At 46.5% G+C, this 121,896-nt stretch overlaps 4 protein-coding genes across 5 annotated transcripts; 3 read left to right on the top strand and 1 right to left on the bottom strand.

Annotated features, from left to right (window-relative positions):
• Positions 1-220: 220 nt before the first annotated feature.
• On the top strand, positions 221-4,740 carry LOC144147069 (uncharacterized). Its single transcript, XM_077679106.1, has 2 exons — positions 221-608; positions 4,088-4,740. The coding sequence occupies exons 1-2, from the start codon at positions 327-329 to the stop codon at positions 4,358-4,360; spliced, it is 555 nt and encodes a 184-aa protein (XP_077535232.1). The 5' UTR covers positions 221-326; the 3' UTR covers positions 4,361-4,740.
• A 6,474-nt stretch (positions 4,741-11,214) lies between these two features.
• Positions 11,215-36,249, top strand: LOC144147068 (uncharacterized). Its single transcript, XM_077679105.1, has 2 exons — positions 11,215-11,813; positions 35,595-36,249. Exons 1-2 carry the CDS (start codon positions 11,535-11,537, stop codon positions 35,880-35,882), a joined length of 567 nt encoding a protein of 188 aa, XP_077535231.1. The 5' UTR covers positions 11,215-11,534; the 3' UTR covers positions 35,883-36,249.
• A 6,086-nt stretch (positions 36,250-42,335) lies between these two features.
• Positions 42,336-63,611, top strand: LOC144147067 (uncharacterized). Its single transcript, XM_077679104.1, has 2 exons — positions 42,336-42,697; positions 63,175-63,611. The coding sequence occupies exons 1-2, from the start codon at positions 42,419-42,421 to the stop codon at positions 63,463-63,465; spliced, it is 570 nt and encodes a 189-aa protein (XP_077535230.1). The 5' UTR covers positions 42,336-42,418; the 3' UTR covers positions 63,466-63,611.
• An 11,813-nt stretch (positions 63,612-75,424) lies between these two features.
• On the bottom strand, positions 75,425-112,024 carry LOC144145189 (uncharacterized). Of its 2 annotated transcripts, XM_077676709.1 has the most exons (6): positions 111,820-112,024; positions 108,966-109,041; positions 94,246-94,311; positions 76,117-76,158; positions 75,709-76,028; positions 75,425-75,639 (listed from the first exon to the last, which is right to left on the bottom strand). In XM_077676709.1, the coding sequence occupies exons 2-6, from the start codon at positions 109,030-109,032 to the stop codon at positions 75,628-75,630; spliced, it is 507 nt and encodes a 168-aa protein (XP_077532835.1). In that variant the 5' UTR covers positions 109,033-109,041; positions 111,820-112,024; the 3' UTR covers positions 75,425-75,627. The 2 variants fall into 2 exon arrangements, with proteins under 2 accessions (XP_077532835.1, XP_077532836.1); XM_077676710.1 differs by lacking the exon at positions 94,246-94,311.
• Between the last annotated feature and the right edge of the window lie 9,872 nt (positions 112,025-121,896).

Below are 121,896 nucleotides of genomic sequence, written 5' to 3'. Positions count from 1 at the left end.
TACACCAACCTTCTCTCTGCCCTCTCCGCAGACGTGTTTGCAACGACCGCAACGACAAACGTGCACTTGCCTCAAGGCAAGTGCACGTTTCTCGGCGCCAGGCCAACCGCCGACCGGTCCATCGGAAACGGGAATTCCCCCAGGCCTACCGCACCACTTCTGCCGCCGCAGCGCCAGCTCCCCTCGCAACGAAGGGCGCCAGTTCGCCGTTCAGCGCGCGCGGACCAGCTGGAAAGGAACCACTCTCGTATCCGCGATATTTTCAGGGCAGTCTTGCAGATCTTTAGGTGTCGTCGACGCGGCGGGTTGTTCTCGCGACTAGAAATATGTCTGGTTCAGTGCAGTCGGACGAGTGCGACGTGTACCTCTGCAGCAGGCCCATTCAGCACGGAGAATCTGTCAACTTGGCGTCGGGTGTGCTATCCCTCATCGGCTCTTCGTCACGTTCCCTGAGCGGTGACTCGTGGAACAAGCACTGGCTCCTGGTCTTCGACTACGGCGAAGACGAAGTGCTCATCTGCGATGCAGACATGGACCGCGCGGGAGAGCTGACCGGACGGCGGTACTGGAAGAAGAGGACGGCCTACGAAGTAACTTCTCCCAAGAGGGTAAGCCGATTATGTTGCTTTCCGTGCTTGTTATGGTTTCCTGTGGGACACCCCGCTGTGAATAAATGGCGAAGGCGTTGTGCTGCTCAGCCCATAAACGAGAGTTAGATCCTAGCAGCGGTGGATTCTTTTCATGTGGATCGGAAAAGTGAAAGCGCCCGTGCGTCGAGGTTACGGCGCACGCCAAAGATACGGCGCTCTTCATACCTCAGGTGTAGCTTCGGTGCGCTAAACGCCAGAATCAACCAACCAATCAATCAATCAATCAATCAATCAATCAATCAATCAATCAATCAATCAATCAATCAATCAATCAATCAATCAATCAATCAATCAATCAATCAGTCAGTCAGTCAGTCAGTCAGTCAGTCAGTCAGTCAGTCAGTCAGTCAGTCAGTCAGTCAGTCAGTGAATCAGTCAGTCAGTCAGTCAGTCAGTCTTGCTTCGATTGTTGACGTTCTGAGGCGAAATATCCTTTTACGGCGGAGCTGTTACAGATTCAATTGCGACGAGAACTGAGTCCGTCCGCAGCGTGTGTAGAAAGAAGTGGCGTCGACAAATTTAGTCTTGCGGCAAAGCCACCTTCCTGGCGAGTACTCTGTAGCCCTCAGTCTAATATAGTTATCTAAAAAAATATACTTAAAGCGGCAGCTAGAGCGACTTCATCGTTACGCCTATTTCATTTTGATGTCATAATTAGTACGTTTCGCAGTAAAGCAGTGAATTCTGGATATTTCCGTGTGCCGTCAATGTATGACCGTCTACAGATGGAGAACAGTTATTGGAAAAAGGCTGTAACTTTTGTTGTATCTGAACTATTCCGCAACACATTAGATGCCAATTGGACGCTAAGAGTTATCATTACCCATAGTTATATCTAAGTGTCATGTTTACGTTGTTCATTGTGAATACTGTAAAATGCCCGTCTACTGTCAATACGTGGGGTTATGCGGGAGGGGAGGGAAACGGATAGCCTTAAGTTTATCCGGGAGAATAAAAAAAAACTCCAGTCTGTCCATGTTTTGTTTAGCTAAGTAACTAGGTAGTACGCTCCATGGCAAGTTACAAACAACGTGCTTGTTCGATGAACATCTTCGACGGTTCACTTAGTGGAAGGGCAGTGATTTTTTTATTTCTTACATGGAAGTTTACTGTCATTGTGTGTTTCGTTTGTCTGCACATAGTCGAATGAAAAACTAAGAAAATAATTCAATGCCTTCCCACTGTTGGAAGAAGGATGACTGGCGGAGCAGCGCGAACTCCAAAAAAGTGCTTGAACTAAACACGTTGTTTTTAACTTGCGATTAAGAATGCTTCCTAGTTAATTAGCTGACGAATAAGGGACGGATAAGAATTTTATTCTGTCGGTAATGTGGGGCTGTCTGTATTCTTCAAGTAGGAGGCCATGTATTGATATCAAAGAGGAATTCGAGGTTATTTAAAATTTCCTATTTACAAGCTAATTTTGAAGAGTAGGTGAAACACGGGGTGACGTTATAGTCGTCTTAGCAGGATTTGTGATATAATATGTTTCGAGGTCGTTTTGATAGAACGTTGACGAACTCCTTCTCTCTAAAAACCGAAGTGCACGCGAAGTGTGACAGTAGTGAAAACGAAAACGGCCAAATTCAAAACGCAAGGACCGAAATCAAAACGGAGAAATCATTTGGGAGTTCGGAGAAATCATTTTCAGCAGGCGCGATTTTAGTGCCACCCGGAATACCTCTTCTTTGTTTCTACAATTACGGATATTGCGTACGTATTGCTATAGTTTTGAACTGTCAACACGGCTGTAGGCAGATACACTCATTTCGTTTCGCATTCTGTTTTACGGTTTACTGCCTCCAACTAGTTTTTGTTTTGTTTTGGGAGATGGGTCTTGCCCATGTACGACGCACTTTTAAAACAGTTTACGGGCTGCATATATCAGCAATCACGTCTTCGATATCTCAGTAGGAAGGCAAGGTAATCTCAACTTTGCGGAAGCCCAATTTCTCCCTATTTCTCTATAAAGGGTAGAAAGAAATGGTGCACCCCTAGGCCAAGATATAAATATTCTCCTCAATATCCAAGTACCAACTTTCAGCTGTCGGTGCTGGGCTATGATGAAGAAGTCGGTTGGTCGGTTGCTTCTACTTGTAGGTACGCATATATTAGGCAGCCTGTTTCGGCCACCCACACGACTAGAGCTTCTCCCAAAGTTTTCGGACCCATCTTTCATGAGTTGGCCTAGTGCAGTCTTCGCCCCCATATTTTCCTAGTGAGTCGCTCCCTCGAGTTCGAGTACCTGCCTCGATTACTGCCCTTGGTAGCAGTTTCGTTCAACGAATGGGTCACTCGTTATTTTTTATCCACAGTACATGTTGTGCCCAACTTCGTGTCTTCCCCTTAATGGGACGTACATTGTCTTCCACTTGTGTCTGGTTACTAATATGAGCCTCTGCTTTCTCACATCGAACAGTTAGCCCTTGAATTCTTGTTTGTAAGGCTACTTTGGCCGATGTAAGTGCTCTGTAAAGCAGCTTGGTGAGACTTCAGTTTTGAGCCCAACACGCCGTTACCAAAAGCAGAGATTGGTTGGTTACCATTCTTTATTCACAACGGTAGCCTACTGCTTCAGATTTCGGAATACTGGCTGCAGCCTACGCCTTAGTAATTGTGCGTTTTTTTTTTCTTCTTGATGATTTGGATCAGCCAAGGGGATAGAGGGGCGCAGGGTATTTCGTCCCACTGATGCATACACGTTAAGTTTTTAGGGCACAGCCCTTTGGCGGCTGCTACATGGGTTTCGCGGTGGCGGCATCAGTCTGTCAGTGTAAACTAGTAAGCGATCGACGTAGCCAAGGCAGAGATAAAACAGAGAGGAGCGTCTTGAGATGGTGAGGAGGTGGGTGGCACGCACCGCATTGGTGTCAACTCTCTCACTGCCTCCCTCTCACAATTTCGCCATGCGTTGCCGCCAAGGAGCGTCCTCCCTCTGACAATTTCCCCAGGCGCTGTTCCGCTCGTCGCTACTCGGAACCAAGTGACATTAGCGCGGGAGGTTCAAACGCGATTTATAACAATATGTTCAGCGACGGCGACGCGCTGCGAGGCAACGGTAGAGTAGCGCGCGCCGCCGTTCGTTCGCTAACCACGCAATCACTTGCCGAGACGCAGAAGATATACGCCGTGACCGAGAAGAGTGCAATTCGCGCTAAGCACACATTTTTTATTAGGGAGTATAGTAATCGTCAGTGCATTTTTAGCTGCTCATTTTTCAATCTGCGATAAACGTTCTTACTACAATTGTCGAAGCACGTTCTGTAACATCCGACAGGGGTCATTCTTACTCCCTTTATAAACGTAATAAGGTATAGTAATTCATAATAAGGTGTTCTAAGCAACATGCCGTAAACGTGCATGGGTAGTTATGCTCCTGGCTTTAATGAATTGAGTGTAAACCATACCTCTCTTTGTTTTCTTCTTTTCCCCGCCAGACGCACCTGGGGAAGCACAACATCCCAGAACGACTCCTTGAAAAGCACCTAAGAAAAATGTGCAGCTCCGGTTGTTACCATCTGACGAGCAACAACTGCCAGACGTGGGTTTTAGGGCTTCTGAGCGAGCTGGGCATAAAAGTGCCCGAAGAAGAGCATCACGCCGAGAAAGTTGTGAATGAAGTCATCCTTCCCGGTGCTGCCCTCGGAGGTGTGGCCGCCGTCGTTGGCGCGGGAATTGTGGGCGCAGTCAAGTTGGCTACCACACGTTGACGCCAGCGAGATTAGGTCCCCACAGGAACGACGAAAAATTACCATTTTTTTTAGTTGAAAAGATATTTTTGCACATACGCTGGACAAAGTTGAACGCAGTGGTTATGACCTTCTTGTTTTTGGTTGTCAAATGCAGTTCATTAATACCGCGGGCTCGTTTTATTTGTTTTTGTTGGTGGGAATCGCACTTTTGAGAAATATTGTGGAAATACAAACATCTCTCAAACTGTAAAAGCAATGAACAACTGAAAACCGTGCAGCAAAAAAAAAAAAATAACACAGTACACAGAGACACCGTGCTCATTTACAACTGAATTTATGCAAGCGAATGCAGAGCCTTTGTACGGCAAGCATCTACCGGAAGAGAAAAGACACGAAAACGACAGCTGTACGGGTGATTCCAAAACACTGTGTACAAGAACGCAGTTGTATGACAGACATTAACGCACTCTTTTCAGTAATGTTAAAAGGCAACCATTACCGTGTTGTGGTAAGTGCCAAAGGAATGAGCAATGGGGGGGGGGGGGGGACGAAGGAATGCCAGAAAGAAGTCTTGCCCGAGCTTTCTTCATTTTCGTCGGAATACTGTCACCTCTATATCTCAATTATCTCCCGCACCGACTGATGCTGAATCCGGAATGGGCGGCGCAGGACCCGTGTTAGTGCCGCGTTTCCCTACTAAATACACATTCCCACCTTATACCTAAACATGTGATCATTATAACTAAACGCAGACATACGGGTGACCTATCGCTCAGATAGCTGCGACAACACTTTGCAAGCCTGTTGTCCGCTACACATTCGTACTTATGTGCTGGTATTTGTATTTATTGTGGTATGCCCTTGTTTTATGTGTGTTGCTGTCTGTAACTGCGTCTTTTTGTGTTCATTTGTTTGTTCAAATTGTTGGTTTTCTACCACAGTCATTGTATAACCTTTATTCAGCTTATGTTTCCGTATATTGTGACAAGGCTGTGCGCTCGTTCATTTTATTAAGAGTGAAGTATTGTTTTGTTATATTATGAACGCTGCCACGTGAGGGTTTGCGGTTCCGGAGCAGCTTTTTGCCCCGAAGACCTTCAAGTTTTTCTGGAGAAAATAAAAGTTATGATTAATATTATAATTCACATTTTCCTGGAGAAAACAAAGCTAGTCCTCTGGTTTAGTGTGCTTTGCTAAATTATATGATGGAGGGGTCTCTCCAGTATTCGCCCCAATGAGCATGGGCTATGCGGTTTGGAGACCCGGTGTCTCATGCTGTGGAGCCGGTTATGCCCCGGCCTACTAGCGCTGACTTATACTTCACCGGTGCAGCAAAGTGTCCGCATTTTCTATCCACTCTTTCCTTCTCTATTCTAAGCTCTCCAACATACTTCCCTCCTGCGCACTGCGTTCACTGCAGGTGCCACAGTGAGTGATTGATTCTACAAATTCCAGCCTGGACAAGACTAACGTGGACAAGACTGGAAGTTTCAGGAATTCAATTTTACCATAGCATAAAAAATTGCCTTCCTGAGCGAGTAAAAAGATATCAGCGGGATTTTAGAAATTCTTTATTATATCCAACGCCGGTTTAGGTATGGACCTGCTTTTTAATATTATGGGTACTCCATACAAATGTATAACAACAACTGAGGGTTTTGCCCTGAGAAATGCTAGAGGAGGCAAATCCGAATTAGGCTTCTTACGTGCTTTTGTAGCTTCGTCAAAATGTTTAGGAAATTTATTAGATGCGTTAAACAATGTAGTATCACGGAACCTAATAGTAGGAGAAATTGGGACTTCAAGAACACTGGGGGCTCCAAAATATTGGAATGTGGGGCTTCAGGCCGAAATAGTTTGTTGTGCCCTATGACGTGTGACATAACCAAATCGGCAATCTTGCATTTGTTGCAAGTAAGCAAGCAATCAATTAGATTGGCCGGCATTGCTATGACTTTCGCTAGTAAATGCTCCCGAGCCAATTAAAAAAAAAAAAAGACATTTAGGATCTGCCTTTTAAGCCTCAAAAAAGGAGGTTGAGATTTTTTTTCTTTGAGCATTTTCGCCTTTGAAGGCACGAGATGTGCCCTTACGGAGGTAGCCTACTCACGGACGTAGCCTTTCGGATCATTTCCAAGCACTGTTCGCGAGAACAAACGGAAATGCAGTAATTGTGTTTTTCGGTTTCCCCACAGCTGGTGAATTAAAACTGGCACTGGTGCTTAGTAGCACGTAATTCCTGGGGTGCGATGTCTATGCCAAGCAGGATATGAAAGTTGAGATGAGCCCAAATATCTGGTCACAACCAGACAACAAGAGGATGTAAATGCCAGAGCGAGCTACAGTGCTTAAGGGGGCCCAGATTTCCGCGTTGATAGGGGCAAAAGACATGACATGCAAGCATTAAACCCGGCCCAAAGACACGCTGAATGGGTGCGCACGCCTGCCCGAAGACACGGATGCGTACTCATAAAACGCCACCGATTTTCAAGTCGCGACGTGGCTAGTGCAAGTGGTCTGTAAGGGTTTCAGCACTTCCGGCCTTTGCCTGCTTAGATTTCTAGGTGTAAGTGGTCCCTGTAAAATGAATTATACGATCAATGCCTATCGTAATCCGGCACTTCGTGCACGGGAACACGTATTGTCACAGCGTGGGCATGTCCCACCCATCCCAGCTTCGGAGGCCGCATTCCCTAGTCCTCTGCCACATGGACCCCAATACTTCTTGAACTTCAGGCCACACACGACGCCCTGCTCTGTACAGCCGCCTCCAATCAAGCTTTAACAACCATCAATATTCGTACCGACTTTACGCACGTGATTCATAATCCGAAACAGGTTGCGCAGACTGCCATCATTTGCAAGTGAATCCACCAGCTGCACAGCAAAATGCCATCAAAGGTGATTGTGCCATGGGTTCCTGGTAACAGCAGTATTTTAGTGAACGAGCGAGCTGTCACACAACTGCCCGGCACCATCATCTCCCGTCCAGCTTGACCCATGGGCCACACGAATGGCTGCAAAGGAGGATCTTCGACGCCGAACACGTGCTCTCATACATCCGTGTTCGGATCTCCTTCCACTCAACTTTACCAGAATGGAGGAGGTTGTACTACGGAGTATCCGGCTGGGGGTGGCTGCTACTCCTGCCCGGAAGTGTGGATGGCAAGGGGACTACCGAGGGCACGTGAAATGCCCAACCTTGCTTGATGAAACGGTTGCGGCAGATTTTCACCTCATGTTATGGACATGCCCTGGAACTAAGAATATTCGTAGGAAATGTCTGATGGCAGCAGGCCCAGATTTGCGGCAAGGCACGCATTGCCATCGGTGGCTCCATGGTACATTGTCCATGGTCCTGCCTACTGTTCCTTGCTAGACTATTCCGGGAGGCTAACTTAGTTTCCTGGATAACGCTCGTTCTCACTTAATGTCTGCTAAGCCTTGAGGCTACTAAATAAACGAAAGCACAACAACAAAACCGTAAGGGTAATTTTTACTGTCTATTGCTAACACCTTACACCCTGACAAAAGGAAGAAAAAAACATACTTTACGGGTGTTTTCAAATTGACACCTCCCTTAACCATAGCAAAAACAGAAAAATAAACCCTGGTAAAAGGCGTTTTATCGTAATGAGAACATTTTAAAGGGTGTTTTGCTTTGTTTTTGATCGGATGTAAGGGCGTAACTGACAGACAAAAGGGTGAAAAGCATTTCACGCTGTAGTCATCTTGGTTCTTTTCCCGTACCCCCTTCTGGGATTATAACTAAATTTTTCATGCGTGTAATCAAATGGCACGGAAAACAATTAAAGAAAATAGTTGAAACATGAACGATGGGCCCGTATGGAATTTTTACCCGCATTTCCAGGCCGTGTGCTGAACTGATTTTGCAGTATCGGCACATAATTTATAATCAATCCTTGTCGGCAGGCCTTTTACCTTTTGACTAGAATACTTCTGATGCCGTTTCCGTCGATAAGGGGTGGTCGAAAAAGAACATTGAAAATTACAGGCCAACGCCTCTAAGCACAATAGCGTAGAATATAATTAAGCCCATTCTCTGACGCGGAATAATAAAACACTTAGTTGTAAACAAATCCTTATCAAGTGATCAACACGGGCTAAGGAAGAGGACCTCCCGCACCACGCAATTGTTGCATTTCGCCATTATCTGGCAACTGACATTGATTTAAGGGGAGGACCAACTGTATTTACTTACATTTCCGTAAACATAGTACCTAAAGTACTCCACACTTGGTGTGCTAAGGTGTATAAAAATTATTTGGGCTAGTCTCGACAATGTGTCATTTCAAACGGAAAAAGCTCTAATTATGTTGGTATAACGTCTAGAGTCACACAGGGCTCCGTATCAATGCCACTTTAGGCAGGTATTTCATCACCTCTTAGACTGTTTCTAGACGATTGCGTTGTGTTGGGACAAATGAGGGGTAAACAGTGACGCTGCCTAACTGCAAGCTGGCTTGGACCGTGTACCTGATTGGTGTTCAATGTGATAAATGAATTTAAATATTAGAAAGTTTGCTGTCGTTTCTTTTACAAGGAAGCGAAAGGGAGTAGAGACTCAGCACATTTTAAAGAATGAGCATGTAAAAAGCTACTAGATGTAAATACCAAGGTGTAGAATATGGTTGCTGATGGAATTCGCGTTTTTGCGGCATGGTTTGGAGAGCTGCAAGGGCGCTAAATGCTATGCTACACAGTTTTAAAATTTCGGGAAAAAAACACTTAGCAGAAACGGTTTATTCAACGTCTGTTGGACCGATACTAAACTATGCCTGTGCCGTATGAGATCCTTCGCAATGTACACTGATTTATGAACTAAAGAATGCTTTTCTACATTTCAATGAACGTTGGACAAAAAAAGAATGTTCGAAACCTGACGGCAAGTGTTTTTTTCCGGGACTGCACAAGTTAGGAGGCAGCTGCGCTAAAATAAAAAAAGAAATCAGGTGGGAACAGCTTTCTCGCGGCGACAAAAACAACGGTTAAAGTTTTTAAAGATATTTAGGGATAGAAGAGGCGTTAACACAGAAATATCCTTTAAAGGAGCCGCATTACCGTTTATATAAAACTGACCATGCACGCAAAACAAGAGAATTTCGCATCAGGACGGATCCTTTTCGGTGAGAACATTTCCAAAGTGGCCAAAGTTGCCTGTAATGAAAGTGTGCTGAAAAAACGAAGATTTGCATATGACAATTCTGCAGCCCCCTGCTGCTTTAGGACAGGGTGGGATAAGCTCCAAATGAAGACTAAAAAAGAAATCACTAAAAAACGTATTTAGAATGTCGAGTAAAATAGGATGACAGGTTAATCAGTTTCTTTTTTTACTTTGCATACCATTCGATAGTGTAATGGTGCTAAGCGCTGATGGACAATATTGCTGGGGGGGTTACCTTCTTTATTTTATTGATATTACGTGACTTCATGCGGCACTCGTTCTTTGACTACATATATAATGTCGCGGCGGTTTCTATCCGGCCACAGGGCGGTTATGCAATATAAAAAGCTGTGAGAAAGCTTCAGATGCCGATCTACCTATAACATGATACCTGCCCATCGTCGTTATATTTCTTACCTGTATCTCTTATTTCTTTCCCGCTGAGAGCGAACACATGTATTGTCGTAGATGTTTTCTGCGGCAGCCTTTGAGTCTGTGGAATGTTGACTATACCGTTCTCTGGCGGAGAACTGCAGGAGTGCTCTATAAACGCGCTATTATCCTTGTCTCACTATCAGAAACTGGGGTGAGGCCAAGTAAATTTCAACCTTATATACCGAAATGTCGCAGACATACTCAACAAAGTTGTGACCGACACGGCGAAAGTACAACAAGGGGACCAGAGTACCTGTGCACGCAGGCACGCCAGAACTGAACATGCGTAACAAAACGTGCGTGCACTTGGGACACAGTCAGAAGCACCCAACTCCACACAGAATACTTCCCCGGAAACCGCAGCGCTCAGACAGATACAACCATGCACGAAACCCACTGCACACCCCATACACCTACTCCAGCCACCACCGGGGAATCCCAGTTATGAGAACTGTGGAACCGCCATTTCTGATACTCTCTGAATGTTCAAACAGAACGCCTTTCTTCTGCGGCGCCCCATCCCACCCCAACTGCATGGGAAAGGTGGCCGGCTGATTGAAGTGGGTAAATAGCATAAGGCCTAGTTGAAAACCCAGGGATGACACTGTAGACTTTCTCTTGAGCTCCGGATCAAGGTTTTCTAGTGAAAATAAACTTTTCTTTCTTATTTGTTAAAAATCGGGCGGTGAAGTGACGCTGTAAAGTTCGCCGATCCAAATAAAACCAGAAAGGTTAGCAAGATATCCGATGGATAAAGATAACTCGACCAAGGTAATGGGCGTAAAAATTAGGCGAATGATTTGTGGACATCAGTAGAATATACGCATGGCACGGTTGAACAAAATAATGGAAAATTCATTTTTGATCTCACAAAAGGATATTATGCTTTAATAGGGTACAATATTTCGTGGAAAGTGTCTTAACTATATTTTGGAGACATCTACTTCTGAAAACCATAGTTGTTTTGCCTAGAAACGTACAGTTGCTCGCATGAATAGAAACTTGGATGTCTGGTTAGAACATAGCTTAATAAATTTCTTGAAGTGGGAAGAAAAAGAACACGCCCACGCTTTGTTCACCTAATTTGCCTCTGTGTGTTTTTTTCATCTAACGCGCTAGAAACAGCGTTTCCAATGATATCCACTATTACTCCGTCAGAGCATCCATCCTCAACAATGCACAAAGAAAGCCCAGCACACAGCTGCACACGCGCACACTCAAACAAGCATATCAGGCGCTACGACTCTTTCTCCGCAGAAGTATTTGCGACGGCTGTACTGCAGAAGAAGGCCGTCGACTCTTCCGGGCCTGCGCTCGTCGGAGTTTTTCCGCGGCGCTACAACCGCCAGCTGCTCCGACTAACAGGGTTATCTCCTCAGCCCCATAACACGACTGTTGTCCTCGCTGCGCCAGCACAGATTGCAAAAGGAGGCCAGTTTCGCTGATATTACGCAAAAACGCAGCTGATAAGGAGCGTGCAGAATCACTGTCGTATCTCTAGTCCGGAAAGAGCAGCCTTGTATATCTGCAAGTGTCGCCGAGGAGGTATGTTTCGTTCGCAAAATTAGAAATATGTCGGCTTTGGTGTATTCTGACGACTGCGACGTGTACCTCTGTAAAAGGCCCATTCAGCACGGAGAATGTGTCAACTTGGCGTCGGGCGCGCTTTCACTCATCGCCTCCACGACGCGTCCCGTGAGCGGTGACGCGTGGGACAAGCACTGGTTGCTCGTCTTTGATTACGGCAATGATCAAGTTCTCATCTGCGATGCTGAGGAAGTGGAGGGAGAGTTGACAGGACGGCGGTACTGGATGAAGAAGGCCATCTTCGGAAAAACTTACCCGAATAAGGTAAGCGGGTCGTGTTGCGCGCCGTGCCTATTCTTGCTTCGTGGCTGTACATTGAAAGGCGAATTACGACTTGTTTTTGTTAAGAAATAAGCTTCATGCCTTTCTTACCGCGCTATGATTATGTCACTGAATTTTGCGATTGTGTACAGCTGCTAAAATAAAAAAACAAACACAAATACGGTTGTCATATGGCGTTGAAGGCCTGGGTAAGGTGTTTAAAGACCGAATGGCCTCTGGAAGTGGCGCTAACCTCATTCACCCATTCTCTGAATGATGGAATGCTAGTCTACTTGTTTTGTACTGGTTACAATGATTTATTTATTTTGATCGGCCGCCGTTTGACTTGAGGAGCACTTCTGTCGGGCGTCTCAAGCTAAACAACAGGTCCAGAAGCCAGATTCTTATAGATTGCTCGCTCATTGCACTTCGGAGGCCAGGCAACGTCAACGCCTTTTTCTCGGCCCTATTGTTCGAAGGTAACATTCGCGCTGCTCTCTTACTACCCTCGCTTCAGTATTGCGCTATTAGAAAGTGATAAGTGGAATGCCTTGCTCCCGAACACAGCGAACCCGCGTTTTATTGATATATGCCCTTAATGTTCGCTGCTTACTCGAAAAACTGTCGTAACTATTTTTCAAGTTACTGCCGGTGGTAGATTCTCCTCCTGTTGACAACATTGATTTCGTTGTCGGGGTTTTTTCTGCTGTGACAACAAAGGAGAAAAATATTTACAGGCTAGCCGAATTTATATTTTAGGATTCGGGATACGTTGTTCAGCGTTTTTCCATTGCTATAACTTAGCTTCCACGGTGAAGGTTAGCACTGCGAATGTGGCAACTGGGGTTTCTGATTCTCTTCGTCGTCCCAAATGCATTTTTTGTTTCTCGAAAACTTCAATGAGCTGGGTTAATTCTGCATATGTGAGCTCTTCTACAGTTTTGCTACCGTCAGCTCCAGTACAGCAGCTAAATTGATTTATAGCTTAAAAAAATAAAAAACTGGTTTCCAATAGATGCGTTACTCGTGCTTGGTCATTATGTTTTTACTAGTAAACATTTTACTTGAGCAGTTCCGCGTATATATCAACTAATAATAATATAAATAATAATAATATTATCATTATAAAAATATTATTAACAATAATAATATTAACTGGGTACACTAGTTACTTTTTCACATGGTTTCGAATTGGTTGGCCCAATACTTTTTCACCACCTTTTACTTCTTATCGTACCTGCACCTTTCCAATAAATTCAAGGAGGTTCTCAAACCGGGCAGCCTATGTACCCTTCTACAGTGGACTCTTGATAAACCGAAGTTGCTTAATTCTAATTTTTGGGCAAATCGATTGATTGATTGATTGTGGGGTTTCACGCGCCGACGCAACGCAGGCGATGAGGCGCGCCGTAGTGGAGGGCTCCGGATTAATTTTGACCACCTGGGGATCTTTATCGTGCGCCGAAATCTCCTACACACGGGCGTTTTTGCTTTTCGCCTCCATCAGAAAAGCGGCCGCCGCGGCCGGCAATCGAACCCGCGGCCTCGTGCTCAGCAGCGCAACGCCTTAGCCACTGAGCCACCGCGGCGGGTTTTTTGGGCAAATAGGAGTGACGTTCTGGCTTTTGAAATTTTAGATACAATTGAATGGAAGACATCGCTGGATATTCCGAAGCTAAAATCCATTTTGTGGGTTGATGGGAAGTTATTATAAATAAAAAAAACATGCAATGAAAAAGCATAAAGGACATCCAAATAATGAACGTTGGTTCTTGCTTAACGTTGTATTTACAAGGTGTCGTTGATGAACCTATTTACTAGTAGCCATTATAGTTTTAGCCAGGTTGAGTGCTGCTCACGTCGTCGTCGTCGTTGGGTGATGAGCATTATATAGGGCTTCCAGATAGTTTGCGTTTCTTTTTCTTCTCGGGACAACATAAAGTAAATGTGCTCTTTCGGGATTACATACTGATCACTAGGGTCGGTGAGCTCCTGGATAAATCAACGATAATTTCCGCTTTGGTACAGATTTTCTATAGTTTAGAGCTCCCTCCAGCTGGCTTGCTGACCATTGTTGAGGGATTTTACCACAAATTCTTTGGTGTCACGTTTGACCGCCATCTGACATGGCGGTCACACGTTCGCAGCTTAAAACAGTAGCTAAAATCATTGGCGCACATTATTAGCATGCTCTCCAACAGCGCTGGTGGATGCAGTGTCAGCTCTCTTTTAGGGCTATATGACGCTCTCTGTTAAGGCCTCCTCCGCTACAGCCTGCCAGCACTGACCCCACTCTCCAAAGGGAACTGCAGAGGGCTAGAAGGCCTACAGGCCAAAATATTATACGAAGACCACATCCGCTGTGGGAACAATGACAGAAAGTAGACGACTTCCGTTTCCTACTTTGCAGGCACTGGAGCTATGTCGTACGTAACCGCACATTGTAACTATACAGCGTGGGCATCTACTAGCAGCGGTCGATGTGTCCAGGGCACAGGAGATCCTACCTTCACATTTCCAGGCCCCAGCCCCTTTTCTTCACCCACCGTGGATGTTCCCTCCCATGAAAATTACAACTACTGTTCCTGGCTTCAAGCGAAAAGCACACATGCCGGCCCCAGCTTTGAATTTCTTGGCCTTGGAGCTCATTAATACTTACTATAGAGCCCATACTCATGGGTACACGGAGGGATCAGTGACTGGTACCTCTTCGGCGATTGCGATTTGGATTCCCTCGTCGCGAACCACCATTTGCGTCCAACTTAGCCACAAGACGTCAATGATGGCTACCGAGCAGGCTGGGCTGCGGGCTGCTTTTTACTACATCTTGGAGCAGCCACCCACTAAATAGGCTTTTTTCATTTATTCCCGGTCCACTCTAGTATACTTAGGATCACTACTGAAAGATCAGATGGCATGAAAGATACATCATCTGCACCTCCAAGCAACACAACAGCGGAATAGCTTCGAAATGCAATGGCTTCCTGCTCACTGCGGAGTCGCGGAAATGTTGCAGCTGATACTGCAGCCTCATCGGCCCACAACCCGTTTGTTCCACCACTGCCCGTGCCTTTTACAAGAAAGGATGCGGCAACCCTCGCACATTCGACTGCCTGGAGAACACAGCGGTGCATTTGGACCGACAAGAAACGTCAGTACACGCCTCTGCATATCATTGACCCTAAATGCAGCTTCAAGATGCCTCCTGGGCTCAGCAAGCGGGAGGAAGCGGTATTGCACCGCCTACGTCTCAACGTGGCGAACACACGGAATTTCTTCTGCAAAATTCAGCAGGACTCTTCACCACTTTGTCCAACTTGTCACGTAACAGAAGACATCAAATATGTCATCTGTACCGGTACACATTGCACTGTGCGAAGGCAGACTTTCCTAACTACTTTGTGTATGCCACACCACGCAGGCCTTGAACTAAGGCAGTTTTGGGCCCTTGGTCGGACCCATGCCAGGGTGTACGGGCTACCAAAGCTCTGTTGGTGTTCTTGCGTAGTATTGGCTTGGAACAAGTGCTGTGACCAACTTAACTTCCAAACTCTGTATGTGCTTTCCAAACTCTGTAAATGCGGTTGAACACTCGAGCGCAACACCTCGTTTTTTAATTAATTATTTAATTCATTAATTAATTTATTTATTTTACTTCACAGACCCTCATGTTGTCGTTCATTCATATGGCGTAGCATGCTAAGCGATATGGCTTGGCTAACCTCGCTTTTACCATTAAATGCATTCTCTCTCTCTCTCTCGCTTGAGGGCTTTTTGAGGTGAAGGATATTTACGCATGTATATGCGGTAGGGCATAACTAGCTTATGGTACGTTTTCATGCACTCGCTACCCTCTTGAAGTGCAGAGGTGCGCTGCCTAACACGAAACCCTAGAACAGGACGAATTTATGCGCAACCTCAACTTGTCTGTTCTTGTGTAATTCCCACTGTTCTACGTTTTTGTGTCAGGCAGCGCACCTCTGCACTTCAAGATGTTGAAACACCAACTAGCCCACTCCGAAGCCTTGCTGAAGCCTTGATCCCTAGCCTATCCGAGGGAGAAATCACCCACTGCTCGGTTCACAAAAATGCCCGCGTAATAAAAAATTGCAGGGGCTGCCAAATCACCGGATTGCTGCTCCGCGAAACACCGACCCACACCCCAAAAGTGTCTACTTGTCGCAATTTAAAATTTATGGCATGCAATGTGCTTTGATACTGTTATATAAAACTGCTTACATTACTCTTGGTAAAATGTCGTGCCATCAATTACCTCCTATGCTTACTGTGATATAAAATTGCATACATTTCTTTTGGAAAAAGTCGCCCACCCAATCCACTTCGTGTTAGAGGTGAAGACGACTGTGATATATTAGTGCTTATATTACCCTTATTGATATGCGGCCACGACACTTCACTCTGTGTAAAAGTAAAGCCGACTTTATACAGGCTCGTTGCATGAAAGAGCGGCTGGAAAGAATGTTTACGCATTTGTTGAGAACTGTCCCAATTTTTGTGCCCTTTTCTGTACATAGCTAATGATATAAAACTGCAGGTCGAATTCGTCTTCACCGCGCTGGATAGGCACCACAATACTTAAATTGTCGAAGTTGGCGGTCGGCGCGGTTCTTTAGCTGCGTCTACTTACACGCTCTGCTTGGTACTTCGATGCAACCGTGAGAGCAAAAGAAACCGTGATCTTATTATATTTGGAAATTGATAGCCTTTGGCAACTTGCTCTGCGCTATTCCGGCTCTGCAGGACGTTGTATTTAAAAAATACGATAATAAGTTTGGAAAAACCTTCAGGTTTTGCTCTACTCAATGTAAGCGGCGATGTAATGCGGGAAAACAGATTTATTCTGCATTTACTTGCTGTTATCAATCAAGAGGTTCACTAAAACGACAGTGTCAGAACCACTGAATCCCACCAACCTAAATTTTAGATATGGCTTTGATAGGCGGATGCGAATTGCAAAAATATCTCCCTATGATGTCATAACGGCTGGGCAAGGACGTGCGTTGTGAACCGCAAAAATTTCAGTTATTTTCCCGGTTATATGCCCTAATTGTTTAACGTTGTCATTAAGACCGACATCATTTATTGAGACGAAGTCATGTTTGTATTTTTTTGGTCATGGTCACTTCGAAGTTGATCTACAAACTTAAATTATTTTCGCGCTGAGTTATTATTCTTTCCGAACCGTTTCGCGAAACGATTTTACTCGAACGGTTTTACTCGAAATTTACTCGAACTGGAACTGAACCGCAACAAAATTATTTCACCCGAACCCGAACCGTAACCGAACCAGTATTTTTTCTATTCGAAACACTGGTTTATTTACACAGGTTTGTGGGAATAGAGGCATGGATGTAGGGAAATAAGCGACATCACACAGATACCGTTGAAAACATCATACAAACAGTAGCTACCGTTTCTTCGTTGTCAGGCGACGACAAGTGATGTCGTTGTGCTGGCAGGTTTACTCTTTGTGGCCGCGACCGTGTCTTCGGCTTCGTCGATAGGCCGGCAGGTTTTCGAATATCCGGGGGATGGCACCGATGCGGATCTTGTGTTTATAGCCCAGGAGATACAAAAACTGTCCGCGTATTATGAACACGTCGGCTTGAATAACATCCGTGGAGTGGAAAGGTTTCTCGCACACGCGCAAATGCTTCCACTCCAAGCTGAAAGCGCGCGTCTCGCTTCCACGTGTCGCGCGGTTCCCCGTCACTGGGGGAGCAGAACAGCAAAGAATGTTTCTGTGTATTTTGATAGCGAGAGCAGAAACCACCACGCACTCCGCACATCTGAGGTATCGTATGTTATATGGTTTGTCCTTTGAGATGAGTGAACAAATGCATATCGAACAACAAACAACCCAGCAACATTTCGGCCCAACGCACTGCCAATGCGGCCGCCTCCGCCTTCACCTAGATTTCTTGCATATCGCGTAGCTCTTCTAGGAGAGCTATGTACAGAACCTCTCTCTTCACTGGACTCGCAGCGCTGCCGTGCGGGAGTTTTAGTCCAATAATGAAGCTCTCCCCGAGAAATACGCAAAAGGTTTGGGACCAGAAAAGCATCGAAGGGCTCTGGCACACCGATTCAGAATAAGGAATTCCTTAAGCAAAGTGCTGTATAGTTTTATACAATTGTTATGAAGATAATCTGGGAGAAATTTACGAGAGAAGGAGAGCTTCGTGTCTGGTTGGACTGTGTCAACTTTTATTGGCCCTTTGTACGTATGTGAACATAAACGCTACCCTTTGCTTCTCAAATGATTGTAGAGCCGCAAAACTGCGAGACTGGGCACCGAAGATCGTTTGACGTAAGCGATATTTCTGAATATCCATAGCCAGTTTTTCGGCTGGTTTTTAATGAGTGTTCGGAATAATATTTTCTTGGTGGCTTGTTGCGGTGCGATTTTGCTTAAACAGTATCCAAAAGAGCATTGCCGTGTTCACAGTTGGTTGCTTATGCACCACAAATATGCTGAAGCACAAGTCTTCGTCTTGATAAAATTGTTTTCATTTGTTTAGTGTGCTTATACAGATGCCGTAATCACCTGCTCTGGAATTCGTTAATTAGAACACGGGTTTTGCTCGAAATCCGATATGGTCGCACTTAGAAAATCATATTTAGATATGTCGCTCGGCATAAGCAATTACGTCGCCGCGTCCACAATGCGACTATGACGCCAGCTGGCCTCTCAGCAGCTGTTTTCAAGCAAATAGTGTTAAAGGTACCGACGGCATACTTTCAAGTCGGTACAAACCGCGGCTGCCACCCAATGCAGCCTACAGCACTTTTGAAGTTTAGAGAAGTACAACTGCAAACTCAGTCTGTAATGTTAAATGTTACCAGCAATTCATCCTTTTTTTTCTATAGCCTCGGCGATGCTCTTATGCAATATACGATAAACCAAAGTGCCACTTAGTGATTATCTTATCAAATCACTACACGCCTGGCTGTTTTTTTCCGCCGACGACAGCCTTCGCCGCTCTTTCTTTGCTCGCTTGCTCAGCTTTTCTTCGCCCCGATGCCACGTAAGACGCTAAAAATTATAGAGACCAAGCAACAACTGCAGGTTTTCTTAGATGTGCTCAAAATGTTACCGGAGCGTTGTCTGAGGTTTTAACGGGCCCATTAGAATTACGAAAACAAATGCGCGACGTTTCTCTCTCCTTCTTTTCTGCTTTTTTGTTCTCTTGCTTTTCCTCTTTTCTTTTTCCTCTTTTCATTTTTTCTCTCTTTTTTTTTCTCTGCCCAAAAACTCCAGGTATGGAGTGCTGCCTGGTCTGTAAGTAAACACCGTCCCGGATACCTTGGAGGCTAAACTATAGAGGTGCAACCATGCTGGGAAGGCTTTTAGGGACACAAACAGCACTCTCATACCAGAGGGGGATCCTGCCACCCTGGTATAGTAGTGAGCCCATCCCCCTCATGAGTGACCAATCTAGGCCCTCCGCTCCCAGCAGGTGTGAAACACCTGACCACGGCGGCGGTCAGGCCAGTGATGGTGCTAAGAATCTCTGGGTCAGGACAAGCAGCCTGTGGGACTTGAACTTGGTAAAGTTCAATCAGAGGATCCTCTCAAGCGAGTGTAGCTCAGCTTTACTATTAGAGGAGCTCTCAGACATTAAGTGGGGTATTATTGGACTAAGTGAGAAGAACAGGAGAAGGTCTCATAGAACTTACCATCGGGCACATTCAATGCTATCAGGGACCTCACGAAAAGACAGAGCGCGGGGTAGGATTTTTGATCCACAGGGAGATAGCATGGAACGTGGAAGGGTCGGATTTGTAGTGATCAAGCTTAACAAGCCGTACAGGTTGACGATAATACGAGCCTATGCACCAACAGCTAGCTACGAGGATGAGGCCGTAGATAATTTCTGCGAGGATTAATGAACTAATACATAAAGCGAGCTTTAACACTGGACGAATAAGCAAAAGACGAAAAAAGTGATGGGCGAAAAGACGAAACACAGTAGCGTGTGTTCCGTCTTTTCTTTTTTTTTTTTTGTCCAGTGTGAAAGTTCGCTAACAGTATGAGTTCATTAGTCAGTAATCAACTCGCCCTACTCTCCGCTTTAATTGTCTACAATAACGTCGATTCAGCAATGAATAAGGGAACCTCACAGTTCACAGTGCCAATGGGAGACTTTAACGCAAACGTAGGTGCAGAGAGAATATGAGAAAAATGTGTGGGAAATTTTAGAATAGGCAGTCACAACTGTCGAGGGGATACACTGGTTAATTTGCTGAGAGAAACAATTGCAAACTACTCAACACATTCTTCCGTAAACGCAAGAGTAGGAAATGGACACAGAAAAGTCATGACGGGATAACAACAAATTAAATTGATTTTATTTCGAGTGCGAACCCAGGAATAGTGCAGGACGTCAAGGTACTAAACAAGATTCGGTGCAGTGATCATAGGATGGTTAGGTTAAAGGAGTACTGACGCCAAAATTTTTTGTTCCTTTTTCTTGATTTCATCAATACTTCACGGCGTGGCGAACCCGAAACAGCACTTGAAATACTTGATCGTGCGATAATTAATTACGTTGAACAGCCTGAAAATCGTCCGTTTTGGTTTCCCGCGCTTCCAGCCCGGAGGGTGCGTATGACAGAATCATGGTAGGACGTCACCGTTTTGTGCAGTGGCAAAAACACCGCAAAGGCCCGAGGAGGCGTTATTTCGACCGCCCCCCCGCTGGATATGAGCGAATGGGCTGTCTGAAGGCATTAGGCCTAGAATTGCGGCGGGAATTTGATGACCGCTTTAAATAAAGTACCTTTTTGCGGCTTCTGTTGCGATTATGGGATTTATAATCGGCTCCTTTCCCGCGTGTGGAACTTTATTTTTGGCAAGTGTGCCTTTGTGGGTAGCGGTTACGTCTGTAGCTCTGGCTACGTTTATCACTTCGTGGACGCGCCAGCGCCCAATCCTAGCTCGCCGACCGCACGCGTTAAGTGACGTCACGAGTTTCTGACGAGCGTTTGAGGAGGACGGCTATGTCACTTCTTTTCCCTCTCACGTAGTGATGTCACGCTGATGTCCATTTGCTGCACACCGCTCCGTGTGCTGTTCCACCGGCGTATGTTCCAGGCGTCGCAGCACGCTCATATTTCTCCCAGGGTATTGTGTTGAGTAAATGTAGCGAACTGTGTAATAATTTTAACACCAATATTTGGTGTCAGTACCCCTTTAAAACGGAAAGAAGGAAGCTCGTAAAAAGTAAGAAACCCAGCATCAAATCAATCAGAGACATCTCGGAGGAGTTTAAAATAACCCTTCAAAACAAATTCGTGCTCTAAGACGGTAACAACGAGGGCAGTGTTCACACCCTAAGTGATAACCTAATGACAGCAATCCCTGAGTCAGCAGCGGCTAATGGAGGAGCAGCATGTGGGAAACAAACTGGAAAACTAACAAAGGAGCTCATTTAGGAGTGTGAGAAGATGAAATTGTCAAGTACGGTGGACCAAACTAAAGTAGCCGAGCTGTCAAAATTGATAAACAGAAATAAAGCAAATGACATTCATGCGTATAGCATGGTGGTCACCTACGGAACGTTGGAAAAAGGAGGAAGCTTGAAGGTGACAAGGAGAAATGTGGCTATTGGCCGAGCCAGAATTTATGCACTTAGATATGAGCAGGGTAGCATTACGCACAATATGGATGAGATAATGAAAAACGCGGAATGACTTTACACCAGGCTATCCACCACCGACGTTGGACCGGGGGAAACTACATAGCCTACAATGTTTGCTTCCGATGTTCCGCCACTAAAGTAAGAGGAAGTAGAAAAGGCACTAACGGGCATGAAAAGACGGAAAGCTGCAGGCGACGATGGCATAACTATAGGCCTTCGAAAAGTGGATGGAGATATAATACTACAAAAGCCGGTTAAAGTATTCTCAAAATGTTTAGAGACTTTAAAAGTACCAAAATGCTGGAAAGACGCCAACATAATTTTAATTCACAAGAAGGGAGATAACAAAGATGTTAAGAACTACAGACCCACCAGCCTTCTGTCAGTTGTATACAAACTGTTTACCAAAACAGAAGTTAGCCGCTTAACCGCCAGCCTAGAGTACCGAAAATTCAGGGAACAGACTGGGTTTAGAAGAGGATACTCTACAATGATCACAACCATGTCATCAACTAAGTAATAGAAAAAAAGCGCAGCGTATAATAAACCACGTCACATGATATGTATAGACTATCAGAAAGCATTCGATTCAGTAGGTACCACCGCAGTGAGGACCAAGTAATAGACAAGACCTACCCAAGAGTCCTAGACCACACATATTAGGAATGCACGGGCAGCCTTACCCTATTAAAGCAAAGTGATAAATTCTCGATCCGAAAGGGAGTGCGACAAGGAGGTACCACGTCACCAAAACCGTTGACAGCATGTCTTTAGAGTGTATTCAGGACGCTTGAGTGGTTAAACGTAGGTTTATAGATAAACAGCGAATACTAGAGCCATTTAAGGTTTGCAGATGGCATAGTCTTGCTCAGTGAATCTTCAGGACTCCGAAAATTGACTGAGGGACTACAATCAGAGAGCTATGGTGTGGCACTAAATATAAATATTAGTAAAAATAAAGCAATGCTAACTAATCATGCTGAACGCGCCTTTTTCAGCACAGCTCACGAAACACTGGAACAATTACAAAAAGATAACAACCTTGGCCAGAGGGTCAGTGCTGACCCAAAGCAGGAGAAAAAAATACGGCGCAAAATAGGACTGGGTTAGGCTGGATTCGGCAAGCACTCGGAAATATTTAAAAGTACAATACCTGAATCCATAAACGGAAAGGTATTCAACCAATGCGTTCCGCCAGTGATGACATGCAGAGTGGTAACTTGGCGCCTGATAAACAATTGAAAGCACACTTAGGGGCGTCCAACGTGTCATGGAGCATATAATGATAGGAGAAACGCTTAGGGGCACGAAACGAGCTACCTGGAATACGGAGCAAACTAGGATATATGATATAATAGTTCAGGCTCAGAAAAAAATGTACTTGGTCTGGCCATGTGGTACGACTAGCCAACAACAGGTAGACCGCAAGGACAACAGAATGACCACCGAGAGGCGGGGCTAGAAGAAGAGGAAGGCAATTAACTCGATGGAGGGGAGAAATGTGAAAATTAGGAGGCAAAGAATGGACTGGGGCTACACAGGACAGAAGCGGGTGAACGTCAATCGGGGCGGCCTTCGTCCTGCAGTGGAACTAAATAGGCTGTTGATGATGATAATGACGATGGTTCTGTTTTCATACTATTAGCGCGAGCAGACACATACACCATTTCGTACTCTTTCGAGTTTCACAGACGAGAGTGTTTCTTCGACTACTGGAACTCAAAAAGTTTGGTCTGTGCCGCTTTCTGTCTGACCGTCGATTCAACCGCTATGCCAAATGCTAAAAGCATCCTTGAACGGGAAGTTAATGTGGGCAAACATGTTTTCAAACTAGTAAATTTGGTGGGGATGTTCCTAATCGTCAACATTGTTCAACAAAAACAAAACATCAGCATATGTGAGGCAAAACGTCAATTTTTAAGTAGCACTTGATTGCAATGTTTTATTAACAATTTCTGGGTGCTTGATTCGTGAGAGAGGAAGTTAAAAAAATACGCATTGAGAACTCTATTTCGACTTTAGAATACAGAAGGAGTCGTCTCGCGTCATTCCATGAAGTCCAACAGTAACAACAGGTTACAGTGACTGGCCCGACCAGTGAAACGCAAGAAATATGTATTCACTTGAGCAAACCTGCACCGTTTTTACCATAGACGGAACGAGACGAGAGGGGAAGTGCTTAAGAGATGGGCGGGAAACCGAAGATACGCATTTACGTGGATGGAGCGGAATGACACCATCCCCTCTCGACGACATTTTCAGTGAGGCGAGAAGGTATAGAGGGAAAGGTAAAACGTTTATTGAAACAAAAGGGACGGAGGCGGTGTAGTAGGTAAAAAGAACCTGTTTTATGCCTTATCGGCATTAGTCTCCTTTGCGTTGCTGAGGACACATTCTCGAACTTTTCAGTTCAGCCTTAAGAAAAGTCTCTGCACCCCAAGAGTACTGCCGACTGCCGTTATATCGCAGCTTTTTGCACCAAAGCTGTATACCTCTACCTCACAATGGATTCATTACCGTAGACAAAAACTATCTCCGTGCAAAAACACTCCAAGGCATGAAGGCCTAACACGCCGAGCGTATGTGTCAGCCTAATCAGGAATACAGCCCAGAGCTCAGAATTCTGAAGGACAGGACAGAGCAATTTGAAGGGTAAATTTTCTAGGGCCACAGCCTGAAAACTTATTTTTCGTCCAAACATTTGTTACATAATACGTACCTTGTACCAACTGTTTGGTTTCTGGCGTTTCCTTGAGCCGTGCTCTAGGCCGCATGGCATGGCCTATGATTGGTTATTGATGATTGAGAGTGGTGTTCCCTTCTTAGCGGAGTGATGACGTGTCATCTTACCAAAAAATCTCCAATATACATACGTTTTACACTCTTCGTTTAATACTAGCGCTGCTCTTAGGGCAGGCTAAAAAACCTTATTGGGTCCAGAATACTTATTTGATCTTTTACAAGTGGTAGCTGTCCTAGGCAATAATTACCTCTCTGCTTTTCTCCCACCACCTTTCTAATCTTCTCTTTGTCGCCTCGACAGCCTTGAAGTTAACACCCTCTGTGCTACCGGTAAATACTAGGAGATCGGGAAGCCGAATATTTCCCTCGATATTATTTGGATGGATACCCTCGCATTCTAGCAATAAGTGCCGCATAGTGTCTGTTTCTTTTTCACAGACAATGCATACCCCATCAGTTTGTGTACACTTCCCCACAACGCTCTCAGTTCTCAAGAAACCTGCTGCAGCCTCAAAAAGCAAAGCACTGCCCTTTGAATAATCGCAGAAATTTTCCTTTCTGATGTTCAATTTCCCAGCCCTACACATCTCGAACGTCGTTTTAGATTACATTTTTCCTCTCCATTTAACCGTTCCTATCGGCCTTGCCTCATTTTTGGTTACCGGGCTGTCTTGGCTACTCCACTGCTCTTTCCGTATTTCATCGTGAGCCTTCAAGTCCTCCTTAGCCACTGCGTGTTCAAGCTTTACATGTATAGGCGCCTAAAAACTTCTGTTGTCCAAACACCAACAAACACTTTTTCATCATCTGCTTCCGTGAATCGACCAAACCTTACTTTTGTCTTACCATCCGCACAGCAAACATTATGCACCCTTGCTTCCACCTTCGTATCCCCCCTTCAAAGCCCGAAACCAATCCTGCTCCTACACTCACATTCCTTCTCTCTATTTCCATTGCTATCCTGGGAACTAGCCCTATATATGGCGTGCCAGCCGGGCGAGTGTTTGCCATGACGAAGGCAAGTCTCTTTGTTGAAAAGTTGGCAACAATCGGGGTCGGTAATTCGTTCGAAGACTTTTCTTGTTTTCCCTAACATCTTTCAAGTTTTATTGATCTCTCTCTCTCTCCCCATATATATATATATATATATATATATATATATATATATATGTGTGTGTGTGTGTGTGTGTAAACATCTTCACTAAGTGTTTAACTGTACGATTGAAAGCCACAGTGAAAAATATTCGAGAAAGGCTGGTCCCCGGCTTCAATGTTAGAAAGAATCATGTTTTGCAGTGTAAGTGTTCAATCGCATATATATAATATATGTAATCAAATGGTGATGACGTTTATACTTTCTGGTGCAGTGCCACCTATGGGTAAAGGGCTTCAAAAGCATTATTTCACTAGAGTGGTGTAAAATTAAAAAAAATGGAAAGGCAAGCGGATGATACATTGCAGTAAATTAAATGGGAACAAAGTGAAAGACAGTGAGGATTTCTGGCGTAAAGGTCCAGGTTGTGGTCATGCGTGGCAGAAAAGGAGATTTAAAACTTGAATTTCTCTGAAACCACAGAAAACGCAAATAAGGGAAAATATGGGATCGTCGGCTATGGAGTAAAATAGGTGTAGTGGAATGTGTTGCCTGTAAAGTTCTGCAAGGCGCTGACGTCTTCGAGTGTCGAGTGCCTTGCATTGAATGAGGGATGTAAACTCCGGTTAGGCACTCCTCACAACTACTGCATCATGGTCTTGGAGATCTAGCGCGCAGGTGGGAGGGTGGTACATGTGTGGTGCCTACACGTTACCTAGAGAGGGCCACGCCAGTGTGTCGGTTGTGGGAGTCAGTCGTGTATTGTCCCAAGTGTGGTTTTATTTTGTTACGTGTACGTGGTCGTCTGTATGTTGACTGCAGCCTGCTTGCCATGTTTTACGAAAATATCTGATATCTGGCTCGATGACGGCGTAGCGTATTCTTATGTCCACTGTTTTCGTAAGTGCAGCAGCAGCCACTCGATCTGCTGCCTCATTGCCAGCAGTCTCTCAGTGTCCGGAAACGCAATATACTGTCAATTAGAGATTTGAGGCATATGCGGAGACAGTGGTTGTAAAAGCAAAATTGATGACGTTGTGCTTAGATGACTTTGCACATCATAATGCACGCGCGACACTCAGAGAGCCCGTATTTGTTACTCAGGGATGCGTGGCTTAACAATATGACTTGTTACGAAAAATGTTTTACACCTCCGCCATAAAAGTGTTCGTATTTAAATTTAGGCAGCGTCTGGAACCCCGCGCGGGGCACGAGATTTAGCCCCCTCGCAACGGCTCCTGCCCCGCGTGACGTCATAAATACGTCATAGTGACGTCATATTAACAGCAATTGTTATTACTTTGCGTAGTAGAATAAAAAAGCACATTTTTTTTACATTTTAATACAAAATTAGGAAGCCACTCATTTGCTGGAAGTTTTATAAAAGAATTTTTTTGTTCGTTCTTGCGGAAGCCGCCGCTGCTGGCGGTATGGCGTATCCGAAAGTGCCGAAAGCCCTGAATCCCTGAATTTCTTGGGTCGACAACGTAGATGAAGCAGAGTTGATAGAGTTAGAAGCACTATCAGAATATGCGAGAACGTTGCCGTATGCGGGGACCAAGCCAGCCTTTCCACACGGTAGCGAAATCCGCTCTCGAGTAATGCTGACCTGTGACCGCCTGCTGTATGCCGATGGTACCTGCGATATCGCGCAGCCAAGTGGCCCCGTTCGAACAACCCACGTCCCACGCAAGAAAAGACACCGTCCGAGCGTGATTATGTGAGCCTGCTGCGGCATGTCCGCGCGGCGGCATCTGCTATCAACAGTTTGCACCACGGCAAGTTCAGAATGCTTAAATGGGTGGCCCGAAATCGCGGTGTGTTTTCAAAATGACAGCAGCGCGGAACGTACGGTGCTCAGGACGCAGGCTAGACGCGGCCACTGATATTTTACTGGTCGCATGTGCGCATTACAAGTGCAAACCACTGATAGCTAGAAAAGGTAATCATTGGTGTCCCCACACATGTACCGCGTACAACCCAGCACAGTAGTTTCCCCTTTAAGGAGATTAGCAAAAAAGACCCGAAAATCGGCAGTTTGTGACGTTTTTTGCATATATTTTCGAGTGGATTGAATTGTGGCTTAAAATTGTTTACCCGAAATACGTTTTGTGCGCGGAAAAGTCTGGTGAGCATGAGCTTCTTGCATCATAAATGCATGGTATTCAGCGAAACCCGTGGCCCAGATTGTGGCTGGGTAGTTTTCCATCATGCATTCAGCTCCTCACATTGGCACACACATGATGCTACGACAAATTAGGAACTGGGTCCTCCAAAAGGTACACTAGCTAGGCGCTTCATGCCATAGCTGCTGCATTGGCATAACCTTCACGTCTCTGTATATGTGGCTATGTTGGCCAGATTTTAGCGATTCCCCTCATGCAAAGGGACTTAATTCAGAACACCCAGCCGATAGGGTCAGAGAAGAAGCTGTACAGACGGTAACAGGAAGGGTATACACTTGGCCGACCATCATGTTTCCAGCATATGAAAACCCATGGGTTCTACGCAGGCTCAATAGTCAACGTCAAAGAGAATCTGAAGATGTGCCTGGAACGTGAAAGCCTTAGCGGATGGTTTGTGTCCATGGGTATGAGCAGCGAGCACACTGCAAATGTAATTGATAGGCAAAGGTCAAGGCTGTAATGGTGCGAGTTTAACCAAAAGAAATGGTGAAAAACATCCCAATTTCAAACTGCATTGATGTAATATGGGCACGAGTGACGTCATATGGACGTGCTCTGTAAATGCAGTTATCTGTGAGTTAACTGTACGTTAGCACTCAAGTGATACGATCAAACGGAATGGAGGCCCCACTGAAATTGCCCAGTTATGCTTTTTTTGCGGTGGGTTAGGTTGGTGGCTGTCAATTGCACAAACAAGATTCTGTGATGTCATAGAGAAATAGCTGGAAAGTGTGTATGGAACTTCCACTGCTCTACACATTTTCTGTACTATCTTATTTGTTTGAAGTTTACAATAAGATTGATGTCATTTGTTTTTTGGGCAAAGAAGTCTTTTTAATGAACGAACTTTGTATTTTTTCTTCGTAGCCTCTGTAAGAGCCTGCCTACTGTGCCCCTAAACAGTGGTCACTAAACAAATGCCCACTTGCCAGCAGCTTCAGGGGCTTGTAACGATTTACTAGGATTTTTCATGGCCAACACAAATTTCTAGGAATCCACGGTGGTACACCCCAGGGCTGTGCAAGTCTCAAAAGAAGTTTGACAGCAGGACTGGACATTAACACAACCAACAGGCTTCATAGGTGGAAACCAGAAGCCCGCCCACACAATGCCATGCAATAACATATAAGCCAATGCAGTGAGTCTCTTGATTTTTATGCGAGACATTCAACGTGTGGGTCGACTAGTGAGGTTAGCTGGCCAGTTTGGTCACAAAATACTCACTTTTGTGGTTTCAGACAGCTCTCAAAGGCCTATCTAGATGTCTTCGTTTTTTCTCGCAAAAAAAAGTGCAAGCTCACAGTTGGGGATCTTGAAAACATTGTTTAGCCTCTCCAACAATTGTGCGAGCCTGAGGTAATCCTGCCTATAGGTGGTCCTCATGTTTGCTAGCTCCCACAGCAAGCACATGAATGCAGTGACTGAGAAAGATGGTGGCCAAAGGGAGAAAAGGGGGTGGTTCCTGAACAAACAGCCCTTGATCATCAAAACAGCATAAAAGAGCGCTGATGACTCCGAGTCCTCGGCTGGGGTGTCGAAATACCTTCTGGCCTACGTGTACAGTGCATTCACAAACTTTTCTTTAAAAAATCTTGCGATTACACACACTCCCTCCATGGAAGGGGTTTGTTTCTGGCAAGGTGGTTGAGTTGAAATTTGTGATTAGTAACAACATCAACTCGCCATTCGTCCCTTTCACTTAGCATGCTTCCGAGCTTCACTTCAAAAACCCTACTTTTTCTGATTTACGTATAAATAGATTGATTATGGAATATTCTATTATTTACCTCTGCTCAAATAAAACTGTGTTATACTTTAAACGCTGCTGTGTCCATGCAGGCTAACATTCTTCAATGGTGTTGTGTGGGGTACATTAAGCTCAGTACTAATAAACTTAAAACCAGGGCAAGTGAAGTTTCCCCTATTGTTTCAGGGTATCCAAACTATTTATAAATTTTTGTAAGCATTCTAACTGTCTACCAATACTTTGGGGGTAACTCAACTCAGCTCACCCTTTTTTCCCATGTCTTTATTATTGTTGTGCTCTACAAACACATTCCCAGCTGGAACATGCCTGCTGAATTTAGGGCCCCTTTTGCTATTTCACACGATTGCAGCTGTATAAAACATTGCTTCTGTTTAGTTTTAGCCTATGATTTCCAACAGGTCACTTAACTACTGTCAACACCATATTAAAACATTATTGCTATTTATAACAAACAGTATTCTAACATTTTACATAAAACATTTCGTTGTTACCTCACTTGAAGTTTTTGTTACACAGCCAGCCTGGTTCATATTTATTTATCTATGTATGAAGGACATGTACACAACAAATGCCTTACTGCAATACATTCACATGCCCGTCTTACAGCAAATCAGCAGTGAAAGAACCCACACGTTTTGGCTTTCCAGCAGAGCTTTGGTGTCGACAAAAAAGGAATCTTTCTTGGCTTCTCTGCAGAGCTTTGCACTCAAGCAAAAAGATCATTTGGTTGTTTGGCTTTCCTGCAGGACTGTAGTGTAGTGCTAGAAGGCATCACTTGCTTATTTGGCATTTTTTTCTGTGTATTAAGCCAAGAAACCCTTGCGTTTTGTGTGGAAAAGGAACTTCACACCACAGACTGTGCAGAGAAAGTAGAGCTACTCACTGACTTTTTTCACAACCACGGAATTTTGGTAGAATCACTTGTCATTGACAAACACCATGTTTGCTTTCTGTCTGAAGGTGTGAATCTGGGAGAGTTGGTTTATATTTTGGGGGAAAATACAGCGACAATAACAGTACTGAAGTACAAGGAAAGGTGCTGTGAAGAACAGTGTCCATGTGTTCGCAGCTTTTTTGTCCAGTTTCTTTCCTGTGTTTTTTCATGAAGACTTGCTACAGTGCCTGATCAAACCTGTTTTTGTCTAACAAAAATGTCCACAGCGAAGCACTTATCAATGCTCACATGCTGCCCATTGACACCAAAGCAGAAGTACGTTCACTGGAGTCATTTTATTGTTGAAGCCTTCCAGATACATACAGCTTTCAGCTGTACTGCAATATTCACAAACACCAATAAAGACATTCACGTCCACATAGGTGACCTCGGCTCCAGTTCCTGCACAAGGTATTAAGTACTCTCAGGAGAGGATAATGTCAAGCTGTACAAGAACCATTCCCTCGTAGATGTGCTCCATAACCTGTTTTTTAGGCTTGTTAGCTTAAAAAATAGTTTCAGTGCCCTGTTTTTTTTTCAAGCTATTTACCACCACCAGAGAATGTGCTTTCTAGCAGTTGGGCTCTGCTGGGTATGCATCGTTGCAAACAAAATATGGGACACTGCATTATGGCCCTTACGACTAAGCATAGTCACTTAAGCAATTAGCCGAAACAGTTTTTTACACAGCACAGAGTTAAAAAGCAAAAGAACATGAAATATCTCCTTGCAATTAGAAACTTTTACTATTCACCCCCCTCCCCCAAACACAAGGCAGACAATTACCAGCTGTGAACACAAGTACTAACGTCAAGTTGAATTCCAGAGGGGGCTCCGGATGGGTGCATTGATGTCACAGTCAATCAGAATTCGTGAATCCTCTGTAAGCCTTCGAGAGAAGCTCTCACCATTACTGGCCATCCAACTGAGTGGGCATGAAAGTATTGTTGTTAGTTATGTTGACTTCCAAGCCAAACACGAGTATACAAAAAACTAGCGTACCACAATACATAATCAGAACAGATGCAGGATGAAGTTTGTTGACTAACCGGGTTGAACAAGGCAGTGGGGCAAAGGTTAGAAAAATAAAATCCATGCGGTAATTGTGAACGAAGTTATGAGACGCTGCCAGACGATCAGCTGGTGAGGAGGGAGGGCTATCCTATCTATCCCTTGCTACCTCTTTACTATACCTGAGCAGATAACAACCTTTCATTAAACTTGCTAGCTGGCAGTTCCACGTACCCTATGTAGAAAATGTCAAGGTAGACAAAACGTTGTTTCCTGTGCATTCAATAATGGCTGCCTACAGATTGCTTAGAATTCGCAGCTCATTTGAAGTCTTGCATATCATGAAAGCACAATAGTATTATTCGAAGAAACAAATTCGAAAAACATAGATGAACAACAAGAGCCACTTGTTTACCTTGAGCATACCAAACTTGAAAGCACTATTTAACACAAGTGTCAAGCTTGGCACAAACGGCGATCTTATCGGCTTGACTTCTACCGAACTTGCACATTTGAAGCGTGAGCCTCCTTGCACAGGAAGCCAGCCAGTGAGCGGCTGGTTTCAGCGATAGCTAAGTACCTATGCTGCCCATGGACGGGCGGCTGCTGGGCTCTCCCATTCACCAGGCCACCCACGAAAGTGGAGCTGCTCTCCCTGCATGCAGCGTGCACGGATCGTTTCGCGGGGTAGTAACGTTTCTTGCAGTGCCCCGCGAGAAAAATTGCAGAACAGGCGACATGCGAGGACGGATTGCGTTCGACGATGCCCTGCGCTACCTGACGATACTTGATTCGTGCACACTGACGCCGCTGACACTGCGTTGCTCGCGTTATCACGTCATCAAAGTCAGCTACCTCGTTAGCCACGGCCATGGAGGGCCACGGCGCAAAGCGCTGGAAAACTGATCCGCACGTAACACGTTTCACGCCAGAATCAAAACACAAGGCTTAGAATGCAAGTAGCGATCGGAACAAGTAGACAACGAATGCAGGAGCATAAAGCCGATGGCACGCGAACTGCAAGACAATATGAAGCTAGCAACATATTTAACGGCAACAAAAGGAGCACGGAAAAAACCGGGGCGAAGCAGCTTGCCAAAATAGGATGTGTTAAGCTTACCAAGACTAGCAGCAGCAAGTTCACGAAAAGTACTCAATAAATTATTGGAAACAATCCTCCCAACAAGAAAAAAGCGCCGCGAGTCAGCCGCTGTGCAAGGCGATAAGGACGTAACGTTGCGCAGGCTTGGGGTTGGAGCCACAGCCGGAATCCCACATTGCGCGTACACGCTGTCAAACAACGTCCTCAATTGTGCAAAAAAAAAGTGACGTCACAGGAAGTCACGTGACTAGTTTAGTTTGACGTTACTTCTGCGGGGCAGGAGCCACCGCGAGGGGGCTAGATCTCGTACCCCGCGCGCGGCACGAGACTTACCCTTAAATTTATGGACTTAGAGTGAAAGATGGGGCCACGCTCATTACAGGACAAGTGGAGGCAGTTTGGACACTTCACTCGAAAATCCTGCACAGTGACTGTTCTCCTGCAAAAAAAAGTCCTGCAGAATTGTTCTTAGTGTCATTCTTTTTTTCTCAAGTTTTACAAATGACAAGTCGCAGTGCTTCACATGGTGGAGCTGCAGTCGCTGTAAAATGTCGGCCCAAGATATATTGATTGGGTCTAAAAAGATGACAGCAAATTCAGAGGCTTCCCGTGAGTGAAAGCAGCAGAAAGAAATGGTCGATTAAAAAAGAGCTTGGATGTGGATGTATGGTTGAAACATGTTTCAAGGAATGGTTATCCATTGAAGAAAGTTTGAAGGCGTAAAGCAGGTAAACATGAGTTCGCTGGTGTGCTAAGCACCATTTGTCGCATTCCACGTACAGGTTTTGTACAGGGCTGGTACGGAAAGCGCTACACGAAAGACGAAACCCGAAGTGTAGCATTTTGTCGAGTTTCTCAAGTCTGTTTTGGTTTTCGTGGCTTTCCAGCACACAATACTGCCGTTGTCCACCCGACACCCAACCAAGGTGGTATAAAGACCCAGGAGTTATTGTTTGTATGCAGCGTGAGAATAGTGTGATACGACCTTCAGGATGTTTATTGTTTTTAGAAATTTATGTTGCTGTTGTTTGATGAGTAGAGTGGATGTGAGTGGTTCCTCCAACATAACATGAAACATATTGGGCTCATTTTTATAGGAATCGGGTCCCCATTGAGTTTAATGTAAGAATCGGGACCGATTCTGCGCGTCTTTTGGAACCCAACGCGGGTATTTTTCGCAGGATTACCTTAAAGCCATTTACGTTTACTTATCGAGCAAGTTTGTTCACGCCCAGCTGAAATTGGCGTTCGCATATAGATATGTTACATGGTTTAAGGGACATTTGTGCATCCTCAACATGTATTTAACACGAGATTGGCGGTGTCGGTGCATTCCGAGGTGAATTTATTTTGACTGCAAACAACGTGTCGCTCAAAACGTCTGACAGTGCTGATCTGGCTTTGACACGAAATGTCTGTTTAGACTTGTAACTGGATATTTTGTTTAACGTGCTGCCTGATCAGAATGCCGTAGTGCCATGCCGTATCGTGAGCCTTTTCAACGTAAAAAAATATGGTCATGCAATATTGTTTAAGGATGAAATCATCTTTAATATGTGATTCTGGAACGACAAATTCATCATTTGTGGATCCCTCCCCCTGTACTTGTCTGGCCACTGTCCAGAAGCCTATTGCAGACAAAAAATTATACGTCTCCTGCTAATTATCTCACGATGCTTTCACAGTCACCTTGTCCGAGAAATGGGTCGGCAACTTTCCGGATATGATGGGTCGTTCCCCTCCTTCCAGAAAGCGATCACGATTGCCTCCGTCTAAACCAAGGAAAGCACCCCAAAAGCTGGAATTTTTCGTATGAGTGGAGAAGTATTTCAGTTGTGCCTGCATGTAACTGTTTTGTCATAGTGTGGGTATATTTGTCTCTGACCTGAGCTATAGACTTATATGGGCTCAGGAAAGCCCTCAACTCATGATGGGCAACTTCATTTATAAGTGTACTTTGAGTTCTTATCACTTAAGGGCTTCTTTTCTGTAGATATTTTGTGTTGTATGCAAGTCTTCGTGTAGTGGGCAAAATGGGACACGTGTTATAAGTGTTGTGGGAGTGTGTTAGCCTGTTTTCAAGACTGTCCTTAGCTGTGCTGTCCAGGAGCAGGATATGCGTCTGCTGTCCTTTAAGTCCACTTATCGGTGTTCAGACTTCATGTGCGGCTGTGTATGAGTTTATTGATGTCAGGCAGGCACGGAAACTCTCCTATTTCGCCTCCCTCTCACCCCTCAAGTTATAATATTTCCAGGCCCGCCACTTCATATTGTTCGCTAACAAAGTTTGCTCAATTTCATTTCGTTTTTCCGTGTTCTCAGTTCTCGCACACTGTTTTCTGCGACCTCCGCTTTGTACTGTTCTTGAAACAGCTACAGGATAGATATTTTATTATTTATTTTCATTTCGCCTGCTCTCAGCATTGTTTTTCCCATGTATATACTGAAACCAAACCCTTTTCTTTTTTAACTGTCGGTAACACCCGGCGATGCCCAGGTGGGCAAATATAACAAGGAAACTGCGAAGTACAGCACGTATTCAGTTGCTTGTTACTTGTCATAGTTCATCGTGCAGTTCGAAAAAATTACGAACTCCTGCCTGCTGTGAAAACACTGTCTCCTAAATAAGGTGTGTGTTTATTGCTAAATAAAGCCCGCCGCCAGTGTCCGTATGGTGAAACGATTTTACCTGTCTATCTCTTGTTTAAGCCATCTTTTAAATGTTCGCCTAGAGGCTGAGTGTAGTGACAGCCACACAGGCAGATAATGTGGCATTTAGCTAGCCCAAGAAACAATAACACCTTTAAAAAGGTTCTGTTTACGCCGGGCCATCGAAGCAGCACCACTAACAGCGCACCTGTAGAGTAAAACTACAATCAGGAACATCAAACAAAAAGCAAAAAGAATAAATACGCCCTAGTAGCTGCACCAGTAATGCTCCGGAAACATTATCCATAATATAGCATCAATTTTCCCCGAGGTGTCCCTTTTTTCCTACATCTGTGTTTGTTCTCTGATGTTCCAAAATTCCTGTTTGCCTGCGAAAAGTGACAAAGTACTTCGGTTAGGACTCATTAATATTGTTCACCGCTGGGTATCATTTTGCTCTCTGAATATGTGTCTGTACATAAGTATGCAAACCCCATTCGGAAAGCCCATATGCTTTTTGCTACCATCCTAAATTCTATGAACGTGCCATGAACCTAATATGTGCCCTTATGCTCCGGATCCTTCATACAACAAGCGCAAACTGTGATTCTTTTTGTTCTTTTTTTCCCGTTAGAGGTCCCTGGGGAGGCACAATGTTTCACAACGGCGCCTTGAAAAGTTCTTGAAAATCTGTGCTTCCGGCCGCTACCATCTGATCAGCAACAACTGCCAGACGTGGGCCTTGGACCTTCTGCGTGAGCTGGGCATCAAAGCGCCTGAGGAAGAGCAACACGCTGAGAAAGTTGTGAACGAAGTCCTTGTTCCTGGTGCGGCGGTTATCGGAGGCGCCATCGCTGTCGTGGGCGCCGGACTCCTGGCCGCACATTTTTATCGTGGCGCGCGACGAAACAACCGGGAGTAGTGTTCCACAATGAAGACTAAAAGTGGTGCCTTGCGAAGGAAAGTGAACTTCCGCACAGATACTCCACACGAAATTGAAGCTAATGGAGAGTTTTAGCAGGCCGTTTTTGATGTACCGCTCCGGTACCGCGGCCAGCTCAGCGCAACTGGAGCCAATACCATTCCCGGCGCGCTCCACGCATGCGCAATGGCGCTTCTGCTCAAGCAGCGGAGCGGACCGTGAAAAACTGGCAGCTAAAACTCGCCAATGGCTAGGAATTTATTTTGACTTGTGCTCCAATGCAGCCTGTTGCTACTGTGCACCCATTTTGAGTGCTGGGAAGGCGATGGGGTTCGCTTGAACAACTGTGGTGAAATAAAAAGAAGTAAAAAAGCCACCTGGTTTCTGCGTTTTTTTTTGTCGCAGTATGGCGACACAATCATTAAGGGACTAAAATAATGAGGGGTAAGAATTAAGTGACTGCTTCCCTTTCTGGTAATATTCTAGGCCCGAAAAAATGACAGGTGAGAAGGAATCGTTTCTTAACAATGTGGTAATAATATTAATGAATTAATATTGCACACTTTCCCTAAAGGTTTCTGATCATTGAAAACAAGAAATTAATGAACACCTATTAGGGGGTCCTTAAGAATGCTTGAGCATCTCATACCTCTCTCTCGCCAACTTTATGCTGGACCCGATGGGCGCTCTTTGTTTCGGTTTCAGGAGTCGGCAATGCAGCGTTTCTAGGACACCCCTCGTACACTGTGTCAACTGTTCTCAGCGCTATGACTGTCTGAGTCGTCACTTTTGTTTGCTTCAGCATCGACGTTGGCTGCATGAGTCGCTACTTTTGTTGCACACCGGCCAGCATCAAAAACGTGTTAACGTAATTCGAAATCCTCCCATTTTTGCCACCCGCACTGCCTCCAGGCGCGATTCTACAATGCGCACAAGTGGTGGGGGTACCGGGAGTCACAAAGGAAGACGCAGCTGACGAGATTTGCTTCGACCTGTCCCCCTCTGGCAACGACGGCTGCGTTGCGAAGTCCATTCCCTCAGCGCACTTTCTCCGATCTATTGTTATGTGTTCTTCTATCGTAATGCTGTGTTTGAGAGGAGAACGGGGAGGAACATTTGTGCGGACGCGTCGGTTGCTCAGGTTATATCTCTCTAGCTGCTAACGCTATTTTGCAGAAGTCACGTTGTGTTCAGATTTATTAGGGGCGAAATTCCTTAGGGGCAGGGGCTGTTGGCATCTCCTATCGTCGTCGTCTTCGTCATAATCGTCGTTCTCATGTACTCATGGTACTAAAACACCGGGAAACTCGTTTACGTCTCGCGCTAGAGCGTAATGCGTACTAAAAACACATCGCGACACTCGTTTACGCCTCGCGCTGGAGCGCTTCGTAACGCGTACTAAAAACATCAGGACTCTCGTGTACACCTCGCGCTACAGAGCTTTGTGCTTCAACAATACGAGACTTTTACAGCAAAGCTGTATACCTCTACCCCCCCCCCCCTCCATACCTCCAATGGTTTCATCTTTGTTGCCAAAAGCTAAGGCGCTAGTGCCAATGCCAAGGGCGCTAAGAATACACTTATATACTGAGTGCTTCGCCCCTCCCCAGGTTTGACGTTATGGAAATGGCGCGGGAGTTTCTTATAATACAAGATGGGTTTGAATAAAAAAAGTTTTAGTAAATATAAGCCTATCACTTCGTCGTGGATCCCGATATCCACACATTACGATAATTCGATGAGTCGGTAATGCATACATGCAATGGCTTCTACGCTATTATGGTCTCTAGGTTCGTCTAGGGGAGCAGTTGCTGCGTCCTTCCAATCTGTTTTCTTACTCCCCCCCCTCAAGTGTAATCAAAGCGACTCTACAACAATTGTGGTCACCGCTTCTGCTTTTTCTTCGAGTCTGGAAGCATTGGAAGTGCTTTATTACCCCGAGCACAGAGAGGCACTGCGTGATTTGCACCTCGCAGTAGATACACCTTTGCTGTTGCTTTGCTGTTCTAGCTTTCTTTTTGAAGGACCTATCTAATGTGTGCATTGCTGCAACAGAAGGAAAGCTCAGATGCCGAGATCATGTTTATACAAATATTAAATGAAACGGCCCAGCACAGACATCTGCCGTACTCCTGACATAACACGACCATGCGGAATTGAAATTTATTCAATGGCGAATTGGCTTTGCGAGGATAAAGTTTCTGTCAAAGGAAACTTGATATGGGTACTGTTTGATTTGGTATTTTCATGTGCAGTAATTAGGCTATAAAATTTAAAATCCTCACGGAATAAATAAAATGTGGTTAATAAATGTCTTTTCTTCAAAATGCTGAAAGAGTCTGAAAACACTTCACAACGCTGAGAACGCTGAAAACACTACACAACAACACGCCACATGCGCTAAATACTTTTTCACCCGACGCGCCACATGCAATGATGGAACACTCGTGGTGCTCCCATCGATAAGGAGGAGGCCAAGAAGGTTCCTGCAACACACAGAACCGCGCGGAATTGGTTGACTGCGTAGGATTGGCGTATTTGCACCCCTTGCCGTGCAAACGGGTTTACATCAGTCAGATGGGACGGTGTACGGGTTTCTCGGCCACATTGTTGGAAGATAGCGTGTCGGTGCCTGTAATGCTGCCTTCTTCCCTGTATTGCACTATCAGAAAGAGAAAAAATGTATGCTTTGCCCCCGAGCACGGTGATCCCGCTCTATATTAATGATGTATTTTCAGTGATGAATAATTTACTACATAAAACGGCATTACTTGTTTTTGGAGTTATTGCTCCTACTTTATTCCTATTGCCTTCACGGCCTTGATAATCAGCAGACGAAAGGCGATAAGCTGTCCCACTTTATAGTTTAGGATTCGTCACGCTTTGTTCATCGTTTTCTTATCACCGTAGTTTGCCATCCAAAGCGAGCGCTTGCACTGCGCGTTGTAACACCTATAATTTCGGATCCCATGGTCTGTCCTATATGCATTGATTGTTTCTGGAAAAGCTGTATTAACGGGTTACACAAGACAGGACAGTCAGTGGAATTACAACAATTTTTTTGTTCGAACAACTCCCGCTAAATACTTTTTCACAAGACACGCCATATGCGCCGACGGAACCCTCCTGTTGTTCGCATATATAAGGCGGCCAAGAAAGGTTTCTGCAACACGCAGAACCACGCCGCCTTCGTTGATTGCGCATGAGTGGCGTATTCGGGCCCCTTGTCTTGCAAACGGGTTTACATCAGTCAGATGGGCCGGTGTACGGGTTTCTCGGCCATATTGTTGGAAGAGAACGTGTGCGGGCCTGCATTGCTGCTATCTTCCGAGTATTGTACTATCATAAAGAGAAAAATTGTATGCTTTGCTCCCGAACATGGTGATCCTGCTCTATAAGAATGATGTATTTTCAGTGATGAATTACTCACTCCATAAAACTTCAATACTTGTTTCCGGAGTTTTTGCTCCTACTATAATACTATTGTCTTAGCGGTCTTGATAATCGGCAGACGAAGGGCGACAAGCTGGCCCACTTTATAGTTTACGATTCGTCACCCTTTGTTCATCGTTTTCTTATAGCCGTAGTTTGGTATCCAAAGCGAGCGCTTGCACTGCGCGTTGTAACAACTATAATTTCGGATCCCATGGTCTGTCCTATATGCATTGATTGTTTCTGGAAAAGCTGTATTAACGGGTTACACAAGACAGGACAGTCAGTGTACTTACAACAAATTTTTTGTTGGAACAACTCCCACTAAATACTTTTTCACAAGACACGCCACATGCGCCGACGGAACACTCCTGTTCTTCGCATCGATAAGAAGGTGGCCAAGAAAGGTTCCTGCAACACGCAGAACCACGCCGCCTTCGTTGATTGCGCATGAGTGGCGTATTCGGGCCCCTTGTCTTGCAAACGGGTTTACATTAGTCAGATGGGCCGGTGTACGGGTTTCTCGGCCATATTGCTGGAAGAGAACGTGTGCGGGCCTGTTTTGCTGCCGTCTTCCCAGTATTGTACGACTATAAAGAGAAAAAATTACGCTCACCTCCTCTCGCGGGAACCCTTGTGTGATGCGACGCTGAGGGGGGTTCAAGCTCAAGCGGAGAGCAACCGTCGACCGAAAGGCCGCCGGAGAGCGGCACACCGGTTATATGCGCAGCGCGCCCGAAGGAGAGGAGACCGCGGAGAGGGAGAGTACTACACAAGCGCAGAACCGCGCGCAGCGCCGCCCACCGGCGGTGAGAGCGCGCTGGGCCGCACACGCTTTCACCTGGACACGCGCCGGCGCCAGTGTGTCTGCCGCGGCTATGACGCAACAAAATCCAACACAATCCACTTTAATCCAATCCAATCCAAGCCAAGCCAAGCCAAGCCAAGCCAAGCCAATCGAATCCAATCCAATGCCCATCGCGAGAGAGTGTTCGCTATCGCAGAGGAGAGCGGGAGAGCGGCTGCGGACAACGGACGCACGCGGACCACAACGGACGCACACTGGAAGGAGAGGGCCGCCGATAAGAGATGCTCTGAGCGTCGCATCTAAAAACTCCCACCTCCCCTCGCGGGAACCCCTGTGTAGATGCGACGCATAGGGGGTTCACGTTGCAGCGTTGGACAGCGGAGGAACGGCGCTGGAACGATGGAGCGGAGCGGCGCAGGCACCGCGTTTTATAGCGCGCATAACGGTGAGGGGACGCGCTGGCGCCAGTGGGCCTGCCGCGGCTATGACCCAACACAATCCAACACAATCCCTTTAATCCAATCCAATCCAAATCCAATCCAATCCAATCCAAGCCAAGCCAAGCCAATCCAAGCCAATCCAATCGAATCCAATCCAATGCCCCTCGCGAGAGAGGGTTCGCTATCGGAGAGGAGAGGGGGTGAGCGGTGGAGAGCGCAGCTCGCGCGGCGAGGAGAATGGGGGAGGGCCGGACGCCAACGAGGACGACGCCGACGCTGGATGCAGGGACAAGGCGGGTGAATGAGATGCCTTCGCATCTAAAATTGTATGCTTTCCTCCCGAACATGGTGATCCTGCTCTATAAGAATGTATTTTTAGTGATGAATTATTCACTCCATAAAACTTCAATACTTGTTTCCAGAGTTTTTGCTCCTACTATAATACTATTGCCTTCGCGGTCTTGATAATCGGCAGACAAAGGGCGACAAGCTGGCCCACTTCATAGTTGAGGATTCGTCACGCTTTGTTCATCGTTTTCTTATCGCCGTAGTTTGCCATCCAAAGCGAGCGCTTGCACTGCGCGTTGTAACACCTATAATTTCGGATCCTATGGTCTGTCCTATATGCATTGATTGTTTCTGGAAAAGCTGTATTAACGGGTTACACAAGACAGGACAGTCAGTGGACTTACAATTGTTTTGTTGGAACAACTCCCTTAATTACTTTTTCGCCCGACACGCCACATGTGCTGATGGAACACTCCTGGTTCTCGCATCGATAAGAAGGCCAAGAAAGCTTCCTGCAACACGGAGAACCCCACCGAATTCGTTGATTGCGCAGGAGTGGCGTATTCAGGCCCCTTGTCATGCCGACGGGTTTACATCTGTCAGATGGGCCGGTGTGTGAGCCGACGGAATGCAGCAGCTGAGAATAAAGCAGCTTCACCAATGAAGGTGGTCACAAGCGAGGACGACCTGTAGAGGATTTGACAAATATATTTAGAGGGTGGAACGTGCTCGAGCTTTCCTTTTTTGCTATTTTTTCGGTGTTCAGTGTAGGGGTCGGTTTACATTCGAGTCGACCCAGAATGGTATAAATACGGTACCCATATCGCGACTGAAAATACTCTGAAATTTAATTTTTATTGAAGTACCACTACATGCAAATCTGTAAAAATGTCAGGTAAAACATCCGAACGTCATTACCGAAATATTTACTGCAGACAACCATCGACATGTCCTCTATAAATGTACAGTTGTTCTCATGAGTACAACATTGCAACACAGATGTGCCGGTGGAGCATCGTCTATTAAACTTGTTTACGCTGGAGAACCACAATGTTTACTACCACGCGTTGTTCACCAAATCAGTGTGTTTGTAGCAATTGAACGTGCCAAGAACCGTCGCTATAAACTCTCTTCGGCAGTCAAAACTATCCATCTTCTACAACAAACGGAGAAATCTGAGCACACAGCTTCATAAACGAACTCCCGAACAAGCATATGGACGCGCTCCAACTCTATCTGCGGAAGCCTTTGCGACGACCCCACCTCCGAAGAAGCCAGTGGAAGCTCCCGGACACGTGCTCGTCGGCGTTTCTTGGCGGCGCGACAGCCGCCAGCTGCTTCGAATAAAAGGGGAATCCCCTCAGCCCGTTAACATAACTGCAGCGGCCGCAGCTGCAGCTCCGTTTGCAACCACCGTTCGAGTGCGGCAGTATCGCCGAGTGCACGCGAAGGCTCCAGCTGATAGGCAGTGTGTGGAACTTCTCTGTTATCCGTAGAGCAGCCAGAGCAGCTTTTAAGATCTGTAGGTGAGGTAGGGGCGGTTTGCAAGGTTCCACAAGTTGAAAAATATGTCGGCCTTTGTGTATTCCGACGAGTGCGACGTGTACCTCTGCAACAGGCCCATTCAGCACGGAGGGTCTGTCAACTTGGCGTCTGGCGCCCTTTCGCTCCTCGCGTCCACGACGCGTTCTGTGAGCGGTGACGCGTGGAACAAGCACTGGCTTCTGGTCTTCGATTACGGTGATGACGAAGTGCTCATCTGCGATGCCGACATGGATGCGGGAGAGCTGACGGGACGACGGTACTGGAAGAAAAAGGCATTCTTTTTGAAAACGTACCCGAACAAGGTAAGCTGTCTGTGTTTCTCGCAGTGCCGGTTCTTTTTTTGTTGGCGGCTATTATACGTCGAAGTATGCTTTTTTCGTTACAGGACGAGGCTTCTGTAATTGTATGTTCCGTTTAGCTACCGCTGTTCAAAGGCAAAATACACAAGATAGGAAAGTATTCTTGTAATTTTACCACTTGTAAGTAGTTTAAAACCCGAACAGCCGCATTAAGCATCAGTAATGTCTGTATGCCATTCCCGCAATGATATGATGCTAGTTCACTTGTTTTGGACCGGTGGTGCCGGTTTCTCTGTTCTTATATGCCGTCTTATAAGCACTCCTTCTAAAAGTTGCCATCTCAAGTTGAACAAGGAAGTCCGATAAAATGCTCGCCTATTCTACTTGGGTACGTGACAACGTTGACGGCGGTTTCTCGGCCATATTGTGTGAATATAACGTGTGCCTGTTTGCTTTACTACCGTCTTCCCAGTATTGCACTATCTGAAAGAGAAAACGGTATGCTTTGCTCCCGAGCACGGCGATCCCGCTCTATATTGGTTATGTATTTTCACAGTGATGAATAATTTACTACACAAATGGTATTACTTGTTTTCGGAGTTCCTGCTCCTACTATATTCCTATTCCCTCCACGGCCGTAATATTCAGCAGACGAAGGGCGACAAGCTGGCCCACTTTATAGTTTAGGATTCGTCGCACTTTGTTCAGCGTTTTCTTATCGCCATAGTTTGGCATCCAAATTTAAAGCTTGCTCTGCGCGTGGCCGTTTGTATAATTTAGGATTTTCTGGTATGTCCTATATGCACTGATTGTTTCTGAAAAAGTTGTATTGTGGTGGGTTGCACCAAATTTGCACATAAAGACACTCCTACCGCTGCGATATTCCCTGCACTTGTATATTCGCTAGCCCTGAGTTTTAGCGTAAACTTAGAAACTGGTTTAGAAACTAAGCCATTTTGCCACCATAGAAATGTTTTTGTTCCTTGATAACATGTAAGATCCGCATTTTCAGCTTTCATTTTTGCTGACTTTCAACCGACAACAACAGAATGTTGACGTACGTCACGAAGTTATGGCGTTTTTTTCTGCTCCGAATAAGCTTTACAAGCTGTGCAAATGGGCGGAAATGAAGTTGCCAGGTCAGAAGAATGAGAGCCTTTGAAACACATGCTTTACCGTTCTTGCTGTGCAACTGGGCGTTGTTTACTCGTTGCGATTATCATGCGACGACATGTGTAACGGCCAGTCAGGCAAGTGCTTCAATGTACTGCGCAGGGAGCACCACAGATCACTTACAAACATCACTCAGCACTGCGCGACCCCCACCGATAAAAGTCAAGCGATCGGTAGACCGCTGTTTTGAGAACACGTGTGTTTTGTGGCGGCACAAACATCTGCTGACAAAATACGTGATGGGGGGATTTAACACAAAAAAAAGGCAAGTGTGTCTGCCATTATTCTGTGACGCTCCATGACGAGGCATCCGTATTCCTATCAAAAGCAATCACATTGGTTGGAGTCGTTTTTGTGAACGTGCGCATCTTCATGCTGTGTTTATCGCACCCCATGTTCGAGGTGGAGCCTTTGGCTCGTGTTTGTCCTGATAGTATACTTATGTGTGTTTTTAGCAGCAAACCTGTTTAAGCCTACAGAAATCCGTCCGCCATACCGAAAAACCCCGAAGCCTTAAGAAAAAAATCTGATTAGAGAGGTCCCGGTAACCGAAGCCGGAACCGTTACGCAGTGAGACGGCGACCTAACCACTAGGCCATCTAAGAACCGAGCGGTACGGGTTGGAAGAGGTGGGGAACAATAACATGTGCAGCAATTGAAAAAAGAAAACGCTTTTCGCGGTCGGAATCATACCTGGGTTCCTCCCGTTATGTAACCGGCGTCTATCCGATTGAGCGAACATGGCATTCCGAGCGCATAGCATTTCCTTTGGGTTCGTAGCTCTGGCGTTGGTCTTGGACTTGGAGGCACGTCGCAGAGCTTGCTGATGCGGTCCACGTTGGGAGATATGTGAAAGCCTGCGGACGAAACGATCCGTGTCGGACAGTCATGGAGAACTTTCAGCGGTAAGTTAAAAAAAAAAGTTGCGAGGTGTTGCCCTCGCAAACTTGCGACGTAGGTGACAAGCTTTCACTCCATTTATGGAGCGAAAACTTGGCACCTACCTAAACCACTTGAAAGCGCTTAGATCGGCTCAACGGGCGACGGAACGAATAATGATCGGAGTAATACTTAAAGACAGGAAACGAGCTCTCTGGATGACAGAAAAAAAAATTACAGAAGATATAGTTGAAATAAAAAAAGAGAAGTTCACTTGGGCTGGCCGCGTAATTGGGGGAAATCACATTCGGTGGAATAAAGGGGTGACAGAGTGGACGTCGAGATGGGGGTCGAGAAAAAAGTGGAAGGCCAATTACTCGAAGGATGGATGAAATAAGTAAATCCGGAGGAAAAGAATGGACTTGAGTTCCTCGGGGCAGGAGTCGTTGGACGTCCATGAAAGAGGCCTTTGCCTGCAATGGACCCAGTTGGCTTCTGCTGCTGATGATAATACAAGAGCCGCTTGTCTGGCGAAGGGAAAGGGTACACCAGCTCTGCTTTTTCTCCAGCCTTGTGTCACTACTGAAAGCTGCGCCAAGTTGTGGCCTAATAAAAAAACATTCTGGAGTTAGCGCCGTCGTATGTCTCATCTTCAGTCCTGGTCTTTTGAGCTATTTCACGTTGTACAAGAACAAACTACCACTATATTTAAATACTGCGGCCCAGAAATTGACTTTAAATGTCATTGTTTTCCTATATTTTATGCCAGTTCACGTGCTTTAGTAGAGGTGTGGAAGACGTATTTATTTGGGACAAGGGTACTTTTTCCTGCCTGGTAAGATCGCGCTCAGGAAAAAAACTTGTCTACGTTGCTGTGTCTACGCTGCTATGGTTCCGCATTCGCCCTATCGGCGGAAGGAGACGCATGTATTGTTTTGCACTTGTTCCACTTTACCTTTCTTATACGAACGACACTTATCTCTACTCTTTAGTTTAAGCTGAACAAAACGAGCCTGTTCCTAAAGGGTGCTATAGATTACAGTTATATCGCTGCTTGTTTTTTTTTTCGTCCACGTAGGGGTAATTTTTATAGCTGCATAGTTTTCAAATAACCTTTGCGCTATTATCTAACCACTGTTTCGTGACAATTGTGCTTTTAGATTTGGAATAATTGTAAGTGTCGCTGTCTCTGCTTACTATATCCACGTAATTTACCTAGCATTTTTTAGTTCCAGTTATTTAGTAAAAAACGTTATTTCGTGGTTTCCGAATTATACCTGATATCTTTCCGCAGTGACTCCATATTCAATATGCCGGGCTGGAGTATGCGCACATTGTAGTTCGGGATTCTGTCCACCTTGTCGGGAGGTTTGCTTTCAGCAGCCATTGTTTATCAGTCACAGAGAGCGATTAAATTGTGGCGTTCCCTGCGTCCGTCAAGTATCGGGCATGACTATTGTAACAAATATGAAAATTATGATACGACGAGAATGTACATTGCCCAAGATTCGGCCGGATAGAATTTCGTAAAACACTAGAAGACGCCTGTCAAACATGTGGGAAGACCCTCAAAGAAGAATAAAGCTTTCTACTTTTCTTCCTCATTAAATACCCAGGCTTTGGAGGCTAGCGAAAAACAGCACGTGCCGATTACAAGAGTGCAAATTCTTTTTTGAAGATTTATAAAGCGCTTTCAGTTGTACTGCAGTCTTAGAGTTGTCGCGTTAAAATTTACTGTTGAGTTTAAAAGGCTGCAAGCAGTATCTGAAGAGATACCGCTTATGGCGGGGATGTCCCACTAAAGAAACAAAATTGCGGGTTCCAATTGACTCATTGAATGTGGTAAGTTCAAGCACACGCACGTACATTTGTATGATTTAATAAATGCAGCTTCCCAGGACCAACCAACGAATTTTTCAGTGACGCTGAACCCGAGCAAACTACCCGGTACCCTCAATTTTTCCTCAATTTTTTAAGTCATTTCACTGGGTTGATGAGGTATACTAAGGCGGATAATTGCATAATGTTATCTCTAGAGTATGAAATAGGCCTAAATGTGTTTCTACTGATCCGAAAATCTTCCTTTGGCTAGTAAGTTTTACTACAGCAAAATAGCGATGAAGAAACAGATTCGGAGATTCCAGTGTGTTTTACTCGAGGTGACTTTTGTCGAACAGCGTCTCCTTTAAACGACTTTCGTAATTGCTATCTTGCACAGGTATTTGGCTCTAACGTTTCAAGACAGAAAATCTCCCAGAATAAGTTTTATGAGTTCGTTAAAGAACACCCTTCATCATATGAATGAATAACATATAGATATGCGTTCATAACTCGCCACTCAAAGAAGCTGAACCTGTTGTATGAGCCATTGAAAAAGAGTGAAGAAGCTTAGCCAACAGACAGCCATCATCATCAGCGTGTAGTTTGTGCAAAGTTCACAGTCGCTAGACCAGTGCATTGTTCTGGCCCTACCATTTCTAAGCGTCCTGCTGCCTCGTCCGACCTGCTGGGTAGCACAAGTAAATCGACTAGCTGGAACCCTGGAGTCGTAGGCTGCCTTCGACCACGCTCCTTCCAGGCTTGGGGAGGCGACACAACAATCAGTGTATTCTCCATCGGTTGTCATCTGCTCTGGAGCGATTGGCCAGCGCGAAACGGCGATATTCATTTGCACAGACGTCTATGAAGTCGAGGAGTGGCTTTCCTCATATTTAACAGTAAGCACGCTTAATAAGTGTGACAAGGAAATGAAACGGAATAACACCAATTTTCCACCAAACGAGAGTTCCCAACTTGTGGTTTGTGAACCATGAAACCGATATTTATACCTAATGCACGTTAAAACCTAGCTTTGCCGAAGTGTTTGGCTGCCCAGTGGTGCGCAAGCTTCGTGCGGAGCAGAGCATTACAGAACGACCTCAGCATGCAGGCGAAAACTGTTCGAGCTACATACAGGATGTGGTAGATCTATGCAAGCTCTTCAACTCAAGGATGCCTGAGCAAGGCATGATAAAAGACACCCCCGAAATCGCTGAAGGGGAAGCATTTGAGGTGCTGCTGGCGAAAAGCACGCAGAACATCGGTGACTTCGCAAGGCTGTGCAAAAAAGGCTATGGCGAGTTTCTCAAGCGGTGTGGCCTCACTCTTCAGCGATTTTCCGGGCACAAAGAGGCGCGTTCTGCGTTGGAAGTCGCCAAAACCCCGTCGTTTCTACACCGCATCAATAGGGCTGGCTGGTAAAGAGGTCGCATGGCAGCTCTCTCTATTATTCTTGTGCGTTATTACCATTGTCATCAGCACATGAGCTTTGCTTTTCGTCGTCACTCAGTGAAATAATTCGAAAGCAAGTCGCCGAAGCCTTTCCATCTGCTTCTCCGCCCGTGCATATAGCAGACCAACCTGGCTAAGCTGAAGTTGCGGCACCACATTCCCTGAACCCTCACGAGCCTCTAAGCCGTAGAGCCGTGGCCAGGCCTTTAACCGATTCACTCGGCGGGCATCCTCACAAAGTTATGGAGCACACCTGGTAGTCGCTCGATAAGGCTCTCCTGCGGGATGGCTGGCCATGTCGCGCACTTTTGCCGCTGTCGTGTGCCGCCGCCAGGAGACGCTTACCCACGGCCGGCCCACTTTTATACCGTCCACCGACATCAAGTGCCTTAGAGCAATGGGACTGCCAAATCGTCTCAACTTTTGCCCTCTCCTCACCAATCCGTTTCCAACAGCCACCGGTCGCCATCGCCTTCACGTCGTCGTGTTTCCACCTCGCCAATGCGTCATCGTCCGACCGTCCAACAGGAAAACTAATCGGCGAGGTTCCGGAGGCAATACAGTCGAGTCCACTTACAACAATACCGGTTTTAACAATATATAGGATATAGCAATGGACAGCTGCGGCACCGTCAGCTTTTCATTGTATTCTATGGCAAAATAAACCGCTTATAGCAATGCTGTCATGATACAATATCGGTTATAACAATTAAATGTGGGCACTGGAACCAACCCTGAACGAAACAAAAATGCAAAAACGCTGCGACAATGCCACCCCAACCCTGCCTATTACGCAAAAGGGCATGAGAGCATACGCGCGGCGGCCAGGCGATAGCGCACTTCGCCTCGCACGCGGCGAGTGCGCGCCGAAGAGGCTCGCATGCCACCGCTGCTTTCGCCTGCCGCGGCGACGCGGAGTTGGGTGAAGAGGACCGGATGGGCGCCTCTACGGGCAGTGGGGCAGTCCATTCTGAGGGTGCGCCGCCTGTAGAAAAAGCACCGGGGTGCCTAAGCCGCCGCAGCAGCAGCGCTGTGTGCACTGTGCCGACCTCCCCTCATGTTCCCCTCATTAAATGCTCTTGTTTGTCATGTTTTCTTTGTTGTTTTAGGCATATACGCTTATAACAATAATCGGTTATAACAATGATACTTTCATGGCACCTCAATATTGTTATAAGTGGACTCAACTGTAACTATAAATATACAGAACCGTCCAAATACAGGAGCTCTTGTCCGCCCTCTGCGAATGTAATAGAAGTAATAGTCAAAGGGAACACCGCACACACCCCCGCAAATATGGAGTTTCCGTACAGACATGCAAACGAAAATTTGCCGTAAATCAAGATAAGTACAGACGCCAATTTGTGGTTTTTACGTCCGCACTGCCACCGCGCACCACGCTGACCCATCGCCGTTTGCATCGCCTGTTTGTGTAAACCGTGCTGTACATAACCTTGTTCCTCGTGCTTTCTTCCTTTGATGGCATCATATTAGGGAGAAATTTGTTGCCACGCCATAACGCCTCTACTGAGTGTGCCAGGCCGAAGTCACTTTATTAAAGACGGTAATCGTTCTTGGGCTACTTAAACCCAGACATTTTGGTCTGCCTGTATGTCTGCCTGTTTGTGACTTGATTCAGTCACCCGAACAAAGTGAAGCGAAGTCTGCGCAATAGTCTTATATACTCACAGCCACATCTAAATGTCTAGGTCCAGTTTATATGTTCATACTTTTCAACATTATTGAACAAAAACAAAACATTACGCAAATATAAAACCGAAAATTGATACACAAGGGATACTTACAGTGTTCCTTTATAAAAAAATCATAGATGCTTGATTTTTGCGAAATAAATAATACATTCACTGCATAAAAAAATTTTTACACTGTCGCCTGCTGTCGCCCGCGCCACTATAGCTTTTGGCAGAATTTTGGCAGTTACGAAAAGTTCCACTAGATAGGTTCCACGTTCTGCTTGGAACGCACGTGGACTAGGGCAACGCGGTTCTATACACATTGTATAGGGTGCCGTATTGCAGCGTTGGCAGCGAGGCACCCGGCCTGGAGCAGTGAAACGCGGTAAACTTAAATGGACTTGAACAAACCTTTAGCGCGTTTACCTTGGGAGGAGCGCGACGCACGAGAACACAGTGTGAGGGGAGCAAGAAAGCGAAGGGAGCCATTTACTTGGCAAACTCGCAACGAAAGGAGCAGATACGCGGCCAATTGTTTCCACTGTCTAACACCAAAACGACGAATATAATCGCTCCTCCCAAGCTCTGCGCAGATGAAGATTTCATAACCCTGCCAGCTTCCCCAGCTCTCATACCAGTCATCTGTGACACGGCACCCGACGGAATTGTTATATTCACGCCGTGTGATTCCTTTGTCTGCCATTTAAAAACCCCTCCACCTATCCCTTCCTTACAATCGGGAATAGTGCTGGCACGTTACCCATCGGCAATTCATCTACTTCACCGTAGAACGTTTCGTCATCGAAGACCGCGTTGATGAGATGCTCCTGCGTCGTGTCATTCGGTCATATAAATGCATGTCAGCTTCACCACTTGCAGTTGTTACGAAGAAAGATGGGCCTGTGTCGATTACTGCGCGTTCAGCAAGACCACTCGGAAATAGGTTTATACACTGCACCTACAAGGAGCTCAGTTTTTATCTTCTTTAGACCTGCGCTCCCGTTACGCGCAGGTTTCCGGCATACTGTGGCCGCACCGAAACCGCGTTTTTGACCACTAAATGATTACAGAAACGTAACGTGATACAGCTCAGATTATGCAATACGCCAGGCACTTTTGAGTGCACGGTGGACGAGTTTCTGGGAGGTCTCAAGTGGAAAACTTATGTTTCTTGGGCGACGTCATGGTGTCTGCCCCTGATTTCGACATCCATCTTATCCTTCCAGAGCAAGTTCCAGGATGCCTAACAGATGCTGGATTAAAGCTGACATGAAGAAGTACCGTTTTGCGGCCCTCACGCTGGCGATTTCATCGGACATTGCTTCGAAAGATGGTGACCTTGCTGATGATGCTAAACTAAAAGCTGTCACCGAGTTTCTTAAACCATCCACTGCTAAAATTCAGGCGCACTTTCATCGGGCTGTACCTGTATTTCAGGCTCTTTGTTCCAATCTTTGCTACCGTTATTGCATCGAGGAGATGTGGGTTCGAGTCCCGCTCCCGGAAGAATGGCGGATTTTTTCTCGACTTATATTTTCGCTTATTTATCAATGTATCAAAGAAACGTGACAAGCACACGTCATTCGGCCCTATTAAATATTTCGAAAAAAGCCGAATAGCACTGGCAATCACGACTGCAACCTTGACATGTATCTTTACCGAGTCCCTCGTTCCGTATCTTTCTGTTCTGCTATATATATATATATATATATATATTAAGCGTTGGCAGCCAAGAAAACCTCGGAAAGCAAAGGGGAGGTTGTGGTGGGTCATAGCAAGAGATGAAGAATTTTTCGAGTCGAAAAGAAAGTGGTGAAAAAATGCCCGCCGGGTGGGATTTTTTCACCACTTTCTTTTCGACTCAAAAAATTCTTCATCTCTTGCTATGACCCACCACAACCTCCCCTTTGCTTTCCGAGGTTTTCTTGGCTGCCAACGCTTATTTTCTGTATTATTTCACGGAGCCCCTCATTTCCAATTTTCTGATTCGCTATATATATATATATATATATATCATGAGGTTCGATGGGCCAGTATAAAAATAGTGAAAGAAGTCGACTGACACGTTTCCCGTTTTTGTTGCCAACAGTTTCGGAGGTAGAAACTCGTTCTTCAGGAGAAACTCCTTCTTCAGGAAACTCCCTGAAGAAGAAGTTTCTAACTCCGAAACTGTCGGCAACAAAAACGGGAAACGTGTCAGTAGACTTCCTTCATCAATATATATATATATATATATATATATATATATATACAAGAGAAGAAAAACTTCGAACAAGGTAAAAGCACGATTGTGGCCTACGTTTCAGCAAAGAGAACTTGCTTTCCTCAGGGCAATCTCTCGCCTGGCAGGCACTGTTTATATAGGGGTAGGACCCCAGGTGAAAGGAGAGGGAAAGATGGAAGGGAAATTGAGCAAGCTGATTTGTTTAGGAGTGTGTCGGGGGAGAGATTGAGGGGCCAAGAAGGTTGTCTAGTTTAAGCCGTGAAGTAGGTCACACGGAAGCCAGCTGGTGGTTGATGTTCGTGGAATTTTTGGAGAGAGGATGAGGGTGTTTATTGACCCTCCGCGGGGTTCTCAGAACCGCCGGAAGCAGACCAGGCGGTGAGGGTGGGGTCCTTATCAGAAACTATCTGCAAGCTTCAGGTCAAAAGAAAAGATAGAGCCGGGGGGAAAAACTAACTAGGTCAAGGAAAAAAGAAAACAAAGGGAGAACAAAATCAGATAGGGAAACCACATAAACCCACACTCAAAAGAAAAGGCAATGACCCGGCAACTGAAATGGCACGTGTCACCCACGGCAACCATCCAGGGATGGTTGCCGTGGGTGACACGTGCCATTTCAGTTGCCGGGTCATTGCCTTTTCTTTTGAGTGTGGGTTTATGTGGTTTCCCTATCTGATTTTGTTCTCCCTTTGTTTTCTTTTTTCCTTGACCTAGTTAGTTTTTCCCCCCGGCTCTATCTTTTCTTTTGACCTGAAGCTTGCAGATAGTTTCTGATAAGGACCCCACCCTCACCGCCTGGTCTGCTTCCGGCGGTTCTGAGAACCCCGCGGAGGGTCAATAAACACCCTCATCCTCTCTCCAAAAATTCCACGAACATCAACCACCAGCTGGCTTCCGTGTGACCTACTTCACGGCTTAAACTAGACAACCTTCTTGGCCCCTCAATCTCTCCCCCGACACACTCCTAAACAAATCAGCTTGCTCAATTTCCCTTCCATCTTTCCCTCTCCTTTCACCTGGGGTCCTACCCCTATATAAACAGTGCCTGCCAGGCGAGAGATTGCCCTGAGGAAAGCAAGTTCTCTTTGCTGAAACGTAGGCCACAATCGTGCTTTTACCTTGTTCGAAGTTTTTCTTCTCTTGTGTTTTCTACCATCTTCAAAGTTCTACTACTCCCTATATATATGTATATATATATATATATATATATATATATATATATATATATATATATATATATATATATATATATATATATATATATATATATATATATATATATATATATATATATATATATATATATATATATACTATATTATATTATAGGACGACAGAAAAATATGAATCAACAATATAAAAAGCACCCGAAGAGTTCAATGTCTTGCATCGCATAGTCACACCGCTAGAAACCAGGAAAACAGGTAATACTACGCCGCAACTGAACAAGCCTCATAATTGCACTTTGCTGAGCACAACGAGCCATGGGTTTCCGAGCGCGCGTAGTTTGTGCGAACCCAGACGCGGCAGATTCGGTAATTGCTGACGTCTGTGAGTGGCAACGTAAGTAGCGCCACCGCATTGGCCAGCGCTTCCCTTTGAAAAATGTCACGTCCGTTCTGAAGCGCCAGAAGGGCGACGATTAGGCATATTAGATGGGGTGGGGGGGCAGTGCGAGTGTAGCTGCAGAACGCCGCTCCTTGGTTCCCGCTGGCGCTCCTACGCGCCGCAGCGATGGTATTCGTCCGCAGCTTCCGTGTTCCGTTTACTTCTGCGCGGGCATGTACTTAAAAGACAAAATTTTAGCACTCTTTAGCGGCTCCAAATAGGCATAGGCAAATGTAAGGCTTGAATCTTGGCTGGTACACAGTGCAACAATCTCGTGGACTGATTGCACTTGCACCGTCCAAGTGACGAAGAGAGAGCGACAAACGTTTTATTGAGCCTTTAAAGGCCCCTTTGGGGGGGCGGGATGAGAGGCGACCGCGGGAAGGGCAGAGTTACTGCTTCACACATCGTGCAGGCTGCCAAGAGTTTGACATTTTTTCTTCCCAGCCTAGTACCCTGCTTGCTCGACCATCAGCCACTTACCATTGCAATTAGGGGCCTTAATAGCAATACTGGCGTCCATTCGTTTCACCATGTTGTGGCTATGGCGTAGTGCTGCTGAGCCGAAGGACACGGGTTCGATTCCTGGCCGCGGCGGCCGATTTTCTGATGGAGGTGACAAGCAAAAACGCCCGTGTGTTCGAGATTTCGGCGCACGTAAACATCCTCAGGTGGTCGAAATTAATCCTTAGCCCTCCACTGCGGCGCGCCTCGCCAGCTGTGTGGGGTCGGCGCATTAAACAACCCGCAATCAATCAAACAACAAAATTTTCGCCATGTTGTGACCGTGACGAGAGCCTTCGGAGCGTTTTGATTCATTTAAAGGGGAAAAGTGCGCGAGAGATGGCGAAGTTGATGGTTCCTGAAAGAAAGAAGCCCCTAATAATACTGACCACCCGTTATCAATAATGGTATGGTCGAACCGTTTTGTCGTGAACGGGAAACCATTATGTCTTTTTTCGGTTCAGTTCCCTGCTCGGGGTCAGCCGGCTCAAAAAGTAATGGTTTGGGTTCGGGTACAGTTCCGTCAAAAAAGCCGGTCCGAGTATATATACATATAAATATATATATATATATATATATAGTTAGGAAATGAGGGGCTCGTTAGGAAATACAGAAAGAAATGCGGGCAGTCTACAACGCCAAAGAAGGCATAGGGGAATGGTTGGACTATATTTTTTTTACCGTTAGTGAAATTATTATTATTTTTTTTTCATATTAATTGAAGCGAGAAAGAAAGAAAGAAAGAAAAACACGCGCCCAGAGTGGGGACCGAACCCACGCCTTTCGATTAGATCTCGAATGCCTTACCAATTCGGCTATCTGGGCGGCTGTGTTCTGCTTCACTTTCTGGGGTATTTATATTTACTACAACTGTATCTGACGCTTGAGGGTGGTAGCCAGCGCCACTCAGACTACACGGGGAGAAGGGGACCTTCTTTTCAACCCCCGGGGCTTGAAAAGACCGGGGTTTTTCAACCCCGGTCTTATATATATATATATATATATATATATATATATATATATATATATATATATATATATATATATACAGAATTGAAAGAGATAAAGAATGGAAAGATAAAGACTTCAAGCAGATAAAGCCAGCGCGGAGGGGCTCAGGCTTTATCCCCCAAGCGCAGGATAACAAAATACCCTAACATATATACCTGAGAAATTCGAGGGGAAACATCCCCACCGGTAGCGTAGTGGTCATGGCACCAGACGCGTATTCTAGACGTCGCAGGTTCGGATCCAACCCGGCGGGCATTTTTTTTCCCACTTTCTTTCTATCTTTCCCAATTCTTTATTTGTTTCAATGACCTAACCCATTCTCCCCTTTGCCTTCCAACGTTTCTTGACTGCCAGCCTTAATATATATATATATATATATATATATATATATATATATATATATATATATGTATGTATAATATCGGTAAATTCGAAACTTTTTTTCGCTTGTATTTTCCTTACATGGGTGCTGAATATTTTTTCTAATTCTCGGAACGTTTCTTTGGGTGCAACGGATTATCTACAAATGTTGAGATAGAGGATACAAGGCAAAGCCCGATGTAGGCAGATAAGGTCTCCGTTTGGGGCTCCCACTGCAGGGCCGACGCGGTCGTGAAGAGTAAATATTTTCGAAGTACGCATTGTACGAGGCCGATGTCCCCGTTACTGGAATGGTGTTCGACTACTACATTGTCGAGATATGTTCGGATGAGGCATCTTATCATGCGGACGACGCAGAGCCTGGAGACGTTCCTAGCGACAGAAACAAGAAAGGCGGTGCGCCTGCTTCGCAACAAGGTAGTATGTAGTGGTGGCGAGCTAATACCCCTGTCACACGGCAGATCTAATGACATTTACAGCAAATGTCATTCGCTCTAAATGTCATTATTTTGGTGCTACACGAGAATACCGAATGACATTTGAGGCGAATGACATTTAGCGGCTAACTGAGGTCCCGGACCTCAGCCAGAGCTCCGTTAGTGGCCAAATGAATAGCCTCGACAGCAGTAGCGCATCCCTAGACAGGAAAATTCCGTAACAAACCAAAGAATACTGTTTCTAAAAACTTTCAGTAGACTTATATCTTCTTGTTTGTGTTGTTTTTCAAATAAAGAAAGACAAACAAGTACTAATAAAAAATAAAATCTCGTCCGCAGTGCGCGCGCTACCCTAATCCGGATTTCTTGCAGACTTGTCTCAGGTTATGATGTCTACTGATGTCACCTAAATCGGTGGTTTTCTTGTTTTTATTTTTAAAAATTATCCTTTGTTACGTTTTTTTTTAAATATTACGTGTGAAAACAATCTAGATACGCTTGAGATGTAATTTTGCAGTTTTGCGAGCTCGCTAATCGTCACCGCTATCACAATCAAATGACATTTGTTCCGCCGTGTAGACCCGCACGGCCGAGCCGATGGTCATTAACAGCTAATGTCATTCAGTTTGAATGACATTAGCTTTGCCGTGTGACAGGGGTATAAGATTAGGAAGGGTAAGCGAAGGAAAGAGGGAAGGGGAAGGGAAAGCACGGGTTCATACATTCCGTTCGTGGTTGAAGGGCCGCAAACGACCGTGAAAGATGAGGGAACTCCGGGGGAAAGTTATTTTTAAAATCACGTAGTTCAAAGATGTGCCTAATGTTGCGCGTAGAAACGTTACCTGTCCATACACGATGGAGCAGCAGAAAAATTGTCAAAGAGAAAATTGGTAAATGCTACTGTAAAGGAGAGAAAACAAACAACAGAAGACTAAACGTACCCGAACATTACGCACGTCTAGCCATACCTATCCATTCAAAAAGAAAGAAAAAAAAACATGCTCTTAAAATTACCTGATTAAACCATGTGAGAGCGCTACGTTTGTGTTGTACATAAAGGCCGCGAGAGAGGCACTTTCTAGGTAATCTGTGCGTACATCTTTACACAATGTGGCACCAGAAAAACAGCAGTTTGAAAAGTTGTTTACTGATGCTTTCAGGAGTCCAGGAGCAGTACAGATCAAGAAAAAAATGAGGACAGAAAAAAATGAGTGAATGCACGCACATGACGCACATCTGGGCATACACATCGGAGCGGCAGATTTCAGCCTCGTGGAAGCACTATATAGGCGGCATTCAATAAATAGAGTGAAAGCAACTTGTAACGATCCCACATATAACGACCTATCGGTTACAACTACCATAGTTCAGTGCACTTACGACTTTCCTATGCTACCAATTGAAACTGCGTCCAGATATACCGAACATTTTTCAAAGTCCTCTACCCTAAAACGAACACTTCCAACAGGGTCACGGTAAAAATAATCCGCATACGAAGCCAAAACAAGTATTAAAACAGTCCTTAAGGCAGGAGAGAGGCGGATTGCTGGTGCGCTCCCCGCTTCAGTTTATTGGCGCCCAACATATCCCAGATCAGCGACCACCGCCCGTAGATTTCGGACGGCGAGACCTATGTCACGCACTTCCCAGGCATTTCCCGAGATCCTGAGGAGCAGTGAGCAAGCAAAAAAATAGGAATACATATAATTGTTTTTATTCTGTCAATTAGCAACGCAGAATTGCACGTCAGGGTAAAGGTAATTAAGTGTGAACAATTTGGATTCTTAAGCATATGCAAGATGCTGTAAAGGATTATTATGCACCACGCCGTATTGACTGCCGCTCAACTGCCACTATCGCTGGAGTCGATGTTACGGCCACCGGAGTCGACGCGAACGCGGAACCGCACGCAGGAAAAATCACAGGCGGTTACTTGGAAGCCATCAAGAAATCGCGATTCGCCGACACTGTATTTGTCCGGTTCTTGATAACATATCGTGATGACATTTGAACTTTGCAACTTCGCTGTTCTTCAGCCGAAGCGGTGCAGCTCCCGGAACACTCGGTCTGGTGCGGCTAGCTGTCGAAGCCATTACGGCAAGTGGAGATTTTGAAGACGTCCGAAAGAGTTTCTTCGCGGGAATTGTGCCTGTAGTGGCAGGTTCCACGCAGTACAGTTTTCTTCGTTCGTAAGCAAATAGCGGGGGTCGCTTCATGAAGCGAAAAGGCTTAACTTGTCACCGAAAGGGTTGTTCGACATGTTCGCCAGTTTGCGCGCGTTTGAAAGAGCGAGTACATATAAAAAAAACTACTTCTATAACCACCACTTTTCGTGGCACTTTATAGTTAGTTATAAGCGGGTTTGAGTGTATTAGAAAAAAGGAATGAGAAAATTAAGGGGAAATTGAGCGATCACTCAAACGGGCTTGCTAAAATAAACGGCAAGGTGAGAATTTGAAAAGTAATAATGTGAACGCAGCCTTCTACCCAAAACGACATAATGTCTGGACGGTCTTGTCTGATTTGGTCGATAAAGCCATTGGGCTGAGATACCCGGGGCTGACACGGGACCTAAAATTAGCTACTGGGTATCGTCAAATGGTGCGAAATGATTAACGAGAGTATGCAACAAAACGGCAGAACACTATTCTGCAGATATAAAATTCTGGTAGCAGAATAAGAGGAGACGAAGGGGAAAAAGCAAAAACAAAGAGAAAGAGAGATGGAGGGCAAAGGTGAGGGCACGAAATGTTATTTCTGGTAAAAGACACGCAGGGTTCCGATAACTTTCACTGATGCTAAACACGCTGACTTAAGCTTACAGACAAGAAGGACTCCCGGACCTGGCGATGGTGATGCGTTTTAAAGCCAGGTTTCAAGATTGTGTCCTTCATCTGTTCACATGTATGCCTAGATAGGGGAAAAAAGGGGCAGAGTTTTGCACGATGGCAGATATTAATAAACCGCAAGCGGAAGGGAGTTTCAGCTTCGCTCATACATTGTTAGCCACACGTGGGGAATTCCAGCAGGTATATAACGTTGGCGGAGTCAGTTAAAGTTTCCTTTTACATGGGCATAATACCTTGAAACTGACAGCATGCCTCCAGTGCGGCTTGAAACTGTAAAGTCAGGGGTGGTTTGTGTGTAGCTTGTGGCTGAGAATGAGGGCCACGTTCAATCCTTTGGGAAAGCAAAGGCTCCAGTTAAGAACGCCAAGGACGGGTAGGAAGGTTTTGTTTACTATTTTACAGCGAGTGTTGCATACGTAGAGAAAAGAAAAAAAGCGGAGAGACAGAGACTGAAGGAAGTTCATTTAAACTTTCCGATAACTTTCACTGATGCCAAACACGCTGACTTAAAACCTACAATATGATAGGACTCCCGGACCTGGCGATGGTGATGCCAAACACGGCGAAAGGGGGGAACACACGTGCCCTTCCCCGTTAGATGGCGGCGATAAGCCCGTGGACCCTAGCGGACATTTCCCTCAAGTTCGACGAGTAGTTGCTGTGAATCGGGGGGGAGGGTGGAGCAAGGGGGAAGCCGATTGCTCTTGAGTGCTGTATTTAATGATCCATTGCCTGATGGAGGTTTTTGTGGACGTTGGGTACCTTTCTCTTCCCACAACTTGCTTTTGTCTGAATGTGAGTGTGGGGAACATCGATAATAAAGAACGCGGTTGGGGAACGTGTTAGACTGTATTCGTATCAACGCAACCGACTGCCATCTATTTATGGGAACAATGTAGTGCAGGGTGCCTGAGTTGTCTGAGCCTATACTGGTACAATATCTCCTGTACGTTACCGGCCTGTGTCTTCTACCCGTGAAAGTAGGCCAGTTGCCATCGTCAAGGTCAGTCTGTTTTGCCGAATCTCGAGCCACTTCGTGAGCCAGTTAACCCCGCGGCAGAGGCGAGTGTTCTGGTGTCCATACTAGGCGAACATGCCTGCATCTGTGGCCAATAAACGTCGAAAGGATTTTGCCCGCTGGCAGGGATATTCGTCACGCCAGGAAGTTTCTTGTGGCCGTCTATGAGCCGTAAACAATAACTTTGGCTTCCCTGTTCGCCATTGCGACAGCAATAGCCACTTCTTTCGCCACCTCGGGGCGTGTCGTCAGGATTGTCTCCGAGGTCACCGCGATATCTTGTTGGTCGAGGACTGCTACGGCCGTAGCCGGTCGATCGCGATAGTCCGTTGAATCCACATATTAAACGTGTGGTCGGCCGCTGGTAAAGTGCAGATGCTCTGGCGGTTCCTCGTTTTCATGATGTTGCCGGTTCGTATTTCTGGGTACGGGAGAATCATGGATGTACCAACGAGTACTGTCGTCCAGGTAGCATTTGCTGCTGTGTTGAGGCGAAAAGGGGTCACTGCGGCATTGCGCCACCCCTCTAGCTGAACGAGCTTGTGCAGCTGCCCCGTCCTTTGAGCTCATACTAGCTCTACCTGGGATTTATGAACACCGATTGTTTGGAAACGCTCTGTGTAAGCCATGACGGATATTCCTACTGCTTGATTTTTGTCCTTGTAAAGTTCAGAAAAGGAGTCACGTGGCTTAGAACAGAAGTCTGAACGAAGCACAATAAAGCGAGAAGAACCGGCTCCCTGCGTGTGGCTTGAAGCCTGAATCCACACCCAGTCTAAAATGGAAACAGGAATACTGCAGAAACCTAACAGGACTTCCTATCGTACGACAAAAATCTTTGTTGTGACAACAGAAGCCCTGGTGTTACGACAAACAATTTGTTGTTACGACACAGGTTTATGTCGTAACGACAAAGTAAACTTTCTCAACGACAAGCACCCCTGTAGTCACAACAGAACTGCCTGTCGCTACAATCGCCATCGTGATGTCGTGGAATAGCCAGCTGCTACAATCACGACAGCAGAATACGACACGACGAGAGTACGACACCCACAAATACGAAAAACTACAGGAATTTTAAGGCAAAGCTTTGGACCTCCACTAGCCAACGGTTCTCTCGCGGCGTGCGAGACAATAAACTCTCAACGCGGCGAAGGTGGCGGAGGGTGAGTGGGGGGGGGGGGGTGAGGGTTAGGGGGAGGCGCGAGGATTTCACTCACGTAGCAAGCTGTAGGTGACCCGGCTAATTAATTTACCCAGCGGTCCCCGCGCGGAGGTGATTGCTGACACTGGCGGGCGCGTCGGTGGTACGGCTTTCTCATCAGCTTTAGCGACGGTTGTCTTGGGCCCAGTATGGCACAGCTTCGCGTCCGTTGCTCGCTTACTTCGAACAGCTTGATTAACTTGTTCGACAGCACCTCTTGGGTAGCCCGGACCCGACGGAATTAAGTGGACGTACGGCAAATATACGTTAAGGATTGGTTTGAAGGGCGCGAAAAAAAATGTAGAGACCACAACAGACAACTGGCCGCTAGAGAAACGGTACCTTGTGTGCACTGCTTACCACAAACGGGACCCCGCTTTTATAAATTGATGAATACTAAATTCAGCGGTGTCTCAAGAGGTATTAGAAAAGGTGGAAGAAGCATGAGGTCCTGAAAAATAGCGATTATAAAAGTTCCCTCAGCTTTCCCGCAACTCTCAAACTTACTAAACGAACTAGTTTAATTCAGTATAAATGAGAATCACTAAGCTCACGTGCCCAATTGTTTCGGTGTCTACGCTTGTGTCTCAAGGTGGTGTAGCTACGAGCTAGCACATCAGGGTGGCTTGGTTCCGCTGTCACACCCTTCGAAAGATGCTCCTCTCTGTTTTTTTTTCTGGCGACGCACGGCCGGGTTACGGCGGCGGCATCCGTGGCCGACTCTGTTGCGTGCGTGGCGCAGCCCCTAGAATTCTTAGCAACGGCTGGAAGAATACCTTTTTTCACTCTTTGTAGAGACATCACTTGTGAATTCAAGTGATGTCTCATGGGCAATTGTTTGAGGGTTGTGTACAGCTTTTCTATCCAACCACCTTCACAGCGTTTATTGGAGCACTTTTTTTCTGGTCATCATTTTTGACCCAGTGATAACAATTCTGCTTTTCGGCCCGCTGTGTTTCCGGGAAGTTGTGGTGTATTAATCGGAGTGGAAGTTTCACCGCGTATGGAAGTGGTAGCCGGCGCCGGTAGGTGAATGGCCTCTTTGGTTTGGGAATGGTGGCTTTTATTTCTCTGTTCTTGCAACGCCCCTGACTGTCAATCCGGGCGACATAAAAAGGAAGGCCTCGGTTTTTATTAGTCTTCGTGAAAACTTAGCATTAGCAGTTCACCCGCTAGTCGGCTGCTACTGACAAATCTCGGGTATTTGAATCGCATCCCGCCGGATATAGAAATGGCCACGCACCTTACAGCTCCCTGGAGATATCGGTGAAATCTGCTGCATTCCTGCCTCATAACGCTCTCATCGCCTGACCAGTAACGCTCTTCTCTATCATCTTCTCGCCACTAAGGCGCGCAATAAAAGTTGGTTCAATGTAAGTCAATTTTTTGCGGTTAGCACTATCGTGCACCATGTGTCGGGACCTTTTTACCCACGTTCTTGGGATTGCTCTAAAAATAGATCTCCTCTTGGTGTTTTATCTTTTTTGAATGCATCAGGCATTGCGTTTTACCGCGTTTTTAGAAAAACAATTCCCACTTTGTTTGTATCGAGAGACAGCTGCTGCTGTTATTTATTTGCGTACGTTTTGCTTCCGATATACGTATTTATTTGGCTGAATAGTTTAAAGATATATAATGCACATGGCCAGTCTAAGATAGAATGGTTTTGTCTATGTACAAATCTTCTTAACCATCAAAGTTTGCGCCGGAAGGCTGATGTAAGTGTCACACAGACACAGACAGACAGACATTTTTGCGTTTGGTTAGCCCAAGTATAATGTTGGTCTTTCAAAAGGTCCCCTTCCCGCGAGTTGCGAGAGTCGGGCAGCTCACCAGCCCGACTGTAGCGCGCACCTACACTCAGATACCACAATAAAAATGTAAAAAAAACACTGTCTCGGAAGCCTAATTGGGAAGGCTTCGGATACGTTATCCGAAATCTGTATCTTTGGGTTTTGCCCAGGGCGCCTGTCTTCCCAGATGGTTTTCTTTTCTGACATACGGAGGTTCCTGTTTGAACACAAAAAGTAACAAACTACCACCGCCGTTGCCAGGCGTTGTTGGCAGTTGGGTAACGTTTTGCTCTCTCAATCTGTGTAACGTTTGTACATTTTCTTACCCTAATACTACCCTTACCACATGCCATGAAATTTAGATATGCTGTTACACTCTTGACCGCTAATACAGCATTTTGTGATTCTGTCGGTTGTTTTTTTTTTTTTTTTCAGAGGTACCTGGGAAGGCACAATGTGCCAGAACGGCTCCTTGAAAAGTACCTAAAGAAAGTCTGCGACTCCGGCCGCTACCATCTGATCAGGAACAACTGCCAGACGTGGGCATTGGACCTTCTCCGCGAGCTTGGAATAAAAGCACCTGAAGAAGAGCAGCCTGCCCAGAAAGTTGTGGACGAAGTCATCCTCCCTGGGGCGACGGTCGTCGGAGGCGTCCTCGCTGTCGTGGGCGCCGGACTTCTTGCTGCACATTATTTCCGTGGTGCACGTCGAAACAACCGCGAGTAGTTCTGAGCAAAATTAAACTAGAAATGTTGCTTTGCCGCTTGAAACTACTTTTTCTTCGTGTACGCTGCACAAAATGGAAACTAGTGGCGGTTATGAACCTCATTTTTATGCTGTAATGCAGTGTGTTAATCTGCGTGTGCATTTTGGTGTATTGTGTCAGCAGGGTGTTGGCTGTTGACAAACTTTTGGGGAAATAAAAAAAAGAAAATGCCCCAGGCTCCAACGGATTTCGTTGCAGTACTGCGAGGCGACGTTGAAGGCAGTAAAAGTTTGGTTGGCAAAATGTTGGCCCTCAGTCGTGAAAAAAACTAGATAAGCAGGCACTTCCATTTACAGAAAATATAGGGCATGTTTTGGGTGATGTTTCGCATTGTCTTTTGTGCCTGAGGTAAGCAGGGCTCTTGGAAAAGATACTGATGTAAGTACCCGATGCGTTAGAACACATGCTGTACAATGGTTCACCCGAATGGCTCACAGAATGGTACAATGGTTCACCGTTGATGGTTCACCCGAAGTCGCTTAATAAAGCTATGTGGCGCCACGTTTAAGCTGACGGAGGACGGCGATAATGTGTTGCACCTGGTGGTACATACTTGTAACTGTTTTGTTTGGTTAACAAAATTTGTGAACCGTTTGTTATCAAGATTAACAATAATTTGTTTGGCTAACTACGGCAATTAGTGGAAAAAAGGCCGCCCACTGGACATCAGAAAATGCAAGCTTGCGTGAGATGTTAGCTGAACCTTGTTTCAGTTTTCATTTTTCCAGGAACTTGAATATTTTAGCCATAACAGAAGCAGAAAATGAAGAGGATGTCCGTGTGGTCTTTGGAAATTAACTCATTTCCCGCGCCTTCAAAAGTGTGGGATGATGGGGATTTTAACCGAAATTTTTATCTGGCTTTTAGCAAAATGGTTACACCGGTGTTGGAGTTATGTAGGCCCAAATAAAATGCAACTAATCAAGTGGTCTTCTCATCCAGTGCTATTGACTCAAGAAATAATTGCAGAGTGTCCCTCACGCATGTCATTCTTGGAAACAAAAAAAAATGATTGAAGATCCATTAGCTGATCTTTACAAATGCGTGGAAATCTCGTCCTCTCTCTCGCAAGCTTGAGGTTCGACCCGATGCGCCCACTGTGTTTCGGCTTCACAACTCTGTCATGCGGAACTTCTGGCACGTCGCTCGTACACCGTAACAACTGTTATTAGCACTTTAACCATCTCAGTGGCCACGTGTTTTCTCTTTAACAGCGACGTTGGCTGCCTGTCGCTACGTTTGTCGCCCACATGGATAGGAGTTCTGTCGACGTCGTATGATTTCCTCTGATATGGCCGCCTGCTTTGTCTGCAGTCTCGATTCTACAACGTGGGCAAGCGGTAGCGGGAGTCCGGAATCCGCCGAGGCAGGGGCAGCTGGCCAGATGCGCTCCGACTTGACGCCCTCCTTGCAATGGTGGCTGGATTCTGAAGGCAACTCTCTCCCCCCTCCCTCCACTCAATCGTTCTTCTGTTGGAGAGCGCTTCGGATTATTGAATAGAGAGCAGTAGTTCAGCCCTCATGCGTTTTCATTACTTGAAGTGACTTCTTCATTTAAGCCGAGCCGCGGGCCTTCATGGGCGCAACAGAGCTAGAAAGAACGGATTGAATAGTGCCAATCGTCCCGAAAATTTTAAGCAGTCAGAACAAGCAGCCTTGTGTAATGAAAATGTATGGTCTGCAGTTCGTCACCGATAATAGCGTGGAACTGCCATGCGTCACACTTCTTGAGCCGCTGCGCAAAGCTGGGCGTAACTGAACTGCATCAGCCGCAGTGAAGCGTTGCGCATTCGCTAGATCAAAAGCATTAGTTACCTGCTGGGCGTGGTTATGATTACCAGGAGAGCTGAACCCTTCTCTTGTTAGAAATTGGGCGCCTCGCAGCGCGGTTCTAGCAGAGCCCGAGCAGCAGATCTGGCCACCGTTCATGTGTTACGAATCACATTGAGCGCGATAGTATATTTACGGACGCGGTTCACATCTCCCTTCTTACGCCCTCTTTGGAAGGATCGATTCAGCAGATGAAATTGTGAATTAGAGGTGATTACTTCGGCGTAAAAAGCGCGTGGGCTCGGACTGTTTCACGAGGGGATAGTGAAGGCTACTGGAAAGGGAAACTTTAGCAAGATTGCGGGATTTATTTGAAGCGTGCAACTCTTCTATTTGTTATATCACTACGTTGTTTTCAGGCGGCGTAAATGAAATGCACTAACGTGGCTATCTGGGCGTGTTGGTTTAACATGATTAGGAGAAGACAGCGCGGTGTACACACGGACACAGGGAAGAGTACTTGACACACACGAGCGCTGATGTGGAGGAGTACTTGACACACACGAGCGCACATATCAGCGCTCGTGTGTGTCAAGTACTCTTCCCTGTGTCCGTGTGTAAACCGCGCTGTCTTCTCCTAATCAGAAGGCGTAGTTGAGGGGAGTGTGGGATTCAAGGTATAATAAATACACGCTTGACAGTAAAACACCCGGTAAACACCAAAAACGAGAATAGAGTATTTTACAAAAGAAGATCTGCAACGTAATTATTGCCTGGAGGAACGAAAGTAGTGTTTCAGTTGCACGGTAAATGAAAAAAAAAAACGTTATTGATACTATTACTTGAAGGTTGTACTTGCCGTTTGTCCGCTGTATAACGAATGGCGTTTGCCTAAAATAGGCTATAATCTGAGTTCGGAACGTGTAGTTGATGGCACTAGTCACGAACTAATCGCAGATATAAAAATGCAGGATGATTATCGTTTTTGGTATTCGTAATATAATGATAAATTTTATGATAAGCTGATAATCTGGGCGTTTTTCTTCGTAAGGCTAACTAGCAAATTGTAAAGAAAGATATGCCTTCAACACCAGACGCACGACCGAGTTATTCACATTGATGCGCACTCCACTGTATTGTACTGAAACTGGCTTACTATTCTGAAGTTTAAATATCAATCCCACACTAAACAGGCATAACAGGAACAGTGTAGTAAAAAAATGACGCCGTAAGCATCCAAGCATAGGGTTGTAATTCTTAACTATGTATTATGAGTTGCAAGAAATGTTTTTGGTTTTGTGAAGCCCGAAACAATTTTAAGTTGATAACCTTTGTGGGAGTAATTTGAATTATGAGAAGGACAAGCTTGCGGAAAAAAATTGAGCTTTACTGTCAACCCTGTAGAATCGCATTGTTCCCGTCTTGCGCACACTACTAACGTTTTTGAGATCAGTCCGCACAACAAAAGTTCTAAAATAAGTAGGAGAAATTAAATCAATAAAAATTATATGCAAACTACCAAATAGCAAAATGATCTGAAGGGGCAAAAAAATTACATAAATTTAAGAGAAGCACAGGACAAGCACAGAAACCTGTGGTACCCTAGGGGTTACGTAATAATGTGGAATACAACTCCTTCATTGAAGAATTTAGTTTTCCAGATGAAAAGTTTGTATGAAATGTAGAAAGGGGTGCTATGATTTGTCAGTCATGCACATAATTAGAGATTGCCTAAATCAAAATTATCAGAACAATTTTTACAATGCTTCTGAAACGTATTTTCTCCGATGGAGTAGAAATGCCTTGTATAACACAAATTAAGTGTGTCTCGCAAGATAACGTCTTGGAAAATCTGAGTTTTTTAAATAAAAATTTTATCATACGCAGAAAGAGAAGTTCCCGACCTACCGACCGACTGACTGAACGACTGACTGACTGTTAATCAACGCCCAACTAAAACTGCTAGACCTCGAGATTTGAAGCTTCAGGAGTACATTCCTGTTATTGCGTAGCCGCTCTCCAGGGACGTAGCCGCTCTCGTAAAATATACCCCTCACAGGAAAAAACGGGGAAATATTTTTGCGAATTTGTAATTATTTCGCTGAACCTTTCAGTTCACGAAGCAATTTTTCATATATATGTAGCCTGCAGGAATCTCTAAATACCGCCTGAAGGTTTTTCCCTAACCAACACTGGCAGGGCGAACTTGCATATCGGAAAAAAAAACTACGCGTTTTTAAAGATTGCTAAATATAACGTACCCTGATTGATATATTCAATTGATGTGTGCTAATAAATACAATGCACAAAAGCAATTCTAATCAGTTCCCCCGGTGACCCCGCTGAAAGGGCGGAAAATATCTTTCTACATTACACCCCTGACGTGCCGAAAATACCTTATAGGTGACGTCGACGCCCAGCCAAAACCTATTTGCACACTAGCGTACAACTTGTGCCGCCCTATCGATGGCTGGCAGCGGCGTCGTGCCGCAGCATTCAGGAGCAGCGCGGCGCGCCACCACTCGCGGCCGTCGGCAGGGCGGCACGGCAAGTTCTACGCTAGTATGCTGGTTCTGTAGGATTCACATTTCAGGGGTAAGTTTTACCGTAATGTAGACGCTCTTATGGTTGAGTTTCTCCAACTCACCCTGAGGTAAGAAAAAGAGTGAAATGATTTTTGACAATGTTTTCAATTAGAGGGCTCTTGAAAATTGAACAGGTTTTTGTTACATAAGTACGTCATACAAATGTCCAAGAAATGTTTTTAAAGGTTTTTTCACAGAAGCCCCTTAATAGGGAGAATCAAGATTTTAGAAAATTGCGTGTTTTTTGAGAATTTTGAGTTGACTATACCGCATGTTAATATAGTCAATTTGTTTTGCCTAAGAATGCTGGCGATACAAATATCTTAAACCCAATTTCGCAATTTTGTTGTCAACAAACATTGGATGAAGAGAACAGGATTTCTTTAATTGTACCCCTCAGGAAGTAGAGATCAGTTCAATTTACGCGCGTTCGAGTGGCGCGAGTATTATGTTGGGACTTTCTGTAGCCACACGGTTGCCGTAAAAGCCCATGTTATCTATGTAAAAACTCTCACCGATGCTATTTATCCTACCTAAAGTTATAAAACTTCCAATTGGAACGAAGTTGTTTGAGAATATCGTGTTTGTACAATTTGTTTCAAGATACTTCATACAAAATGCTGTTTCCCATGCCGCTTCCCACGACCACGCGCTCCGGCGCTCATGTAATGACAGCTGGCGGAAGTTCCTAATTGTGTAGAACCTCACAGTGAAGAAACAAGTGAATGACGAACTATGATAACTGAACACGTGTTATACTCATCAAGGAATTAGTGTAGTTCGCACCTAGGCCTCGGCGGGTTCTTCCTCCGGTAGTCAAAAAGTAACCAAGGTTGAATAAATATTGTCGTACTAAAATTACAAAAAAGGTAATCAGCGATATCATTCCGAAATTATATATATAAGTGATATGAGAATCTACAGACCTCTATCACAGCACCACTATTCGCATGTTTTATTAGTCGGAAACTATTCAAATAATGTGTTACAACGTCTTACAAGATATTGTTACGAGGAAAGAAGAGGGAACACAATGCACCCCACTATTCCCATTATTTACTGTAGATAGCAAAGCAGGCTGGAATCTGGCGTGATCCTCGTCTTCCTTCCCGAGCACAAAAACGTCCCTCGTCGTCGTCGTCGTCATTCACAACACCGACGGGTAACAATAAAAGGGCAATGAATCTTCCTGTATCTTTTTGCACTTTGTGGTTGATGCTGACCATGCCTTATGACGCGGAAATCTTCAGTTTTATAATCAATTTCGCAAGATTATCCATATTGACCAATACAGATTTCATGGCGAGAAGTTAGAAGTGAACAAGAAAGGGCATCTAAGCTACAGTCGCGTGCGGAAACTATTCTCAAAGCACTGATTTAACGCAGCAGACCTTGACAGTTAAGATTGCTACATCATTTCGGCCGGCTATTGTAATAGCATGAAAATTTTAGATGCAACGCATCTCTTTAAATCGCCCTGTTCCGCGTCGTTGTCGTGGCGTAGTCCGCATCCCTCCCCCATTCTCCTCGCCGCGGCAGCTGCGCGCTCCGCCGCTCTCAACGCAGCGCCATCTGTGCGTAAGCGCGGTCAGCGCGCAGCTTACGCTCGGCTGCGCTCGCTCCCGTCGCCGTGCCAGCTGTGCGTTACAGTGTTGCGGAATGGGCGTCCCCATTCCATTCCAATTCCATTCCGGGGAATTACAAGTTGCCTAAATTCCATTCCTTTCAATTCCTCGGAATGCCGGAACATCGCCCCTTCCCACTCCGGGAATGGCCGGGCAGTTCAATTCCATTCCTCTAATTCCTCAACGTTTTATCGGGTGATTATCAAGTTACCAATGAACCCACCGTTAAGCTGATGTTATTATACGCGTTAAGAACAGCTAAAATACGCAAAACACATAACAAAGGTCGAAAGATAGTGGCTTTGTGGCATATCTCGTTCAGTGCAATCACCCTAATAATTCCCACAGGGACCGTTCTCCAGGTAGTTATTATAGTATTTGCATGGTCAGCACGTCTTTACGAGTTGTGATGCTTTATTATTGTTTAAGTGTGAATGTGTTAAAGCTAACTTGACGACATGTTCTATTTTTGTGCTGACAAAAGAATGGTTGAAGAAGACATTATATTCTTTAAGCAGTAAACACGCGTATGGAGCGGTCGTGAGCATGGTTAGAACTATAATTTTGTTAACGAGGAACAGAACCTTCTGATCTGGTGGTATCAGTTGGAAGAATTACCGCTCGAGCACCTTGTCCTGCCTTTGCACCAAATACGGATCACGGGTCGCACAGGTCCTCAGCACTTACGCATGTCAAGCGCGCCTTGAAAGCACAGATAGGTTCAGAACTTCCTGTGTTTGCGTGTGCGCAGGGATGCAATGTCGCCCTTGCCGGAAAGCTTAGTTACGTGCGTCAGGTATCATCCACTGCGCACGAGCGAAAGTTCAGGCTGTGGTTAGAGTATGCGTGACCTTTGTATGGGTGTCTCAATGAGAACCAATGCGCAGGGAGAATTCTTTTTCTCTCGTTAGTGTATACTGGGATACTAATACTAATCTGCGTCTTGTTTTTTTTTCTTTTAAAAATTTGGAGATTGTTCACACTTTAGCACCACGCAACCTTTGGCTCTAGCTAACTGAAGAAGAACTTAGAGAATGCGTTGCGGCCTTGGACTCAGCAAAACTGAGTCCAAGGCCGGCGTAACTAATTGTATAACTGAGGCCTGTATAACTAATTTGAGGTGTTGCATGCAGTGGAGTAGCAATGAAGGTTCCCTCAAGTGTCCTCTGGTCTGGGCGATCAACCGAAAGAAGAGATGTGAAGAAAAATGATAACGATAATAATAGGACACATTCGGTAGCCGGTAAGTCTAGTGTTGTGGAACTCTCTACGCCAGAAAAAAGTGCGTAGGTGTCCTCGTTGATATGTTGTAGGGTTTAACGCGCCGACGCAACGCAGGCAATGAGGCGCGCCGTAGTGGAGGGCTCCGGATTAATTTTGACCACCTTAGGCCGAGATCTCGTACACACGGGCGTTTTAAATGCAGAGCATTTCTTAGCCTCGCCTCTTCCTGCGTCGGACGGCGTCCACAGCTCCGCGTCCGCAGCAGGTGCGCGCATGCGTCGTAGTCAGCCCGTTAGCTCGTCACCCCCGGAACGCTCCGTCGCGGTCTCGGCCACGGCCGGGCTGGAGGAGCGGCGGGCGCGCACTTTCATAATGAAGTGCGTGCTCGCCGCTCCTCCAGTCCGGCCGTGTCTCGGCGTAACAGGTGCGTGATAGCAGCGCGGTGGGGCGTAGAAGAGCGCGCGCTGCTTGCGCATGCGCGCTCTCCCCCCCGTACCGCTCTCCGTCTACTGCGCGCGCTGCAAATATAAAGCCGCTAGCGGTCGCTCGTGCTTCAGTCACTGCGTTGCTCCTTCCTTCCTTGGTTGACGCTCGCTCCCACGTTTACTCGTGTCTGCTACTCCAGCATCACGGAAGAAGCGATGGAAGCAGCACTGCCTTCAACCAGTACTGAGGCCCCAATGCTCTGCATTTACTCGTGTTCCCCTCGCGGGAAGGCGCGGGAATTTTTTTGCTTTTCGCCTCCATCATGAAAGCGGCCGCCGCGGCTGGGAATTGAACCGTGACCTCGTGCTCAGCACCACAAACAGGTTTTCTCGTGAGTTTTATATGCTGCAATAAAGGTCTCACGCTACCGTGAAAAGTAAAAAAAAAAGTTTATTTTGGTTTCATTCATCAAAATTACGTAACAAAATGGTGTGAGCCAAATGGGCGCTTCGCCGTTCAGTTCTCAAAACACGAAGTGTAAATGATGGCTGCTTCAACGATCAGTTCTAAGAACAAAAAAAAGTAAACTAATACAGTTGCCTTCTGCCTGCGTGTTGCGCTTGACAATCGAGCTGCTTAAAAGAGGTGTTTGAGAGCCGGTTTCGCTTCGCTGTCTGTCATTAAAAGAGATGCCGTGGAAAGCACGCGTTCCACGTCAGCTGACGTCACATTTACAACGGAAACTGCCCTTGCGAGTCGGGAAAGCAAGGGAAAGTGGCTAGCGTTCACTTTCCGTTAGGTCGGAACCGTTTAGGAACAAAGCTTGCAGCGTGCAGCTTGCAGGCGCAGGCGTGACCGCAGTTCCAATCACATGGGCTCTCCTGTTTCGGGTGGATTCTCGAACCAATATTTTAGGCCTTCGTAGACGCTGCTTCGGGAAAAGGCGTCCGAGTGTCTAGACAGGAGGGCCAGTATTGCAAAACGTCCTGGAGGAGGAGGGAGGAGCGCGAAGGAAGATGAGGTGTAAGTTGATATGCGAAATTTCGCAGTGAACACAAGCACCGAGCCAGCGTCCCGATGACGGTGAGGCGGGATGCGATCACCGAAGGTTCCGGACGCAAAAAACAAAAGTGAAGCGTGGGGAGACAGCTCGCAGCCGGGGCTAAGGCACCTCCAAGGTAAAAAATCACAAGGCGAAGTTGGTGGGAGAGATAGGGGGGATTCAACCGCGGTAGTTCCCCACGACGAATACCAACGGCTTAGAGCCGCGGTTATTATTCGCAGAATCGTGATGAACTTCGTAGCAGCGCTGTATTTAAGGACATAATTGTAGTAGAATCGCTGCTTATAAATATACCGTGCGTGTAATCAGCCAATCGATTTTAACAGTACTGAGTTATTGTTAAATTCAAGGCTCCGGCTACTAATGTTTGAACTTGGGCTGGTGGGAACTTTTGCGTATTTTTACATTTTTGGCAAAAACAGCGAGTGGAAGGAAAAGTGCGCTTTATTTCGGGAAAAACACATGTAATTCCATTCCCATTCCACTCCGGGCAAAAGGAGCTTAATTCCATTCCCATTCCATTCCTTCAAGTATTGTCGCCATTCCATTCCCATTCCATTCCGGGGTCGCAAAAATGTGGAATGATTCCGGATTCATTCCAATTCCGGACTGGTAACTCCGCAACACTGGTGCGTTAGCGCGCAGCTTGCGCTCGGTTAAAAATTTACACCGTCTTCCCGCGAGGGGAACCATGGGGTAGATGCGACGCATCGGGGGTGAACATGCTGCGTAAATAGGATACCTAACAACAGCAATCCACACGCTGCCATCGCTAACATAACGGAAACGCAACGGCAACCCCCGATGCGTTGCATCTACCCCATGGTTCCCCTCGCGGAAGATGGTGTAAAATTTTAGTTAAACGATGGATTTAAATTTTTTTCTGTAAGGTGTGTAAAAAGCGTATCATTAGGGACCAACACGTTTGCTTCCTTAGGTGCACCTCAATAAGTAGGTGAACAGTTGCAATCCGGAGATAAGAAAACTACAATATTGCATATTTTATCTTTACAGAGTAGCAGCTTCCGGTTTTATCATTTTAAGCAATTCTTTATATGAAGTTGAGCGATGGCTGCAGCAAATTACGCGCCGAGGTAGGTATTTATTTTTAAGTAAATATTCGGCCTATAAATTAGCTCGATAAACCCGTGTCCTTGGGCACAGCAGCACAACCTCCAAGCCAGCGAGAAATAGTGCTCAGATAACTTCCGGGCTTCTACAAAATCACAAGCCGTAACATCACAGCCCAAGACAACATTACGTACTGCCGATACCAAGATATTCTGGCTCGCGTTGTCGCTTACAATGTTGCGTCAGAATTGTCAATGTTTCATAACTATCTAGCTAACCAGGCACTGTTGTATTTCGAGCCCCTGAAAAAAAAAAAAAAACTCGCGAGAAAAAGCAGCCGTGTCGGAGGAGTGTCGAAATCTCCGTGGAGCCATTATATAAGCAACCCACAATTACTGTGGAGACCAGAGAGCATTATAAGGCCGCAAGGAATAACCCTCAATCTTGGTTGGGAGATAGCTAATGCCATACGAAATACATGAAAAATCTTTATGGAGTACAGCTGTAAAACGTCCGAACCGACATCTAACAGTCTATGAACACATGCCTGACCCTTTTCGGGGTTCTGACAAATCGCGTATTCGTGCTTCACATTACTTCGAACCCTTTATCCTGTAGCTTCGTTTTAACTGTGAGTTCTCAAGTATGAAGCTTAACAAGGAATACTCAGCTCCCCCTACTCCATGAGCTGCAGTCTGTTGACCCTCTTAAAAATGGTTGACTGTTACTATACAATCTAATGCGAAATGTGCGCACAACGCAAACTGCAGTCTTCTCCATCACGGGGCATAGCTACTGCGTCTCAGGAAGCGATCGCGGAATGAGCAAAAGCGCGGGGGCACGCTTTTCTGCCGTTATATCGCAACCCGTCACCGCCACGGAGCATGTTGCCATAAATCATGTCTGTACCTCCCACACAAATGTCACGTGGATCGGATGACCCGCGCAACGAGGAGGACGTGACGCCCATCCACCGGTTGCCTCACTCGCTGTTGAGCACTCACTCCTGTGTGCTGCAGTGAGCTGAGACGGCTGTGACTCGTGGGTTCTGTCTACGGAAGGGATGGTAAGCTTCTGCTTCGGCAGCGCGAACTGCGCATCAAGAAGAGACCGCGAACTGCGTCGTAGGAAGTGAAGGCCCATTATCGTCGAGCCCACGACGCAACGCGCTACTATGGCGTCATTTCGCAGCGCGTCACCACCGCCCAGCACGTCTCACTGCCTCCCCCTCACACTTTCGCCATGCGTCGCCGCCGAAGAGCGTCTCATGCGGGCTCACCGTACAGTCCTCCCCCTTACACTCCCGCTTCACTTCTCTCTGTACTTCTTTTCGGTTTCCGTAACCTCTGACCTAAGCAATGTATCGCTGAAATGTGTTCTCTCTCTCTCTCTCTCGCTCTCTCTCTCTCTCTCTCTCTCTCTCTCTCTCGCTCGCTTGGTTACGACGCCGACGCCGATTTCAAATCACAGTGGCGGTCGCCGAAGTGCTTCACAGTAAAATTTCTTGACGCAGGCCTCCAGAGTGCAACGTTATGCAAAGCCCGAGAGGGAATTAGTTGTTACATATCTTTATACCTCTTTATACGTAAAATGTTACACAGGCATTGCATGACAAGCGAGTAAACAAACATTTGACCGATGAGATAACCTCAGTAAAACAACCTAAAATTCCTTCTTCTATGCTTCCTTATGAGAAAGAGCACAAAGATGCAGATACGTCTTACGATGAATTCAAGCGCTGCAGCAAGTAAAATTTGAGTGATGTTCTCAACTCACTGGCATGTGCAACTTTGTGGGGTGCAAAAGCTACAGAAAATTGTCTATGTACGGCCCCACAGTAGCTTTTTATAACAAGTCTAAGACTATGAATCGGGTCTCCAGCATGAGGAAGGTCACGTATCGAATATTGTGGGTCAAGATAGCCGCCACCGAACATAAAGCCCAGTTACGGCGTCTGGTTGTATAATAAGTTCAAGTATCGCAAGTAATCTTAACACGATGGGTCTTGTTTTGTTGTGAAAAATTGTGATTGAAAGATGAGATTTAAAAATCCATGGCCGGTACTTCTAAGTGATTGGGAAAAGTTTTTAGAGGCGTATTTGTAATGTGAATTTTTTGCGCTGAAAAAGCAACTAGTTTGTACGTGGTAATGTCGAGCAATTTTATTTTGTTAATGGTTTGAGCTTTGCATCCGGTAACTGATTCATTTCCACTGAAGTTTGTCTGGAAGTATCTGCTGAACTAAACCCTGCGAATTCCTGCTCACTCCAGCATTTTATTTGGAGTGGTTTCTTTTGAGCAGCATTTATTTGCTGCTTGTGGTCCGATGGCAACACTGAGCCGGTCTTGCTCCAGCTTCTACGATCCGTTCTGTAAACAGAGAAAATATTTTGTTCCACTCTTCGCTCTACCTTAAATTACCCAAAGTAATTCTTTTACCTTGCTGAGGAACATGGCTTTCTTGATCAGGGTCTCCAGGTCGATTGCGAAGAGGAACAAGATTTTCCTCAATAAGGAGTCAGTGTTCACGGAGCTCTTGAACTTGGCTTTCTTGGAGAAGTTGTCCACATCCATCATGCTAGTTACAAGGAATTTTGCGAGTTTGTGCTCTCTCTTCAATTTTTTCAGGACCATGTCCTTCTTAATGGCGGCTTCCACGTCCGTCCCGATAAGGAACAAAATTTTCGCGACTAAGGACTCGCGGTTCATAGTTTTGAAGGCCGACGATGTCTCTTTCAATTTGTCCAGCAGTGTCGGGCCTACCACGAACACACAAGGAAAAAAAAAACAAATGTGTAGCGCTTTGACGTATGAAATCAATAGCGAAGGGCGGCTTAATTTACTTACCTTCCTTAGCCGCTTTCGATGGCTTGGCTTCTCCTTTCAGCGCTGAAATAAAAAAAAAACGTGTATTTGATTGTGGCGTTCGTTGTCTCAAGAAATTTTTGACGAATAACCGCCAAATGATGCTCAGCAGTTAGAACTTTTGTTATTACAAATTTTAAACCGTAAATGTCCCATTCGCGGGAATAATTACTCACAGAGCAAACAATCCATATTCATTGGAGTACACTCCAGGTTTGGAAATAGATGTAGCGAAACCTCCAAGCCCAACATGAGGAGACAGCTTATGTTATATGTATTAGAAGAAATATATTTGCATTAAGCAAGGTTAAACATCTCCGAACAACAGCGTATATACGCCGCCACCAGGGGAAGAAAATGACAGGAATATGCTGTGTCACTGTATTTACGCTGTAGTTCGAAGACGTTTAACCAGAACCAACTCGCTCAAGTGTCAATCGTTCATTAACTAGGGTGTCGAATCACAAACCGAAACAACATACATGGCGAAAACACTGCCCCAGGTAAAAGTGGCGCGACATCACTGGTCTTCATGTTTTCAACACTTTTAGAGCCTCCCTAATTTGCATGGGGGGATGATACGAACGAAAGATTAAAAGTTGGAATTTATGGTTTGCGCAACGGTATCGTGTAATGACATGGTCACAGCTTGCTCTTCTTAACCTGAATATCTGAACGCTTAGCACCAGCATTATAACATAAACCCTCTTCAACAGGAGCACTGTTACGACTCGGTGAAAGAACTGCTTAAATGGGTGCTATCGCCTAGGCATCGCTCCTGACACAAACTCAGCAACACGACTGTCGGAACGTGCGATTGCGTCCGGACTTCCCCGGGGGCGAAATGCTTCCGCTCACATCGGAACTGACCGCTGGCTACCCTGTGCTGGGCACACCGGCTACAATCAGCTTTCGTTGGTTCCTCGCCAGATGCCGTTAAAAAACCAACAGATGGTTTCATTTCGCAGGCGCGCTTTAACGCTTCGCCATGAGGCAGTTATAATAGCGAGGACACATGGCAGGATACATTTTGAAATAATAATAAACTGTCCCACAAATCAGATGTACTTTGCAAAGTTCTCTATGTTCAGGTAACTGAGATTATCACAGTCAGGTAGCTGACCCTTGAAAGCAGTACACTACACATCTAACCTGTTTCCTGTGAACATACGAGCAGAGAACACCGTAACATATTTCCAGTGCACGCTTAATGAATGCTGTTTGGGGGCTGATTACAAAGCGCACAGAAATAACGTTACAAGAGGTAATGGTACAGCCATTGACCGTCTATACAGAAAAATACAATGACCTGGACATGCCATGAGAAAGGGAATATGTGGCAGAGGGGAAATCTGAAGAACTTTGTTAAAAGAATCACATATGCAAGCTACAAGTATGCCTCAATAAGCAAGGTGCGCCAAGCTGAGGAAGCAGCACCGGTGATATACAGGGGGATCAAAATTAAGTCGACAGGTCTTTTTAAAATTAGGCGCTTGGATTTACGTGAAGACCACCTCTACACTGAGGTTACTCGCCCAGGGGGGACACCGAATCATGTGGTAAATATTGATGTCGGTGGATTAATTAACTAAAACTGAATAATCAGCTTTTTAGTAGCTGATGCAAGTTTGTATTCAAAAGTTAGACGCAACCGTGTTTCTACACAGTTTCATTTGGCAGAATTGTTCTAGCGCATTTGTACTCCGAGATACTGAACTCTAAGTTTATTTCCCGTTCGCATGATTACGCATGCAAAACAGTGAAGACCGGAGCACAGCTCCTCCCCATTGTTCTGTGTTCAAAAGCGGTTCCCAGTACTGCAGATTGCGACAAAACCAGCCAAGACTAAAAGGGTACCAGTTATCACTGTTGCGTATGTCTCCACCCCGTTGTCAAACTTAACACCGTACACGGCAGAACGTGACAAAGCGGAGGTGCTTTGTGCCCGTCCTCACTGTCTGGCATGCGTAATCATGCAAACGGCACTTAAACTTCGCAGTTCGATATCTCGTAGTACCAATGTGCTAGAAGAATTCTGCCAAATGAAACTGCACAGAGACACGATCGCGCCTAACTTTTGAATACAAAAATGACTGGTTCCTGCAGATTGATTGATTGTAGGATTTAACGCGCCGACGCAGCGCAGGCAATGAGGCGCGCCCTATCGGAGTGCTCCGGGTTAATTTAGACCACCCAAGGGTCTTTAACCTGCGCCGAAATCTCGCACACACGGGGTTTTTGCTTTTCACCTCCATCACAAAAGCAGCCGCCGCGGCCGGAAATAGAGCCCGCGTCCTCGTTCTCAGCAGTACAACGTGTTAGCCACTCATCCACCACGGCGGGTCTGCTTACTGCAGTCCCTAAAAGTTAATTATTCAATGTTAGTTAATTAAGCCACCGACATAAATAGTTACCACCTCATTCTGCGTCCTTCTGCGCTCATAACTTCACTGTTGAGGTGGTCTTCGCGTGCATCTAAGGGCCTAATTTTTAATAAACCTCTCGACTTAACTTTGGTCACCCTGTGTATGCCCACCAGTCCCCATTGCGCTATTTATATTACAATGGTATAAGTCTTATACTTGTACGTGATTGGTTTTACGTTGATGGGATGGCTCTCCGTTGCACTAAAGGAAGTATTAATTTCAGAAGCAGCAGCAGCGTAGTGTAGGAATAATAGCAGTATTAATAATTGTAGCAGAGTAGGCGTTATTTTTTGTTTGGCCAAAATTAGCCCAACTTAAAATTGATTCTATTCGGTTAAGCAGACAATACCACTCTTCTCCGCGCAATACCGCAATACATCTCTGCTCTTCCTCAATAGCACGGATGCCTCTTTCCCGGGCTTTAAAATCATCGCCACCACCGATGCCTAGATCAATAATTGGGGAATCGGCTGATAGCGGCTCTAGCGCCGTTGTCAGCAGTTGCACTTTTCACTCGTGTAGTTTTCATGCAAACATTCCGTTCGCTCAGAGAAAGAAGAGAGGGAATCGAAGGAGCGTTGGCGGGCGCCGATGCGCGATTGGGCACGAAAACACGGGAAAGTGGTCACCGCCCAACAAGCCGCCTCCGCCATTGAAGCCTCAATTTCTACCTCGTGGAGTAGCTGCGAATCCCTCTGGAATGAAGAGCAACTTGCTCGCTTGAAACGCCAACCGGATGCAATTATTCCTCTTCAGTTTATACGACTTCCGGAGCTACATATTTACCGGTATACCTTTCATCTCCAAGCACAAGCACATCACCCGTTGCTTGTTTAAGTGTGCACGGGTCAGGTGTGGAAGGTAGGAATGGGGGCGGCGTCAACGCGCAGCTAATCTTCCTGCCCTGACCAACAGAATGCCCGTTGTGCTGGTGAGGTGTTTAAACGTTTATGCCCCATGGGTGGCCCAATGTGACTTGTCGATTCTCATCTGTGGTCGAGCGGTTTGTGTTGCTATGTTACACAGACAGGTGCTTACGACGCGGGAGGGAAACTGAGAGAGAGAGAGAGAGAGAGAGAGAGAGAGAGAGGGGGGAGGGAGAGAGAGACAGAGAGAGAGAGAGAGACAGAGAGAGAGAGAGAGAGAGAGAGAGAGAGAGAGAGAGAGAGAGAGAGAGAGAGAGAGAGAGAAAACTTTATTCGCCAGAGCTTTGGATCAAAGGGATAACCGCACGTTTGTCGGCTGGAATACAAGTCATGTCTTTTCAAGAATAAGTCAGCTAATCTGGACCTGTGCACCATAACAAATAACAAACAAATGTAGTTTGTTTTAAACACTTCTTGGCTGCTCCCAGCTTGGCCGGTTACCTCTGTAAGAGAATGGTAGGGCAATGAATTTTCTCTCGGCTGCTGAGCACGGGGTCGCGGGTTCGATTACCGGTCGCGGTGGCCGCTTTTCCGGTGGAGGCGATAGGCGAAAACGCCCGTATGTACAAGATTCGGCGCACGCTAAAGATCCCCAGGTGGTCGAAATTAATCCGTGGTCCCCACTGCGGCGCGCCTCATCGCCTGCATTGCGTAGGCGCGTTAAACCCTACAATCAATCATCGAATTTTCTCTCGGCGCTCGTGTTGCATTCCTGGCGCTAAGATGAGACCCCGAAGACATTCAATTTAGTTATGAGGCCGTATGTGTTTGATGTGTCCAGAAAGTTAGGTGTAAACGTAGAGTAGGCGCTGAGGTAATTTTTGCCGGTGCTTGTCTTGATCGCTAGACAAGTGTTTTCTAGACCAGCCCAGTGCCCCGGCGGTTTCCCGTGATTAAATGTGTTGCTGGGTAATAGTCTGCTGCCGTCTTTTTGTCAGAAAGGGGTCAGCTGTTCAATTTGTGAAGGGGAATTATTTTATCTTATTTGGTACTTGCTTCAGGTGCTTGCATTTAGGTCATCCCGAAACAGAGAGATATATATAGAGAGAGGTGGGAGGGAAAGGGAGAAATAATAAATATGTATTCAACTAACGGTTGTGGTGGAGCAGCATCCGGATTTAGTTTCTTTACGACTGAGCAACTGGCAAATTTATCATATAAGCGCCAATTATTCTCTTTGGTATTTTTATATTGATTCTAACCCTTAAAATGATCGTAGGCGTGATAGGGGAGACGCCTTTAAAATGCGCTTCATATTAAAGGTCTGCGCCGCCAACGATTCAGTTTCATTTTGATTACCTTTGAAGGTATTTTTGTTCAGAACGTTCACATCTGACGTCAGAAATTTCTTTTCGCTTTGTAATGCTTAGAACAATAAATTTTGCCCTAAAAAACATTAATTTAGCTTTATTATTTTAAAGCTCACATGGAGGTGCAAGACTTATGCCAGGGTGGCTAGCATGGAAAATAAAAATTTAAAAAATTGAGAGAATTGATCACTAATATGTAGCATTGTTATGCCACTTGCCTAGAGTGTGAGTTGTTTACTGCCAAATTTCTCGTTTTTTCTAAATTCTGTCCGAACATTATCTCTTTATACGCTATTATATCGATTACATGTGTTACTTCCCCCTAATATGCATTTTTATGTAAATGATGGGCGTTACGCGGTTAGCAATTCTACAGTATTGTTTTCTATGTTTCTTATTTTTTTGTTTTTCAAAATTTATTAAGACCAACTACCTCCGTTTTCTCTACAATTACGATTAAAGCTGTTACTTCGGCAAATGTACGTTTTTTTAGAATGCACGGCATTACACGTTTCGCTATTTTCACTAGTTTTTGAAATTTTCTTAATTTTTGTTTTTCAAGATTTCGTCCTAGCAGTTATCTCCATTTATGCAGTATATTTGCTAAAGGTGTTCATTCCGCCGAATATTCATTTCCGTGTGGTGGTGGTGAAAACATTTATTGATAATTTGTTAGCCGAAGAGCAGCCTCTATGAGTGGGGTCCTCAGTCCAGGACTCCAATGGCGGACGCTATCCGGCGGGCCCGCTCGATCAGCCGTTGTTGATCTTGCGGGGCAGTGCTGGACAGAGCAGCCTCCCAAGAGGAGAGGGTGGGGATGCGTATAGGGATGAGCCCGTCTGGTGGACGCGGACACTCCCATACAGAGTGGTAGAGGGTGGGAGTGGGGCTCTGGCAAGCCGGGCAGTTGCCAGCGTATTGGGTGGGGTAGAAGAGACGTTTGTGCTGTAAGTTTGGGAACGTGTGTGTCTGGAGCTGCCATCATGACGTGGCGTCGGCGCGGGATAGGGAGTGGTGGGGTGGAGGTAGTGTTTTTCTTTGTGTGCTGTAGTAGGCGAGTGTGAGTGTATACGCCTCGAGATTCGCGATCGCTGCGCCGCCTGCCGCCGCTTCTCCGCGGCGTTTGCGGGATTAGCGCTGCGTGGTTGATAGGTGGTCATGCAGTGTTTTGGTTCTCTTTCGCTTCTCTTTGCCTTTCCGCGCACTAAACAACTTGTTATGGTGACGCCTGTAAGCTAAATGCACGTTTAGGGTGCTAAAAAAACAGCTGCGTCTTGGTAGAGCGCTCGAACGCCAACAAGAGCTACCCGGGGAGGCGGTTCTGAGCGCTTCTCGGCCGCTCTTGCGGGCGTCGGCGACGGCAGCAGCATATCACCGCTGTCACCTTCGAACACGTCAGCACAAGTGAATTCTATTTATTGTCACCTCGTTTAGACCTGATATTGGCACTGTAAGAGGTTGGTTCGTTTTGCAGCGCAGACAACAAATGCGGCTTTGCTTCGAGTATGTACGTCGTAGAAAAATATGTTTCAGGGATGTGATAACCCAATAGCTGACAAAAACTTGTGCCTTTCATGGGAATATAAGCCACGCGAAAATGTTAAGTAAACTCAAAGGCTGTGCATTGTCAGATATGTGCTCACTCATGCCTTATAGTAAGAACCAAGGTATGAAACCACGGGAAAATGAATGGTCTGCAAGTCAGGAATAATTAGAATAGTCGTACGGGAATGAAAAAAAAAAAAAAAAACCGAGTGCAGCTTCTGAAATGCTAAAGACGATTATTGTTTGAGCAGGGTAGTATTCACCAGACCAACTAGATGCGAAATGCACTGATATTTCGCTAGACATGGGGGGGGGGAGGGGGAGGGGAGGGGGGGCGGTGAGGAGGAGGACGCTCAACTATCGTTGTTTACAAATGCGGAGCGATATCAACGAATGAACGTTTTAGTAATCACACACACAAGCTGCGTGTTCACTTTTCGTTTGTTTTTCGCCTTCAACGAACGGCTGATCACTCGGCGGACGTATTTTTTGAAGAATACAGGGTAGGCAGTTCACAAGAAATACGAGGTGTCGTTGAAAGAGTTGACTGATTGATTGCAGCGTTTAACGCGCCGACGCAACGGAGACGATGAGGCACGCCGTAGTGGAGGGCTCCGGATTAATTTTTACCACCTGGAGATCCTTAACGTGCGCCGAAATCTCGTACACACGGGCTCGTTGGAAGAGTGTCGTATCTGATAAGGGTCTCTGATTTCGGTTTATGCTAGATTCTGCAGTCTCACTGTGTCATACGACGATGTTTCGAAAAAGAGTTTGGTCGCGGACGCGGATTACTCTATAAGCCCATCTTCGCGCTTCTCGTAGAGGATAAATGTAACAGATGAATCTTTGCGAGCGCTCACCTCGGGACAAGACGACTCAGCATTAAATTTGTCGTCGTGTGCTGACTCCGGAGTGTAATTTTGCATTATCCATCGTACTTCTTTGGTACAATGTTTGCGAAATTTATGCCGCATTGGCTTGTTCAGGGTACTGATCAATATCTGATATGTGATATTGGCAGGCGTAACTTTCGTGCTGTCAGGTATGAGTGCTCCGCTGGATTTTGTAGTGCACAAAGTCGATTTACATCATAGTGTGTATGGCCGCAACATGACCATCGGAGGAAACACTGCTTACGGAGACACTGCCACTAAATTTCAGGGCAGTGGAATTGCAATCAGCCGCATGCAAATGCTGGCTTCGGGACGCCGGCCTGTCACACACGCCCGGCGCTCGTATAGATCTTTCTAAGATCGCGTCGGAAACGTTATACTCTCGTGAACACACCAGGCTTGCAAACAGAGTGCCTGCTCCACGTTATTCGGTATTTCGAACGCGGACAAACGGTAAATCGCTGTTTTCAACGAGCCCCAAAAGCAACGGCGACAGGGGGGAGCGGGCCGGGGACTCCCGCGCCTGCTTTCGAAAAGGGCCGCTAGGGGGATTTCAGTGGCGCCCCTACAGGCCGCGCTCGAGGCGTATAGTTGAGAGGTAAGTGGGATGGGATGATGGAAGCTGATGTCTTGGAGCCACCCCGGATCTGTCTGTCCGCTTCCTCTGACGCCCGGTGGGTCATTTCTCGGGCGAGCGCGTGTGCGTGCTCATTTCCAGGAAGGGAGTGTTGTGCCAGAGCGCCTGGCCCAAAGGCGTTGCACGAGGTGACGCGCCGACAGCGAGGCTGAGTCACGCCTCTCCCTTTGTCGCTGCGGCGCGGCCGAATCCTGCATCTCGAAACGCTGCGGCGCGGCCGACTCCTGCATCTCGAAACGCTGCGGCGCGGCCGAATCTCTCAGCAGAGAACGACCCAAACAAGGGCATGTCGCTACGCCCGGAGGCGAGGTCACGCAGACGGCGGTGGCGGCGCCCTCCCTTTCCCCATCGGCGGCGCAGCTGACTCACCGCTTCGCTGCCATTCGTCGGAATTCAAACTTCAGGCAGCGAGAGCTCTGATTGGAGCTATTCAAACTTCTCGGAGCCCCAACGAATTTCCCGGGGTATAAAAGAAGCCCGGAGGCTCTCATCGTCGGCATTCCTCGGCGGCTTCTCTCCGGCACCAGTCTCTTCGGAAGCACCGAGTGAAAGGGTGCTGTCGCCTTTGTGCGAATGATGTAACTTTTGCTTACCCTGTAAATACTGTATATAAATGTTACTTCAACTCTTCGTCGGCTCGAGGACTTCGTCGCTCTGCTCTGCGCCGCGTCGATAGCAGACGGAGCAAGGCAACATCGCTACACCGGTGACTGCGCTCGGGTGGCCAGTCACAACAGTGGTGGCAGCGGTGGGATGGCTGATTCCCAACTTCGGTGACGAGCTGGATGCGAGTCACAACCTTGGCGATCGCCCTGGGATAGTCATTCCCAACAGTGGTGGCAGCCCTGGGATCCTCATTCCCAACAGGAGCCATGGCCAGGGGTCCAGACGATACGAATGAAGGGAAGCTTGGATGGATCGGAGTGTCGAAGAATGTTGTTTGCTTGGATGGAGAGGATTCCAGAAGAATATGCCCGGTAGGCGGCTTGCGAGTCTGTTATGATTGCCCAGGTATCGTCGTCGTCAGCTTCCGCGGGTCGAGCGGTGGTGATGTGGGACACAGCCAATGCTATGGCTGTCTCCTCGGCCACCCTGATGGAATCGGTGCGTACAGAGCAAGTTGTTTGCGCATTGCCAGCAAGTGCCGAGGCCACTGCCACTTTAGCGTTGGGGTTGGCTGGATAACTGGCTGCGTCGGTGTAAATCACATGTGGGTCCTGACCGTACAGGCGGGCTAGCGCTTCGACTTGGGCGCGGCGTCGGCCCTGGTTGGTTTCCGCGTGCATGTTCTTGGGCAGCGGGGCAACTTGTAAACGTGCGCGAAGGACAGGGGCGAGAGCCACAGGGTTTGGTGTGAGAGGTGACGACGGCTGGGGGTATCCCAGGCTCGCGAGCACGTGACGACCGGTGCGGGTGGTGCTAAGGCGGATAAGCTGACCAGCTCGTTGTGCCTCAATAATTTCCTCTATCGTGTTGTGGACACCCAATTGAAGGAGACGTTGTGTAGAAGTGTAGGGGAGAAGGCCCAGGGCTGCTTTGATTCCCGTCCGTAAGGCAGTGTTGAGGCGCTGGAGTTCGGAGCGCAGCAAATTGTGAAAGGGGACGTGGTAGGCAAGGCGGCTGATGAGTAAGGAATGAACTATGCGGAGGGTGTCTGCTTCCTTGAGGCCGGCGCGTCTGTTGGAGATGCGACGGATCATGTGCGTGATTTGCGGGATTTGGGTTTTGAGGAGGTGAACTGTGTGCGTGGCGTGGCCATTAGACTGTAGATGGAGTCCTAGGACTCGGACTCGGGTGACGCACGGGATCAAATTACTGGCAAGGTAAACGGATATTTCTGGCTTGGTTACTGGTCGCATGCGGGGAGGCAACACAAGAAGGCCGGACGTCTCCGCTGCGCAAGACAGGCCCCCCAGAGAGGCATAGTTCAGAACTACATCTGCTGCCTCTTGCAGGGCGTCCTGTATTTGGCCGTCCGATCCGCGTGTTGCCCACATGGTCACATCGTCCGCGCACAGCGCGTGGCGAAGCTCCGGCATTGCGTTGAGTACAGGAGGCAGCTTAGCCATGGCCACATTGAAGAGTATCGGGGATAGAACTGAGCCCTGGAGCGTTCCTTTTCCAGTCAGTTGAAAGGGTGGTGAGCGGTGCTCACCTAGCCCTATGGTGGCTGTCCTGTCAGCCAGAAAGGCTCTGACGTAATTATATGTGCGTTCTCTACAATTTCATGATGCCAGATTGTCAAGAATGAGGTCGTGTGCGACGTTATCAAACGCACCTTTTAGGTCGAGTGTCAGGACGGCGCGTGTTTGGGCTCTGTTGGGATGATCCAGGATGTCGTGCTTGAGTTGGAGGAGCACATCCTGTGTGGCCAGGTGGTAACGAAAACCGAACATTGTGTCGGGGAAAAAGTGGGTGGCTTCGAGATGTGGTTGCAGCCTAGCAAGAATTATATGTTCGAGAAGCTGGCCCAGACACGAAGTAAGTGAGATGGGCGGAGGTTGCCAAATGAAAGAGGTTTGCCCGGTTTGGGTATCAGGATGATGTCCGCGTGCTTCCATTCCTGTGGTAGAGTGCCCTTGCGCCACGCATCGTTGTAGTAAGCCGTCAACTGGGTTATGGCGCGGTCGTCCAGGTTGCGAATTAACTTATATTGGATGCCGTCCGCTCCCGGTGCAGTGCTTTTTGTGAGGTGTTGAAGGGCCGCTCTCACTTCTGCCTCTGTGATGTCAGCATGGAGCAGGACATTCGTGTCACAGGTGTCTGGGTAAGGCCTATACTGGGGGCGGGGACCGACGCTGATATAGCGCTGTTTCAGTGTAGCGAGAAGGGTATCTTTGTCAAGGTTTTCCCTGTGGAGTAATGTGCGGATGGCTTTCGTGGTTTCTGTTTTGGTCTGCTTGGGGTCGAGGAGACTGCGTAGCAGCGACCATGTCTTTGCTGTTCCAAGTGTACCTTGTAGCTGGTTGCAGAAATTTTGCCAGTTGGCCCGTGTCAACTTTGCTGCGTAGCGTTCGGCTTCGGCGGTGAGCAAGGCGATCCGTTTACGAAGTTTCCGATTGTGCCTTTGCCCTCGCCATCGTTTGCTGAGGCTACGGGGGGCATCCAAAATATGAAGAAGGTGGCTGTCCACGTCTGGCATGTGAGCTGTTGCTTGTACGGTTCTAGTGGTGTCTGCCAGATCACTTTGAATTTGTTTGATCCACTCTGGGAGGGAAGGAAAAGGCGATTGCTCGGGGTCTCCAGTAGTTGACGTAGGGTCAGTGTCCGGTGAGCTATCGCCACTCTGTTGGGAACGACGCTTGCGGAAGGCGACCCAGTCGGTGATTGCGACCGATCGGTTGGAAACCTTGGCGACGAAGTCCGCTATCTCAGTGAAGAGGATGCAGTGATCACTGCCGAGTGTCTCCCCAAGGTTAGACCACCTGTGGTTGCTGAGGCCATGGGTTAGGGTGAGGTCCGGACATGTATCCCGTGTAACGCTGTTACCCATGCGAGTGGGGTGGCCAGGTTCTGTAAGAACCGTAAGATGGCACCTGGCTATTGTCAGGGCTAGCTTTCGTCCCTTGGGAGTTTCTATCAAGTAGCCCCAAGTAGGGTGTGCCGCGTTGAAGTCGCCCACTATAAGCACGGAGCTGTTGGTCCGTTTTACTAAAGAGAGGGTGCTGTCGAAGAGGTGGTCAAATGTGTCTCGTCTGGCCTGGGACGTACTGTAAATGTTGAGGACGTATACACTTGTTTGCTTGGAGGTATTCGGGATGATTTCTAGTAATACGTGCGGGATGTGATGGGGACTGCTTGGAGAGTGACCAATGACTGCAATCCTCTTGTCTACACATGTCGTCACTGGAGGCGCCTGGTCGTCATTTGTGGAATTCGAGTATGGAGAGTAGCCTGGTAGGGTGGGATCGCATCTGACTTCTTGAAGAGCAATTACGTCCGGCGAATTTGAGTGCGTGGCTATATACTGCAAAAGTGCCCCTTTCTTGCGGCGGTAGCCTCTACAATTCCATTGCCAAATGTGCAGGGGTTCGGGCGTATGACGGGTGTGTGTCTGGTGGTCTCTACTTGCTAGACGTGTTGAGGGGGTGGCTGGGCGTAGTTTAGAGCATTGCCGGGGCGATCCGTCGTGGGTGTGAGGCAGGGGTGGACGCGGCGTAAGTCTTCGGTGATCTCTGTCTCCTCCATGCGTGTCTACGGGCAGAGTAAGTGGGAGAATTGGCTGGGGTTGAGCTGGTTTGAGCACCTAGCGGATGGCATCAGTTACGAGGGTTGGGAGTTCGTTCTGAAGGGACTCGTGATGCGTCCGCAGTTGGCTCCGGATTTCATCAATGGTGGCGGTGTAGTGCTGTAAGGCTCTTGTGTGTTGTTGACGGAGCTCGTCGACGTCTGCCTGCAGTTTTTGTATGGTGGCCATGAATTGGGCTTGGAGATCGGTTCGCATCGCCTGAAGCGCATGGGGTATTGGGGGTGCGTGTGTGGGTGTGGGGCACGGTGTTGTGATGGGGTGGGACGAGGAGGTGTTGTTAGAAGGGAGGGGAGGAAACTGCCCTGTCCAGCTCACCTTGAGGTTGGTGCTCTGCGGCCGGAAGTTAGGTGGAGCTTGGTTTCCGCGGCTGTGCTGGCATCCCGGCTGCACCCTGGTACCCTGGATTGGCCACGGCTCGCTGACCGGCCTCGGTGCCCGCGTCTCCGGTCGTGGCTGTTGCTGCGGCCGCACGAACGGTACTCCGTGGACGGTAGCTCCGAATCGGCAGGCGGGCGCTCGGTGGTTGCACAGGGACTGCAGGGATCCCTGGGTTTGATGGGCAACAGTTTCACCGGTACAGTCAGTGGTGTTACACTGTTAGGTAGTGGCGGGAGGGGAAAATGTTGGCGAGCGGTTTGTCGATGCCAAGGATCGAAGAACATGCGTCTTGTTGTATGGGCGTCGTTGGCAGACCGGGCAGCGGGGATCCGTGGCCGGGTGGTCTGCATGGCAGTTGGCGCAGCGGGGAACGCACACGTGATCTGGCACTGGGTTCACCGTCCCACAAGCGCTGCACCTGTGCGTGTCCGGACTCGGGCAGACGTCAGCTCGGTGGCCGAGCTTAAGGCATATCCGGCTTACTTGGTGGCGAGGTTGAAATACGCGGCAACGGTATTCTCCCCCGTAATAGTTGACGTAATGAGGCACACGAAGACCCGCGAAGGTGAGAAGGGCGGTGGTAGATTTTCCCATCATCCTGGCGTGGATGATTTCAGCGTTTGGTGAACGCAGATGCTCTAGAAGTTCGTCGGTGGTGGTGTTGACCGCAATTCCCGTGATTATACCTTTGCTTGAGTTGTCTGGACAGCAATGTAAGCGGTGACTTCATACTGCTTGCTCTCCATGTTAAGGGTGGTCATTTGCTGGATTTTCTTAGCGATGTCCATGTCCGGGGTACTCACTACGACCAGTTTTGGTCCCTTCGGATGCGAAAAGTGATGCGGTCTTGTGTTGCGTCGGATATCTGCGCTGCGGCACGTATTGCGTTGGTGACACACTGAATGAGCCACTGGGCAAGGATGAGGCCAGTACGGGGCCGAATGACCACTTTGTAATCCTCAAGCAGGAGAGGTGGCAGTCGCAGTTGGTGGGGTAGGCGCTTGTCTGTTCGGGAATGATGCTGCGGAGTGGTGCAATTCGGTAAGGATCCGTGTTGCTGGTGGGAGGGTTGACCAACAAGATGGGACTGCTGTTGTCGGAGGCGCCTCTGGCTGTTCCGGCCTACGACTTCGGTCCACGTGGGAGCTATACGTGCCGGCCGATCTTCAATACCAGCGGGGTCATCGGATAAAATATGAGGATCAGAATTTCCGCGCTCACTTTCCATTTCCGCAGGGCGCTGGGTGTTGGAGGAGGTCCCGCCGAGCGCGCGGACGGGAAGGCCGCGCGGGGGAACCTGCTCGACCGGTTGGGTCACTGACCCTGAAGGAGGGGACGGAGTGGGCACCGCCGTCGCCGCGCCCGGTGGGGTTGTGGAATGCGCCGAGGCTCCGTCGGCTCCGTCGGTAGAGCCGATGTCGTGGGTAGGCTTAAAGGAGCCATGAAGAGAAAACAAGAGTTTGTTTTATTCGAAAGATTAGGTTTTTCATAGTACCCCAAGCGCTTTCCCGGAAGCAAATGATGCTTTATTCACTGAGAAATAAGGCAATTTAAGCCAAAATTTTAAATCTCCCGCGAAAATTGAACATTCCGTGACGTGTACCGGTCCATGAAACAGATACTTAGTATGTCGACTCCATATAGCACCAACACGTGGGAGTCGATCGAGACGGCGGCCATTTTAAAAATACTAGTAAAACCTAGTGCACCCGCAGCCCTAGTCATGGAATCACCTGATCCGGAGAACAAAACTCTCGCCGAGGAGCTCGGGCTTGCATTTAACAACCTCACACAACAAAAACGCTCAATGCTTCTAAATGCACGAGCGGCAAGAGTTGTGGGATACGCGGTGGACGGGAAAGCTACCATTCCGCGATAGCCACAACAGACGAACGCCCAGCCGTCGGCACCGCTGCCTCGTCAGCCCCGTCGCGACGGACGAATATAGACTGGTACGTATGTGCCGTATTTTGATTACGGTTAATAATAGTTCAATTTCAGTAGCAGTATCAGTTATGCCAGTTGCCGGTGTCGTGTATGGAAAGCCGTTCGCCCGAGCTCTCTGCTTCGACCAGAAAGATAAGAGCGTCAATGCGCGGTGTTTACGGCATTTTTTCCCCAAGGTCAGAGCGATTTGACGAAGTCGGCGACGAGCGCCAGCATGTCCCAGGAGTGAGCTAACGTAAGGGTCCCTGCCGTAACTGAAGAAACTGAAGTTTTCAGTGGTTGTAAACTGAAAACGAGCTCGTAACGATAGCAGCAAGCCAACACCATTCGAAACTTACGCGACGACTTGCACTATCTCGTCGCTTCTTGCTGTTCCGTACTCCCCTCGTTTCTATTTTTACCTTTGCTGGTTGGCGATATGACGGCCAACCTCCTGTGAAGGGATTACGATACGAAGCAAGGTCGCGGCTGTGCGTGCTGGAACTGTTCGTTGGCCCCGAAGAGCCTCGAACCCGAAAATTCGTCTGCGCGACGGCGAGATGTCGAGCTCGGCCGGCGCTAGTTTCGTACGCATTGGCGCACACGCTTGCGAGTTCGTTCGGACCTTCAACCGTTTACTCCACCGTTCTTTGTTATAAAAAGAATGTGCAGTATGTTTCACGGGCATTTAGCACGCTATGCAAGCTGTAAGCCCTGCCTAACATGCGTTTGCTTTTGCCGGCCTCCGCCAATCGCAGAGCATTCCCAAGTGACATCACAGGTTTTGTTGCGGAGAATGAGCTGGTGGGTCGCATGGTCATTTCCTTTTTTCCTAATTATGTTGCTTATTTGAGCGAAGTTTGCGTTATAAGTGGTGTCGTTATGGTTCTAACGAGGCAATCTTTCGAATGAACCAAACTTGTGTTTTCTCTTCATGGCTCCTTTAAGGGAAGCGGCGGCACACTCACACTTGTTGCAGGTAAAACGCCGCTGTCCAGACACCAGCATGGCCAGCTCTTCATCTGGCCAGGTCACACACTTTACATGTACTCGACTTTCACAGTCGGCACATCGAAGAAACTTTTGTTTCCAGTAAAAACTCTTCGAGCACAGGGAGCACGCATCCGTGCTCGGCGCCATCTGGCCGGCGCCTCATTTTCCGTGTACATGAAGGGCGTTACATGATTCACCATTCTCGCTATTTTTTCTATTTTTTCCTATTTTATCGTTTTTCAAAGTTTTGTCCGACGAATTATCTCCGCTTACGCTATCATAACTATTCAAGCTATTAATTCCGCTAAATCTATATTTTGTCAGTATGCAGAGCATTACACGGTGCGCTATTTTCGTTATCTCTTTCACTTTTTCTTGTTCTGTTGTTTTTTAGAACTCTGAACGACCTTTTATCGCCATTTATGCTATTATGACAATTAAAGGTGGAACTTCTGCAAAAGGTGTATTCTTGTGGGAATGCAGGGCGATAAACGATTCGGCGTTTTCTCTATTGATTTTCTGTGTTTCCTATTTTTTAAAAAATTCTGTTCGAAAAATTATCTCCATTTACGCAACATAATGATTGAAGCTGTTACTTCCGCAGAATATGCATTTAGGTGTAAATGCAAACCGTTACACGGTTCGCCAGTTTTCGCTGTTTTGTATTCCATTTTTCCTATTTATTGGTTTTTTTTTTTCAAAATTATGCCCAAACAATTATTTCCATTTCCGCTATCATAGCGACTAAAGCTGTTACTTGCACCAAATCTTCATTTCTGCGAAATTGCACGCGTTACACGGTTGAAAATTTTTAGTATTTCGTCTATTTTTTCGGTTTTTCGAAATTCTGCGCGACCGATTATCTCCATTGACGCTATTATAACCATGAAAGGTGGAACTCCGGCGAAATCTGCATTTTTGTGGAAATGCACTGCACGTTCGACATTTGTGCTATTCTTTCTTTGCGCTTTTTTTTTGTTTTTCAAGCTTCTTTCCGAAATTACCTTTATTTATGCTATCACGAAGATTAAAGCTGTTACTTCCGCCAAAACTGAATTTTGTGAAATTCAGGGCGTTACGTGGTGCCCTATTTTCGATATTTGTTTGTCAATTCTTCCTAGTTTTTTCTTTGTCAAAATTATGTCCAAGTGATTAATCTCCGTTTACTCAATTGTAACGGATAAAGATGGAGCATCCACGAAAACTGCAATTTTGTACAGATACACGGTTTGGAATTTGCACTATTTTTTTTCAATTTTTCTTATTTCTTGGTTTTTCTCAATTCTGTCCTACAAATGTTCTTCATTTACGACATTATAACGGCTGGCAGCGACGGAGCACGCAGCCCACTCGTACGTAACAGCAGACCCGGGTGCCGTTGAACGTGAAGAGGGCAGACGCGGAGCGTCCAATGAGCTCAGCGTGCAGGAGGAGTGGGCGGTTCACTTTTAGAAGTTCTTGTAGGGTTTTCTGGGTAATTTACTCTTCTAGATCATGAATCACGCAACGGCAGGTGTTCGGTAGAGGCTTCATGCAGGGCGCTCCCTGGTACTTTACACTTTCGAGGTAAATCATTGTTATTTCGCTGAGCGTGATCGCGATCTGAGTATTGGCTGTACTCGCCACAAGGAGGTTTCGGTTCGGTTGACCCTGTACCATAACTTCGTTAGAAATTGCTGCCTCAATATGGCGCTTGCTTCAGCGAGATTTGCTCAAGCGATCGGGACACCCAAGAAGCTAAACCAAGAGGGGACCGTGGGCGGGAAACTATTGCGTAGTGGTCGCCAGGGGGGGGGGGGGGGGGGGGGGGGGGGAGGGCGACGTAGCGGGGCGACTCGTGTGGTTGCCGCAGTTTTCGCGTCTGCTGGTAGACCGCGGGCGGGCTACTGGGAGTCCGACGAAAGATGGCGGGGTGGCTGCTTGGCGTCATGTGGTCAAACGCGGGGAGCGAGCACCGTCTTCAAAGGATTGTCAGGGGGAACTATGCGGCCACTTAGCCTGTCAAATTCCACAGTGGCGGGTGTTGCCTGATGGGAGGTCGGTGGGTCACTCTGGTCTCGCATTGCCTGGCAAGCATGGCGACGTCGCTACAAATTTGGTCGAAATCTGCTTACATCGCCACAGATTTGGTCGAACGACGATAGTTCTTTGCCGCCGCTGTCATTTCAATGCGTCTCTTCACTTCCCGCCCACCTGCCACGCTTTTCTCGTCCAGTAGAGATCCTTCACCAACGAAAACGGTGGAGGTTTGTCCCAGTAAATTAAATTTTGGCGCCTTCCACTGGTCGCTCGTCATCTACTGAAACCATCCGTTAGGGTGGGACTTCTTGTAATGCCCCATGAGGCAGAAGCCACGCGCGCAAGCCTTCCTATATTTTGGGTCAAGACATTCATTTGAACGCGTGTTTCTTAAATTTGTATCGAAAAATGGAGCACCCGTGTTTATTTGAATAAGACACCATTACAAATGCCAATAATGCATTGATGTCTTGCCTCAACTATGCATTCTGTTTCTGTTTTCCTGAACAATGTTGACAAGTGGGAGGTGTGTTTCCACATCCGGTGGTTTTTACAAGGTTTGCATATGTATCTATCTCGTTAAAGTATTATTTACCTTTTGGCTGGAAGGCTGAATCGATGGACAGACAGACAGACAGACAGACAGACAGACAGACAGACAGACAGACAGACAGACAGACAGACAGACAGACAGACAGACAGACACACAGACAGACGGACAGACAGACACACATGCAGAAAAAGTTTCTGGCTTGACTAGTCCAAGAAAACACTATCGTCTTTCAAAGAAGGATATGCATGCTTACTTGACCCTTCGGACCCCAGTGCTCCATTCTTGTCATGTTTCCTTTTAGTGGAATTTCTCAGGCAATCTGCAGGAATTAAGGAATATTTTTTTTGCTCTTTTGCATTTTTACTGCGAAGCAGTTTATGTCTAACACCCCAAGTTTTTATTCCTCTGAAGTCGATTTACTCGGAGCCGCTGCGGAGCGCTCCTCGTAGCTTCACCAGCGCCGACACCGCGTTCACAATTGTTTTTCCCCCCGCCATAAACGATGCCTCTTTCATAAGCTGCCCAATCCGCTGATAACCGCTGTAGAGGTCTTACCAGGCGTTACCAGAGCAACATGCCCGCATTGAACACCGACGTGAGCTCATATTTCTTTTTCAGCATGAAAGTCTTTCCATGCGGCATTTTCACCCGCGTATTTCACGCCTCAGAGCACCCATTACTGGTTGCTGTCTTATGCGGGCACTGGTTGGGGGGTGGGAGCCGGGGGGCGTACATGCACACCTAGTCTTCATGCCGCTACGGATGACATGCGCGTTGGGGTGGTGAAAAATGTAAACGTAGAAGTCTCGCGGCTCAATGCGATGTGTCAGCTCTCCTCAACGGTCGAGCGCTTTGGGTTTGGGTTGGTGTGTTACACAAACAGGGAGATGCCTACCACGCTGGACGGAAACGGACAGCCACATGTTTGCCCTCTATAATAAGGCTCTAGTCCTCCCAGGTTTTAACTCCCTAATTCATTCGCTAGGAGGAAAAACACCGGGAATTGAAGGAGAGTCTGCGGAACAGAAGCGCGAATGTGTGCGAAAACAACTGAAAGCCGCTGCAGCCGCGGCTTCCACCGCAAGGTCCGCCTCGATGAGTAGCTGGGAATCTCGCCTGGATGAACAGCAACGTCAACGGGAACCAATATTTCTTGTTGAGCTTGAAGGGCTTTCAGAGGGACAATTTTTAGCTGTGCCCTTCACTTCTGGTTGCCGTTTAATGAGGCACGAGTTGGGAGGGGGGGGGGGGGTTGCAAGCACAGATATCGGTTTCATGCCCTCACTGATGATGTGTCCGTTGTGCTGGCAGGAGGTTTAAACGTGTACGTCCACCGCCCCATCGCAATGCGAACTTTCAGAGGTCCTCTGTGGTTGAGCGGATTCGGTTAGTGTGTTAGGCGGAGGATAAGATACCTACGACGAGGGAGGGAAACCTACTGCTCCAACTTTGTCCACTTTAATAAATCGCGAGTTCATTCAAGTTTCATTGGACTAAGTGCGATTTTCTTGACCGCAAATTACCAACAAACGTGTTTTGTTTCGTACATTTCGTGTTGTGCGTTCAGCTTCGCAGGTCATCCTTCTCCACAGTGTGAAAGAGCACTACTCTTTTGCTTCTGTTGCGTGATCTGACCACGCAACAGTACTCTGAACTAGCCTTGGCTTCTCGCGGTGGGCGTCTGCTGAACTGTTTTATACTACTCGCTAATCAAAACATACCCCCACCGGCCGCACAAAACGACTCTGAAAATCGCACTTAATGGATCAATTTGCATGCACTGGGACCTGCAGAAACCCCTCTGAAACCCCGAAGCGTGTGTCATACTTGTCGCCCCCCCCCTCTAGTCTCCAGTGGGAATATTGTGCCCACAGGCTGCCCCAGCTGATCAATCTGGCGCGCAGCAAGCGTGGGGAGAACCGAACTTACGCCCAGGAAAAGCCCAGGCATCCGCGTCCCAAAAAATCAGCGCTGCGCTTTAACGGAAAGCTTGAGCTTCCCCTCCTTACACGAAACGTACACAGTGAAGTCGTACGGGTGGCCGCAAGTCTTGCTGTCATCTGCAGCTGCAAGGCGGTCGTGTATACGAGCGGAGCGAAAATGTGTGGCTCCGCTCATGCGTCTGGAGCTCGGGTTCTCCTGGCAGTACTCCCAAACGGCCTTCCGGCAACGCCCGGTTAGCGTCGCATTATTGAGTTCCGTTCCATCTTATTTTCACGCAAAATATTTCTCGTGATCTCCGTGCACCTTCTCAGCTCTTGTTCCTGGCGTGCACGGTTCTACTAGCGCGCCCTCACTTTCTCCGGTCGAGCTGTAGGACGTTAGCGCGGCACGCTCGCGGATAACACTTTTTGCGTCTTTCCTCATGCGAAGATGTAGGCATAGGGTGAAATATTCTATTCCTATTCTGATCGCCCGTCTATTTCATAATGCCGCGAACCATGTAGTTTGTTTGGTTGTTCACGTTTTTGCCGACCGGCTGTTCCGGGCTGTCTTATCTGTGTTATCCGTGGTCCAAGTGAAGCCCTCGTTCCATTCTTCAGGCCGCACGTGTTATCTCCTTTGATAGGGAGAGTGTATTGAACTAACGTCACCAGCCTGAAATAATCTTCTTTAATCTAAAAGGTTCTGGAGGCAGTTCGACGGTTCGAGAAACACTGTAGTTGAGAAATAAATGCCCGCAGAGTAGACGCCGTGGTATTCGATTCGCCGACAACAGTCTGCACACGTCACTTTCTTCACTGCTGTTTCGCCGCCTGTGTATTTTTAAGTTGTTAGGGGAGCACAAGCTCGCTCCAATGAACCTGTTTTTTCTGTAAGCTGACGGCGTCATCTTCGTCAACGTGACATCTGGTAGAGAAGCTGGGAGCGCACGTTATGCTCCCTAGGCCTCCTGGAAGCCGACAAGCCAGCCCAAGCCGAGCAAGCCGCCGACTTCAAGGTTTACCGGCCGAGTTTGGTCTCCTTCAAGAACGAACCAATAGAAAAACCGTTGCAACTGACAACATGGTCCAACAAGCCACTCCTCCCGTCGTCCAGCAACAGCCCCGGGATCCACCAAGACCCTGAGGACTGGTTGGAGAAAGTCGAGCGCGTCCGGGTCATTAACAGGTGGGATGAGGAGGAACCTTTCCGCAATGTTTTTTTCTATTTAGAAGATATCACCCGAACGTGGTTCGAAAACCACGAAAGCTCCCCTAACAACTTGCGTCAGCCGTCATGCACACCTGGTGAAGCACCGAATTATAACCGAAGATGCAGCCCGACCTACCCGACAGTCACCGTACCGCGTCTCTTCACACGAGCGGGAAGCTATCCGGACACAAGTAGAAGACATGTTCAACGTCGACATTATACAGCCATCGAAAAGTCCCTGTGCTGCTCCGGTCGCACTCGTGAAGAAAAAACACAGCACATTGAGGTTCTGCGCAGAATGCCGGCGATTGAACAAAATCACCAAAAAGGACGTTTACCCCTCGCCACAAATCGGCGATGCCCTCGACCACCTCTGACATGCGACTTACTTCTCATCGATAGATCTGGACACAGGCTACTGGAAATTAAAGTGGACGAGAGAGATCGAGACAAGACTGCATTCATAACCTTGGACGGCCTATACGAGTTCAAGATGATGCCGTTTGGGCTATGCATGGCGCCAGCAACGCTTCAAAGAGTCATGGACACTGTGCTGGCTGGCCTGAAGTGGCACACCTGCCTCGTTTACCTCGACGACGTTGTGGCATTCACCCCGACTTTCGACGAACATCTTGCAAGGTTAGAGTCTGTACTCGAGGTCATCCGTACGTTGGAGTTAACGCTGAAGCCCGAAAACTGCCGCTTCGCTTACGAGGAACTCAAATTTTAGGACCACGTCGTCTACGTCGCCGGTGTCCTGCCTTACCCGGCGAAAACGTCAGCCATAGCGAACTTCCCAAGAGCGAAAGACAAGAAGGGCGTGAGAAGATTTCTCGAACTGTGCGTATACTACCGGCGCTTCGTCGCAAACTTTGAACGCATTGCAAACCTTTTTTTCCTTCAAGCCAACAGCGTCATATTTGTCTTCGTGACAATATGAAAATTGCGACGTACCCAACTTCTTTCAGAGCAAGTGATCTGTTCATCAAAATTGGCCCAGATATTCACTTCGGCCTAAATTACGGCATTTCTTGATTTTAATTCCCACAGTGGTAGCAGCGTCTCTCCCGGACAACGTCACTTTTTGGCATAGTTCCTTTTGAAACGCCGGAATAGTTCCTTTTGAAGGCGTTCCTTTTGAAGCGCCGGAAGCTAATCCTTATATCTACTTCTGTGGTCCGCGAAGCTCCGGCAGGAGACGAAACCCGGTGAACTTTAGAGCAGGTTGAAGTGGTTGTGTACTTTAGGTTCGAGTATACGTTGGTAGACCTACTTCCCTCGAATCTTTTTTTGTAGTTTAGAAGACACGCCGCGATCCGCTCTCAGCAGATACGTTACCGACGTTTCAAACTGTGGGCACTGAGAGCGCGCGTTTCGGCCCTATCTCCTCCTTTTCACCAGCCCTCTCTCTTATCTGTATTTTGCACTTTAATCTTCATTCTGCACTGTAATATTTTTCCAGCTTGATGTGCCTATTTAGGATAAACAAAAAGTTCAAACTCAGTGTTGGAACCTTTTTGTTTTGTTTATTATTTTGTTTGTCATTAAGCACTACAGTTGTTGTGTGCTTTGCATAAGTAACCTTCCTATGTAAAACGCACTCACTAGGGGCTTGAGGGGTATTGTGAATACATAAATAAATAAATCCCCTGAATCCCGATCCCTCACCGCCGGGTAGCGACCTAGGCTTCAGACCTTCATAGCCTCTCGGCCTTTTTGTCGTTTTTAAAGTGACGCTTTATATGGCAAGGCAGAAGAAAAATCCGATGGTCCCATGTACGCCGGAAACTCCTCCGTAGCAATCCAATTGCAGACGCAAAGAAAAAGCGACTCGGAGGGGAGTTAGAACTAAGGGGAAAGAGAGTAGGTGGATGTATGGCGCCTAACATGACTAAAGCGTTCTGCTTACGGTGTGCTCTTATAAACTCCATTCCCACGTAGCAATGAGTAGCCACCGGTGGGGACCGCTGTGTACACCGCAAGTGCCATATTTCGCTCAAGGCGTTTCTTCTTCTGCGTGTACGGAGCGGAACTTGCCTTCTTTTTCGGCCCCCCGCGCGAGCGCTTCGGCGCCTTTTCGGTGCCTCCCGTGAGCGAGCTCGATTTCGATGGCAAGGCTCATCGGGCTTTCTGTACATCGGCGGGCAGGGTCAACGGGGGTGCGGGTGGAGTTGAACGTTACGTTTTCCTTGCTGGCCATCTGTACGGAGTTCATAGTCGATTTTTTTTTCGCCCCCTCCAGATTGTGGGCATCTCATTCGCGCGGGTATAATCTGGTTCAAAAAAAGAAAGCTGAAGATCAGGCTTTGAGCAAGTAAATTTGGTGACGTTCTGGTTTCTAAAAACGACAGCTTGGGTAACACAACTTCAATAGCAGCGCACTCGCTTCCTGTATATGCAAGCGCAGGTTTTGCTCTGGTAAACCCCGCACTATTCATACTGGGCATAACAGATTCCGCTGAAAAGGTCTTCTCCTAACGTATAGCAGTCTGTATATATGTTAGAGCTATCGCTGCATTTTCGTTCTAACCGCCCAAGAACCAATAATTTTGCTTCGCAACTGACGTACACCGCGTATCACGAATCTAAAGGGTTGTCAGATTAATTTTGTACTTCCCTATAAAGAGAGTGGGTTAAAAACGGTCCTTTACTTATACACACGTGACACAAAACCCGTATAGTGTTTAGGGCTCAATCTGCACCAGACCACTCCTTCAAGCGTAAGTCCCTTGGTAATGTAAGTTGAGCGTTGGTATTACGTCGCTTGGAAGAGCAACCGCCAGCATTTAGGAGTCGCATAACTCAAGACTTAGAGATTGATGAGGAGTGTTGTTTCCCGCCTCCTCCCAAGTAACGCTAATGGGAAGAGTGAAAGCGAACCTTTTTCTATGCCTCACTGATGGCATTCGATGTCGCTCCTAAACGCGCTGCAGGAAAGTCAAATCTACACAATGGGCTTCAGAAAACAATGATGATGACAAGCAAAGGCCTATCAAGCGCCTAAAGAAAAATTAAAACCGTTCCACTCAATGTGAAAGCTGTCGGAAGTGCAGTGCAGTGATTCGCCATAATGTGCTGTACCGCCATTATCCGCTTACTGCTACCACCCCATGCAATTTACCTTTCCCGCCTTCGCAGTGCTCGCGCGCCCTCTGCCTGAAACTGCGCCAGCGATAGTTCTGTTCTCTTTGTGCTTTTCTCCCCGCACGTTACGGCGTTCCACTGCCACATTTTGCGTTTAATATCGTAAAAACCAACCCAACGGGCGTCCTTAACTAAAGGCACGCGGGCGCTGCCGGTTAATTGCGCATATGTTTCCTCAAATGTGCCTATAGTTTTCTTTGCGCTAAACAAGGCGAAGATGTATGGAAAGCGCCAGCGTTTCACAGGTTTCGAACACTTATGACTGTGTAAATCGCTTGGCTTTCGAAGCCTTTGGGGTACGCCGCGAACAACAGCGTTACCGCGGGCGCCGCCTTGGTGCTCTATATATTTGGGTCGAGCGAGCGAGCTAGGACGACAAGGCGAGCACCTGAAGTGCACTGCACTGAAAAAACGCTTCCCGTGGTCGGAGTCGAACCTTCGTCCATCGCGTTAAGCCGACGTTTATGATATTGCGTCATCCCGCCACGGTCCACGCAGGTTGTATTTTGGACTTTGACTTCGACTAAGGTTGTATGGGTGGACGTTTCGCGTTTGAACCGCCTTTCCCTTACGAAAGGGGCTTATATTTTTGTTCTTTCTCCCAAGTTGCGATAAAACAGGTGGATGTTCAAGCATGGAGTTAAATTTCCCGGCTTCGTGTAGCGTGACCATAAATGTACGGTGATTTGCTGACATCACTTCGGGAACTTTTCTCACTTCATTGGGCTTTGAAGCCACGGATGGATCCATGCAGCCTCCTGCCTTCAGGCAATGCAGCCCCGGATGGGAAACAGCGCCAAGAAAATATACTTGAATAGACCAATGAACGAGAACGTCATTTAATGCCATGTTGAAAAGTGTCGGGCTTTGGCGCTCAAAAAATAGAAGGATGACGCGCTAGGTTTTACGCATAGCTTCAACACCACTCCAAAGATATGTTTGTGCCCTCGCAAGGCAACGTTCAGCATTCATCATCTGCCGCTTTGGAAAAATTCCGGCTACGTCAATGAAGATATAATCTGCACATATTGACAGTGAAGTTTTCTTCTGTTTTTTCTCTGGCCAACCACGGTGCACAGCCTTTGCGAAGTTTACAAGCACGAGTGACAGAACGCTACTTTGTACATTGAGCACTTAGCACTACGGAACTAAGATGCTCTTTGTCGCACCTGCATGGTGGGACAGAAGAAAATGGACAAACGTAGCAGTTGTTGTGTCACTCTCGCGCCTCGCAGATGAATTAGAATTGCCCTTCTCACAACACAATAGTATGCTTCAGAGAGATGAGAAAACTGAGCAATAGTTTCCAAAATCTGTGTAAGAATATCCAAATTCGTTTTTTTATATCATGAATTACCATACGAAACTAATTACTACTTTAAACACACGCCTAGGAACTCCTCACCACGGAACTGAGCTTGCATCCTTTTATGTTACATACGTACCTGCAGCGCTTTCGTTTGCAAGCCAGAAGAAATTCTCATATTTTAGCTGAGGCAGGTTATCTGCAGCATCGAATATCGAGGGCACATTTGTCTCGCATATCTCGAATCAAGCAAATTTAGAGAAGCAAGCAGCGCGTGTCGCATCGAAATCAAGTCATACAACTCCAGCCTATCTCTTCATCCTATAATGCAACGTATGGTGATTTAGATTGTGAAGACTTATAAAGGTAGCGTTGGGGACCCAGAATTAAAAATTGGTAGCAAGAGTTCTCATGTACATTTATATTGACCCTGCACAACATACCTAAGGAGAGCAAGAGTAATTTCCTCCTTCCATTGACAAAGAATAACCTCGGTGAACACATCAATGTCCTTATTGGAATGGTAATAGAGCATGGCATATCCCATGACATTGAAATACGCAGTGCTTAGCAGGGTTCCTTCAAACACTTAAGAAGTAGAAAATGTTATATCCTAGTTAGCCCTGCACTTGCCCCCTGAGTGAATTTATACCTTTTTCGCTTGCCTGAGTGTTAGTTTAAAACTGAGTGGTTTTCGACCCTGGGTTGTTCCCTGGTTTCCAATTTCCAGTCATAAAGCCTGTGCTTTACTGGTTACCGAAAACAGCAGAGTTATGACAAAGCAATCATTTGTCCGACATCTGGAGCAGAAATGCCTGGTTGTATCCTCAACGTTTTTACACAGGCAACAGCAGTATTTTTATGTTTGCTGGGTTAGGTATGCGCCATAAAAATGATAAATCCTCTTATTTGATGTAGCGGCGCATATACGATACATTTTCGAAGGGCCGTACCCTAACCTCCCTTTCCCCGCTCAAAAAAGGTCAAGCGATAGGGAGAACATTGAAAGGCTGAAAACAGACGAACAGCATGCACGAAAAAGTGATGCAAATTATAAACACTTTATCTTGGATTTCAAAGTATGGGGGCTCAATGTTCCATGGCTAAACTTGCGCTATGAAGCGTGCCTTAGTGGAGGGCTCCGGATCACTTTAGTCACCCTGGGGATCTTTACGTGCGCCAAAATCCCGGCACAAGGGCGTTTGGCTTTTAGCCTCCATCAGAAGAGCAGCCAAAACGGCCGGGATCGAACCCGCGTCCTTGGCTTCAGCAGCACAGTGCCGCGGTGTGTACTGAGCCACCCGGCGGGTTACTTATAATATGGTTGCAGTCTACTTGGCCAAATATAGATTCTGCTCTAGCTTCTTGCTCTTCATCAGGGCCATCGTAAAATGGTCGTTTGTTTCGTTGAGAGAGCACGCGCGCATTCGCGAAAATTTAATGAGACAACTTGCGACATAAAAATTGATCAGTAGTAGTATGGTAATAATCAGAAAAATTGCCCCAGCTTTCATCCTTTCTTCGGAACGTTCGCACAAGCCGCTGCGTGTGTCACTAACATTGCCATAGACTACTTAAAATGGGCACAGGTCAACGACCCCATGTTTTCCGCAGCAGGCGTAACGAAAGTACTACGTTAGGGTACCCACAGTTCTCGATGTAAAACATGCGATATTTCACAGGTGCATACCCGATGTAGGTGACAGCGACGCTTTTAAAACGTCACCCTGCTTAACAACAACGACTAGCTTACACGTGGGAACTGTGTCGGACTTCGGGACCTATAGTTCATATCACAAGCTTCATACAGCACTGTGGAGGCTACATTGTTGTCGACAGTCCGCGCACTGAGCATGCCTAACCTACCGTGCAAAGGAAGGACATTTCCTTCTCACCTCTGGGCAGGCGGAACCGCAAGTCCCCGGCGCCATTTCTTACTTCCTTAGTGGTGAGTTAGGCGCCCTCAGCGGACGGACTGTTGACCCCAATGTATCCTCCACAGTGCTGCATGAATTTCTGAAATGAACTATAGGCGCTTTGACCATTCAAACAGGTCGTGTAAGGTCGGTAGAGTTAAAGGCGTGCTGTTGCATTCACAGGTGTCGGAGTGTCGCGGAGCTGCGGACCGACACACTACAGAATCTGCGTCGGGAAAGCAGGGATGTCAGCCGGCGCGCAGTGTTCGACTATTGCACTGTTCATTAAAGCGAAGGTTCGCATGTCTGAGTGATTCGACTGTGACAGCCGGAAGCGCACTGAAGGAAGGCCAACTTTCTCTAACCATGATGATTATCGGGGAAGCGCCTCAAGAAAAAAACGCTCCTCGTGGTGGGAATTGAACCACGGTTCTTCGCTTTTGAAGTCGACGTCTACCCGATTGCACCATTTCGAAACGGTCAAAGCAATTTGGATTTGCAGAAGGATGCCTGGCGTGTAAAGTTAGACAGAAAAACCATGGACCTCTCAGTCTAAGGACTACCTTAGTTAAACGGGAAGTTTTCTTCATGCGAAATCAAATGGCGAAGAGTCAAAGTCAAAGCCGCTGCGATAAAAAAAGCGAAACGTCGTTGGAGTTCATGTCGAAACCGTCTGCCAGCCAAAATCCAAACTCAGACGGCAACCGAATTCGGGAAAAACAACTTTCTCTGACGATAAATCATGCACCTCTCCGTCTAACGACGACGATGGTTGAACGCGAAGCTTTATACTCCTAAATCAATTGGCGAAGGGTGAAAGTCAAGCCCCTCGCGAACAAAAGTCCAGACTTCGTGTGGGTCAAATGGAAAGCTCAACGTATGAATGTCTAAACCATCGCCAAGTAAAAGTTCAAACTCAGACGGCAACCAAGAAATCCTTATACGTAGGGGTGCATTTTTTTTTGTTCTTGTCAGAAACGAGCAGACTCCGTGTGCAACACCGTTTTCAGGCAAGCCCCGAACTTAGAGGCACTCAACGCGGGTTTGCCTTGGCGGCTCCGGAGCGCTGGCCGACCGGTAATGATTATCGAGTTTTAAAACGGGGTACCCTAAAGCTCTGGTCTGCCCAAGTGGCTCTAGGCGCATGTAGAGAACCCAAGCCGCCCTTGGCATTTCGCGTTTGCGATGAGCGCGCACGCTATTTACCCGAAATAGCGGGCGCCCCAGAGCTGCTTCAAGGAGACCTTGGGTTGCCTGCGTTTCTCTCGCAGTCAGCGAGACTAAAAGCTACAACGGCTGACGCAAAAGATGCGGCTTGTTTTCCCGATCAACAGTGTGGGCTACGCCAACCGCTGAGCTAACGTTCGCGCATCGTTCGCAAGAATGGGACAAAGCACGAACTAATGACACGTGTTCTGTACGCGGAAACGCTCCGAAGACACGCCGGTCGTGCCTGCCCCAGATTCGGAGTCCAGAGCTCTCAGAGAGTGAAATGATCAGAAATTGGATCCTTTGGCTCGCTGTATCGCTTGGCTCGCTCGGTGTCTCGACTTGATGTAGACCATGTGACTCTCTAGATTTTTTGACTCGGTGGATCTTTTACGCATATCGGAGTTTTTGACGCGGATGACAGGACTCAATGGTCCCACGTGTAAAAATGTTCAATATCGGACCTTCTGAAGGCCCTTTACTTCAGTTAGTTCAGTTGTAATTTTTTCACTTGTGTCCGGCATTTCCCTCAAAATAGAAAGACACAGGAAGACAGAGGGAACGAAAGGAAGGAAGGAAGAAAGGAAAGACAAAAGTGTAGAACTCTCAGAACGTTACCAACAGGGAGTAGCGCTTCAATGACATTAAAAAGGAACGCTCGTCCAACCATGAATCCGGTGCGAAGCATGCAACTTTAAAGAGTACTGACACAACATTTTAAAGCTAAGATAAATATATAAAAAGCTTTTTTTGTATAAGGAGATACCCCCTCGGCAGTTTAAGCCGTAACCGCTCAGTAGAACATTTGTCAAATCAATTTTAACCATTGCGCGCACGAGAAAGCGCATCCGCGCCATCGAGCAAGCTCACGACGTCCCTGCGCTTCGACCCAAACGGCCGATGTCAGTGCTCCTGTGACGTATCGAGGCTTCCGCGCTCCTGTTCGGCGCGCGGTTTTCCGCCTTGTGCACACATCACAGTTTTCGGGACAACCGCACGTGTGACTGCGGGCGGTCCGGCCGTTCTGGTGCACGCGTGCGCACTTAGACCCGAATCGGCTGCGTGCGACGCGAACGGTGACGTCAAATGCGTCTTCCCATAATGGCGGTTGCCTCAGTGCTCGCTTGACCGAAACCGAAACTGGCACGAAAAAAACCGAGGTTTAAGTAATTGTTGATGCTGCGTTTGACAATCTACTGTGGCAGTATATGATTAGTGGGCTCGTAGACACCTATAGCCCCGAAAAAAAAAGTAGCACAAATATTTCGTGTCACTACTCCTTTAAAGTCCCTTTGGCACGAAACGCTAGTGCGGCGTTACGCCGATTGACGCCGAGAGAGCGGGGGTTCCCCTTATCAGGGTAGGGTAGCCTCTTCTCTATCAATTTCTGTAAACCATGCAGAGAAGTTGTCCACGTAAACCAATTCCTAAGCAAACCAAAAGACACTGCTCGATGCGGCAGGAGCTAAAATGTCATTGCTAATTTGAAAGGGAAAATTGCTGGGCTGACACTACGAGGAAACAAAATAAGCGACGAAAAAATACGTGCCACGCCAGTAGTACCGCATGCGGACGCGTCCGTTTGTTCATCATGGAAAAACAGCGCAAAGACGACGGGCCTACACGTTGGCCTTAGACCGGACACGCAGTGCGTGTCCCGTCGCCCTTTATTTTTAGGTCAGTCGTCTTTGCCCTGTTTTTCCACGATGAACAAGTACCTACTAGTCCTGCGTCCGTTTGTTTTCGGTATACCAGCACGACAACACCACGCAGCTGACTGGAAAAATCGCCATAGGCCCCAGGGGAGAGGCTGAGCATGGCGAGTAGCAATTTTTTCCTGTCGGCATAGTAGTTTCGACATATAGAAGATCGACAGCAATGGAGAACTTGCTTGCCGTTCTGAGGCGTGTGAGCTTTACTAGCTTTGTAGTAAATTTATAGAAAAAATGAGCCTCGGCTCTACGCGGGACTCGTTTGCCAGGTCATAAAGAAATTGGGATGAGATCGTGCCATCGCCGGCTATGCAAGGGTCCATGTCCGTTCTCAGAGACAGTACTTCGGCTTCAGTATCTTCGCTGCCAGATTGATAAAGCATTCGAATTGCACTCTGGGTGGCGGAAAGTGTCTTCCCGGGGCGACCAGACAGATCTTTTAGGGATGATAGCCAACAGACGACTTTGCTGTCGGATGCTCCTGGGACGTGTCGTCCCTACCAGTGTAAACAAAATTTCCTTTTGTGCAACACAATAGTTAGCACTTTTTTTTTTGGTTATTCGCGCTTACTCGTATTTCTCGTCAATTATTCATTCATATTTTTCTGTATGAGGATTTGAGGACAGAAGAAATACGCTGTGAAATTTCTAGATAGTATTACAAGATTAATGGGACATGATCAAAAAGCGTGGCATACATTTCATTACGTTACCTTTGCCGCTAAAACCATTTAGCTACACGTGTGTTGGGATTGTTGATGAGCGTTCCGGCCCAAAATAATGAGTTCTTGAAGTTTCGCATAGTGTGGGACTGAAAACTGACATGCCGCCATCGTGTTTTGTTTTCAATAACACGGGCAAAACTAACCTCGGTTCAGCAGTTTAAACAGGCCTAAACGAGTAACAATTACGCATATATTTATGCTGTAAATAAATACAGTGAAGTCCCGTTAAGACGAGCTCAGTTAAGACGAATTCTCGCTTACGCTGAACAACGTCAGAACGTTTGTTTGGGAGTTCATAGACCCAATGCAAAAAAATCTTACGATGCCCGTACGCGTCGGTTAAGACGAACACCTCTAGGGGTGACCACCACTGCTGGCGATTGTAAGTAGTGAACATGGCAGTCTTGGCGGGGTGCGGCGGGGCATTCACGCGACCGGAGGGAAAGATAAGTAAATGAAAACCACAACGCGAACCGAATTCGCGCCAAGGAGGAAGGGAGGGAGCGGCAAAAAAAAAAAAAAGTCACGCGGATAAAGCTACCACTTCTCACAGCCTTAAACCTGCGGAACGAGCGGCAAAGCAAAGAAAAAAGATAGCGCGGGAGAGATTTGTGGCCGCTCGGCTCTGGAGGGGAGAGGCGCAAGACTGGGAGGATAAAAAAGTAAAAAAAGCGACGATGGAGCTTTCCTGCTCGCCGACGTAGCCGCCCTCCTGACCAATGCCCTTTCTCAGCCGGAGCATGTGAGTTCACGTCGGTTCTGGTCGCGAGTCCCACCGCGTCACCGCCGAGAAAACGGGAAGTTCCCTGTGTGCCTCTGCTGCGTTCTCGCTTGAGGTAGCGCTGTATGCTCTCCGCCGCCCCATGGGGGGGGGATTAAAACCAGGCAAGAACAGTTGAAGACAGCCAACCATCAAGTTGCGCACTCAAATAAAGGATTTTGTTGTCCTTTTTCTTCATCGTAGGTCTACTGCATTCAGCGTCTTGAAGCAAAATATTTGCATGCACAGGGGAGTGTGGCCGATTGTTTTTCTTGGGGCGAGAGGTTCTGATTAAGCGAACTTTAGATAAGACAAACAGATTGTCATGTTCCCCTCGGGTTTGTCTCAACGCGAGGTCACTCTAGTAGTACCGATAAAATGATGTCACGTGTTTCGCCACTCATTATTTGCTTCATACTGCGTTCAGTTAAAATGCAACTTTGCTGAAACATTTATTATAATTACATATATTAAATCTACTACGTTTACTACATTTCTTATACAAGTTGTTTTGTTACTACATTAGACGGTCCGCAAATTTGGGATGTAATAGCAACTCACTACGGCTTCGTCTAAGTTGACTCGCAGGCAACACAAACTACACCATAATAACGAAGTAAGAGATTTTCGCAAGTAGGGAAGACGTGGGAATAGTGCTTACAATCGGCTGATGGCGGGCGAATAAAAGCGAAAAAAGCATATTTAGAGTTGTCCCACACTATGACAGGGCATAATTTTGTCATGCTTACGTCAGTTATTTGTTTTTTTTTCTTATGCAGGTTTGAAACGTATCATGATAGTGTCTGCGGTGGCGCGGTCATCATAAGTAGCATCAATTGCTACTGTACTGCTGATAGAAAAATTTTAAAAACTACATGACAAACACAAGGTTCGCTTTTAAATTTGGCAACTGAAATGGCATCACAGCATATTATATTTCTAGAAATGCCTGATCCTTTAAAAGAATTTCTAGGATTGACGTCACCAATTCGTTTGCGTGCAGCCCTGTGCTCCGCGAATGCTTTCTTTGATGCATCAGAATAAAAGAACCTCCATGAAAACAAACCTATCTCCGGGAACACTGCGAAAGCGACCACTGCAAGCAGCAGCATAGTCCTCCTTGGTGCCACCATTCTGAAAGTCTGGAATGACGAACAAAAATAGTAACGTTCTTAGAACGTACAATGAATTCCTATCGGTGCACACTGTGAGCGTCACAAAATTGCCTTATTCCTTTTGGTTACGCAGCTCTTTCCTTTCAAGTGCCAGTAGTCATGGGGCATTCATTCAATGCTAATGCGACATCAGGGAAAGACCTTCATAACCAGTTACGAAATACGATGTATTTCAAGTATTTTCAAAGGGTATTTTCAATAGCTCGCCATATCGTTGTAGAAATTATGGCGGGAAGCTATACTCAAATATGTTTGATAGCTTTGCATTAAATATTTCTGCACATTTTCAAGTTACACCTGTTTGCCCTTTCAAAGCATACTTGCCTAAAGGTGCCGTGCAGACAAAACACAAGTTTCGTTCATTCGAAAGATTGCTTCGTTTTAATCATATTGACAACAATTTTAGCGTTAGCGGCTCTCGAATGAGGTACCTAATTTGGAAAAAAAGGTAATGGGCTTGCGTAACACTAGCTCATTTCCCGCATCAGAACCTATGACGCAATATGCACCGCCGTGCGATTGGCTGAAGCAGGTAAAAGCCAACGCAAACTAAGCAGGGTTGATAAGCCTGCCGAAAGAGTTATTTGCGCTTAAATTTAGGGCACACTCTTTCTTCTACCAGTTAATATTGTGTGTGTGTGGGGGGGGGGGGGGAGGAGCTGGACATGAAAAGTTAGGAACGAACACGTAAACATAGAAGTACCATTAGGTACTGCTGCTGGGACTTCGCGCACTATGCTCGTTAGAGCTGCACAGCGGTCCGGCGCTTTGGGGTTGACTCACACGACACTGGCCGATTAGCGTTAGCAGCATGGCTTTATGTGACCCTATTTGTCGAATATAGTCATGTATCACGAAAAGATTACTACCTACCGCAACAAAAGCAAGCGAGGGACAAATACAGTCGAAAACAAAGCAAAGGCGAAGAGCGGTGCGGAGCCGTATGGTGGCGTCCCCAAGGATGACTGACGGCAAACAAGGCTCCGCAGTATCAACACAGCGCGCCTCCCTTTTAGCCCGGCCGTGCTCAGTCCACTGCTGGCTGAACAGCGCACTTGAATTTCGTTTGAAGACCGGCCATGTGACGTTATGGCAGACGTCACGAAACACGCGATCGGGCGGGAGCATCGAAATTTTGGGTTAATATGATTAATTTCTCAGGGAATAAAGCAGCACCCGCTGTGGGAAAAGCGCTGGGGCACTATAAAATACCAATTCTTTCGAATAAAACAAACTTGTATTTTGTCTGTATGGCCTTTGTTTGAGTGCTTGAACTCAAGTAGGGATTTATTAAGGAAGCAAAACTGTCCAGTGTTCTTCGGAGTGTTTTGTGCACAATGTTCATGTCCACATGCTAATATGTGAGCATGAGAACTTCATGGAGTAAGTTATTTAAAGGGTAAATCAAGTATCAGAGAGATTTATCAGAATAACGCCTTGATTTATTCAATAGCCGGTGTACCGCTTGCAACTCGACTGACAGTTCATTGCTTTGCTGTGTGCTAAGCTTTTATAAACATAAAGTATAATTTTTATTAGGGGCACCGACGAGCACCGACTGTGACAAATTAATTTTTGTCACAGGCAAGAAAGCAGCAGCTATATGAGGCAAGAGTTTTTATCTCGCAATTCGAGCTGTCGAGCATATTCGAGCATATCGAGCTGTCGCTTTAGATCGGGAAATTTTATGCTATCAAAAATTTGGAGCTATCTAGCAGTTGTTTGCTTACTTCAGCGCTACTTGATTGATCGATTGATTTATTGATTGATTAATTGATTCATTCATTAATTGAATGAATGATTGATTGATTGAGGGGTTTACGCGCTGACGCTACACAGGCGATGAGGCGTGCCGTAGTGGAGGGCTCCGGATTAATTTTGACAACCTGGAGATCTTTAACGGGCACCAAAATCTAGAACCCAGGCATTTTCGCCTCCATCAGAAAAGCGGCCGCCACGGCTGAGAAACGCCTTAGCCACTGAGGCACCGCAGCGGGTACTTCAACCCCACTTGAAAAGGAAGCTAACCTCTGGGATTTGTTTCCCTAATTGCTTTAACATAGTAAATGTACAAAACACATTGTCTCGTTGTGGCGTTGGTTATCAATGATTTTTCACAGTTCTCCGAAGTGGTTCTGGCACAAACAATATATGAATAATAATTATAAAAAGTTTTATTTGCAGGAAAAATGCTCATAGAATATTACAGCTCACTTAAGCCGTCGTGCAAGTGAGCAGGCTGGGCAGACCAACTTCGAGCACGGGCCACACACTTATGCCTTTTTAGAAATATACAAAGGTAATGAGAGGACCAAATGTCCTCCGGCTCTAAAACCTAGTAATGTAAAAATGTCACACAGAATATTTAAATAAAAAAAACAAAAAAATGCTACCACATTGTAACGACAGAAGATTTAAAATGCAAACTTTAATACAAAACGCTTTCTAAAACCGGTAGGCTAGGAACATGAATTCGGCCCTTCCCTTGGTTTGTGACCCAGCACGCCGACAACCATTTAACAAAAGAAAGCGGCATTCCTGACGGAGCACACGAAGGTTCGTGTCCAACTTTTCCCGGTGACACCTTTGTCGCTGCCCACGTTCAAGAAAACGCTTGAGAAGTTATGGCTTGGAACTCGTTAAACTTTACTGAGACTCGTAGTTTTTGTACCAGAAATAAAAAATATACAGCCTCTGGGCTAGCGGAGACACGCTCGAAATGAAGGTGTCCGTTAGAGTACTCACCTAAAATATGAAGATGGTTTCGTCCTAAGAAAGAGTGACTGTTTCGTACTCTTCGGGTACCTTTTTACACATGAAGCTCAGTACCCTGTGCTACCCTTATGCGGCAAAATTTAGTACAAGTACTGTAGAAAAATAAGAGCTAACTTTGTGGCTTAAACATTTGTAATATCAACGGCGCAATGCTGCAGCGGCACTTCGGCTTTTCCTGAAACTGATTCTGGAATTCCTCTGACATTGGAACATAACCTTCGTGCTCTCATGTGTGTTTATCCGTCTAGAGGTCAGTCCTGACAGGCGCGTTCAGGGAAACCTGCTTTAAAATAAAAGTTGTCATATACAACTCACGATGAAAGACAAACAGCGTAACATGAAAAAGGGGCATAAATAACGACCGCACTAGACAAGACATGCTGTTCTGCTTGAGCTCCAGCTGTGTCGGAGCGCCTGTTATGGGCGAGCTTTTAATTGAAACCTTCGAAAGCGCGCCTTGGTTTTAGGGTATCTTAATTACACCACTTCGTAATTCTGTTTTTTGGCAGGGAGCTTATTCAAACTTGTCAATCTTTATCTGGCTCTTCATGTACCTAAGTAGTTGTAAAAGAAACGCACTACTCTTTTATCAAACGCTGTACGCCATCATGCGTACACTAAAAATCTCTACGGTATAATGGGGGCCTCATGCCACATAAACCACCTAGCATACCGCACAATGTTTCATTGCACATAACATAATTATAGTTTGGAAGGTCGTAAGTTATTCTCATTCTTGGCTATGACACTTTTTTTTTTGTTGTGAGGGACTAGCTAACCAACGTAAAATTCTAGAAACACTGTCATTCCATTTTTATCTACAAAGCTGTTGTAAACATTAGAATAATATATTTATGCCAGAAAAAAACAAACGATAATGAGAACGCAGGCGAAATCTCAGGGCTTCCTTCGATTCAATCACAGTAATCGGGCATGGGAGCTTACCATAATTGCAATTGCATTCAAATGAAGGCACAAACAAACATCTATTTTTTCAGTAGTCTCGCAGGTGTCCTAATATTTCTTGCAGGACTTTACGGATGAATAAAATGGTTTTTGTGGTCTACGGAAAATCATATAGTCTGCTGTCACCGGTCGGGGTCATTTATGGTGTCAGTAACACAACAAACTGGCTTTATGCATCCATTGAAGGCCCTAATGAATGAAGACAACCGACTGTGTCTTACTATATCTTTGGCCATGCACCTGCCAGCTTGTTTTGTTTTTTTTTTCCTTTTATAGAAGGTACTATTATTTTCTTCGATGGTATAAAGGACGCTTAGTCCCCGAAGCAATAGACTTGTAGGCAGAAAGCTCTGTTTTCTTCTCACAGACAGGGGATTATTTCTAACTCAATAAACTTAATGTTTGCCGCCAACAAACTCTAGAAACGCATTTGATTGCAGACCTACCGTCATCTTTAAAGCAGTCGGCGTATCTGAGTGTGCGCTCGCAATGGGACCGACGGCGCCAACAACTGAGATTTCTTGCCTGGTGGCTTTCCTCTCTGTTTCGGGCCGATGGGTCAGGAAATGTGGGGCCCATTTGAGGTTTAAACGATGCAACCACACAGTTATAAGGCCATTACCTAAACGGTCAACGTCTATAGAGATGAATGTCACTGCGAAAATTGAGAAGTACTAGCACATGCTCTCCCCAGTCTTGGTAGGTAGGAGACAACACGTCTCTGGAAGCGCCTGAACGAGGAATTTAAAATCCAAACTAAGTCCCCAGTTCCCAAGAGTAGGAGACGACAGGATTTTGACTGCGTCAGGCCAAGAAACTTCAGAATCAGAAATGAGATGAGGTGAGCGCAGAAAAATATTGCTGGGAACGTTTGGTTCCGGAGAGCTCTCGCCTTCCAGTAAGCTGCAATTCCATTTATAATAAATATTATTGCATCTATTAGCTTAAAATCATGCGAAGCACGGATTTGTACTGCTAGCGTTACATGTTTGATTCACGCTTCGCCCTCCCGTGTCTGATGTGGCCCCCTTTTTCCCCTCTAATGCTACATGCTTGTTTTTCGTTTAAGAAAAATGAGCAGGTAGGGTAATTGGTTTAAGATATTTGTTCGGAATGACACATCAAATTTTATTGCTTGCAGGGTATTGCATTCATGCGCCCGCGCAGTTGCTTCGCGTAGAAGACGGCCGGTTCATGCTTGTTGGTGAGAACAGCTGAGAAGTAATAATTTAGGACGGGGCAATAGGTTAAGGCTTGTATGAGGGACGGAGTTCTATGTACCGTATAGTGCTCACGTCCGGAGATAGTTACTATCTTCCTTATACTGCCTGTGGTATACACACTGCAAAGTTATTTTTTTCGTTATTATCTCAGTGTAAGTTAGGCGTCCACCATACCCCCAAGCTAGCTTTAAACGATAACGGCTCAGTAAAAATCCAAATGGCCGTTACACGCTGTGGGGTTGGAGCCTGCCACCTTTATAATTAGATGAGAGCCAATAGTTATCCACATATTGATTTAATGTGCACAGGAATACCACACAAATGAAGTTTAGTAAATGTCGCCGCCAGAAAAAACTAACAGCGTCAAACGCAATCGCCACCGCACGAGCAGTGGCACTGTCACTGATTCACCGTTGCAGGTACAACTACTACATAATGTTGTTGTATTTCATCATCGAGGCGAAATTACGTCCAGAAGGCTGGTAGAAAAAATTGAAAGACACTTGGGACTGCTTACATTCGGGACGGCAAAACGGGTGATTGTTATAGCAAGCGACGCGAGCGTTTTATGTCTAATGGTAGGTGAGTTGTGAGTATGTCGCCTTATTATCTAATCACGGCTCAAGTGTCATATATTCGAGGCTTTCACTTGCCGGAACTACGCTTTGGCTATTAGGTGCGCCGTAGTCCTCGTAATGAGGTGGATATACAGGGTGTCCCAGCTATCATGCACCAAGATAAAAACAACAGCAGTGGCGTTACTCGAAGAAAACATATTGCATAATGTTTGCATTACTTTGGAAAGGCGGAGAGTAATTTTTCGTTACCGATACCTAATTAATTAATTGTAATTATTTATATAACTGGATGAGTACCCTGCTAATCATTAAAATGTCAATGAGGCACCTGTAGGTACCCACGAGAGGCATATGCGGGATTTTCAGAGACGAACTAATTGCGTACTCATTTATTCTGAGTGATGAAGAGACCCCACGAAATATGAAAAACACTACGTGACAGCCCTCCTGCCCACCTCGTAAAGCAATGCCCTCAAACAGGCTGCCTCTGAGTTAGCCAGAAAGGAATAAAGAAAATAAAGAAGAAATCGCATTTGAGTGTGCCGTATCTCCCACACTCGCCCCCCGAAACTTGCTGTTGCTGCTCCCTGTATGCATACCCGTATCAAGGGTATCGGCTGACTTTTTAAGACGTGTGACGAGCAAAGCAGCTTATTTGAGGGCGCTGGTTTATGATTGATGCACGCGGGAGCGCCTTCACGTGGCATTTCTCATATTTCGCGGAGTTTCTTTATCAGTCAGTATAAATGAGTACGCAATTATTTCATGGCTGAAAAATCCGTAGTGAGATTCCTCTCGTGGGTATCTACAATTGTCTCACTGACACTTCAAGGATTAGGGCAGTACTTCTCGAGTTATATAATAATTGCAACTAATTAGTAAATAAATCTCATTAACGAAACAAATTACTGGCCGCTACCTCACTGTACTGGGAACATTATGCGCTACGTCTTGTTCGAGTAACGCCATCGATCTTTTTTTTTTAAATTTTGGTGCATTATAGCTGGGACAACCTGTATATCTAGCGAATAACTTCGCGTCGTAATCGTGGCGACGATGTCGACTGGTGGCAGATATCGCTGAATGGAGCTCCTGCCCCTTCGCTCGCCTCGCGGCTTTTTTGTGTTCCGTTGCATTTCATTCGGAAGCGTTTTCCGTTGGAAAACACATTTCACCGCTGGAACTGAAGTCCATGTTTGAGAGCCCATCACATGCGAGGCAGCACCGACAGCAGAAAGATATACGTTGAGACACTTGTGCCCCCTTTTTTATGATAGAAGCGACTTTTTTTCTGATCTGTTGACTTCTTCTTTCTTTTACTACGACTAAAAGGCTTGGCCAATCCCTCTTGTGTGCCCTACATATAAGTCATTAGAGTAAATGTCCTCCGCTAGTTTTGTACTCATCGTGCTCAAATTACTCCTGCAGCATTCCAGGAGTGTGATTGTGTCCTATCGTTACCACAGTCCTAATAATCTCTTCCCCTCAACGTGGCTGTTGCCTCTTCTCCTTGACTACTACTGAGGAACTTCGCCTGTTGCCATTCTTAGCGCGACACACAGTATAAAGGGCAGCGCGTTTCCTTACCACGGTAGATAGCATGCACAAATTTCTTGTAGCCGCCAGTACATGTCTTCGACGCGCGTTTAGTGTCGAAGGCCGTAACGCTTTCACTACGTCCACCTTATATCTACGCTGGCAGCCACACGCAAAAGTGTTTGGCATCACGGAGTACGATATCTCCATCCCATGCCAAGCCAAAAGCAAAGCTCAATCATGCTAAATGTATTGCGATACCTTAGGGACTCGATTACAGTAGGCACCGGATTCGATTCCCAGACCCACATTTCCCCTCGTTAGATTATATTTATTCTTTAGCCATCGGCCAATTTGGGATCCATTATATGTCACGCCAACGGCGTATTTTCGTATCACACGGAATTTCCTCTTTCAGATTACAACCTACGCACGAAATTCGAGATATGTAGCACCGTAATTTCGAAAGGTCCTTTTGTTTGGGTGTCGAACTCTCTAATAAACATTGCAAGCCTTCGTTTGTGCAGAAACTGACAATCGCGCAAGCTCTCGTAGCAAGGAAACAAAAAAAGTGCAACGCGAGAAATGGCCGTCTGTTCATTCTAAAGCTTTTCCTTCCATTCACTCTGTGATCTCACTCAGTCGTCAGAAATTTTCGTCAATATGGCACCTTGGCAGCTTGTTTTTATTCGCAGTAGACCGGAAAGCTGCCAAAACGTAACAGGAACTGTGCCGTAGTTCTAGACAAATATGATTCCTTCTCTCATGTAATACTCCTGCAAGAGCCGCCTTTTCCGCAACCTAAGGCTCACTGGCAAAGTACTGCATCTGCATCAAAATATCGTATGATTCTTAAACTGCCCGTGGGTGTGGTCGTACCGGACGATGACTTCAGCCCCCTCGTTGATGAGGTCGGGGCAACCACTACAGAATATAGCGGGTTCCCCCTAGGAAGTGCGCCTTGTGGCTAGTAATGGGGCGGTAGGTTCCATCGTTGATACTTTGAAATAAGGCTGTCCGCTGTGATGCTCCACTGTGGCTCGCTGTGCCTTTTTGCCAGCGATACTGCAGTGTGCTTTGGTGAAGCACTACAATTAGACGCTGCAGCGAAGTATTGTCAGCCCGGGAGGAAGGAACCATGCTGCTGCCAACACGAATTCGCGGGCCGTCTTCGTTGTTTCCTACATAGTACCCATAGTCCTACGTAGTGCAAAAAAGAGTTGCGAATATCTGTTACATCAATGACTCAAAGGTGTGTTCCACTGGTTCAGTAGCCTTCCTATCACTGATTCGTCCTTCGCCAGCTTATAAAAGGTTCTTGTGGAGCTAAAGCCGTCCAACAACACAACGTTTTGAGCTTGCATAAACCAGTCGATGTCGTCATTGTTGTCACTCATTCACTCGATTCTGTATTCTCCTTTGGGAGGAAGGGGCTGTAATTCAATGTTGTGGATCGAGCTTGCAAAACCTCCTCCCCGTTTACAATGGCAGCAGTGTCGGCGATGCGGCACTCGAAAGGTAGCAATATCACCAAAAAATCATTATACATAAGACAAGCAGAATTGCTAAAGCTGTTTTTATGACAATGTTTTATGTTGCTCGCAAAATATCAAAATCATATACAAATTCAGGCGTATCAAACACTCCTAAATACTCTTATTTTTAACAAAAGGGCTAGGTGCTTTCTCCGTACCAAAAAGGTCTTCAGCATGAGAATGAGAAATAATTCTGAGAAATTCAAAGAAACCGCACATGTCGAACAAACACGTTAGCTCAGAGGGTGCTGCACGATTGCTAGCCATAGAATCGTGTTTGGGGCAATTTATTCGTCCTTACGCCTGCATAAAAATAAATTTTCTTGGAGACGTAGACACTGACAGGAACAAGTCAGAAATGCCTGTCTTCAAACCTATTGATCTAAGCGTTTGATAGTCTAATGGAAAAGAAATAAATGTTGATCCCGATGGAACAGTTGGGTGTTTCTGAAGATGTAGATTACGACTTCTCATACAAACCTGAATGCTATTTTTAAAGGGAAGCTTTCAGCCTCTCACTGATGTTCTTACTCGAACATACGCTGCAGGAAAGCCGACTGTATACATCCGTGGAGCGCCCTGCTAAATGTACTGGTGTCGGCACCTCGTAGAGTCCCTGGGGAATACACGGACATGCGTAGAAGAGATGTCGGGAGCGAGAGAGTGTGTAGCACTGCGATATGTTGCCCTCTCCTCGCTGGCTTTCTTGACTTGTCGCTGTTCTTCCAGGTCACCGGAAACAACTGTTAGCTATGCAGCGCGAGATCATTGGCAACTGGGGCCACGGTGCGCACGGCACACACGAGCGCGCGCTCCCCGTCTGGGCCGGCGTCATATAGCCGACAGAGCTTTGCTTGCGTGGTGCAATGACGAGATAAAATGATGATACTTACCTGAGTCACAGTCGAAGCCACATTCATTGAATCCCGCTCAGTAGATTCGAGTGTGGCTTCGTTGAGCTGTCGTGTGGTTTTGATTTGATTTGGACAAAAATTTTGGACTTTCATTTAGACGTAATTTTGTAGTCGATTTTAGATCCGAATAACCTTCGCGTTTCCTATCGTTGTCGCTTGAAAGATGGGTGGAATATTTTTTACACTCATCCTCATCCGCATTATTGTAATGTTATTTATGCTCACTGCAGGACTATATCTTTCCGACTGCAACTAGCCGGCCATGTTCGAATACGTTCTCCATTCCAGACATTCTTATTTCACCCCACTATCAGGTAGTCGGCTTCCCCGTATTATATTCCCCGTCTTTCGGTAGCCGCTGCCGTACACAGGTCTCCCACCAGCCATGACTTGTCGGCATTGCGTGGCCATAGATATGCAACTTCCTTTCTGTTAGGTTTAGCTACAATATCTCCGCCCTAAGTTTGTTCCCTAAGCCATGACGTTCGTTTTTTTATCTCGAAGGGGTATTTAAACCTAAACGTATTTTTTTTCCTCACTCGTATCGCTTATCTAATTTCTCTTTCTAGGTATTTACTACTGCCTCAAATTTCTGACTTCTCAGTTTTCCCCGTGAGTACGCCCTGGTTGTATTTCTTTTGCCGCAGTGAGAAAAGGAATTGAGAGTTTATTAAGAATGTGGCCTATTGCAGCCAAGCTCATACTAATTCTACACCTGATTTCTGTATCGTCGTTGTGTCAGCAGTGAAGCTTGTTAAATATATACTTACATTCACGCGCGTCTTGTACTCCTTCATTACCTCAAGTAAAAGGAAGGGTTCCAGCATGCGTCTGTACCATTTTTATTTCTTAGTATTTATCTATAGACTTTCGACTGAACTTTCAAATGCCGTTCTGGCAGCATTCCTCGCCCGTCTTTGCAACCCGCTGACTAGCAATGTTCCCCGCAATTATGAAGCGGCTCAGTTAGTCCCAATTTTCTTCCAAGGTAAGCGTCTTCAATGCCAAATTCACTTATCATCAGCGGCCTCTCCAGTCACTCCTTTTGTGGGGGGGGGGGGGTCAGTTTATTGTTTTGTTCCCAATTTCCTCCTTTCATCCCTGCATTGATGTAATTGTGCTTTCCTGCTCCTAGAGTCCCGCTCTTTGTTGGAGATTCTTGAGCACTGGTGTACCACGAGTCGACACTTCTCTGCGAATAATGGGCCAAGCCATTTCTTTTTTGGCTGCACAGGTTATAGCACCCCACCCCTACTAACACCGTACCCCTCGGTCCCTTCGGGTGGCCCAGCGGTTAAGGTGCCGATTACGGTGTAAAGTTGTCGGGTTCTGTTTCCGGGACCACGCTAACCACATATTTTTTTGGGGTACCGAGGTATTTTGGTGGTACGGACGGACGAAGCTCGGCCTATACATTTGGGCTGTTAAAAAGCGGAACCGAGCGAAATGACAAGTTACTGCGGCGATAATAAAGCAAAAAAATTTCGCCATCTCCACGAAGTGAATGATGATGAGAGGGGCGAAGAAAAAATGCTTATCGGTGAAACCGTGAAACATTCGCCCGCACATCGTATAAAGACTCGACACGTCAAGCTTTCCACCGATCCGTTGACAAGCCCGTCGACGACGGCGATGTTTGTTGTGGGTATGTAGGGGTGGTTTTGAACGATGAGAACCTCCATGGGTAAGTTGGCGAATTCGGTCTGTGACATTTTAACCACCTTGGCTATCGCCTTCTACAGAGCGCCTTGTGTCGTGTACCCCAGGTACGTGTTTTAAGCTCGCAGGCGACGAACGACAACCTCTTATTTTTTCTCTTCTCCTTGTTGGGTAGCAACGAACGCGTTGAACGTTTTGTTCTCTTCGGCCAATATTTGGTTGGCCAATCCCTATGGGGACCTTGCCACAATCATCATTAATGTGCCGTGCCGTATACAGCTGCAACGAGGGACGGGACAGGGCCCGAGCAAGAGGAGGTTCGCCCGTAAAAATTTCTGGCGAATATTATATCCCCTAATTTAAAATATGTGCGCGACACGAACTGAAGTGTTCTCGGTCATGGCGCATATGCTACCGAGCAGTCGATGCAAGGCGCTGCCGTCTCCTACGCGGCAGCGGCCGCCGCTTTGGCACGTGCTGCATTTCTCGCGCAAAGAGGACGTCCAGGTAAAGTTTTCTTTACAATTATAAAAGCATACGCGTTAGCACGTGTCCAGCAAAAAGTTCGGTTTACCCGCAGAGTACATATTGAGTTCATTCTTGCCGGCGCTTCCCTTGTCGTCTGCTAGAGACGCGTCTTTTGCTACGTGCTGCTCTACCGGCCTAGTGCCCCGGCGGTTTCACGGGGTGAAACGTGCTCTTGGGAGGTCGTCGGCTGCCGTCTTTTCGTCAGCCAGGCGACAGCTGTTCACTTTGTCACATCACATTCCCCCATTTTCTGTTACTTCCTCCACGTGTTCGCAATTTGAACATCGGGACTCTATGGACTGCAGAAACATTGAGGCTAGCAAGATATTCGACTTAAACATAACTGATTCCGGTTAATGTCTCATTTCTGACCCTTGAAGTAATCAGCTGCCTCATATGGAAGACGCATCAAAAAGACACACTACTAAACACGCGTGCTTAAAAGCCGCGTTTCCATTTTTCTTGTTTTAGAAGACATTTTTGTTCACGGCGTTCGTCACACAGATTGACCGTCTTAAGTACAACTATGAGTTAGAGTGACAGTTCATGGAAACTATAAATCAGTACGTGGTACATAGCTTTTAATTACTATTACACACCCAATCACCAGAATGACTTTTTTACTTACTAGTAGAAATAAATGAAGGAAAGAACGAACAAACAGCAATCAACTCGTTTTAATCCCCTCCAAAATACGTTACAATACCAAGACTGAACGCAGCTAGCACAGCCAGGCAGAGTGGCAAAACGTTCTTTTTCACCCCTGCAAAGTGTGAACCTAGTGTGCCATATATGGACGCTATTGAACGCCATCAGCTACACAACTGCTAAGTTCATTATAATGGGACACAATCATCGGCAGCACACATTTTTTAAGAAAATGGAGTTGTGATTCGGAGTAATTTTAGAGTAGTAGTTCGCATTTTGAAAGACGGGACATTTTCAGCTTATTTCACCTTTTGAGGCGCAGCGATCCATGCTTGCCGTCTTTCCGGTTGGTGTGCTTTTGCTCCAAGCAGATGGTGGAATTTAACGGGTAAATTCTTCTTTTTTGGCTAACTGTTTTGGCTGCCCACTGCGCAGCAATAATGGGGGTTTGCTTTGGATT

The sequence above is a fragment of the Haemaphysalis longicornis genome, unplaced genomic scaffold (assembly GCF_048455015.1).
Source record: "Haemaphysalis longicornis isolate Haplotype H1 unplaced genomic scaffold, Haemaphysalis longicornis Haplotype H1 scaffold_7, whole genome shotgun sequence".
Classification (NCBI taxonomy): Eukaryota; Metazoa; Arthropoda; class Arachnida; order Ixodida; family Ixodidae; genus Haemaphysalis; species Haemaphysalis longicornis.
This window is presented reverse-complemented; position numbering and strand designations above follow the sequence as displayed.

Bases quoted from the DNA above. Each gene is read 5' to 3' on its own strand.
- LOC144145189 (XM_077676709.1), bottom strand. From the start codon at position 109,032: ATGGTGGCACCAAGGAGGACTATGCTGCTGCTTGCAGTGGTCGCTTTC. The intron at 94,312-108,965 runs GTTTGTTTTCAT...TAATTCCTGCAG, and splicing joins CGCAGTGTTCCCGGAGATAG to ATTGCCTGAGAAATTCCACT. The intron at 76,029-76,116 runs GTAAGTAAATTA...TGTTCGTGGTAG, and splicing joins ATCGAAAGCGGCTAAGGAAG to GCCCGACACTGCTGGACAAA.
- LOC144147069 (XM_077679106.1), top strand. From the start codon at position 327: ATGTCTGGTTCAGTGCAGTCGGACGAGTGCGACGTGTACCTCTGCAGC. The intron at 609-4,087 runs GTAAGCCGATTA...TTTCCCCGCCAG, and splicing joins AAGTAACTTCTCCCAAGAGG to ACGCACCTGGGGAAGCACAA.
- LOC144147068 (XM_077679105.1), top strand. From the start codon at position 11,535: ATGTCGGCTTTGGTGTATTCTGACGACTGCGACGTGTACCTCTGTAAA. The intron at 11,814-35,594 runs GTAAGCGGGTCG...TTTTCCCGTTAG, and splicing joins GAAAAACTTACCCGAATAAG to AGGTCCCTGGGGAGGCACAA.
- LOC144147067 (XM_077679104.1), top strand. From the start codon at position 42,419: ATGTCGGCCTTTGTGTATTCCGACGAGTGCGACGTGTACCTCTGCAAC. The intron at 42,698-63,174 runs GTAAGCTGTCTG...TTTTTTTTTCAG, and splicing joins TGAAAACGTACCCGAACAAG to AGGTACCTGGGAAGGCACAA.